The following is a 134,411-nucleotide window of genomic DNA, read 5'->3' as shown; positions in this document are numbered from 1 at the left end:
AGTGATCCTGGTCAGTCACCTGGAAAAACACTCTGCTGGTTACAGGAAGGAGAACTCATTTCAGTTCTGCCAGCCCTGACCGAGTACCTACTACCTGCCAGGCACTGGGTCAGGGCTGCAGACACGAAGATGAATAATCAAACCCTTCTCTTAGGAATTATCCGGCCTGGGGGAGATGCAGACATGAAAACAAACAAGTACTGTACACTGTGATAAGTTTTGTGCCAGCTGCGGTGGGAGCCCTGATGAAGGATGATTAATTCTTTCTGAGGATTCTCTGGGGAGTCAGAGAAGACTTCACCAAACAGATGTCATTTGAGTGGGGTTTTGAAGGATGACTAGGAGCTTCTCAGAAAGATAAGGCAGGGAAAAGAATTTCAGGCTGAAGGAAGCACACATGGAAAGGCAGAGAGGTGAAGAAAGACATGGTGTGTCTCAGAAACAACTGCCAAGGTAGCAGAGGTCCAGAAACGAGACTGAACGAGTAAAGCCACAGGCAGCTTAATCCCGACCATGACCCCTCCGCAGTGCAGGGAGAAGAAAGGCAAAAACAAATTGAAGTTCTAGCCCTATTGCTGCTGAGTAAACATTATTTTTCTAGATGAGGATGATATCCTTAAGTCTTTGTTCCACGAGTGTTCTAGATCTTCTGCAAGATTATAATCTACTAGTGAGAACTATCTTCTCAAGGGATTCGGGCCTTTTACATTTGGAAAGGTCATTGGACAGATAATCTGGAAACTTTTGGGAAGCTGTGTTGATTTGAAATGTCATTATTGCTGACTGGAACTCTGAAGAATCGGCCATTTGACAGAGGACGGAACCAGGGCTCAGAGAGGTAAAGGGGCCACCCGACCTCATCATGGTAATGAGAGGTGACAATTTGCTAGCAGCCCTCACTCTCAGCACCTCCTCGGCCTCGGCGTCCACTCGGGCGGTGCTTGAGGAGCCCTTCAGCCTGCCACGGCACTGTGGGAGCCCTTCTCTGGGCTGGCTGAGGCTGAAGCTGCCTCCCGGTGGGGCAGGGCTCGGAACCTGCAGACGGCCATGTCTGAGCTCCTCCCTCTGCGGTGGGCTCCCGTGCAGTCTGAGCCTCCCTGAGGGGCGCCGCCCCCTGCTCCATGGCGCCCGGTCTTATCGACAGCCCAAGGACTGAGGAGTGCAGGTGCAGCTCGGGACTGGCGGGCAGCTCCGCCTGCGGCCCCCATGCAGTATCCACTGGGTGAAGCTAGCTGGACTCCAGAACCGAATGGGGACTTGGAGAATGTTTATATCTAGCTGGAGGATTGTATGTGCACCAATCAGCACTCTGTGTCTAGCTCCGGGTTTGTAAATACACCAATCAGTACTCTGTGTCTAGCTCAGGGTTTGTGAATACACCAATTGGTACTCTGTATCTAGCTAACCTAGTGACGACTTGGAGGACCAGCGCTCTGTGTGTCTAGCTCAAAGGATTGTAAATGCACCAATCAGCACTCTGTATCTAGCTCAGGGTTTGTAAATACACCAATCAGCACTCTGTGTCCAGCTCAAGGTTTGTAAATATACCAATTGGTTCTCTGTATCTAGCTAACTCTGTATCTAGCTAACCAGCACTCTGTCACTCTGTGTCTAGCTCAAGGATTGTAAACACACCAATCAGCACTCTGTCAAAACGGACCAATCAGCTCTCTGTAAAATAGACGAATCAGCTCTCTCTAAAATGGACCAATCAGCAGGATGTGGGTGGGGCCAGACAAGGGAATAAAAGCAGGCTGTGGGCGCCAGTCGGCGGCAATGGGTCTGATTCCGTGGTGTGGCAGGCTTGGTCTTTAGCTCATTTTGATAACTTTTGGTGCAGCTCTCTCTTTGGGTCCATGTTGCATTTTAGAGCTGTAAAACTCATCATGAGGGTCTGCAGCTTCATTCTTGAAGTCAGTGAAACCAAGAAGCCACCAGTTTCAGACACAGTAGGATAAGCCAGGCCAGCACCCAGCACTCCTTGCCACCCTCACTGAGCTTCCTTTTTTTTTTTTTTTTTTGAGATACAGTCAGCATCTGTCACCCAGGCTGGAGTGCAGTGGCGCCATCTTGGCTCACTACAAACTGTCCCACAGGTTCAAGCGATTCTCCTGCCTCAGCCTCCCGAGTGGCTGGGATTGATTACAGGCATGTGCCACCATGCCCGGCTAATTCTTGCATTTTTGGTAGAGATGAGGTTTCGCTATATTGGCCAGGTTGATCTCAAACTCCTGACCTCAAGTGATCTGCCTCAGCCTTCAAAAGTGCTGGGTTTATAGGTGTGAGCCACCATACCTGGTCTGTCCTTCCTTTTATCTCCTTAAGGAGCCCAGGTTGGTACTCTTTTATTCAGTGGATATGTAATAATTCTGGTTATTTCATCCTCTCCAGAAAAAAAAAAAAAAAAAAAAAAAGTGCGTGGTTTGGTGGACTTTCTGGAAACTTCCAGAACCAATTCTTCCTGAGTAAGGGCATATTAAACACGAGCAGGTCGGGTGCAGTGGCTCACTCCTGTAGTCCCAGCTCTTTGGGAGGCTGAGGCAGGTGGATCACAAGGTCAGGAGTTCGAGACCTGTCTGGCCAACATGGTGAAACCCCGTTTCTACTAAAAATACAAAAATTAGCCAGGCAAGGTGGCAAGTGCCTGTAATCCCAGCTACCCAGGAGGCTGAGGCAGGAGAATCACGTGAACCCAGGAGGCGGAGGCTGCAGTGAGCCGAGATCGCGTCACTGCACTCCAGTCTAGGCAACAGAGCGAGATTCCGTCTCGAAGATAAACAAACATGAGCAAAATGAACTGAAACTTCTCAAGGAACTCTAGGTAAAACTGGTCTAACACATGAGCCTTATAAATTAGTTTTTCCCATCACCTTTTAGTCTACCAAAAATTTTACCAGTCTTAAAATCCTCCCAGTTCTTTTCAGTTTTTTTGTTTTGTTGTTTGTTTTGTCTGTTTATTTTGAGACAGGGTTTAACTTTGTCACTCAGGCTGGAGTGCTGTGGCATGATCTCAGCTCACTGTAGCCTCAACCTCCTGGGCTCAAACGATCCTCCCACCTTAGTCCCCCAAGTAGCTGGGACTACAGGCACGCACCACCATGCCTAGCTAATTTTTTTGTATTTTTAGCAGAGACAGGGTTTTGCCATGTTGCCCAGGCTGGTCTCAAACTCCTGACCTCAAGTGATCCACCCACCTCAGCCTCCCAAAGTTGCTGGGATTACAGGTGTGAGCCACCACACCCGGCCTAAAATGTTCCTAGTCCTTCTCAAAACTCTGCCTCTGATGATGTGAGGTGTAAAGCAGACTAACCTAGGACAGGGACAGATTTTCAATTTTTCATAAAATATCCAGTGTCTTTTTAGACTTCTTTTTTTATCCTTCTGGTGCCAAGCCTAATTTACAAAATTGCTCCCTCATCTCATCTTAATTTGGCTGGCCTCTGTTTGCTAAAGAACTGAATTTGGAATTTACAACATGATAACTACAGAGACCCAGGTAGGTCTGAGGAGACAGCCTGCTTGTCTTCCTGTGAGGCCCGGAGGCGGACACCTGCCCAGGTGCTCAGAGCCTTGCTGCCCTCTAGTGGTTGCATCCTGGGCGTGCAGGAGTACCTCGACTTCGCAAATGAAAAAAATCCTCGTTTTCAGGTTCACCGGCTAAACGAGCTCTGAAAGTATTGTCTTCCCCTCCGAAGACCCATGGAATTCTAGAGCTAAAAGGGAACTTAGTCCATCCCCTACTTTTCTCGTTTTGTTTTGTTTTTGTTTTGTTTTGTTGTGTTTTGAAGAAGCCTGAGGATCAGAGAGATTGGGTCCTTCCCCACACCCTTATTAAAAGACAGGGAAGGGAGAAGAAGTCACCAGTTGAAATTTAGAAAGGCACAAGATGCAAAAGAGTTGTGTACTCTAGTGAGCCAAATGAGCCCAGGGGATCGTGGAGGATCTGGCTAAAGGCGGAGTTCTCCCCATCAACCACTCCCCTCACCCGCGGCCTCCCCAGAAAGCTTCTGCTTCCCCAGGAAGCTACTTTGTAAGTGCATGCAAGCCTCGGATAGGGACCATCTCTCTGCTGTTTTTTCAACTTTCCTTAGGTCAAGGACACTGCACTCCAACGTAGATCTAGATTTTTGTCCAAATTTCAACCTAAAGTAATTTACTCCCCCACCCCCACCATTGGGCCTCGGTTTCCTCATCTGTCAAATGAGGGAATTGGATCAGATGCTTTCTAAGGTTTCTTTTAGCAGTGATAGTTTATGATTGTCTGCCTCTTGGCATACAAGTGTTGATGAAAAGAGTCAAACTATAAAATATTTGAAGAGATTTATTCTGAGTCAAATACGAGGGACCAGTGGCCTGTGACATAGCACCCAGGAGATCCTGAGAACATGTGCCCAAGGTGATTAGGCCACAACTTGGTTTTACACATTTTAGGGAGACATAAGGCATCACTCAGTACATGTAAGGATGTACATTGGTTTAGTATAGAAAGGTGGGACAACTGGAAGGGGGTTGGGGGAGCTTCCAGGGCACAGGTAGATTCGAAGATTTCCTGATTGGCAATTGGTTGAAAGAGTTAAGTTATTGCCTAAAAACTTGGAATCAGCTGGGTGCAGTGGCTCACGCCTGTAATCCCAGCACTTTAGGAAGCCGAGGCGAGTGGATCACCTGAGGTAAGGAGTTCGAAACCATCCTGGCTAACATGGTGAAACCCTGTCTCTACTAAAAATGCAAAAATTAGCCAGGCATGGTGGTGGGCCCCTGTAATCCCACCACTCGGGAGGCTGAGGTGGGAGAATTGTTCGAACCCGGAAGGCAGAGGCTACAAAAAGCTGAGATCGTGCCACTGTACTCCAGCCTGGGTGACAGAGCAAGACCCTGTCTCAAAAAAATAAAATAATAAAAAAGTATTCCTTTCTATTGGAATCAATAGATACTTGTCTATTAGAAGGTTGGAATCAGCACCCAACTGATTCCAAGTCTTGAGAAAATAACTTAACTCTTTCAACCAATTGCCAATCAGAAAATCTTTGAATTTACCTGTGCCCTGGAAGCTCCCCCCAAACCCCTCCCAGTTGTCCCACCTTTCTATACTAAACCAATGTACATCCTTACATGTACTGATTGATGCCTTATGTCTCCCTAAAATGTGTAAAACCAAGTTGTGGCCCAATCACCTTGGGCACATGTTCTCAGGATCTCCTGAGTGCTATGTCAGTAATCAATAAAATTGGAATCAATAGAAAGGAATATCTGAGTCAAGATAAGGGATTGTGGAGACCAACCTTCTATCATACAGATGAAGCCTCCAGGTAGCAGGCTTCAGAGACAATAGATTGTAAATGTTTCTTATGAGACTTAAAGAGTCTGTTCCATCAGTAATTCCAAAAGGGATGAGGGTATGATGAGGTATGTCCAGCTCCTGCTTCTAACCTGAACTAGTTTTTTGGGTTAACTTTGGAATGCCCTTGGCTGAGAAGAGGGGTCCATTCAGATAGTTGCAGGGGGCTTAGAATTTTATTTTTGGTTTACACAAGCGTCTGGTGGCACTACTAGACTGGTGGCAACTTGAGGGCAGAGTCTGTGTATCTTTTCCTCTTCACATCCTCAAAGCCATGCCCTATATCTTCTCTGACATTGAATGCTAAAAAAATTTATTTATTTATTTTTTATTTATTATTTGTTTTTAAGACGGAGTTTCACTCTTGTTGCCCAGGCTGGAGTGCAAAGGCACGATCTCAGCTCACTGCAACCTCTACCTTCCAGGTTCAAGTGATTCTCCTGCCTCAGCCTCCTGGGTAACTGGGATTACAGGCACGTGCCACCACACCCTGCTAATTTTTGCATTTTTAGTAGAGATGGGGTTTCACCATGTTGGCCAGGCTGGTTTTGAACTACTGACCTCAGGTAAAATGCCCGCCTGGGCCTCCCAAAGTGTTGGGATTACAGGTGTGAGCCACTGCACCTGGCCAAAAAATACTTATTAACAATTACTGGCCGGGCGCGGTGGCTCAAGCCTGTAATCCCAGCACTTTGGGAGGCCGAGACGGGCGGATCACGAGGTCAGGAGATCGAGACCATCCTGGCTAACACGGTGAAACCCCCTCTCTACTAAAAAAATACAAAAAACTAGCTGGGCGAGGTGGCGGGCGCCTGTAGTCCCAGCTACTCGGGAGGCTGAGGCAGGAGAATGGCGTGAACCCAGGAGGCGGAGCTTGCAGTGAGCTGAGATCCGGCCACTGCACTCCAGCCTGGGCTACAGAGCGAGACTCCGTCTCAAAAAAAAAAAAAAAAACAAAAACAAAAAAAACAATTACTAACATATTTAGCATGTGCTGTGTGCCAAACGTGCCACATAGGATCCCCTCATATGGCTTTGTGCTGGCCACTGCCACACCCATGAGATTGTCAGGCATAGCACTAAGCACAAGGGCTCTGGAATCAAATCACCTATGACCTAGAACTGGTTTGACACTTTCTACCTGTGCATCCTTGGACAAGTGACTTACTGTGTCTCAATTCCCTCATCTGTAAAATGGGGATTAAATGACAGTGCATATAAGCACTTGGTAAATGTTCTAATTAGACAGGCATTATTATTTTGGTTTTATAGATTAGGAAATTAAGGCTTAGAGAGCTTAAATAACTTTTCCAAACTAGCATGGCCAGTAAGTAACATATCTAAGATTATGAGAAAGATCCAAAGCCCATGCTAACTCCTTAAATTCTATGCTACACTATTGCCCTATTGTTGAATGATTGAATACAAGAACAAGTGAATGAATGGATGAGATTATTTATTGCTGATGGCAACGATAATATAGCTGGCATTTGACTCTTCCATAAGAAGGATATTGGAACCAGAATCTGTCTCTTCCTCATTCCCTAGGACCAACTAAGAAAGAAAATGAAAACAATAATAATTAAAAAAAAAAAAAAAACAGAAGTGCCTCCTTATGACAAAAATATATATATATATACCGGTTTCTTCTAAATCAGGAGTGTTCAATCTTTTGGCTTCCCTGGGCCACACTGGAAGAAGAAGAATTGTCTTAGGCCACACATAAAATACACTAACACTAACAATAGACAATAAGCTTTAAAAAAAAAAAAAAAAAAGCCGGGCGCGGTGGCTCAAGCCTGTAATCCCAGCACTTTGGGAGGCCGAGGCGGGTGGATCACGAGGTCAGGAGATCGAGACTATCCTGGCTAACATGGTGAAACCCCGTCTCTACTAAAAATACAAAAAACTAGCCGGGCATGGTGGCGGGCGCCTGTAGTCTCAGCTACTTGGGAGGCTGAGGCGGGAGAATGGCGTGAACCCGGGAGGCGGAGCTTGCAGTGAGCCGAGATCACGCCACTGCACTCCAGCCTGGGAGACACAGCAAGACTCCGTCTCAAAAAAAAAAAAAAAAAAACTGCAAAAGAATCTTAATGTTTCAAGAAAGTTTACGAATTTGCATTGGGCCACATTCAAAGCCATCCTGATGCAGCCCAGGATGGCTTGATTGAATAAACTTGTTCTAAATCAGTGAGCACTTATTAACTATCTACTTTGTGGCACTATTAGCGCTGGGCACTGTGGAATTAGAGATATCCCTGACCTTTAAAAGCTTGCAGTCTCTCTGGGGAAAGAAACAAATGCAAAGTCTGAATTATAATGCAAGACAGTACATTATGACATCCTACAACAGGGGAATACAGATGATCTGTGTTGAGCAGAAAGGGAACACCGCATAGGCTTGAGAATTCTGGGAGGCCTTCATAAAAGAGAACACAGGCTAAGTCTTAAAGAATGAGTAACTTTCTTTGATGTTATCTTTGATTATTTTCTCTCCTTTGTCTCCTGCATTCAGTTGGTCGGTCACCAAGGCCTATCAGTTCTTTCCCAGTGACTCTCACACCAACGGTCCCTTTCTTTCCAGTCCAGCGGCCATTATCACAGTTCATCCCCTCATTGCTTCATGCCTGGAGGTGCCCTAACATCCATTACTTGTTTCCTTGCTGCCAGCCTTTACCTTTTCAATCATGCTGTCTGCCTCTTTGGGATTAGATTTCTTATTTTATCATGTCACTCTAGTGATTCATTCATTCCAATTTCTCTTCAACTAATATTTATTGTGTATCTACTATGTGCCAGGCACCACTCTTCTAGATACTAGGGATTCAGTGTTGAACAAGATAGGCAAGAAAAATCCCTGCCTTGCCAGAACTTACATACTAGTTTAAACAAAAGCAAACAAAAACCTCTAATGGAGACCTTTCACTTTAAAGATTAGAGTGCAGGCCCAGTGCGGTGGCTCACGCCTGTAATCCCAGCACTTTGGGAGGCCGAGGTAGGCAAATCACTTGAGATCAGGAGTTCAAGACCATCCTGGCTAACACGGAGAAACCCCATCTCTACTAAAAATACAAAAAAAAAAAAAAAATAGCTGGGCATGGTGGCAGGTGCCTGTAGTCCCACCTACTCAGGAGGCTGAGGCAGGAGAATGGCACGAAGCCAGGAGGCAGAGCTTGCAGTGAGCCGAGATCGCGCCACTGTACTCCAGCCTGGGCAACAGAGCAAGACTCCATCTCAAAAAGAAAAAAAAAAAAATTAGCCAGGCATGGTGGTACATGCCAGTAATCCCAGCTACTTGGGAGGCTGAGATAGGAGAATCGTTTGAACCAGGGATGGGGAGGTTGCAGTGAGCTGAGATCACACCACTGCACTCCAGCCTGGGTGACAGAGCAAGACTCCGTCTCAAACATAAACAAAATAAATAAAATAAAATAAAATCCAGACTCTCCCCAGAAGGCCCACTCCATTTGTCTCTCCTTGCCCTCTTGCCACTTTCCTAAAGGTCTCTTCAGCTGGGCTCACCATCCCCCACATATGCCGCATTCATTTCCAACTCAAGCTTTCTTCCTGCCGATCTACCTGCCCAAATCCTTCGGAGCCTAGTTCTAGCTCCACATCCTCCCCACCCTTCTCTCATGTTAGCATTTTACATATTCCATGACTATTCATCTATTTCACATGCTGCTGTTTTTCTCCCATCCATCTGACGAGAGTGCAGACTTCTGGAAGGCTACAACCCTGTTCTATATTTTCCATCCAGACATCCCTATGGTACCTGGCTCAATATCATGCAAATAATAGGTTCTTTCTTTTCCTCCTCCTCCTCTTTTTCCACCTAACAATAACAATTAACATCTGTGAAGCACTTTACAAAAGTGTTTTCAAATACATTATCTTCCATAAGCTATACAATACCCTTGATTCAATCATCAGTAAATATTTAATGGATTAATAGGTCAAAAGAGGAAGGCACTGCTGGTAAAAGAAATCACACCAGTAATTGTACAAAGACAGGAATGATCCCAGTAAGTGCAGAAGGCAGCAAGAACACAGCCTAGCTGGAGAGAGAGTAAACACTCTAGAAAATTTAGATAAAAGAATAAAGGTAACAGAAAACAAAAACAAAGGCAAAACCCACCCCACTAACATATTAGCATTTAGGTGTATTTATTTCTAGCCTTTCCAGAAACATTTTGTTTTGCAAAGCTGTAATAAATGTCCATAAAATTTTGTGTCCTACTTTTTTCACTTAACATTCTAAGCACTGTTCCCTGATGCGACATAGTCTTCATAACAGCCATTTGTAGTGAATGCATAATATCCCAGACTGACTGCATCCTCATTTACTTACCCGTTTCTCTATTGTTGGACACATGTTGTTTCCTATTTTATATGATTATAATAAGCACTGCAACAAACCTCTTCTGCAGAGAGAAGAAATGAAAAGCTGGATCTTTGGTGAGACCTCAAGCTTGTCTATGCAGGCTCACTTGAGTCTAAAATGTCTCTGAACTTTTCTGTCACTTCAGCCAGTAACACTGGTCCTTTGTTGTTTAAACCAATTGCAGTCACATTTTCTCCAACTTGTAGCCCATGTTATCCTACCTAACACAAGATGTTTGAGGGCAAGAGCAAATTTGTATTGTTCACTGCCGTGTCCCTACCTGAATCCTTGGTCAAAGATACAGTGGCCTGCAGAGAGCAGGAACTTAATAAATATGTGCATTGAAAATAATATGAATTTACTTACTTGCTGTTGAGATGGAGTCTTGCTCAGTCGCCCAGGCTGCAGTGCAGTGCCACAATCTCAGCTCGCTGCAACCTCCGCCTCCTGGGTTCAAGTGATCCTCCTGCCTCAGCCTCCTGAGTAGCTGGGGCTACATGCACACACCACCACACCCAGCTAATTTTTGTATTTTTAGTAGAGACTGGGTTTCGCCATGTTGGCCAGGCTGGTCTCGAACTCCTGACCTCAGATGATCCACCCACCTTGGTCTCCCAAAGTGCTGGGATTACAGGTGTGAGCCACTGCGCCCGGCCAGAATATGAATTTTTAATGAACTATCTATTCTTATCCTGACCACTGATCTAGTAGAATCTTAGTATTTGTATCAATTTGTTTGAGCTGATCAATAAAAATGTTGCCTATTCACCACATTTGTCACCAACAAGTCCTCATTCTTTGGGCCTTTAGTTTAATTCAGAAATTTTACATTTTTATGAACTAAAAATGTTTTCCTTCATGACCTTCAATACTAACATTCTAAATGTATCTCCTTTTGGATTTGATATTCAATTGTATTTTCTTCTAGTTTTTCTACAATTTGTAATATTTAATTAATTTATATAGAATTTAGGTATGCCGCTTAGTTTCTTTTTCCCAATTATTATTATTATTATTTTGAGATGGAGTCTCACTCTGTTGCCCAAGCTGGAGTGTGGTGTCGCAAACTTGGCTCATTGCAACCTCTGCCTCCTGGGTTGGAGCAATTATCCTGCCTCAGCCTCCGGAGTAGCTGGGATTACAGGTGTGCGCCACCACGCCCAGCTGATTTTTGTATTTTTAGTAGAGACGGGGTTTCACCTTGTTAGCCAGGTTGGTCTCGATCTCTTGACCTCGTGATCCACCCATCTGGGCCTCCCAAAGTGCTGGGATTACAGGCGTGAGCCACTGCGCCCGGCCTTTTCCCAAATTTTTAACCAACTGTTCAAATGCCTTTCTCCCCGTTAAGTTGCAATGCTTCTTTTATCCTTTTCAAATGCTTATATTGTATAATTGGGTCTATTTCTGCCTAGCTAGTCTCTTAAATTGATGTATAAGCTATATAATGTTTTGCTATTTGCCAAGACTAATAATCCTCCCAAATTAGCTCTGCCTTCAAAATTTTCTTTACCATTTTCCCATGTATTCTTCCAGATGGAATTTTAAAATAATTATATCCAGTTCTAAAAAGACTCTATTGAATTACAATGTAACTCACTGTAATTACACAAAGCCTAAAAATAAAGAATTGACATCTTTACCATTTTAAGTTTCCATCCAGGAAAATTTTTCTTCATTGTTTTCCCATCTTTCTCCAGAAAATCTGGTCATTTTCTTCACATAGGTCATTGACATTTCAAATAAAGGTTATGCCTAGGTATTTTCTATCTGTTGTTATATTTTGCGTTGTTTTCTAATTGAGATACTGCTGGTGTGTATAGGAAAACTTGCTACTTGCCAAGACAGTCCACCCTGCTCTAATTGTCAATGGATTCTTTTGTTTCTTAGCTATCTCCCTGCAACTACCCGGCACCATCCAGATTCTGCCCTCTGGAGCAAAACTGCTGCTGCTCCTCCCAAGGGACCCACCTTCTCTTTGGAAACTGCTATCATCCTTCTTTTGTCCTGGCTAAAGAGCCCTGACTGATAGAAACAACACTGCATTTGGGGAAGATTCCAATGACAGTGGTAGGGAGGGTGGATGTGGGGCAGATAAGAGGCTGGAGGTGGAGATCAGCAAGGACTGGCTTCAGTGGTCATCTAGGCTTCAAGAGATGAGTTGAGACTGTGAACATGGGAAGGCGCACTTCTGAGATACATTCCTTTTTTTTTTTTTTTTTTTTTTTTTTTTTAACAGAGTCTCACTCTGTCTCCCAGGCTAGAATGCAATGGCGTGATCTCGGCTCACTACAGTCTCCACCTTCTGGGTTCAAGCGATTGTTCTACCTCAGCCTCCAGAGTAGCTGGGATTACAGGCGTGCGCAATCACACCCAGTTAATTTTTGTATTTTTAGCAGAGATGAGGTTTCGCTATGTTGGTCAGGCTAGTCTTGAACTCCTGACCTTAGGTGATCTGCCCACCTTGGCCTCCCAAAGTGCTGGGATTACAGGCATGAGCCACCACGCCCAGCCCAAGAGATATTTCAACAGAGGAAACATGAGGACCTGTTGACAAACTGGATTTAAGGGATAAAGGGACAGGGAGCAGTTTGGAAGGAAGTCCATTTTGGACCTCGACCCTGAGATTACAATACAGTCAAGGACAGAGGTCTGTCCTCTAAACCAGTGTTCTTCAGATTTGTTCCCACAGTAAGAAATATATTGTACATAGCAGGCCAGTTCACACACAAGCACATATGGACAAATATAAAACAGACACAGAACCGGGCGTCATGTCTCCCGCCTGTAATCCCAGCACTTTGGGAGGCCGAGGAGGGCAGCTCACCTGAGGCCAGGAGTTCAAGACCAGTCTAGCCAACATGGTGAAACCCTGTTTCTACTAAAAATAGAAAAATTAGCCGGGCATCGTGGCACACGCCTGTAGTCCCGGCTACTTGGAAGGCTGAGGCAGGAGAATTGCTTGAACTCGGGAGGCAGAGGTTGCAGTGAGCCAAGATCATGCCACTGCACTCTAGCCTGGGTGACAGAGCGAGACTCCATCTCAGAAAATAAATAAAATAAAAACAAAACAGACATAGGGTGATAAAACTCCTGCAGACATATACAAGTTTGGGCCTGGAATCCTAGTGAGAGGAAGGGCTGGGTGTATAATCAGCCCTGAATTGATAGATTGAGTCACAAGTACTAATGACTTCCTTTCCCTCGGCTGTCTGAGGTCCTGTGGTCTAAGACTTGGCGACCAACACCTTTTAGGAAATTAATTATCCTGCTACTACTATCCACTCTCAATTCTGTGTCCCAGGGGGCTCCAGGAGAAGAGAAATTCCAGCAGAAAGGCCACACACATTTTGTGTTTAAAGTAGGTCTCACTGCCACAGAGCATGCTGTGCTAGAAATTACCTTTAAGAAACATCTTTATCTTCAGCCTGGGTATGGATTTTCCTTGGAGAAAGAGGGAATAGGGAATATTTAGTCTCCAACTTTGGAGTTTCAAGGCCATCCTGCTTAGAACTTGGACAGGGAAGACAGGAAACAATTTCTCCTTGCAAAGCTAAAGTCTTAAATTGAAGTGTGAAAAAAGAGGCCAAGGGCCCTAGGCTAACACCTGTTGTTGAGTCATAGACTGAAGGAGCTCAGGCCCAAGCTCAGTGATGCTTGGCTCTGAGGAATGAGGAAGCCAGGGGATTATTAGAAGCCCTGCAGAAAACAGCAACACACACTAAAGAGCTGGTTAAAGAGGGAAAGCTGCTTGCTTTTCCAACCCAAAAGTTGTTACCCTTCTCAGTCAAATTAAGTTGCCTTTTTTTTTTTTTTTTTTTTTTTTGTGATGGAGTCTCGCTCTGTCGCCCAGGCGGGAGTACGGCGGTGCAACCTCGGCTCACTGCAAGCTCCGCTCCCGGGTTCACGCCATTCCCCTGCCTCAGTCTCCTGAGTAGATGGGACTAGAGGCACCCGATATCACACCTGGCTAACTTTTGTATTTTTTGGTAGAGACGGGGTTTCACTGTGTTGGTCAGGCTGGTCTCAAACTCCTGGCCTCAAGTGATCCGCCCCCCTCAGCCTCCCAAAGCGCTGGGATTCCAGGCGTGAGCCACTGCGCCCAGCGTAATTAAGTTGCTTTAACTCCTGTCATGTCAGAGCACCTTTCCAAAGTGGAAACACTTCCCAGTGGGACATTTCATAGCAAAAGGTACTTTTAAATAGAGATGAAAATGAGCCAGTCAATTCTTGGCCTTAGAAACTTAGTTTGAAAAAAGTTCCAGTGCACCATTTGCTTGAAATACTGTGTCACTGCCAGGCTTTTTCCTGTGCAGGGGAAGGAACAGACGAAGATGGGGAAGACAGGGGCAGTTGTTCGGCAGGCAGGGTGCTGCTGCTGCTTTTCCCATGCTGGGCTGACGCTCCAGGTTTATAGGACGCTGTTGATGACGGCTGCATGTCTGAGCAGCTCTCAACATCCAGCTCAAAGAAACAGGCCTTCATGGCAGAGGTCCCAGGGAATCAGACTATCCTCCCTCCACAAAATATTAAGGCAGCACAGAGGAGCTGGCTTACAAATGACAAAACATAGGCAATAAACAGGCCACTGAAGCCAGGAGCACCTTACTGGCCACACCCTTTCTTCAGGCCCTGAACACTATCTCATCCTCCTTCAGTCCCCCATTCTCCATCGCTAATTGACAAGATAGCCAAGATACAAACTATATTTCCCAGACTACATTCCCTTTCCAAGCCCCCCCGCCGCCCCCGCTCCCCTGCGGCATGCCTCTATTCTCTTTGGCTGTGGTGTAACTAAACTCTAGGAAATATACACCAGTGGCATGTTTTTGTCCAAGGACTCTCTCAGACCCCTGGTTCGAGTCTCTGGAATGCCTCCAGACCTCTCCATTATCTGCAACACAAATCTCAGTTCCTCCCACTGAGCCCAGGATGCCCGGCGGGAGCCTCCGTTTCGTGTAGGGCAGCACACTCACTCCAGTATTCCTCCAGCTCTGAGTCTTCTTGGCACCTTGGTCAACCCCGCCCTGCTTCCATCCTGTTAATATTCTGAGAGCAAGTACAGTCTAGATCTACCCATGCCAAACAAGACTGCCAGAGAAAGAAGAGAGCCACGGGTGTCAGAAGACAAATCCAGGTTTGGAAAGGAAAGAGGTTTCCAATGCGTTTGAAGCCTGCGGTGTGAATTGGCTGAGAAGCAGGAGAAGGGGGGAGAAGAGAAATCAGAGAAAAATATACACTCTTTCAATTGAAGAAGAGAACTGGGAGCTAGAAAGGAAATAAGCCAGGGATGAGGGGGTGTTGTGTTTCTGGTTTCTTTGGCCCAGAGAAGATTCGCGTAAATTCAGCTATGTCCCCATTTGGCCCTGCAGTCAACTGCCTCCTTGGCAGAAAGAAAAAGAAAAATCATGAGACTAATTGAATGATGCCCAGAGACAGCCAGAAACGAACCCCCTTGAACAGCTGCAGTCAGCATTTCCAGGGTGCTTTTCATTTCTGCAAAGGGCATGCAGTTACTCATCTACCTCCAGTGCTGCTGGGTCTATCTCTATGTAATCACAGGACTCTACCTTTGTCTCTTCCAAATGAGACACAATGCGGCCAAGCTTAGGGATCCTACAAGGCCACTGCTCCAGAGAGGGTCAAAGCTAAAGTTAGGGGCTGCCTCCTATAATCACGACTCAGACCACGGAGCTGAGCTGCTTCTAATACCTCTATAAATGCCACGAAGTCCTCATGTCATGGCATTTGGGATGTTTGGACCACACCTCCCACATGTGGATAACAGGGTGCCCATCTTCCAAGAAGCACAACAATTTTGTTCTTTCATCCCCCCTGAAAAGTGAAAGGAAACCAGACCAGGAGGTCAAAAGAGACACATTAACATAATTTATTAAATTCGCCACACAAAGAATATGCCACAGACAACAATATCAGAATGGGAAGAAACATGGAGATCACCTGCTCTGACCCCCTCATTTTACAAATGAGGGAACTCCCTGAAGTCCCCGGGCATTGTTATGGGCAAAGCCAGAATGTGAGCCCAGTCTTGGGACACAGAAACACACAGACTTAAGGCTTCTGGTTGTGAGCCACATAGAGCCTAAACACTTAATCCACATTTGTTTTGAATTTTTCTGATTCCTATAGTAGCATACTCTGATGCCTATCTACTTCTCAAGGCTGTAGGAAGAGCCCTAAAGAAAAACACCATGGGCCGGGCGCAGTGGCTCAAGCCTGTAATCCCAGCACTTTGGGAGGCCGAGGCGGGTGGATCACCTGAGGTCAGGAGTTCAAGACCAGCCTGGCCAACATGGTGAAACCCCACCTCTACTAAAAATACAAAAATCAGCCAGGCGTGGTGGCATGCCTATAGTCCCAGCTACTCGGGAGGCTGAGGCAGGAGAATCGCTTAAATCCGGGAGGCGGAGGTTGCAGTGAGCTGAGATCGCGCCACTGCACTTCAGCCTGGGTGACAGAGTGAGACCCCGTCTCAAAAAAAAAAAAAAGACAAGAAAAAAAGAAAAACAATAAAAAAAGAAAACCATGATGACCTGCAGGGTCATTCAGAACCAGAATAAAAGACTAATTATGGAGCAAGGAGTTCGGAAGGGCTAGTGAAGAACTCATCTGGGCCCCAGAAGAGTCCTGATTGCCCTTTTTCTCCAAACAACATATACTCTGACCCCAAAGCCTCAGGGAAAGTATACTCACCTTCCTGAGCTGCAGATCAAGTTTGAAAGAGAAAGGGAGAAGAAACAGGCAGAGGAAAGAGAAAGATTTATAATAGTGTCACTCTGACAGCTTTCCCAGTTTCAAGCAAATCCAAACATTGCAAGAGAAGGCTATAGAACTCTGGTATTATATCAATCATGAGATGTAAGCAAAACCACCAATAACTTAGCAAAATAAATACAAAGAGGATTTTGCTGGGACTGGTGGAACCCAGTGGAAACAGTTTTTAGGCTCTGGGTCAAGAAAACTGAGGTGTGCCTGGTGGTGTGCACCTTAGGGAAAATCCCTAAAGAGACTCTGGGAGTTTTCACAGTAGAGAGAAGTCACACATAACTGTCTGTAGCCCTAGAGATTTTTTCTGCAAAAGGCTACTCCCTGAATGTACATGCCCTACTCCCCAGAAAGACACCACCACCCAAAGCTTAGGTTCACTGGCTCTCACCAGGCCTCGCCAGGTAACTCCACTATCTGTCTGCAGGAGGCCAGGTCAGCGTAGGCTGCAGGTGGAGCAAGTAGAAAAACAAACAGTTTGTTGCTAAGAACTGAGCTGTGTTTGTGGAAGGAACTTCATTCCCCCAGGACACTCTCCAATCACTCTGGACATCTGTGTCTCCAGCTTTTAGGGCTGAGGCAAATCTTGTCAACTCTCCCAATCTGATGAAGGCCTGGCTTATGGGGCAGCCAGAGTCCAGTCTACAACAGAAGGGAGGCTCTCTACAGAGAAAAATAGTCGCTGTAGGAATATAGATACTGCCCTGTCCTGCTCGCAGGACAATGTCTTCCAAAGGGCTGCAGTTGCCTTGAATAGGTGCTCATGCTCTGTCTGCCCAGCATAGAGTGGCCAGGAGCTTGGGAATGGTGAGACACAGGAGCCCTAAGTCCTGGGTGCAGCCAGGGGACAGTCAGAAAGTCAAAGTCAGCGCTAACAGCCAACAGGGGCGGTGGGCTTCTCCGAGGCAGAGGCAGCAGCAATGGCAGCATCCATCTCCAGGCAGCTCAGGTTTCCACCACTCGGATGACAGGCATGGGCTTTGGGCTGGGGGGCTTGGATATCCTAATACTGAAAAGAAGGTTGGAAACACTGAGCTGTGCTGGGAACAGCTGTGTTGTGGCCCACCCTTCACAGAGCCTGTGGAATCTTCACATTTGCCTCTGGAATCTTACACTGCAGTGCCGGCTGATCACTTGGGTTCCAAGTGCTTTAAAATGGTAATTATTCAGTGACATCTAAGAGAAGATTTGGGGCATGATACATGTGTCTTGTAGCAAGGGTGAAGAAAAGAGAGGGGCAGTTAAACAACTGAGAAGTGGATATAGCTGTGATTCTCGATTTTGTCAAGATCACGGGTCCTTTTCTGAATCTATTAGAGGCAAAATACCCTCTCCCTAGAAATATGCAAACATTATAAATAAATTTTGTATACCATTTCAGGTGGTTCATACACCTCTAGAAGCCATTCATGGACCTCCTTGGGCTTGTGGTAACAGGTTCTACCCTAATTGGGTTAGAAAATGGTTCTGGCAAACAATGGGTCAGATTAGAGACTGAGGGAGGAAAGTTGGATCTAAAGGGGCCTTGTTCTTGCCCGAGCGCTAAATGTTCCACATAGCTCTGTCCCTCCTTCCCCCTCCTCCCTGGCCCCATTCTATCTACACGTGCTCACTCACCTGCCCGGGTTGTCTGTCTTGGCCCGGGCCTGGGTGCTGAAGTTGCCATGACTGATTTGTTTTTCTATCAGGTGTTCCATCCGGTCGTGCATCTCTAAATTCTGTAACACAATCTTAGGGGTTAGAGTTGGCCTTTTTCTGGTTTCCCAGGTGTCACATTCACCTAGTGCATTCTGGTCTCTCCGCCTGTGTTTGTGCTGCTGTTGCCTCTACCCCCACCATGTGTGCCACCACCTGGATACCGTCTTGCCTCGTCTTTGTGACCATAGATTGCGCTTGTCCTCCAATACCTGCTCCTCTGTAACTCTGTACAACACTGACAGACTGATGGTTTCCTATATATCCTCTACATACAGTTTGTTTTTTTTTTTTTTTTTTTTTTTGAGACGGAGTCTGGCTCTGTTGCCCAGGCTGGAGTGCAGTGGCCGGATCTCAGCTCACTGCAAGCCCCGCCTCCCGGGTTCACGCCATTCTCCTGCCTCAGCCTCCCGAGTAGCTGGGACTACAGGCGCCTGCCACCTCGCCCGGCTAATTTTTTTTTGTATTTTAGTAGAGACGGGGTTTCACCGTGTTAGCCAGGATGGTCTCGATCTCCTGAACTCGTGATTCGCCCGTCTCGGCCTCCCAAAGTGCTGGGATTACAGGCTTGAGCCACCGCGCCCGGCCCAGTTCTTTTTTTTTTTTTAGAGATAGAGTCCCACGCTGTTGCCCAGGCTGGAGTGCAGTGGCGTGATTATAGCTCACTGCAGCCTTGACCTCCTGGGTTCAAGTGATCCTCTCCCTTAAATCTCCCAAGTAACTGGGCTACAGATGCATGCCACCACATCTGGCTAATTTAAAAAAATTTGTTTTTCAGAGACAAAGTCTCACTATGTTGGCCTAGGTCTTGAACTCCTGGCCTCGAGCAATCCTCCCACCTCAACCTCCCTAAGTGCTGGCATTACAGGCATGAGCCACTGCACCTGGCCCCTATATATAATTTTTTGTCCTCAGTTGAGATACTCACTTGCCTTTGTTGATATGCTATTCTATAAAGCATTCTTTGGTCTTTTAAAAAATATATATTTTATCTCTGACTATAGACTGCAAACTCCCTAAAGAGTTTCCAAACTCCCTCTCTCCCATTTATCTCCCTCACTACAAGGGATCTTCACAGAGTGTTTGCAAAGTGATCTTCGGGTAGTCAACAGATAGGGAGGGCCCTGTGGCAAAGTGGAAATTAGACTAGGAAGGCAACTCGTTAGATAATCTAGCCCTGGAAAAGACTCCATCTATATGAATGCCTCCTCCTCCTTCACAGCCCAGCACCACTGCCAGCTCCTTTGCAAAGCCTGGAGGGTCAGAATTAGCCTGCGTGCAGCCATGGCATGTGGCTTGCACCAGGATGACATGTCAATTGAAGGTGGGGTGGAGGGGGTCATCTCATCATTGTTAGCAGCTTCCTGAAGGTTCTCAGAAAATGTTTACTCAACTGAACTGAAAGTCAACCAACCACCCTGGGTATTCACTTCAGAGAGCAGCGAGACATGACAAAGACCCCTCCATAACCTCTGTCTCCCTTGTGACCACCTTCTCTTCAAGAGCCCCGTTCCCCTGCTGGGCTGCCTAGCACACACACCTCTGCCTCCAGATAGGCGATTTTCTCCTTGAGCTCCTGGATGGTGGCGTCCTTTGACTGGATCACAGCTTTTGAATTCTGGAGCTGCAAAGGTGTGGGAGACACTGGAGCTCATTTTGCAATGACTCATTACACACTCACCAGACTTTTCACCCCAGCTGCTGGGGAAGCCAGCAGAGCCCTGCAACTCCATATGACTTCATTAGCTTTTCTACAAAAGCTTCCTTTCAGTCAATATTAAACTCTTGATTATCCCAGGGGCGGGAGTGAGGAGTGTGTGAGGGGAATACCACCCTGAGAATCCAAAATAATGAATGACTCAAAACCCATTCCATTTGGTTTTGGAAAATACAAATTATTTTTTCATTCGAGACATATTTATTGAGTACTTACTACATGACAGACTCTGTTCTAGATAATGGAAAACAGCAGTAAATAAAACAGACACTAATGAGCTGACATGAAGCACATATGACCTCCCAACCTCCCAGTTACGGGGCATTAGGCTCCCAAAACAATTCTGCAAATCGACAAATCCTTAGTATGCTACCCTCAAGCTCAGGTGGGGTAAGGCAGGAAAGCAGCCATGAGGCTCAAAGACTGATAATCTGCACAGATAACAGAGTTTATTATGACTCAACTACTCATTTACCCACACTCTTCACAGAGTATATGAGAAATTAACCTTTTCCTTCCTTTCCTATTGGAAAGCAGAGGCCAAATGGCAAACAAACAAAACAGCAGGGGAAAGATAGGAGAAAAGCAAATCCTAATAACCCGAACTCTGGTAATTGGTAGCTATAAATGTTTGACATGGGAAATGTATGAATATAAGTCAAGCTCCCTAGGAAATAAGAGCATAGACTTGGGGTGACCCCCCGAGGGCAGGTTATAAACCAAGCCAGCTTACCTGCTCTATCATTTGCCGGACTTTCCGCTGCTGGCTCTTGAGCATGTCATCCAAGTGGTGGATCTTCTCCCGCAACCCAGCCACTTCCTTCTCCAGGGCAGCAGCCCTGGGGATAAAGACCAGAAGGCTGAAGCAAGGGAACAAGATGACTTCTTTACCCAGTCACAGGAAGAGCCTTGAGCTTGGGAGCTTCCCATTAATATGATTCCCTTTGCCTGATTCCCCAGGAGGCTGCCCTGAAAAGTAGGTGGTGGGTACCTTAGAACATCACATTGGAAGCACTGAGGTCAGGAGTTCAAGATCAGCCTGGCCAACATGGTGAAACCCCATCTCTACTAAAAATACTAAAAGTAGCCAAGTGTGGTGGCGTGTGCCTGTAATCCCAGCTACTCAGGAGGCTGAGGCACGAGAATTACTTGAACCCAGGAGGCAGAGGTTGCAGTGAGCCAAGATGGTGCCACTGCACTCCAGCCTGGCCACAGAACAAGACTCTGTCCCACAAAAAAAAAGAACATCACATTGGAAGCATCATCAGGGATCACCTACTCCAAGTGAGGAAACTGAGGCTCGGAAAGGTTAGAAGGGATAAGTCATTCTGGAAAACTCTGGAGGGTAAATCTAGAAGCAACAGGTAGATGGTTCCAGGAAGCCATTTTTATATTAACACAGGAAAGACTTTCTCAGTATTAAAGCTGTCAGAAAGTGGGCAGTCTCATGTGTAATAAACTCTTCATTACTGGAAAGATTCAAGTAGAAGCTAGTATCTTCCCCACCCCACCTTTCTTTTTTTTTTTTTTTTTTTTTTTTTTGGAGACAGGGTCTCACTCTGTAGCCCAGGCTGGAGTGCAGTAATGCAAACATGGCTCACTGCCGGGTTGACCTCCTGGGCTCAGGCAATCCTCCTACCTCAGTCTCCCATGTAGCTGGGACTACAGGCACATACCACCACACCTGGCTAATTAAGAAAATTTTTTTTGGTAGCGACAGAGCCTCACTATGTTGGCCAGGCTGATCTCGAACTTTTTTTTTTTCTTTTTTTTGAGACGGAGTCTCGCTGTGTCACCCAGGCTGGAGTGCAGTGGCGTGATCTAGGCTCACTGCAACCTCCACCTACCGGGTTCACGCCATTATCCTGCCTCAGCCTCCTGAGTAGCTGGGACTACAGGCACCAGCCACCACACCTGGCTAATTTTTTTTGTTTTGTTTTTTGGATTTTTAGTAGAGACGGGGTTTCACTATGTTAGCCAGGATGGTCTTGATCTCCTGACCTTGTGATCCACCCACCTCGGCCTCCCAAAGTGCTGTGATTATAGGTGTGAGCCCGGCCTCGAACTCTTAAACTCAAGCAATCCTCCTGTCCCTGCCTCCCAATGTGCTAGGATTACAGGTGTGAGCCACCATGCCCAGTTGGAGCTGGGATTATTATACTCAACACCATCAAGCTGTTGGCAGGGATTTGGAGGAGGGAGACAGGATTGCTCCTTAAAGCCCCTTTACACAATTTTGCTTCTAGGTCTCCTGATTCCCAAACCACTGTTGCTTCCTTTGCATCTTCTAAGCAGACTGAGCCAAGATCCCCCAAAGGGCAGTGTAAAATAATGAGAAATATATAATGGGTCTCCGTCCCGGTTCCTGCCATACAGCTCCTATGTTTTGTTATAATATTTGGTCACACTCCCTGGTTCCTGAGCCTTGGAATCTCCAAGACTGACGAGTGTCTTTCTGTATGCTAATGATGACTGGTGGCTGGGGTCCCTAGACAGCTTCAGGACGGGGCTAGTCAAAAGACCAAGGCATGATTAAAGGGTTGAAACTTTCAGCCCCACAATTCCCGCTAACGTCTGGGAAAGGGACAGGGATAGGAGCTAGAGACTAAACTAATCACCAGTGGCCAATAATTTAATCAATCATGCCTATGTGATGAACCTCCCCGTAAGAACCCAAAACAAAGGGGTTCAGAGCTTCCAGCTTGGTTAATGCATCCACATGCTGACCTTGCCCTATGTACCTCATCTGTCTGTTGATTTGAATCCTTTATCATAACCCGTAATAATAAGTGAAATGTTGGCCAGGTGCAATGGCTCACGAATATAATCCCAGCACTCTGGGAAGGTGAGGTGGGAGGACTGCTTGAGCCCAGGAGTTCGAGACCAGCTTGGGCAACATGGCAAGACCCTGTCTCAATGAAAAAATTTTTAAATTAAAAACTAAGTAGGCCAGGCATGGTGGCTCACGCTTGTAATCCCAGGACTTTGGGAGGCCAAGGCGGGCAGACTGCCTGAGGTCAGGAGTTCAAGACCAGCCTGGCCAACATGGTGAAACTCCATCTCTACTAAAAATACAAAAAATTATCCAGGCGTGGTGGCACATGCCTGTAGTCCTAGCTACTCAGGAGGCTGAGGCTGGAGAATTGCCTGAACCCGGGAGGCGGAGGTTGCAGTGAGCTGAGATTGCACCACTGCACTCCAGCCTGGGCAACAGAGTGAGACTTGGTCTCAAAAAAATAAATAAATAAATAAGGAAAATGTTTCCCTGAGTTCTATGACAGCAAACCCATTACAGCAAGTTATCAAACCTGAAAAGAGGATATGGGAACCCCTAATTTATAGCCAAGTTGGACAGAAGTGTAGGTACCCTAGACCCCACCACTTGTGACTGGCATCTGAAGTAGGGGCAGTCTTGCGGGACTGGCCCTTAACCTGTGGCTGTGCACTAACTCTGGGTTATCTCAGAATTGAATTAAAGTATAGGGTACCCAGCTGGTATCAACTGAGAGTTGGAGAAGTGCTTGGTATGGAAAACCCATATATTTGGTGTAAGAAGCGTTATGAGTAGAGGAACAGTCTTGTTTTAGTCAGGTTACTTGGGAGAGTATCAGGGTTTGGGCCCCTGAAGAATCCATCACTCCCCAGTTCTGCCTGAGGAAGCTGACAAATGCATGTTGCTTGGGGTACCATGCAACCTGAGCTACCCCTTATCCTTCCTAAACTCCAAGCATTCTAAATTTCCACTTTCAGCTCTCCAATGCCCTACTTCTCAGTCTCCTTTTATGTAGAAATCAGCACGTACTTGACACAGCTGTCACTGCCATTCCCAAGCCCTGGCTTCTGATTATCTAGCCCTTTTGTCTCTCTTGCTCTGCCCATGCGCACCTACCCACCGAGGAAGGAGTGCTGATTAATTCTGACATTAATTCTGATACAAAGTCCAGTCAGAAAGGAGGCTACAATATGACGTGTGTATGACATGCCAGGAAGGTCATATCTAGGTTATTCTAAAGGAGAGAAAATGCTTCCAGAAGACTGAGGGGCCCTAAAGGGCAAGAATTGTGTCTGTTCTTCTTAGAATTCCTTAAAAGGCCCTTCAGATAATGTCTTGTTGAACTAAAAAAGGTCCACCTTATACGATGAAGATCAAACCAAATATGCTGATGTTAAATGTGATTTACCATTTGAGGTCTTATTTATTAATTGCCAACAGCATAATTTTCAAATTCCTGAAGATCTAGAAGGCACAATCTTTGCACTGTAGGTTTCATTGGTTGTCCGGGGCCTCTGATTTCCTCTGATCAGAGAGAATTTGCAAAACCCTCTCACCTTGGAAGTAGAAAGGATCTCAGTGATCACCTATGGGACTCTGCTGACAGGTGGTTCTCAGTTTCTATCTGCATTGCTTCAAGTAACAGGAAGTTCAGTATCTCCTCATGAAGCTGCTCATTCCATTTTTCTTTTTCTTTTTTTTTTTTTTTTTTGAGACGGAGTCTCACTCTGTCGCCCAGGCTGGAGTGCAGTGGCCGGATCTCAGCTCACTGCAAGCTCCGCCTCCCGGGTTCACGCCATTCTCCTGCCTCAGCCTCCCGAGTAGCTGGGACTACAGGCACCCGCCACCTCGCCCGGCTAGTTTTTTGTATTTTTTAGTAGAGACGGGGTTTCACCGTGTTTGCCAGGATGGTCTCGATCTCCTGACCTTGTGATCCGCCCGTCTCGGCCTCCCAAAGTGCTGGGATTACAGGCTTAAGCCACCGCGCCCGGCAGCTCATTCCATTTTTCATCAGCATGACTGTTAATCAATTCTACCCTCAAACAGTTTACAGTCAGTTTTTGTTTCAGCGGGGAGGAAACGAAGGCGTAACATATCCACCGCACTAATCTGTGGAATGACACACAGCAACAGCAGATGCTCCACCAGCTCTTGCTTGCCCTTGGCTCTAAAACTGTGAAAGCCTTTTCTTTAGGTTATTACCCCATGGAAAATGAACTCCCTGGAGATGGCGGCCTCCCAAATGGTATCTCTTGGGTGGGGCTCCACCCTGAGCAAGCTCATGGTGAGTCAGAGCTGGAAGATCTGACATCAGCACCAGCTTCCTCCCCAGACCAGGCCACCACAGGAGCGACAGGCTGCATGGCCCGCCCTCCCCTCCCTGCAACCCAACTTCACCGTGCACAAGAGCCAAGCCCTTACTTTTCTCGTTCTGCTTGGCAGTCAGCATTGTTGCTCCGAAGTTCCTCTAGGGCCACCTCCCCTTCCCTGACTTTCGCCAGTAAGGCCTGATGCTCCTGGGTGGGCCACAAAAGAAAATCTAGGATGAGAAGATGGCAACAGTCTCTGTGTTTGGGGTGAGATGGGTGCCAGGCTGGGACTTAGCCCCTGCTGGGCCTGGACAGCTGCCAAAGAGCAGCAAGATGAGCTGGTTTGATGGGGCGCCCTCCCTTGACGAGGAGAACCCTTCCCACTCTCACTCAGCCTCGCCCAGCTGCCCTGAGGCAGAACCCAGCCCTGCATCATGCAGGCCCACTCGCCATCTATGGTTGCCAGTCCCTGAGAAACCAGGACTTCAAAAGGGGCATCTGTACAGGAAACTAATGTGGAAATAGGATCAACGCTAGTTACGGGGAGGTTAATTCCTTGAAGGCCAAAAGATATTTGAAGGGATCTGCCAAAGGAAGCTGTGAAGTGTGCTTTTCTGGAGACGCTTGGAAAAGAAGGGTCTTGGCAACCGTTTCAATCCACCCACAGGCCCCTTCCAGCCCAGGAGTCCAGGCAATGACAACCAAGATCCCCCAATTACCGTCTCCATCCCTAGTAAGCGCCTCTGCAGCTCTCCAACTTCTGCCTCTTTCTGCTCCACTCTGTCCTCCTCTCTCTGAAGGGCCACATTACTCTGTTCTGCTTCTCTCTGGTACCGGCTGAGTGTGACCTAAAACACGGGACAGGAATATGTTAAATGGTGTGGAAAAAAGAACAAACATGGAAAAAAACCTTAGAAAAGAACCCAGGAACCTGGGTGGCTCTGGAGCCATGACAGGAGAGAGCTGGTGACACTGATGGGCACACCACCACCTCCCCTTCGCTGTGCAGGACCACCTCAGCACTCCAGCAGTATAAGTCTATTTCCAGGGTTAACTGGCTCACAGTTGACTGAGGTCCACTTTAAAGTGACACCTGGAACCCACAAGCACCACTTTTCAGATAGGTGACTCCTTCAACATCCCCATGAACCCTTCACCACCACCCAAGCTTAACCCAATGTTGTGGCTTTCCTACAAATTCAAAAGCAAATAATCCCAGGGAGGATACCTCCAGCTCCTTCCTTCTGTCTCCTCAACACCTCCCACCCTCACTTCCAGCAATACAGCCCACACACGACAGCCAAAATGGCACCTGGAAGGGCTACTAAGCATCAGGAAGAATTCGTCTTATTTATTTATTTATTTATTTATTTATTTATTTATTGAGACAGAGTTTCACTCTTGTTGCCCAGGCTGGGGTACAATGGCGCGATCTCGGCTCACTACAACCTCTGCCTCCCGGGTTCAAGTGATTCTCCTGCCTCAGCCTCCCAAGTAGCTGGGATTACAGGCATGCACCACCACGCCCAGCTAATTTTGTATTTTTAGTAGAGACGAGGTTTCTCCATGTTGGTCAGGCTGGTCTCGAATTCCTGACCTCAGGTGATCCGCCCATTTTGGCCTCCCAAAGTGATGGGATTACAGGCGTGAGCGACTGCGACCAGACAAATCTGTCTTTTATCAGAGATGAGAAACCAATTTAGAGAGGACAGAAGCAGAATGTTAGAATGAGAAAGCAAAGAACTTGCCTCCTTTCTTCCACCCTTACGTCTTTCCAACTCCTACTCATCTTCCAGGTCTCACTTAGATGACCCTTCTTCCAGAGAGCCTGAGGGAGGAGCCCCTCCTTCGTGTGCCCAGGGAGAGGACACACAAGGAACACACGGCCTTCCCTCTCATAGCAGTGAACAGATTTTGCCCAGTCACTGTGTGCACCCTGAAGTAGACTGTCAGTGTCCTGATGGCACAGACTGAGCACCATTACACTTCTAGAGCTCCCATAGTACCTCGTATGCAGTAACTACTCAATAAAATCATGAGTGGAACTGATGTTCATCTAATCCAACCCTCTCCTTTAACAAGTAAAGGTCAACTGACCTATTCAAGGTTACCCAGCTAGTGAATGACAGCCAGTGCTAGGACCCAGATACTTCACCATCCATTTCAGTGCTTCCCAGGTACCTCACACTGACTGCTCATCATTTATTAAAAAAGAATCCAGGTAACTTCTGGAAAGCCTAGCTTAGCCAGCCCTGGGAAAACAGAACATCAGCAGCCAGTTTGTCCGGCCCTTCCCAAGGTCAGAACTGGGGAGGAGAAAGTACAGCACACGGTGATGTGTGATGGGATGTGTCTATGCTACACACCAGCCCTGTCCAGAGCAAACTCACTCTCACTGCAAATCCTTCTTGACAGCAAGCAGCCAGTAGAACAGGAAACCCGTGCTTAATGGCAAGTTATTTTCATGGTAATTGATCATCTTGCCCTTCCTACCCCGAGGTTCAGAAAACTAGACCAGGGAGTCCAATTCACTAGGAGAGACTGAGACAAGCCTTCAAATGACCCATATTAACCTGAAACAGGCCATTCCCATAGGCAGGAACTTAAAAGTAAGGCCTTTCATTTCTGTATGTAAATAAACACTGCACCGAGGTTGATGTGAGCTCAAGCACAGTGTTAACAAGGCCATGGTCCGATTCTTGCACCCCACTGTCGGAGCAAAAGGTTAAAAAAAAAATACGGACTCCCCTTCCACATTTGACTCCGTAGCTCCAGCCAACCCTGCCCCCAAGGGAACCTCTTAATTATAAAAAGGTTGCCAACCTAGCCCAACAGTGGGAATGACCCAAGGAGCATCTCCTTTTTCAAAAAAAAATTACTCATGTATTATATTATTTTTTAGACAAGGTCTCAATCTGTTGCCCAGGCGAGAGTGCAGTGGCGTAATCATAGCTCACCACAGCCTCCACCTCCTGGGCTCCAAAGATCCTCCCACCTCAGCCTTCCAAGTAGCTGGAGCCACAGGCTTGCTCCACCACACTGGGCTAATTTTTTTATTTTTGTAGAGATGAGATCTATGTTGGCCAGGCTGGTCTCAAACTCCTGGGCTCAAGGATCCTCCTGCCTTGGCCGGGCGCGGTGGCTCAAGCCTTTAATCCCAGCACTTTGGGAGGCCGAGGCGGGCGGATCACGAGGTCAGGAGATCGAGACCATCCTGGCTAACACGGTGAAACCCCGTCTCTACTAAAAATACAAAAAACTAGCCGGGCGCGGTGGCAGGCGCCTGTAGTCCCAGCTACTCGGGAGGCTGAGGCAGGAGAATGGCGTAAACCCGGGAGGCGGAGCTTGCAGTGAGCTGAGATCCGGCCACTGCACTCCAGCCTGGGTGACAGAGCAAGACTCCGTCTCAAAAAAAAAAAAAAAAAAAAAAAAAAAAAGGATCCTCCTGCCTCAGCCTCCTGAGGGATTACAGGTGTGAGCCACAGCGCCCAGCAAGAAGCATCTCCTACTGCAGGTGGTGCTGCATACTATGGGGTTAAGAAAAATAAACCCTTCTAAATTCTGGACAGTGGGCTACAGCTGTCAGGGTACTTTTGCTCAGGCTCTGAAATCCAGAGCAGCAGACTCCTCCATGTGTGATTAAAACCAGCAAGTATTTCTGTTAATTTCCACAACTTCATAATGCCTCTCAATGCAGATTTTTTTTTTTCCAAAATTCACAACCTGGTCAGTGCTAGAGCCTCAACCTTACTTTCCTCCCGTTTTGTTTGGAAAAGGTAGGAAACAGCTGGTCACCAACTGATATATCACCAACTAAATTATACAAATTGTGGAATCTGAAATAGATGCAACATACCCCTTCACCACACAGCTCCTTTGTTCTGAGATGACAAACTAATTTTAATATTACCCTAAGTCCAAGCTATTTACAATAGGAAAATCTCCTTGTTAAACTGATTGCTAAGAAAAATATAGACAATTTTATATTTCTAAAACCCTTCAGAATAATCAAGTGCCCTCACATATATTACCTCACTCGATCTACACAACAAACTTGTAAGGTGTATTTCATTAACCCTTTTTCCAAAAGTTGAAACAGATGCTCAGAGAGGTTAAACTACTTGTTCTAATAAGACTTCGGCTAACACAGTTTATCATCCTTGGTGCCCTTCCTCCTCACCCCCAAGCCTCCTCTCAAAAATTCTCCTCCTCAGTTCCATGAAAATGAAGAGTTCAGGCTGGCGTTTCTCTTTTTACCAGCTCCCAGCATGCCTACGCAGGATATAACCCTATCATAACATATTTATGACACAAAGAATATGTTACTTGTGGAAGAACAAAAGCAGGTAACAAATGGTTAACTTCACACAGAGCAGTTGGAAAACTGCCCATGGGCCAGGTGTGGTGGCTCATGCCTGTAATCCCCACACTTTGGGAGGCCGAGGCACGCAGACTGCTTGAGCCTAGGAGTTTGAGACCAGCCTGGACAACATGACAAGACCCTGTCTCTACAAAAGGCACAAAAATTAGACAAGCATGGTGGTGTGCACCTGTTGTCCCAACTACTCAGGAGGCTGAGGTGGGAGATGGCTTGAGTCTGGGAGGTGGAGGTTGCATTGAGCCAAGATTGTGCCACTGCACTCAAGCCTGGCAACAGAGTGGGACCCTGTCAAGAAAGGAAAGGAAAGGAAAGGGGAAGGGAGGGGAGGGGAGGGGAGGGGAGGGGGGGAGGGGAGGGAAGGGGAGGGGAGGGGAGGGGAGGGGAGGGGAGAGAAGGTTGCATTGAGCCAAGATTGGGCCACTGCACTCAAGCCTGGCAACAGAGTGGGACCCTGTCAAGAAAGGAAAGGAAAGGAAGGGAGGGGAGGGGAGGGGAGGGGAAGGGAGGGGAGGGGAAGGGAGGGGAGGGGAGGGGAGGGAAGGGGAGGGGAGGGAGGGAAGGGAAGAGAAGGGAGGAAGGGAGGAAGGAAACTGCCCATGTACCTTGTTTTATACTCAAAGAATTTTCTAGAAAACATGGAAGACCTCACATATAGTAGGGGGCTTTACTCTCCATTTATAGACTTCTGTACTATAACAGTAATTAATATACTCATTCCAGGCCGGGCGCGGTGGCTCACACCTGTAATCCCAGCACTTTGGGAGGCTGAGGCAGGTGGATCACAAGGTCAGGAGATCGAGACCAGCCTGGCCAACATGGTGAAACCCCGTCTCTAATAAAAACACAAAAATTAGCTGGGCATGGTGGCACGTGCCTGTAATCCCAGCTACTTGGGAGGCTGAGGCAGGAGAATCGCTTGAACCTGGGAGGCGAAACTTGCAGTGAGCCAAGATTGTGCCACTGCACTCCAGCTTGGTGGCAGAGTGAAAAAAAGATACTCATTCTAGACCACAAAGCTCTGCAAAGCTGAGTCTAGAGCCCAAATCCTCCAACTCGATGGGTGCAGTTCTTTCTACAACAACACAGATTTAGTCACTCATCCAGTCCACGTTTATGAAGCACCTATCTAATACCAGGTATTGCGCCAGACACTAGGGACGCGGGGGTGACATGCCAACAGCAGTCCTTGCCTGCACAGAGTCTCAAGAGCCCAGGGATTCTTACCACGACACAGACAGAAATGACTTCTGAATCACTGGCTGCCCCAGATGGGCACCACCCTCAAATTCATCAGAACAGAGAATCCCAAGCTGACCTTTGAACTATGGGCCGGCCTTGGACAGTAAACAGTATAAACGTCCAGGAGAGGGAGAAGCAGACAAGCGTTCCAGGCTTCACAGTCTTGTTTTCCAGTTTGTGGCACTCAGCCAGAGAGACAGGAAGTCCAAGCTGAGACATCACTGGCACCTGTGTTCAGTAGCCCATCCCTTAGGGTACCTTCTCCCCAAATCCCAAATCTCACCTCAAAAGCCACACGGTCTGACTGGTGTTGCCGCTCGGCCTCCTGAAGCTTGGCCAGTAAGTCCTGCACAGTCTTCCTCAAGCTCTCAACATCCTCATTTATACAGGTGTCCACCTACAGCCAGAGCAAGGAAGGGAAGAGGAAGCCATCAAGTTTCTGACTCAGTAATAAAAGTCCCCTCCCAGGCACACACTGGTTTGGACCATCTCGTCCAGACCACCCTCACAAAAGAACTGTCGTCACAGAAGGGGAGAGTTACCTTAGGCAGCCAGGAATTCTGAGTTATTCAATGAAACATTGTCCTTTCATACCCTAAAGAACCCTGCTAGCCTCAAAACACCCAATTATTTTAGGACATGCTCAGTAGTATTTCACTTATGTATCCACTGATTGATTTCTTGGCGACTATGTGGCTGCTGTCTCTACGTGTGTGTCCTATTTCCCTCTATCCGCCTACAACTCTCTGAGAGCAGAGACCATGTTCCCCTTTGGACTACAGTTCCCACAGGACAGGGACTATGTCGCACCCATCACAAAGGGAGTGGTCCAAAAGCACATCCTTTACCATTCTCAGCTTTTGGCACGGAGAGCAGCATATAAAGGGTTACTGATGGATGGACAGGTTTATGGCAAAAGCATGCAATGAGTCCAGGAATCTGATTAGATGTGGAAAACGGTGTCTCATCGAGGTAACTGCTCAGTCTCTCCCAGACACACCCAACCGTGGGCTGGTGGTTAGGGATGAGCTAACACGTAGGGTCTCGCCCCCGTCTCTGCTGCACAGGCACCAGACACTTCGATTACGAACTCCCTGTGAGTTTGACAGAAAAATCTCTCCCAATCTTGCACAGTGGGAAGCAGCAACGCCTTCAAACCAGAGCTCAGAGCTCTCGGCTGGGAGGAGGGAGACAGGGTCCCAGTCTCTGCATTATCATCCTGTGGGTGACAATGAAGAAATGAAGTCCTGTGGGCCTTCATTTCTTTATCTGTGAGGCAGTAAGTACACTCCCTACCACACCCTGCCTTACAGGCTGCCTCAAAACCAGGTAAGATAACATCCGGTACAGCTTTGAGCTTGTGAGAAGAAAGAGGCCAAACAGATATTACCAGGTGTTATTGTAATTTGTTGCCAACAATGTATTTGCCAAATATGGTGATTCAAAAGAAGGAGAAAGTCCAAGCTTCACATCTAAAGCAAGTGGTTAAGAATCACAGCATTCCAAATCTAGATGTCATAAGTTATCCAGTCAATTTCCCTAAATCCTCACCTGAGCCAATGGGCAGGTGAAAATGTTTTAAAAGGCTCCTGGAACACAACTATTATGCACTTATTTCAAAGAGTGTTCTCATAAGGCTGTTTAATGGCATGGAAAACTTTCATGAAAATATTATTTCATCGTGTGATATAATATGAAGCAAAAAAGTAAGTTATAAAACTACACGTAGAGGCAGAAGCAATGAACTAGATTTTAATACAGCAATTTAGATAGATCCTAAAAAACATGGTACCAGGGAAAATAAGAACAAGCTACTGGGTAGGCTGAGGTGGGAGGACTGCTTGAAGAAGATATAGCACAAGTTCATCACGTATATTGAAACATTTTACAGACATATTTAAAGCCATATATTGAATTCATTAGAGTGAGTGCCTCTTGCAGGAGGTGGAGAGGCAAAAAAACCAAAAAACAAAAACTAAAACCAGTGAGAGGACTTGACAGGACCCACGAGGACGATGTGCCATGAACTAATGGGTGGGTCTGATTCAACCTATACCTGAGGGCCAAAAACACCAAATGCCAAAACATACCCAACTAAAGAAACAAACAAAAAAAAACAATTATAAAGACATGCCACATACTGTACAATGTGAATATTATAAATATATATTTGCATTCAGGGAAAGATGAAATTTCACTGTGGTTTTTCTCTGAGTAGATTACAAGCGACATTTTTTTCTTCTTTCACTTTTCTGTGTTTCTGAATTTTCCAAATTTTCTACAGTATGAATGTTTTGTATTATATAATCACAAAAAAACATAATAACACACTTTTTAAAAATACAGTCATGGTGGCCGGGTGCAGTGGCTCATGCCTGTAATCCTAACACTTTGGGAGGCCGAGGTGGGTGGATCACCTGAGGTCAGGAGTTCGAGACCAGCTTGGCCAACATGGTGAAACCCCATATCTACTAAAAATACAAACATTAGCCAGGCGTGGTGGCTCATGCCTGTAGTCCCAGCTACTCAGGAGGCTGAGGCACGAGAATTGCTTGAACCCAGGAGGCGGAGGTTGCAGTGAGCCAAGATCACACCACTGCACTGCATCCTGGGTGACAGAGTAAGACTCTGTCAGTCAATCAGTCAATTGATCAAGTACAGCCATGGAAGGAAATACTATGTAGTTATTCAAAAGAATGAGGTAGATCTATTATATACTGACATGGAAAGAAGGTTATAATATACTCTTTAGTTAAAAAAAAAGCAAGCAAAGAAAAATGTATTTACCATCCTATAGTTGAGAAAAGCACATATATATTATATACATATATTTATCATGTATATATGGTATGTATATAACATATACATGATATTTAAATATGGTTGTCTATGTATATAAAAATATTCTAGAATACTGGCACTCAACTTTAGCTAAACATTAGTATCACCTGAAGAGCTCTTAAAAGTCCTGATGCCCAGGCCACCTATTGGAACAATGAAATGACAAGCTCTAGGGATGGGACCCAGGCATCATATCGTTTAAAGCTTGCAAGGCCATTCCAATGAGCAGCTGAGGCCGAGAAGCACTGCCCTAGAAAGATCCACCCACTTCAATCTGTTAACAGTGGATACTTGTAAGGAGTGAGATTGGGGAAGGAGAATTTCCACTCTTTATATTTCTCTGTTGTTTGAATTTTTATGTCAACTACTACTCTTGTATTTAATGAGAGAGAGAGAGAGAGAAAGCAATAAACAAAAGGATGGGGAGGAGGCAATCCTGCCCCTGGCTAAGCAGAGCCACCGTTGTGTCCTCTGTTACCCACCTCAGGTGGGCTGCTGTACAGGGCCGTGGGACTCTGACTAAAGCCATTTGGCTTTTCTAGCACCACCTGTTCAAAGAAAAATAAAATTGGGAGTTAAAACAGATGAAAGCAACCAACTTTGAACATTATTCTCCTAACACTCAAATCTTAGAGAAAGACAGGGAGAGAGAGAGGAAGGTGAAAGGGAGGCAGGGAGAGAGAAAAAGACAGGGAGGGAGAAAAAGGAAGGAATTAAGAAAAGAAAAGAGGAAGAGGGAAGGAAGGGAAAGAAAAAAAGATTCCTAGTGTTCCCAGAGAAAACAGAAACAAGAGGGGGTGGAGAAATGTGTGTGGCCTTGAAAGGGAACACCCTAGCCTTATAGGGAGGATGAAAAAAAACCTCAGGCTAAAACCTTTCAGCAGATAGAAAAGTATGTGTAGTCCATTCTTCTTAGCCAGGGAATAAGTGCAGCTGCCTGACACAGACAAAGAGTTTCCCTTGCCCCCAGGGATCCTGGCAAAGTTTGACAAAGCAAAAATTACAAAGGGAAGCCTTTTTAAATTATTTCTGACCCAAAGCCTGATTATTCATCATATGACAGCTGGTTTGTGCAAACAAGGGGGCTGGACTTCGGGCCAGTCTCTGTGCACATTAGGTTCTTCTGCCACCTGACAAAGGAGCTCCCACCAGCCAGATGTGAGCTCAGGCACTGAAAGGCCTGCCTTCAGCCAAAGCAAAAATTAGGAAATGTTCCACCACACAAGTGCATGTCCAAGACAAAGAACTTTCCTTGCACCAGCTGCTGGGCCGCTGTTCCCCTCAAGGGAACGAAGGCAGGGGCTGCTGCTGGAGCAAGACACCCTGCCCGAACAAAAATGCAAATCAAAGATACAACTCAGAATCTAAAGGATGAGGGCGAAGTCACAAAGAGACAGCTCTGTTCTCCCAAGGGCATTTCTATCCTCGAGTTTTGGAAAAACTGAAAAGCAGGATCCCAGGATTATCCATCCCAGGAAAGACTTATCCAATCTGTTCAGTCTAACAAACATTTACTGATGCCTTCTACATCCCAGACCTGGGGAGAGAGGGAGGGTGAGGATACAGACACAGGATGGGGGTGGGGTGAACTCCTAACCTTGAGGAGCTTCCCATCCCAGGTTAGACATAACTATATAGAAGATTAATAACAGGCTAGGGCACGGACTTCAATTCACACTACAGGTGCCACCCAAACTAAGCAAGATCAGCTTATGAGAAGTGTGGATTTACAGGTGATTGTCTGCTTTATAAAACTCCATTATTACAGGAAGCTTGATCACAGAATCCTTATAGATAAGAGGCTTTGCTAACAACTGATGATATTTAATTTGTGTAAGTTCAATTTCTGTACAGTGTTTCAGGAGCAGGTGTACTTATGCTTAAGCTGACATGTGTAAATGTAAGTGCTCATCGGCTGGAGAGTCCTAACCAGATTGTGAGTGCTCCAGAGAAGCCAGCATCACCTCTATTTTCTCCATTCCTGGCAGAGATGCCAGACTGAGCACACACTGGGTAATTGGTAAATGAGACTGCCTGGCACAACCCCACTTCCTCGGTGGGGACCCAACCATGGACCGTTTCCTATTACCTGTATCTCCTGTCGATGGAGAGAATCTCCTAGGTCCCTGTCAAGCTTGCTACTTATATCCTCCCGGAGCTTCTGTAGGCAGTTCCTGGCCTGGGAGGGGAGGGGAAGAAACTTGAGCTTTAGGGTAGAGAAAGAGAGCACGCCAACTCACCCAACTCTGTGCACCATCCCCGGCCTGGACTATGAGTCAGGCACTGTCCTAACTACTGGCCGTAGGATGGAGAGAGGTACCCTGGTCAAGTGGGGCTACAGCTGACATTCTTGTTGGGGAGACACACACAACACAAAAGACAAATAAGTAAAATGTGTAATATGTTATATGGGCATAAGTGCCCATGAGAAACATGAGCCAGGAAGGGAGTGAAGAAATGCTGTGAAAAGTTGGCTGGTAATTTTCGATAGGTGGCTGGGGACAGTGCTAGGCACATAGTACTTAAGTATCCGTGGATTAATGGATCACGTATGAAGGGTCGAAAGTTATATATCTGACACACAGGAGGGGATGGCGGCATTTCAGAGGCATAAAGGAAAAAGAAGCGGAAAAACCAGAATCCACAAAGGAAGACAGCCAAAAAAAATGTGAGATTTAGAGAAATGACCTAGGCACTGCGTGAGAGGGAAGGGGTGCCCACCTCCTGGATGTACTGGACCTCACTCTTCAGCTGGTTAATATTCTTCTCATGAATCATCTTGTCTCCAGACCTCCCCTTCAAGTACACCTGAAATAAGAACACTATTTAGTTAAGAAACCTCAAATTAAATTAACTATACAAAAATAGGCAGCTTCATATAGTGCTGGTGGGAGGATAAATTGTTACCGCCAATTTACTGGGTGGAATGTGGTGATTCGGATCAGAAGACCTAAAAATATATTTACCTTTTGGTCTATCAATTCTACTTCTGGAAATTTACCCTCATGCAGTAAATTTAGCTAAATGCTCCATAGCTATATTGGCATAAACACTCACATATACACAGTCATGCATCACTTAATCATAGCAACACATTCTGAGGGATGCATCATTAGGCGATTTCATCCCTGTACAAACATCACAGAGTGTACACACACAAACCTAGACGGCATGGCCTCCTACACCCCTAGGTTGTACGGTGTACCCGATTGCTCCCAGGCTACAGACAAACCTGCACAGCATGTTAGTGTACTGAATACTGTAGGTGATTATCACACAATGGTAATGTATCAAACCTAGAAAAAATACAGTGAAAATGGAGTATAATAATCTTATGGGACCACTGTTGTCTACGCAGTCCATCACAGACCGAAATGTTGTTATGTAGCACATAACTGTACTGTAACTGAGTCAATCATATGGTATGGGATTTATATCTCGAAAAGCTGTCTTATTAAAAAAAAGAGAGAGAGAAATAACAAAAATCATTTTATTTTTAAAAAAATAAGTTCCAGCTGGGCGCGGTGGCTCAAGCCTGTAATCCTAGCACTTTGGGAGGCCGAGACGGGTGGATCACGAGGTCAGGAGATCGAGACCATCCTGGCTAACCCGGTGAAACCCCGTCTCTACTAAAAATACAAAAAACTAGCCGGGCGAGGTGGCGGGCGTCTGTAGTCCCAGCTACTTGGGAGGCTGAGGCAGGAGAATGGCGTAAACCCAGGAGGCGGAGCTTGCAGTGAGCTGAGATCCGGCCACTGCACTCCAGCCCGGGCAACATAGCAAGACTCCGTCTCAAAAAAAAAAAAAAAAAAAAAAAAAAGTTCCATCAGCCAGGTGGGGTGGTGCACACCTATAATACCAGCATTTTGGGAGGCTGAGGCAGGACGATTGCTTGAGCCCAGGAGTTGGAGACCAGCTCAGGCAACAAGGTGAGATTGTCTCTACAAAACTAAAAACATATAAATAAATAAATAAGTTCCATCAGGATGAACCCATTATAGGAAAATAATAAGTTCCATAAACACACCTCCTACCTGTCTCCACAACCTCCAGCAGCAAAACATGGTCAGTGGATAGGCCCCTAGTAAGGTCATCCAGTACGGCCCCTTGCCTGGGGCCAGGCCGCACCAAAGTTGCTAACAGGCAGACTGTAGTCTCCTGGTATTAATTAAGATGTTTCTAGGAGATTGCCAGGAACTAGCAGCTCAGGTCTGGTTCCTTCCATCAAACCACAAGCTCCCTTTGGCAACAACATCAACTGCTCCCTCTCACATACGTGCAGGGAGGAAGAGGACAGGGAGAAAAGTTGGAGGTGAACTAAGCTTACCTTAATGATCTCCTCATGTCCATCATGGGACTCCACCAGTTCTGAAGCCAGAGAATGACCAGTGGAGTGGCCGGACACCATGGCATAGGTCTTCCTTCCCGCCTGGCCGAAGAGAGACAAGACAGAGAGAGACATGGCTCAGAAATCACATGGCAAGCCCAGAAGTCCTGCCCCTCAACTAATGCAGAAGACCTGTTTCTCAAAAGACTTGAAGGGTTAGTCTGACTTTCCTCTCCAAAAACTCATTTCAGAACCTCTAACACAAGCCACACAGCAGCAAGAACACCGGCCAGGGAAAATTGGCAGAAATAGCAGCTTAGTTTTAATTTTAGTGGGGGACTCCTCCTGCCCCAAAGCAGTGCACAAGGCTGAGGCAGGCTGGATGTTGCTGAAAGGAGGGGCTCCCACGCTCGCGTCACCAGAGTCAGCTCCAGGCAGTACTAGGGTAAGAGGCCAGCAGCAAGGAAGCGCTGGTGTGGGGAGGGGGCCTTGCCCACCAGAATTCCGCAGTACCTTCTGGGCTATGTGTTCAAGTTCATCTCCTGTCAGTTCACCCTGGAGAGTCAGCCTGAGAATGTCCACGCTGCCCTAATAATGACAATGACAGCAACAATAACCCCTCACCTTTACAGTCTACAGGTACAAAGTGCTACCAGTACAGCGTGCTTCTGCCAGCCCTGTGGAGCGGGCCTTGTCATCACCACTTCACAGACTAGGAAAACAAGTCCAGGGAGGCAGCGTTACCTTGCCCAAAATCAGGTGTTTGGGGCGGTGACTCTGGGACCATCTGACAGTCCTTTCTTTCACAACAAGGACTACATGGCACACTGCTCTGTACGGCCCCAGCAGGGCTACCCTGGTTCTTGGACAACAGGGAACACATTGCATGCACTCTTCTTTCTCTGGTTGTGGAGAGGTCATTCCTGGACTGCTCATCCTCAATCCAGAATTTCTGCTCCTGACAACCAGCCAGCAAGTTATTGATGCACTTTATAAGACTAGCATATTCTTCCTGAACTAAACTATAAGAAAATACCTGAATTCAAACTCCCATTTCTATGAGCCACACGGAAATTATCCAAGTGAAAGCAGGCAAGATAACAGGTATTCCTCTAGAGATCAGCCTAATTTCAAAGAATAAAGCAGGTTTTCATTCATAAGTCAAATGTGTGTGTGTGTGTGTGTGTGTGTGTGTGTGTGACTGCAGCCTCGACCTCCCAGGCTTAAGTGATCCACCCTCCCAAGTAGCTGGGACTATAGGTGCACCAATATGCCCATCTAATTTTTGTATTTTTTGTAGAGATGAGGTTTTGCCATGTTGCCCAGGCTTCAAAGAAGGTTTTTTAAAAAAAAGGCTGGGCACGGTGGCTCATGCCTATAATCCCAGCACTTTGGGAGGCCAAGGCAGGTGGATCACGAGGTCAGGAGATCGAGACCATCCTGGCTAACACAGAGAAATCCCGTCTCTTCTAAAAAATACAAAAACAAAATTAGCCGGGCTTGGTGGCAGGCGCCTGTAGTCCCAGCTACTCAGGAGGCTGAGGCAGGAGAGTGCGTGAACCCGGGAGGCAGAGCTTGCAGTGAGCTGAGATGGCACCACTGCACTCCAGCCTGGGCGACACAGTAAGACTCCGTCTCAAAAACAAAACAAAACAAAAACAAACAAACAAACACAACACTTTGTGGGGAAAATTAAAAACCTGAAAGGAAAAAAGGTGGTAGGAGGGAAAACTAGGGGCCTATAGATTGGGAAGATGATAACGTTGAGAGAAAACTAACAAGGCAGAGTAGATCACCTGTACTATGCATGGAGGTGAATGAGGGGCTTAGCCACTATGGATCTCTGGTTCACACTGGAAAAATAAGGAGTTGGACCAAGTATATCTCAGGCTCCTTCTGGATTCCATTCTGTGACAGCATGAGGATGGAGTATATGCCTCTCCCAGACAATGAAGAGAAATAGGTGCTGGGCTACCCAAGAATGAAAGTGATCTTAAGGTCATTTGGTCATCAAAACATCTTACCGGTAACAGACAGGTTTTAAGGAACCCTCTTAACCTTCCAAATGTCTGGAGAAGATAACCTTCCAACTTGGCAGAGAAGAAATCAGTCTTTGGTGAGATACTTAACTCTTGGTGTTTTTATCTGTAAAATGGGTATATTACCATCCAACTGAGGGTTGTTTGTTTGTTTGTTTGTTTGAGATGGAGTCTTGCTCTTGTCTCCCAGGCTGGAGTGCAGTGACACGATCTCAGCTCACTGCAGCCTCCGCCTCCTGGGCTCAAGCAATTCTCCTGCCTCAGCCTCCCAAGTAGCTGGGATTATAGGCACACAATACCACACCTGGCTAATTTTTGTATTTTTAGTAGACACGGGGTTTCACCACGTTGGCCAGGCTGGTCTTGACCTCCTGACTTTGTGATCCTCCTGCCTCGGCCTCCCAAAGTGCTGGGATTACAGGCATGAGCCACTACTGTGCCTGGCCCCCAGCTGAGGGTTTTTTTGTTGAATATTACTTGAAAATGTTGCCAGGTGTGGTAGCTCATGCCTATAATCCCAGCATTTTGGGAGGCTGAGGTGGAAGGATCACCTGAGGTCAGGAGTTCGAGACCAGCCTGGCCAACATGATGAAACCCCATCTCTACTAAAAATACAAAAAAAATTAGCCAGGCATGGTGGTGGGTGCCTGTAATCCCAGCTGCTCAGGAGGCTGAGGCAGGAGAATCGCTTGAACCAGGGAGGGGGAGGCTGCAGTGAACTGATACCGCACTACTGCACTCCAGCCTGGACAACAGAGCGAGATGCCATCTCAAAAAAAAAAATAAAGAAAGAAAGAAAATGAGAAAATGTATGGAGGTTACTCTCTGCCAAACAGGAGGGTAGCACTGAAACATCAGCATCCTCCCACTTCTTGAAGTGAATCCAAAAGTAGGAAAGACAGAAGACACTGTCACAATGGCCCTTAAACCTTCCCAACCCTAACAAAGTAGCTGGTTTTATGAAAACACTTAATTCCTATGAGATAAAAGCCACATCCTTAGAGTGGCATGCAAGGCCCTCCACAGTGTGGGTAAACTCACACCTCTTGCTACCATCTCTCAGTGCCCTATCCAATACATTCGATGGTTTCCAACTTCAGTGTCTTTGCTCCCATCATTTCCTGTGCCTTAAATATCCATTCTTCCCATTTTCACCTAGGGCATCTGCAAGTTCCTCAAGTTCATGTTCAAATGCCTCATCTTCCAAGATGCTACCCTGCATCCTGTGGGAAACACGTCTTCCCCTCCTGGAGCTCCCACAGTGTCACAAGGCCTCCCATGGCATCTGCCTCTCAGTTATTTGTGTTCTGTGAAGAATTACCCCTTCTGTTAACTCCTCCAGAGCTGTTGTATGCCACAGCGCTTCGCAAAGGTATTTTCTGAATGCACAGAGAATGCTCTACGACATCTAGGTCAAGAAAATATTACAAAAGAAAGAAGAGGAAATTATTTCAAAATAGCCAGAATGGCTGACAATTCTTTCTTCCCAGGATACACCCGCACTTTTATTAAAACGCTCTTTCAGCCGGGTGCGATGGTTCACGCCAGTAAACCTAGCACTTTGGGAGGCCAAGGTGGGTGGATCACCTGAGGTCAGGAGTTTGAGACTAGCCTGGCCAACATGGTGAAACCCCATCTCTATTAAAAATATAAAACTCAGCCGGGTGTGGTGGCAGGCACCTGTAATCCCAGCTACTAGGGAGGCTGATGCAGGAGAATCACTTGAACCTTGGAGGTGGAGGTTCCAGGGAGCCAAGATCACACCACTGCACTCCAGCCTGGGCAACAGAGCGAGACTCCATCTCAAAGAGGGGGGAAAAAAAAAAAAAAAAAAAAACACTATCTCCCCATACCTGGAGGCAGGCTGGGAAAAGGCAGGGCATCCTTCAGTCAGAACAAAGGGGTTATTAGCTAACAAAGGCCCAGTCTGGTCTGTTTCGTAAACCCAGGCAATTCCAATTGGAAGAGCATAGACAACTAGGCTGGGTTGGGGCACTGAGAGATGATTCCGTCCAGCCATCAGAATTCCAGGTAGAGAGAAGAAAGAGGGTGAGTTAAAAATGTTCTCAAAGAAATAATGACCAAAACCTTTCAAAATTTGACAAAACACACAAACCTGTAGATTCAAGTAGCCAAGCAAACTTCAAACACAGCAAACATGAAATTCATGCCATGACAGATCATAATTAAATTTCTGATAACTAAAGACAAAGAAAAAATCTTGAAACCAGAGAAAAATAACCTTTGAGGGGAAAACAATGTGAATAATGGCAGATTTCTCATCGGAAATGTCAGAGGGTAGAAGGAAGTGGCATACTATTTTTCAAATGCTAAAAGAAAAGAACTTTCAATTCAGAATCCTATAACAAAGAAAAATATCCTTCAGCAATGAAGGGGAAATCAAGACATTCTCAGATGAAGGAAAACTAGGAGAATTTCCCACCAGCAGACCTACACTAAAAGAATGGCTGAAAAAGTTCTCTAAACAGAAAGAAAATGATTTAAAAAAAAAAAACGGAAACTTGAAATATTGAGAAGAAAGAAACATGAGTAGAAAAAAGATGGGTAAATACAACAAGATTTCCTTCCCCTCTCAGGTTTTCTTTTTCTTTTCTTTTCTTTTTTTTTTAATTTTTTTTGGCTATAAGTTTATTCAATGCAAAATAATCCTCTCCAATTTTACTGAGGTGGCTGACCATGTCCACAACCAAATCCACCTTTAAACTGGAATTCCGTTGCTGACCCAGCCCCAGCCTCAGCCTTCTTGTCGGCACCAGGGGGCACAGCACTCCGCCTGTAGGTATCTCCGTCGGCTTCCCTTCTTGTGAGTTTTGCAGGTCGCTCACCCTCCAGACCTTTAGGCTGAGGACTTCCAGTCTCTGGTGGCTGCAGCGTAGGGTGGCAGGCACAATCTCCAGGGCAGATGAAGGTAATCACAGAGATACTGGACGCCCTCATCGGTAAGGTACCAGTAGAAATGTCTCCAGGTAAACTGTTCCTTCACATAGCCTCGGGACTTGGGAGACTGCATGGCCTTCAGGACATGAAGGTTGGGCACATCCTTGTCTGCCAGCTCCAGGTGCTTAGGCATGTGGACATCCTTCTTGGCCACCATGACTCCCTCCTTAAAAAGGAGTTCATAAATGGGAATCCAATTCTTCTTAGGCATCAACATCTTGGTGGCTGTAGGGGCTGGGGCCGGGGCTGGAAAGCCCCTCTTAGGTTTTCTAAGTTACATTTGATGATTAAAGCAAAAAGTATAACAATGTCTGATGTGGTTCTAAATGTATGCAGAGAAAATATTTAAATATGATAATATTATACTATTAAATATCTAGTATCATAAATGGGAGACGGTAAAGGGATATAAAGGAAGGAAAGGTTTCTCTTCTTCACTCAAACTAGTAAAATGCCAACACCAGTAGACTGTGATAACCTATATACACATAATGTATAATACCTAGAGCAACCACTAAAAAGTCTATACAAACATATAACACTCAAAAACATTACAAATGAATAAAAATGGAATCTTAAAAAGTGCTCAATTAATCCACAGGAAGGCAGGAAAAAGAAAACAGATAAATGAAAAACAGAACCAGGCATCATAGCTCACATCTGTAATCTCAGCATTTTGTTTTGTTTTTGAGACGAATTCTCTTTCTGTCGCCCAGGCTGGAGTGCAGTGACGCAATCTCACTGCAACCTCTGCCTCCCGGGTTCAAGCAATTCTCCTATCTCAGCCTCCCCAGTAACTGGGATTACAAGCTCCCATCACAACACCTGGCTAATTTCCATACGTTAGTATAGAGGGGGTTTCACCATGTTGGTCAGGCTGGTCTCGAACTCCTGACCTCAAGTAATCCACCTTCCTTGGCCTCCCAAAGTGCTGGGATTACAGGCGTGAATCACTGTGCCCAGCCAGTAATCTCAGCATTTTGGGAGGCCAAGGTGGGAGGATTGCTTGAGGCCAGGAGCTTGAGACTAGACTGGGCAAGAAAGTTGCCCCCTCTCTTCAAAAAAGCATGTTTTTTTTCTTATCTAGGCATGGTGTTGTGTGCCTGTTGTCCCAGAAACTCAGGAGGCTGAGGTGGGAGGATTACTTGAGCTGGCAAGGTTGAGGCTGTAGTAAGCTGTGATCATACCACAGCACTCCAGCCTGGGCTACAGAGTAGGACCATGAGGAGAGGAGTCGGGGGGGGGGGGGGGGGGGGAGGAGACGGGGAGGGAGAGGGGAAAGGAAGGGGGAAAGGGAAAGGGAAAGGGAAGGGAAGGGAAGGGGAAAGGGAAAAGGAAAGGGAAAAAGCAGCTTTATTTGTAACAGCCAAAAACTAGAAACGACCCAGATGCCTTCAGTAGAGAAATGGTTAAACAAACTGTGGTACATCCGTTATTGTGGAATAGCACTCAGCAACAAAAGGGATCAAACTACTGATACATGCAACAACACTCTGCAGCGATTTTGTTGAGTGAAAAAAGCCAATCACAAAAGTTTACATGCTGTATAATTTCACTTGTGTAACATTTTTTAAATAACAAAGTTATAGAAATGGGAAAAGATTGGTGGTTACTAGGAGTTAAGAAGAAAGTAGGGGCAGGAGGGAAGTGGGTGTGGCTCTCAAAGCGCAACATGAGGGGTCCTTATGGTGATGGAAATGTTCCATAGCTTGACTGTATCAATGCCAATATCCTGGTTGTGATAGAGTACCATAGTTTTGCAAGATGTTACCACTGGAAAAAATGGAATAAAGGATACACGGGAATTCTATTATTTCTTATAACTGCATGTGAATCTACAATTATCTTTTTTTTTTTTTTTTTTTTTTTGAGACGGAGTCTCACCCTGTCACCCAGACTAGAGTGCAATGGCACCATCTCGGCTCACTGCAACCTCTGCCTCCCGGGTTCAAACGATTCTCCTGCCTCAGCTTCCCGAGTAGCTGGGATTACAGGCACCTGCCACCACACCCGGCTAATTTTTGTATTTTCAGTAGAGACAGGGTTTCACCATGTTGGCCAGGCTGGTCTCAAACTCCCAACCTCATGATCTGCCTGCCTCGGCCTCCCAAAGTGCTGGGATTACAGGTGTGAGCCACCATGCCCGACCTATAATTATATTTTTCTTAAAAAAAAAAAAAAAAGGAATTCATATTCCTTCAAGTACTTTCAGGGACAAAAAGAATATAATGAAGAAAATAAGCATTTATAATCCTGCCACCCAGAAACAGCCACTATTAAAATGTTAGTGTATGCCTTATAATTTTTTTTTCTTTTTTGAGAGGGAGTCTCATTCTGTTACCCAGGCTGGAATGCAATGGCACGATCTTGGCTCACCACACCCTCTGACTCCCCAGTTCAAGTGATCCTCCTACCTCAGCCTCCTGAGTAGCTGGGATTACAGGCATGCACCACCGTATCTGGCTAAGTTTTTGTATTTTTGATAGAGACGAGACACAGTTTCGCCATGTTGGCCAGGCTGGTCTGGAACTCCTGACCTCATGTGATCCACCCGCCTTGGCCTCCCAAAGTGCTGGGATTACAGGTGTGAGCCACCATGCCCGGCCTTAATATTTAGAACTTTTATTCATCAAAATACACTGCTGAGAGGGCTCGTGTGGTGGTTCACACCTGTAATCCCAGCACTTTGGGAGGCCGAGGTGGGTGGATCACCTGAGGTCAGGAGTTTGAGACCAGCCTGGCCAACATGCTGAAATCCCATCTTTACCAAAAATACAAAAATTACCCTGGAGTGGTGGCACACGCCTGTAGTCCCAGCTACTCAGGAGGCTGAGGTAGGAGGATCGCTTGAACTCTGGAGGCAGAGGTTGCAGTGAGCCAAGATCGTGTTACTGCGCTCCAGTCTGGACAACAGAGTGAGACTCTGTCTCAAAAAAAAAAAGTGGGGGAGGCCACGCACAGTGGTTCACAGTCCCAACACTTTGGGAGGCCAAGGTGGGTGGATCACAAGGTCAGGAGTTCGAGACCAGCCTGGCCAACATGGTGAAACCCTGTCTCTACTAAAAATACAAAAATTAGCCGGGCGTGGTGGCACGTGTCTGTAGTCCCAGCTACTCAGGAGGCTGAGACAGGAGAATCGCGTGAACCCGGGAAGTGGAGGTTGCAGTGAGCCAAGACTGTACGACTGCACTTCAACCTGGACAACAGAGCAAGACTCTGTCTCAATAATAATAATAATAATAAAAAGAGTGCATGGCAACCCACAGAGCAGAAGAAATTCACTATATGTATAACTGACAAAAGATGTCCAGAATATATAAAGAATTCTACTAAACAAAATGACTAACATGGGATCCTGGACTGAACCCTGGAACAGAAAAAAGATACTAGTGGGAAAAGTAGTGAAACCCAAATAGTCTACAATTTTGTGAACGGCATTGTACCAACATTAATTTCTTCATATGACAAACGTGCCATGGTGACCGAAGATGTTCACGTTGTGGGAAAACTGGATGAAGGGTATACAAGAGTTCTCTGTACTATCTTTGCAACTTTTCTGTAAATTTAAAAGTATTTCAAAATAAAATGTTTACTTAAAGAAAAAAAGAGAGACAGACAGCCAGACATGCAGACCAATAGAAAAACAGGCACAAGACGCCAACAGATATATCATCATGAGGATACCTAAACAGTCAACAAACATATGACAAGGGGTTCAACTTAATCAGGCATTATCAAAGAACTGGAAACTAAAACCACAAAACAATGCCACAAAATACCTATCAGAATGACTAACACGAGGCCGGGCGCGGTGGCTCAAGCCTGTAATCCCAGCACTTTGGGAGGCCGAGACGGGCAGATCACGAGGTCAGGAGATCGAGACCATCCTGGCTAACACGGTGAAACCCCGTCTCTACTAAAAAATACAGAAAACTAGCCGGGCGCGGTGGCGGGCGCCTGTAGTCCCAACTACTCGGGAGGCTGAGGCAGGAGAGTGGCGTGAACCCGGGAGGCGGAGCTTGCAGTGAGCTGAGATCTGGCCACTGCACTCCAGCCTGGGCGACAGAGCGAGACTCCGTCTCAAAAAAAAAATAAAAAATAAAAAATAAAAAAAAATAAAAAATAAAAAATAAAAAAAAATAAAGAATGACTAACACGAAATGGATAAAAAAAAAAATACCAAGTATTCAGCAGATGTGGAACAACCGACACTGAGACACTGATGCTGGGACTGCACAGTATCACAATCGCTGGAAAATTCAGAAGCATCAACCAAAGATGAACACTAAAGTACTCTAAGGCACAGGAATTCCACCACTAGTTACTCTACCCAACAGAAACACAAATGTAGGATCTCAGAATATGATACCCCAAAATGAAGGCCTTGGAAGAAAAAAGTTTTCTCTCACTTTCTCCTGACCTCTTTTCTGGCCTTTCATTCCTCCCCTCGCCGTCCCAAGGCTAGCCATAGAAACTAGAATCTCTCTTCTCAAGGCGGGTCATAGAAACCAGAACCCCTTTTCCCCAAAGCCAACCATAAAACCTAAAATTATTACTCTGACTTTCCACCTCTCTTTCTGTTAAAAACTAGCTATAAATAAATTATCTGGCTGGGCATGGTGGCTCACGCCTGTAATCCCAGCACTTTGGGAGGCATGGGCGGATCATGAGGTCAGGAGTTCGAGACCAGACTGGCCAACATGGTGAAACCTCGTCTCTACTAAAAATGAAAAAATTAGCCAGGCATGGTAGCAGGTGCCTGTAGTCCCAGCTACTTGGGAGGCTGAGGCAGGAGAATTGCTTGAACCTGGGAGGTGGAGGTTGCAGTGAGCCAAGATCGTGCCATTGCACTCCAGCCTGGGTGACAAAAGTAAGATTTCATCTAAAATTAAAAAAAAACAAAAAAATTCTCTGACCCACCTTGCTTGATTTTAAGTCACAAGACCCCCATTCCAGAGAGGGTCCTGCCTCATACCCAGAAGGAATGCTTAGAGAGGCCAAGAAGAATCTAGACAGACAGGCCTTGCTGGGTTTCCCACTTAGTCTCTTAGCATTAGATCATACCCTTTTTGTCCAATCATATTTCTACACAGCTGTCTATACTTTTTGAAATCTAAGAATGGCCTGCTTCTGATTCAGTAAGGCTAGCTTCTAAAAATAATAAAAATTGAAAATTAAAAAAGAATGGACGGTTTCCTCTGCACATTTGGGTCTTCATTCTGAAGGTTCCCATGTCACCTAAAAATATGATCAAATAAATGTGTATGCCTTTTTTCCTTTTTTTTGAGACAGAGCCTCTCTTGCTCTGTCGGCCAGGCTGGAGTGCAGTGGCACGATTTCGGCTCACTGCAACCTCCACCTCCCAGGCTCAAACAATTCTCCTGCCTCAGCCTCCCAAGCAGCTGGGATTACAGACACCCGCCACCACGCCCAGCTAATTTTTATATTTTTAGTAGAGACGGGGTTTCACCATGTTGGCCGGGCTGCTCTTGAACTCCTGAGCTCAGGTAATCCACCCGCCTCAGCTTCCCAAAGTGCTGGGATTACAGGTGTGAGCCACTGCGCCCAGCCCTTTTTTCCTATTAATCTATCTTTTGTCAGTGATTTTCAGCAAAACTTCCAAGGGTGAAGAGGAGGCTTTCCCTTTGCCCTGGCGCATACATATGTTTCCCATAAAAACATGTATACTAGAAAGTTCACAGTAGCATTTTTCGTAATAGCCTCAAACTAGAAATTACCCACATGTTCACCAAGAGTAGAATAAGTTGCAATATATTCATACAATGGAACTTTGTACAACAATGAAAAAGAATGAAGCACTGTACATGCAACATCAGTAAATCTCACAAAGACGTTAAGCAAAAGAATCCAGATGCAAAAGTACACTATATGATTCCACTTATATAAAAAGCACAAAAATAAGCAAAACTAATGTAATATGCACTTTGGAAGTCAGGACAGTGGTTACCCTTGAGGGTGAAGGTAGGTGGTAATTAGAAGGGGACAGGAGGGGGCTTCTGTAGTGCCTGTAATGATTTGTTTCTTGATCTGGGTGCTGCTTACAGGAATGTGTCTTGTTTGTGAAAATTACTTGACTGTACATTTGTGATGTATGTATGTTTCTGTATATATGTTATTATTAAATGTTTTTAAAAACAAAAAATCAAAAACTCATTATGGTATTAGAGTCCCCTTACGATCAGGACTATCACAGTCTATACCACATAAAATATTTTGACTCCCTCCAGTACCCCAATGTACCCTGCACTCTAACTGTCCCCAACTTTTTCCTGATCCAATCGTAGAAGGCATCCAAATCCAAGTCTGTTTCTGCTAATGGGTCTTCCGGTGCAATATGTGCTCCCACCTCCCCAGAGGTGCACATGTTGCTTTCTCCGACCAGGGTATCCTCTCCTCCCTTGCCTCCTTGGAGAATTCCTGCTCAGCCTTCAAGGCATCTCCTCTTTGAGGGTCCTATCCCAGCACTTCTCTCTCAGTCAGAGCACCTACTGCAACCAACATATCCCGCACTTTAACAAGGAGCCCATTCTTTTGTAACTATTTATTCATCTCCCCTAATAAAATCAAGCTCCTTGAAGACATGGATAGCTTATTTAGCACAACGCCTGGTCTAGAATAGGTTCTCAAAAAAATATGTGTTGCATGAGTTCCAGGTGATATGTTCAGGGATTTTCCCAATTCCCTTTGAGAAACTCCAGCTCTTCAGTTTAGAGAAGCAGTATGGAAAACTGAAAAAAGCAGAAACACAAAAGTAGCAGAGGAAGGTCAAGGAAAAATTGAGCAAAACTAAGAAGGCAACTCTAAAAAAAATACAAGTGGCTAATGGAATGGTAAAGATGCTCAACCTCACCAGTATAAGGAAAATGCAAATTAAAATGCTAATGAGCTATTTTGGGAGGATTTCCTTACATTTATAGAAATATAAAGATAAGACATGTAGAAGTATGTTCACAGCAGCATTGCATGCAATGACAAAATACCAGAAACCACCCAGATGGCCCACGGACAAGAAAACGAATTTTTAAACTATATATCCTCATTATTTTTGAGACAGGGTCTCACTGTGTCACCCAGGCTGGAGTGCAGTGACATGATCATGCCTCACTGTAGCCTTGACCTCCCAGGCTCAATTGATCCTCTCACCTCAGCTTCCTAAGTAGCTGGACTACAGGCGTGCACCACCATGCCTGGCTAATTAGAAAATGAATGAATAAACCCTGACATATTAGTACAATGAACCACTATTCAGCTGTGAAAACAAATGAACTATGCAACATGCATTGACATGAATAAATCTCAAAATAAATGTTAAATAAAAAAGCAAGCTGGGGCCGGGTGCGGTGGCTCACGCCTGTAATCCCAGCACTTTGGAAGGCCAACGCGGGCAGATCACTTGAGGTCTGGAGTTTGAGACCAACCTGGTCAACATGGTGAAAACCTGTCTCCACTGAAAATATAAAAATTAGCTGGGCCTGGTGGTGCATGCTTGTAACCCCAGCTACTCAGGAAGCCGAGGCGGGAGAATCGCTTGAACCCAAGGGGCGGAAGCAGTAAGCAAAGATTACACCATTGCACTCCAGCCTGGGCGACAGAGTGAGACTCCATCTCAAAAAAAAAAAAAAAAAAAAAAAAAAAAAAAAAAAAAAGCTATTTGGGCCAGGCAGTGGCTCACGCCTATAATCCCAGCACTTCGGGAGGCCAAGGCAGGTGGATCACCTGAAGTAAGGAGTTCAAGGCCAGCCTGGCCAACATGGTGAAACCCCGTCTCTACTAAAAATATAAAACACTGGTCAGGTGTGGTGGTGGGAGCCTGTAATCCCAGTTGCCTGGGAGGCTGAGGCCGGAGAATCGCTTGAGCCTGGGAGGCGCAGGCCCCAGGGAGATAAGGAGAGAGGTGCAGTGAGCCCTGTGACACTTATGTAATAAAACATATAAAGAGAAGGAAAGAAAAAGTACTAAACTTGGCTAGGCATGTTGGCTCAAGCCTGTAATCCCAGCAGTTTGGGAGGCCCACGCAGGCAGATCGCCTGAGTCCAGGAGTTTGAGACCAGCCTGGGCAACATAAGGAGACCCTGTCTCTACAAAAAGTACAAAAATTAGCCTGGTGTGGTGGTGCACACCTGTACTCCCAGCTACTAGGGAAGCTGAGGTGAGAGGATCAAGTGAGCCTGTAAGGTCAAGGCAGCAGAGAGCCAAGACCATGCCACTGCACTCCAACCCAGGTGACACAGCGAGACTCTGTCTCAAAACAAAGTACTAAACTTGAAGTCAGAGGCAGGATGATGACCATTAATCCTTGAGCAAATGACTCAATCTCTCTGGGTCTCAGTTTTCTGTCTGTAAAATGAGGGTGATAATACCACCACCGACATTTTAGAAAGGTTAGGTAGATGTGACAGAATGATGTAAAAGTGATTTGCAAACCACAAATCTCTTCACAAGGATGAAGCAGCATTACTTTCCCAAGTAGCTCTGTAAAGTCTGCAAAGGAAGAGCGTGGATGAAGTAAATTGTCTAATGGAGCTGATGAAAAACCCAGTGCTCTCTCTCTCTGGCACCTCATCCTCCACAACCGGAGAATGCATCTTAGTCAACAAGGCCACAGACCTCGGCCTGCACCCCCATCCTAGAGTCAAGGAGCAAATCCTGGGGCTCCTCTCTGCTTGGTGCACTTCGTTGTTTTCTGGAGCAGGCTCACATTTCCTCAGGATTGTGAGCAGGCTCCAGGGAGCTTTAGGAACACCCCAAAAATATCTGGCAGGGGGGTCTCCACTGGGGACTCTGAAAGGCAAGATGAGAAGTGAGGCCTTCTTCTCTAGGGAAAAAGGAGCAGTGCTAATCATAAGGTAAGCAGCCTCTAACCTCATAAACATCTCTGGGAGAAGCCCAGCTACCTTCAAATTATAGGCAGCCTCACCACTCTGTTCAAACAAATCTCCGGCTGTGACTCACCCCTCAAAGCAGGGAGGGGGTAAACACATAGCTGAGGGGTTAGAGATCAAGACGCCATAGCAGAGATAAGGAGATAAACAGGGAGGCCCCAGAGAGATAAGGAGAGAGGCGCAGAGTTCTCACACCACAGGCTCATGTGAATAGGGAAAAGCCTGCATTGCCCCAGCTCTCACTCCCCAGGTTTTACAGGGGTCACTAGGACTGGGTAGGAGTCAAGTGTTCTTTCTAAGAGGAAGCAAAGGAAGTAGAGATTGTCCCCGAGCTGGAAACCAGCAACCTTGATTCATCTTCACCCTGTATCCCATTCTTTCCTCACTTTGTCCCTCAATCCCATCCACTTTCCCACCCCAAGTGTACATGGCCTTTCAAGTTGCTGGAGGAGCAGTCACCTCGGTTTCCCCACGTTGAAAAATGGGAGGCCAGGCGCGGTGGCTCACGCCTGTAATCCCAGCACTTAGGGAGGCAGGCGGATCACGAGGTTAAGAGATTGAGACCATCCTGGCCAACAGGATAAAATCCCGTCTCTACTAAAAATACAAAAATTAGCTGGGCATGGTGGCACATGCCTGTAGCTCCAGCTACTCGGGAGGCTGAGGCAGAAGAATCGCTTGAACCTGGGAGGTGGAAGTTGCAGTGAGCTGAGGTCGGGCCATGCACTCCAGCCTGGTGACAGAGCGAGACTCCGTGTCAAAAAAAAAAAAACTCCAAGAAAAATATGAACAGTTAGCCCCTTGTAACAATGGCACCCAAGTGATCAGGATGAAGAATGCCCCACAAAGTCAAAGAAGAGAGCCGGATGGGATAGGTGGGTGCCTACCCTCTCCTTGAGTGAGGCTCGCACCCGACTCAGCTCATCAGTCTCAGGTACATGGTCCTGCCTTCTGCAGTGCTGCCTAAGCCAGAGATGGCCCTTTGTGGAATAGGACACAAAGATTCACTCCCTTTCTTCCTCCCCATATTAGCCAACAAAACAGGAGTTTGCTTTTTATGTGGCTGCCTACCCAGAGGCATGGGCTGGACAGGCACTATGTAGAGGGCTGACCAGGGTTACTGTGAGGTGAAATGAGAAAAAGGATTTGAGGTGGCACCCTACATGAGGCAGCCCTTCTCATTACTTGGAGCCTTAACAAAGGAAAACAATGGGGCCGAGCAGTGACTGTGTGTCCGTAGAGGGAAGTGAGCTCCTGAACCAGCTCTGAAGGAGACACCCACTTGCTGAGCCAGTCTCTCTCTAGGACACCTACCTAGCGACCAGCAAACCTGGAATGAAAGGGCAAGTTCCTCAGTGCCCCCTCTGCATCAAAGGGAGTGACTCTGCCCTCTCTAGGCTCTGACTACCTGCTTAGTGATTTTTGCTTCTGTGCACCCAGACCCAAGAAAACTATGTCCCTTTTCTTCCTTCCTTCCTCATCCCCTTCCTTCCCTATATTCTCTCCTCTGCTTCCTGCCTCTGCTGGCCAGGCTTAAATCTGGGCCACAAGCCTTCCTGGCACATACCTATTTCCGCAACTGAACCTTTCCAACCCCTGGAAAACAAAGGTATTTCATAAGACTCTGCACCTTGACCCAAAGAGGCATGCGCCATAATTACTAGCAGGCAAGGAAGCTCATCCCACCTCTCTGAGCACACGTGTCTGGAACCGAAACCATCTGGGTGCACACCCCCCTCCACCCTGGAGAACTATGGGCAAATGTTAGCACCAAATGCCTGATGATGAGGTAACTCTCCTCGCTCAGAGGAGATCCTTCCTTCTCTGGCAAAGCCCAGCATTCCCCAAATTCCTGGCAGGCTTGTTGACATCAGCTGCAATGCTCCTGAAAGTAAGAACCTGGCAATAAATGGGAGAGATGGGATGGTGTGAGGAGAAATTTATGGGCTGAGTGTAGGGCAAGTTTCATGAGTAGAAGGAACAGGCAGCCACCAAACTTGAAAGGCTCCTCTGCCCAGCAGTTTCCCCTACACTCAGATGTCACAGAACCAGCACTTCCATGTTTTAGAATACATTCATTCCTCTGGAGTAAGCAGCAATGGCTCCAGATGAATCCTCTTTTAAAATGCAAATATTCTGACCCAGCAATTCCACTCCTAGGTATTCCTCTCCAAGAGAAATGAAAATATATTTCCACACAAAAACTTGTACACCAAAGTTCGTAGCAGCATTATACAGAATAGCCAAAAAGCAGAAAGAACCCAAATGTCCACCAACATTTATCCATGACGAACACTGTTGTAATACATCTAAATAATGGAATATTATTCAGCCATAAAAAGGAATGAAGTACTGATTCACATTACAACATGGATGAACCTTGAAAACATCATTCTAATAAAAGAAGCCGGTCACAAAGGATCATATACCGATGATTACATTCATACGAAATATCCAGAACAGGTAAATCCACAGAGAAAAAAAGTAGACTGGTGGCTGCCTAAGGCTGAGGGAGGTTGGGGGGAAATGGGGAGTGACTGCTAATGGATCAGGATTTCTTTATAAGGTAAGGAAAATGTTCTAAAATTGATTTATTGATGATTGCACAACTCTGTGAATATACTAAAAACCAATGAATTATATACTTTAAATGGGGTACATGAATTATATCTCAATAAAGCTGTTCATAAAAAATTATATGAAGCTCATGGTAAGGCTTCAAAAAATCACAGTTCTAGTTTAAAAAATAAGAGAGTGAGGCTCTGGAAAGACTTGGTATTAAACTACTTGAGCTTCTGAGGTCCTAAAGGAATGTCACCTATTCCGTGATAAAGACAAGTCTTCAGATTGCAGCTGATAAAAAAAATTCTGAGTCCACCCAGGTGTTGAGAGAACCTCTCTGGACAAGATAAATCCAAAAAAAGAAAAAGAAAAAGAGAGAGAGAGGATAAAAAAAATGCAAATATTCTAAGGAAAGATAAAACTTATATATTACTTAAAGAAACCAGAGCAGCAGGGGACACCAGCTGCCTTGGTCATGAGGTCTAAAAAAGAAGAGGAAAGATGCCCAGAGAGAGATGCCAAAATATGAACCCTGACCCACTGCCAGTGTAAGATCAGTACTGGCTGAGTCAGGACTAGCAAAGGTTACTCAGGTTTTCACCCTGGCTCTATCTGTAGGCCCTCCTCTCACCCCTGGGACCCTCCACTGGTTGAGGAACCTGGATCATCAAGAAAACGAGAAAGAAACAGGAAAAAACAAAAGTCAGCATAATGAGGAGGAGCAAACCTTGCCCAAACCAGAGAGTTCCCAGACTCTTCCTCCATCCCTTGGCTGGTTGCTTAAAGGAGGTTAAAATAGTCTAGTCCAAGCCAGTAGAAATAGAAAATAATAGCTAACATCTGAGTACTTACCACATGCCAGGCACTGTGCTTCATATTTTATATGTATTATCCAATTTAATCCTCACAACTACCTTATGAGAAGGGTGCAATTATTATCCCAGTTTTACAAGTGAGAAAACTGAAAACGAAAAAATTAAGTAATTTGCCTAAGTGAGCTTGGGCAAAGCAGACATCAAAGCCTGATAAGAGCCCACCTTAGTCAGATTCCCACAGCCATGCTCTTTTGTGTTTGTTTGTTTGAGTCGGAGTTTCACTCTTACTGCCCAGGCTGCAGTGCAATGGCGTGATCTCGGCTTACGGCAACCTCCACCTCCCGGGTTCAAGCGATTCTCCTGCCTCAGCCTCCCAAGTAGCTGGGATTATAGGCATGCACCACCACACCCCACTAATTTTGTATTTTTAGTAGAGATGGGGTTTTGCCATGTTGGTCAGGCTGGTCTCGAATTCCTGATCTCAGGTGATCCACCTGTCTCAGCCTCCCAAAGTGCTGGGATTACAGATGTGAGCCACCGAGCTCAGCCCAGAGCCATGCTCTTGACCACAATGCTATTAACAGAAACTATAGTTTATTACATTAACAAAAATTGTAATACAATTACACTGGGAGGATGGGAAGAAAGCATGTGAGGGGTGGGATTTTAGATTTTCCTATAATTCCATCAACAGATGTCTAAAACTGATAAATCAAGAAAAATCACAGCAAGCATATTATTGAGAAACATGGAGGTAAACACAAAACAGCTAAGAGTAGAAAGTGGTTACTTCCATGGAGCAGAACTTGGAATAGGGGACTGCTATTTTCTTTTAAAAGCCTTTTGATATTATTAGATCTTTTAAAATCACACATATATATTCCTTCGATAAAAAGTGATTTTAGAGACCGGGCATGGTGACTCATGCCTGCAATCCCAGCACTTTGGAAGGCCAAGGCAGGAAGATCATTTGAGGTCAGGAGTTTGAGACCAGCCTGGCCAACATGATGAAACCCCATCTCTAGCAAAAATACAAAAATTAGCTGGGCATGGTGGCCCATGCCTGTAATCCCAGCTACTCAGGAGGCTGAGGCAGAAGAATTGCTTGAACCCAGGAGATGGAGGGATGCAGTGAGCCAAGACTGTGCCACTGCACCCCAGCCTGAGTGACAGAGGGAGACTCCATCCCCCCACCCCCCGCAAAGAAAAGATGATTTAAGGTCAGGCACAGTGGTGCACACCTGTAATCCCAGCACCTAGGGAGGCCGAGGCAGGAAGATTACTTGAAACCAGGAGTTCAAGACTAGCCTGGGCAACACAGTGAGAACCCATATCACGAAAAATGAAAAATTAGCTAGATATGTTGGGTATGCCTGTGGTCCTAGCTACTTGGGAGGCTGAGGTGGAAGGATCCCTTGAGTCCAGGATTTCAAGGCTGCAGTGAGCAGTGATCACATAATTGCACTCCAGCCTGGGCAACAGAGTAAAACCCTGTCTCAAAAAAAAAAGAAAAAAAGTGACTTAAAGACAGATGGAAAGAAGGAAGGAAAAGAGGGAAGGAGGGAAATGAAATCAGAGATCATCCATGGTAAAGTCTAATGTCACAGACATCCGTTCTTTGGCCACACAGCTTTCATTCCCCTCCACTGATAACATTTGGGTCTTTGGAGAATCTCCTTCCATCACTATAATCTGGGGGGCCTATCAATCAAGGAACCCTGTCCCGCTCTGGACAACTGGGGGCCAAGGGACAATGGCACTTTCTCCCTCGAATCTTGAGCATAATGGCACAAAGACCTAAAACAGCTGGAACCAATTCACCAATAGTAGTAAGCCTCCGTTGTTCCACTTACCCAGGCCCCAGAACATCCTTGGTTAGGGCTTTTTAAGCTTTCCCTTAAATTCTGTGAACTGCTTCATTTCCTTCTAATAATTTCCTCATCTGCTTAGTTTAGCTGGAGTCATTCTCTGTTGTTTATAACCAAAGGAAGTTAATAGAAATACCTAGCAAAAAGGAGTTTGGTGTTTATTTGTTCTTTTATTTGCCAATATAACTTTTTACTACAGTGGCTTGCAAAACTTTTCAATCTCAAAAACATATTTCACATCAAGACCCAGTAAAAAAACATGCTCATATATAATACACACACACACACATACACACACACACATATATACACAACTGAAATAAAAGTTCTACCAAAAATGTCTATCCTCACTAACACTCTAAGAGTGTTAATTCTATTTCTTTTTTAATGCTGGTCTGACCTACTAAGTCGATCTCAGACCCACTAGTGGTTATGGTCTGCAGTTCTGAAAAACACTGGCTCCTTGTACCTGCTGCATCTGCCTCCAACAATAAAAACATCCCAGAGAGTGTACTGGCCGTGTGTCCATGTCCACATGTGATACACTAAGGCACACAGCCTGGCTAGTGGGGAAATACCAACAAAGTCCCAGGGCCCTCACTCACACTAGGATCTCTAATCAGGTCAACTCTCTACACTCTGACTCCGGAAGAAACATCTGTTCATTTATTTATTTACTCACTTTGCACATGCATTGAGCACCCATTCAGTGGTGTGAACATATGACAGATTCCTGGGGGTTGTCCAGAGCCATAAATTCTGTCTGCAAGTTGGCTCAGAGAAGAGGAATGCAGGACAAGGCCTGTGTCCTGACTGTTCACCATCTCCTCCCCTCCCTTAAGGGCCCAGGAATGTCTCCAAGACCAGATCTGGACAATGATTACTTCATTCCCAGCTTTGGAGTAAAATAAGTCTCAAGTTCAGCCCAGAAAAAAGGAATAAAAGGGAATTTCTTTTTCTCCCTTGCTCTAGAGGTCTCTGGTTAGCTTCAAACTAACCCATGACTGGAGACCATCTGAATTCCTTGTCCACTATTTTCTCTTAATAATTTTTTCTGCCCCACCAAATAGCAAAAACATCAAGAAAGAGTGCCAGATGTAGTGGCTCACGCCTGTAATCCCAAGCCTTTGGGAGGCCAAGGTGGGCAGACTGCTTGAGCCCAGGAGTTCAAGACTAGCCTGGGCAACATGGTGAAATTCCATCTCTACCAAAAAAAAAAAATTTAGGTGTGGTGGCACGCGCCTATAGTCTCAGCTACTTAGGGAGGCTGAGGTAGAAGGATCTATTGAACCCAGGAGGTGGAGGTTGCAGTGAGCTGAGATCATGCCATAGCACTCCAGCCTGGGGAACAGAGCAAGGCCCTGTCTCAAAAAAAAAAAAAAAGAGGAAGGAAGGAAGGAAGGAAGGAAGGAAGGAAGGAAGGAAGGAAGGAAGGAAGGAAGAAAGGAAGGAAGGGAGGAAAAGAGGAAAGAAACGAAAGGAAGAAAGAAAAAAAATAGTAGAGATTAATGATTCATTAACGCTGCTAGTGCCAACTTGGTCTTAGACTTCTTTCCGGATCTCTTTTCTATATAGCAAGTAAGCAAAAAGCAGCCCAAACATCCCTCTCCTTTATTTATCTCATGCCCTTTTTCCTCAACTATTCCAAAAGAGAGAGCAAGAGCATGGAAGAGAAGCCACAGGTGGTGTGCACCTGAAGTCCCACCTACTCAGGAGGCTGAGGCAGAAGGATTGCTTGAAGCCAGGAGTTCAAGGCTGTGGTGTGCTATGATTGCACCCGTGAAGAGCCACTGTACTGCAGCTCCTGCAACATAGCAGGACCCTCGTTGCTTAAAAACAAAGAGCATGGAGTAGGACTTGTGGCTGACACATAATGGATGGATTTCTTCCATCTCTTCAGAGTCTCATAGCTGGGGATGTGGCAGACTACAGACGAATGGGGTTTGGGCAACTGGGGTTGGCCAATAGCAACATCTGTATTTTAATGTGGCAAAAACACTCATAGCCTGGACAGAAGTGGAGAGGGGACTGGGAACAAAACTAAATGACCAACTGTATTCTAAACCTGAAATGAGTTTGAAGAAGAGCCATAATCTAGCTGCAGTTGGGTTAGCTCTACCTCAAGAGCAGGATGAGGCAGGCAGAGGGTAACAGAATCAGATGTGGGAGGGGGGAATGATACACAAGTTCCCCATCACCTTAGTTTTCATTTCACTCCCACCCACAATAGCTTGGAAACTGATGAAATAGTACACACCTAATCTGGCTTAAGTTCCCCAACAGAGCCTAGAAACAGCCACAAATTACCCTCCTCAGCCTCTGGAGAGGAAAAACCATATGGTCAGCTAGCGTGGGGAGAACAGTGACTGGGAGCCAGAGAAAGAGGAGGGCGGGGTAGACTAGCCTGCACTGGAGAAAACCCCCTTTCTCCGCAACCCTCTCTCCGTCCAGAAGCCCTCGCTTGGGTCACTTCCCTCCCCTTCCTCCACTATCCCTGGGCCTGGCGGCTGGAGACGGAAGCAAAACTAACACACCATCCCAGGAAGTTATCGGGAGGCAGATAGAGGAAGGAAAACAGGAGAACTACAAGGGGGAAGAAGGAGAAATCCAAGACGAGAGGTGACCCCCGGGCGGAAAGCCCTATCCCTCTTAGCGAAAGGTAGAGTCCCTAGCCAATCTCGGAATAGTTTGAGTCCTACCGTCCCCCACTTGCCCCCCACCCTCCAGTGTAAGCCCTGTAATTTACTCTACCCTTTTTCTTGTTACTGATCATCCAAAGCACCATGATGAAATTCTTTGGAGGGCCTCTGAGGTCACCAGGACCCTCGACCCACGGGAAAGCCTAAGCCTCCTCGGCAGGACACAATGTCCAAAGGCTCTCAGGGACCCAGTCCCTTGAGCTCATTCTCTTATGACCCAATCTGGCTGCCCACAAGACGCCTCAGACCCGCGGCCCAAGCACGGGCTCGCCGGCGCCGAGTCCCAGGCAGGAGCCGCAGGGTCCTAGCAAAGGGCAGGGACGCCCCGAACCCTCCAGCCTCAAACGAGTCTTCACCCCGCGACTCCCACTGCCCGTCGCAGGCAAAAGAATAAAAAGAGAGAAGCGCCGCGCAGGGCTGACCGCGCAAGCCGGGCACCAGGTGATGTCAGCGAACTCGGCGTGGGGCAAGGAAGGGGCGGACTTAGAAACCGGGAATACAAAACGGGGAAGACGGCGAGGGTGCTTTTTCTTACCGCCGCCTGGTCCTCTGGGTGCACGTCCACCAGGGTACACCAGTTCCGCGTCCCGTTCATCTTCCCTCGGGGTCGCAGCACACACGCCACCTCTTCACCCCGCTGTCCCGCTCCAACTGCGCGGGCGCGCGCGGAACCGCCCCCTTGTATAGGCTCATCAGGGGCAGGGCTGAAGATAGGCCACGCCCCCAGTTCACGGTTTCGCCGAGAACGAGCGATAGGCGAGGAGGTGAGGTGGGCGGGGCCAAGGGGTCTGGGATATGCCCCATCCGTGCTCGCCCGGATTTACATAAAGGTGGGGCTTGGGAGAGACATGGGGCTGCTTTAACTGAACAGCTTTATCTAGAGTATGTGGTTGCACTTCAACATTCTTCATTAATCTTGTCGCCTTCCATCTCCAAGATCAGTGTTGATCAGAGGGAATCACCCTGCCTGCTCCTAGAGGATGAGGAGTTGGAACCTGCAAAAGCTTCCTTCCATACATGCTCCTCTCCCTATACGTAAACCAGCTTGTAGGCTTTGTAGAGCTGAGTAAACCTTTCCTCCACCGCAGAAAGGCAGGCACCAAGGGCCAGCTCACTCAGACTGGCCTAAGCCAGTCTGGCAGGTGCACTACCTTGGCAAGAGGCCCAGGAGGCCCAGTCAGCTAGGCTCTGGGTGGGGCTTGTTTGCTTGTTTTGCAGAAGCTCTTTTACTGATGCTGCCCTTATATGGTTGGGAGAGGCGGGACACATTGCCTTAAAAGGAATTTGTGTTCGTGAGAAAGGATGAGCCTTGACTTCTCCAGTTGCATTTTCTCCCCAAGCCTAGGCTGGGATCTTGAGGGCCTAGAAGAGAGGGTTGGCCAAGCAGGACCCTGGAGCATCCTCCCCGCCCAGCTGCTCTTGGCAGATGGCTGCTTCACTTGGCTATGGTCCACACAGACAGCAGACAGAATACTTCAGGAGGAGGTCTGACCCACTCCTGAGTGGATAATACCCCTATACCTGGCAATAGGCTCTAGAGAAGGGCCAGCTCCCTCTTCAAGGCAACACTAGGGCAGGAACAGCAGAAATGTCCCTACCTCCCAGTTAGGGACTGGGTTCTATGCCAGTTAGGAATGAATGGGGATTTTTCTACCTGGGAAGTGAATGCTGGGGTTATCACTATGACCCAAGGGAATAAAACCCGGTTCTGGTCTGTCCTATTCTAACCCTCAAAAAGGCATTTACTGCTGGCCGGGCACAGTGGCTTATGCCTGTAATCCCAGCACTTTGGGAGGCCGAGGTGGGCAGATCACAAGGTCAGGAGTTTGAGACCAGCCTTACCAACACGGAAAAACTCCATCTCTACTAAAAATACAAAAATTAGCTGGGTGTGGAGGCATGTGCCTGTAATCCCAGCTACTCAGGAGGCCGAGGCAGGAGAATTGCTTGAACCCGGGAGACAGCGGTTGCAGTGAGCCAAGATCGTGCCATTACACTCCAGCCTGGGCGACAGAGTGAGACTCAGTCTCAAAAAAAAAAAAAAAAAAAAAAGGCATTTACTGTCCTTGCTCTTCCCAGAATGTTGTTCAGGAGAGAATGGGGCTGCCATAAACATCTCCAGGTTTCCTAGGTCCCACCTGCTCTGTTATAAAGGGCCTCTGAAAAGCAAGGTGAAGAAAACTCTAGCTTTGGCCCCTAAATTGTACAGTTAATATGACTTCAAAAAACCTGGACCTCCAAATAAGCCAAGAAAAAGAATGAGAAGACAAATCAAGGATTTCAATATAAATGTATAATTTTAATATTTAAGATAAAACCAAGGCTGGACTGGATTGGAAAAGAATGTCCAATTTGCAGAAGAATATAGGATTTTTTTTTAATCACGACATTACAAGTCATTCGTGAAAACAGCCTTCCTCCTCCCACCGGCTCCCTATACAACCTGCTTAGGGAATATGAGACGTGAATCATCCCCTTACCTATTCCCTACCAGGACTTGGTTCTCCCCAAAATCCAAAGGAGAAATAAATGTCTTCCGTTGTCTCTTCCCATTTTTACAGTCAGCTTCTAACCCCTGAATCAGGGCCAAGCACCTCAGAAAATGAGGGTCCCTTGGTTCTTTTATCGAAGTTGGGTACATCTGGTCAGAGAAGCCCTAAGGAAGGCAACAGGGACTGACACCTTTACTTTTGGAACTTCTGCAGACAGTTGTCAGGGCTCCCAGGTGCAACCACCTTATAACCATATCCACAGTCACAGAGGAGGGAGAAGAGGATGGATGGAAACCCTGAGCAGGACCAGACCCCCGCCACTTTATCATGACCCTACCAAAGTCCCTCTCCCAGCGGCTCATTGGCAGAGAAACCCCCAATAGCTCTCTCAATCAATCACTGGGGCAGCAGGGAAGGCTGAGGGCCCTGGCTAGGGAAAAGCTGGTCTTTGGAGAGGTATGAATGTGCAGATATAAAAGGCAAGAAGAGCATCCTTATCTCCTTAACCTGGCTAAGGCACTGAGAGGAAAAATGCAAGGTAGGAATGGCGAAGAGGGGAAAGGAAGAAGACAAAAATATAGGAACTGGCGCCTGTAGTCCCAGCTACTCGGGAGGCTGAGGCAGGAGAATGGCGTAAACCCGGGAGGCGGAGCTTGCAGTGAGCTGAGATCGCACCACTGCACTCCAGCCTGGGTGACAGAGCCAGACTCCGTCTCAAAAAAAAAAAAAAAAAAAAAAATATATAGGAACTGGAAAGATATGGGGACTACCACATGGGCCCCATACTTGTGCAAAAAAATGGGTAGAGCCATGCCTGCATGTCCGTTACCCATAACATTCCCCTCACTCTGCTCTAGAGTGGAAGGAAAATGAGTTGCAGGAATCCAGGGAGCACATTAACATAGGGTATTTCCCTGAGCCTTAGGGTTAAGGGCTAAAAAATAAAGCTTTGTACACATGGCAATTTCTATCCCTTCCTATCCTGCTCAGTCCCCATCAGCCTAATGCTGACCATCCTTCCACTATGAGAGAGATGAGGGAGGTGTCGGCACTTGAAGGGCTCAGTTGGCTTGAAATATCCACTTCTACAGTGGAAAGTCCATCTATCAGCTTATTGCTGATGTGTTTTTTTTAATCACCATCATTCAGACCCCTCCCTTTCTTAGGTCTGAATAATTGGGTCACCCATAGGAATGTGGAATCCAGGGTGGGCAGAGCAGAGCAGCACTTGCTGGGATAGGCCTTGAGCCTGGTTGCTGGGCCCTTGAGGACCACGAGCTAACAGGAGCTGGTCTGTAGGTTGCTCTCCGTAAGCAGTGATGCAATGGATGAGGGATCGTAGACACTGTCGAATTCCTCATCTGAGCTCAGCCCTTCATGTTTGAGAGCTGACTCAGCAGCTGAGCGGGAAGCTTTGCGCCTGACTCAGAGAGAAGAATAATGGTTAGGGAGGGGAAAAAAGAAATATTGAGACAGCCACCCTTTTTGTGCAAAAGAAATCCCAATTCTTCTAAGGCCTAAAGTTTACTCACAAAATCCCCAACTAATCAGATTTGGGGAGATAAGATACAGAATAGTCGCTGAGATACTAAGAAATAAATATACTAGCTTCCGACCAGAAACAAGTGACTACACAGTCCCATCTTAGAGATTCTCCTCCTTATCCAGCACAGGAGAGACCATTCCCTCCCTGCTCTAGTGTCCCTATGGAGCAAGGGCAAAAGGGCAGCCCATACCAGGAGTCCTTCTCCAGAGACTTGATCCGGGCCTGGAGCTGTTCATTGACCTCATGCTGCTCCTCCAGCTCGCGCTGGGCCTTCTTCCTCAGGCCATCCAGTCGCTCAATTTCCTCTTCTGCTTCATCCACCTGACGCTTCAAAGCCTTCACCCTCAGGCTTAGCTGGGCAGGATACCAAGTCCACACATTGGAATAGCATCTACTACCATGGCCTGAGACCCTCCCCCTTAACAATCTTGACAAGGGATAATTGCCGCTGGAAAAATGTGGCCTTGGGCAAGTTCCTTAACCTCACAGGGTTGTCTTAGGGATTAAGTGTATTAACACATGTGTAATACTTACAGAACCTAGCACATCATAAGGACTCAATATATATGCTTACTACGACTTCTCTAGTCTAGTCCTTTCAATCTAATCTCTGTCCTTATACAAGGAAAGTCTATGTTTGGAAGACCTATGGGGGATAAGGGCCTCCCTTGGCTTTCAGGAAAACATATAATATATGCTTGCCCCGGGTTGCTTGGCCCCAGGGTGCCATGTCCTCACCTGGTCTTTCTGGTCATTGACATGCTGCCGCTCGTCTTCAATCTGGATGGATAGCTCTTTAACTTTCCGCTCCAGTTTTCGATTGGTAGACTGCAGAACTGTCTTCTCCCTAAGGTGAAATAGAAGAATGTCTATGAGTGACCCCATTTCTAAGGGAATCCTAACTTGGCCCCCTACTGTCCCCAAGGACTTCTCTCAGTCATGAGCCCCACCGTTAGACTGGGCAGGATCCAGGGCAGATTCAAAGAACAAGGGAGAATGCGGTCATTCACATTTCAGAATTTCTGCAACTCTCTTTGCTCTCTACCAGGAGAAAACATTCCCTAAAGATCAGGCCAGGTTGGCCACATCTGAGGTGGAAGATGGAGGGAGCCATAAAAGAGAAAAGCCAAGAAGGAGGGAGGAAGAAAAGGAGGGAGGGAGGGAGGGAGGAAGGATAGGCTTATGGCACCTCTCTTCAGCCTGTAGCCGCTCCTGCAACAACTGATTCTGGGACTCAAGCTGAGAGAGGCTGGCACTGGGCTTCTGGAAGCCTTCTGAGCTGGCCAACCGGGTCTTCAGGTCTTTGTTCTGAGAGAGATAGGAAGCCTCCACAGTTAGCACTCCACTGGCCACTTTACCCACCTCCTGGGGTCCATCCCTAAGAACCCTCCCCTCCCCACTCACCTGTCTCTCCAAGGAGATTTTGTCACACTCCAGGTCCTGCCGAGCAGACCTCTCCTGCAGGAGCTCTGTCCTCAGCTGATCTACCTAGTGGGGATGGGTGAGAGGACGAGACTTGGGGAGGGCTAAGGATGAACCAGCAAGCTGAACCAAGTGAGGCTGAGTCATGGGAGGATGGTCTCTGAACCCTGAATCCAAAAATTCCCAGGCAACTAAAAAAATCACAGCATATTCAAATGGGAGGAGCCAGAGAATGTAAACAGGGCCTCCTTCGTCCCACCAGGAACTAGTATCCCTTGTAAACTAAAGAAGCCCCAATTCAGGTCAGAGAGTAGCCCAGGCCACCAGGATCCCTTCCTCCACACAAATTATTGGCTTCTTTCCACCCAGGGAAACTGGTCAACCTTTCCCAAAGCAGACGAGACCCTGAAACAGACCCAGCCATGCACAGATTCGGCAGCCAGATGATGAAAGATGGGAGGGCAGAGTTGTTTTTGAGAGAACCAAGAGGTGATGTAGTCAGGGGTAAACAGAGATGAGGGATAAGGAGGGGGTTACCTGGTCCCGGCCACGATTCACCCGGTCTGTTAGCAGCTCCACAGTGTTCTTCTCCTCATCTAACTCTGCTTCCAGCCGTGAGACTTTTTCCTATGACGGAAGAACAAGTTAATTCTGTCCCAAATGCTGGACACCAGAATGCCAAACTCAGACCAGGAGCCTCTCAAACTCCAGCATTAACAGACTTTTCTCTCTTGCACATCCCCGTAACCTTTTGGTACTTGCCGGGGCCCAGAGCCACCATGGAGCCAGCGCCCTCTGCTGACCAGATGTGGCATCACGGGCAGGTCGGGGCCATGCTCTGGTCACTTTGACAGACAGGCAAATCTACTCTTCATTGGAAAACCCTATTTCTCTAATGGGAAAACAGAGAGAAACCCAAGTACCTGGGCCAAGGCTGAGATGAAGAGACTCAGAAACTGAGGCACTGGAGGCAGTACCATGTAGAGGCTAAGAGTATATACATGGGACCAGACTGTCCAGTCTGAAAATCAGATTTACTGCTTCCTAGACCATGGACAAGTTCATCGCTCTGTGCCTCAGTTTCCCTCATCTGTAAAATGGAGAAAACAAGACTACCTACCCCACAGAGTTATTCTGAGGATTAAGTCTTAACTGCCTATCACACAGCACAATATGTTTGCTGCTGCTGTTATTATTATCAAATATAGCAAACTGAAGAATACTGTTCACTCTAAAGGGGAAACCCACTGCTCAGCTCCAGCCAACTGTTGCCATGCAGACTCAGGACAAGACACTAAGTATTACCATATCTGCCAAATACAAAAGAAACTAGAAATCCAAATTTTTAGGTGACATCTATAAATTTCTAAACATTGGCAATTGATTCAAAGTTGTTTAAAATACTGCAGCCGAACAAAACTCATCAACTGTGGGCTGTCGGTTTTGACCGCTAGTACAGAAAGAGGCTTGGAAGTCCCACCCCTTTTCCACAGGTCACACCCCAGTGCCCTCACCTCGAGGCCCTTCAGCTGCCGGGCCCTGTCGTCCTGGGAGCGCTTCTTGTTCTCTGCCTCTTGCTCCAGCCCCTGCAATCGCTGGGCCAGTAGCTCTTTGTCCAGCCGGGCTGTGTCCCGCTCAGCCTGGGATGCCTGCAGGGCCTGCCGCAGCCTCTGGATCTAAGCAAGGGTAAAAATGCCACAGCTCAGTGTAGTAAAAAGGTGAAGGTTGAAGGGCAGGAGCAGTCCAGCCCAGTGGGCAGAAACATTTCATCACTGTCACTCTTTAGAATTACCAGTGGCATGGTGACAATAAAAAGCAGACTGACTTTTCATCCATTTTCTTTTCTTTTTCATTTTTTAGATGGAGTCTCATTCTGTCACCCAGGCTGGAGTACAGTGGCGCGATCTCGGCTTACTGCAATCTCCACCTCCCAGGTTCAAGTGATTATCCTGCCTCAGCCTCCCGAGTAGCTGGTACTACAGGCATGCGCCACCACGCTTGGCTAATGTTTTGTATTTTTAGTAGAGACAGGGTTTTACCGTGTTAGCCAAGAAGGTCTTGATCTCCTGACCTTGTGATCCGCCTGCCTCAGCCTCCCAAAGTGCTGGGATTACAGGCGTGAGCCACTGCACCTGCCCTCATTCATTTTCTTTATTGTTTCTGTTTTTGTTTTTTTTTGAGACATGAAATCTCACTCTGTCGCCCAGGCTGGAGTGCAATGGCACGATCTCGGCTCACTGCAACCTCCACCTCCCAGGTTCAAGCAATTCTCCTGCCTCAGCCTCCTGAGTCGCTGGGATTACAGGCGCCCACTACGCTCGGCTAATTTTTGTATTTTTAGTAGAGATGGAGTTTCACCATGTTGGCCAGGCTGGTCTCGAACACCTGATCTCATGATCTGCCCACCTCAGCCTCCCAAAGTGCTGGGATTACAGGCGTGAGCCACCATCCCCAGCTTCTTTATTGTTTTTAAAGTCTCTACACAACTTGGAATCACCTGAGGAGTTTTTAAAAATACTGATCCTGGATCCCATCCCCAGAGATGATGACTGAAGTGGTATGGAATACAGCTTGGGTGTGGAGATTTTTAAAAATCTCCCCAGGTGGCTCTAAGCCACAGAATTTGAAAATCACTGCTCTACAGACAATATATTCCTCCATGCTGCAAGTCATTAGACCTAAACCTGGGCCCCAGGGACCCTTGGTCACAGGTTCAGTTAAGAGGCAAGGATGGGGCCGGGCACAGTGGCTCACGCCTGTAATCCCAGCCCTGTGGGAGGCCAAGGCAGGCAGATCACGAGGTCAGGAGATCGAAACCATCCTGGCTAACACAGTGAAACCCTGTCTCTACTAAAAATACAAAAAAGTAGCCAGGTGTGGTGGCGGGTGCCTGTAGTCCCAGCTACTCAGGAGGCTGAGGCAGGAGAATGGCGTGAACCCAGGAGTCGGAGCTTGCAGTGAGCTGAGATTGCGCCACTGCACTCCAGCCTGGGCGACAGAACGAGACTCCGTCTCAAAAAAAAAAAAAAAAAAAGAAGCAAGGACCTTCAAACCCAAGGATATTAGGCTTCTACCTCATCCTGAAGCCGGCTCAGTCCCCCAGAGGTCTTCTCAGCCTCACTCGCCCAATCCTTGGCCTGGCGCTGGGCATCTGCCACCTCCCGCCGGGCCTTTTCCTTATAATCCTCCAGCTGGGCCTGGAGCTGCTGCAGGGCTTGCTTAGAGTCCTCCCCGATCTTCTCCAACTGAAACACAGAGAAAAGGGTCTTCAGCACTGTATATAAATGTCCCTCTCCAGGCCCAGACTCCCAAGACTCTCCCCCAAGGGTCTCCTTCCTGACAAGGTAGCCTTCTCTTGTTCTTTCCTGGACCTAGGTTCCTAGTATAGCTAATAGTTATATACAGATGTCTGGGTTCAAATCCTGGCTCTACCACTTACTAGTGACCATATGTAAGTTACTTATCTCTCTGGGTTTCCGTTCCCCAACTGTAAAATGGGATAAGAATAGTAGCTATATCACAAGGTGTTGTGAGAATTACGTTAGTTAATTATGTGAAGTTCTGTACTTACAACAGTGCCTGATACAAAGTAAGCCTTAAATGACCATTTCAGCAAACCCAAGGTGCCAATGATTATAAGACGTACAACTAAGAAAAATCTGCCAATTGAACTATAACATACCATAAGTTATAAGACACAACTCTATTTCAGAAATGATAAAATGTGCATTTTTTATTGACAAATGATAAAATGCGCACTTTAGAATTGATGTAATATATTACTTGTTTGTTCTTGTTTTACAAAAAGATTGGGAGGAGAACCTTAGCAGCAAAAGCAATTTATTCCTTTTCTTTTTTCTTTCTTTTCTTCTTCCCCTCACCAAAATTTAAAATTCTACCAATGAAGATTTTTTTTGTTTGACAGGCTCTTGCTATATTGCAGTGGGGCAGTTATAGCCTGCTATATTGCAGGCTACAGCTCACTGCAGCCTCAACCTCCTGAGCTGAAGCAATCCTTCTACCTCAGCCTCCCGAGTAGCTGGGAATACAGATGTCTGGGTTCAAATCCTGGCTCTACCACTAATTAGCAACCATAGGCAAGTTACTTATCTTCTCTGGGTCTCAGTTCCTCACCTATAGAGAAACTGAGGCACAAGCCACCACACCTGGCTAATTTTTTTTTTTTTTTTTTTAAGTAGAGACAGAGTCTTACTATATTGCCCAAGCTGGCCAATGACAATTCTTGTATATAGGTTTTGTAGACTCCTAAGGGAGAATCCCAGGAGATGCTCTCCAAGAATGAAGACCATAAAGGAATGGGATGTGAGGGAAAGAGCAAAAACATGGAGGGGAGGTAGGAAGGATGCCCCTTCCAGAAGATTTGGTCTTGGTCTTCCTAACAATGTACTTGAGGAAAGCAAACATCACACATTCTTTTTTGTTGTTCTTAAGACAGAGTGTTGCTCTGTCACCCAGGCTGGAGTGCAGTGGCATGATCTTAGCTCACTGCAACCTCCGCCTTCCAGGCTGAAGTGATTCTCCTGCATCAGCCTCCTGAGTAGCTGGGACTACAGGCACGAGCCACCACGCCTGGCTAATTTTTTATATTTTTATTAGAGACAGAGTTTTGCTGTGTTGGCCAGGCTGGTCTCAAACTCCTGACCTCAGGTATCTGCCTACCTCAGCCTCTCAAAGAGCTGGAATTACAGGCGTGAGTCACCGCACCTGGCCATAAACATCACACATTCTGACTAACCCCTCTCCCCTAACCCCCTGTCCCCTCAGGCCAGCTTCTGGATGAGCTAGGCCTCTTCCTAAAGGCCCAGAATACCCCATGCCCCACCTCCTTGTTCAGTCGGTCCACAGTCCTATCCAGCAAACGCTTCTGCTCCTCCAGCTCAGCCTTGCCTCGCCGGAGCACCTCCCGCTGCTTCCCTTCCTCCTCCAGGGCCCGGTTCAGTGTCTGCTGCTCTTGCCCCAGGCGGGCCAGCCCCCGCTGAGCCTCCTCGAGGCGTGCCTCCAGTGCCCGCTTGGCTGCTGCCAGACTCCCTTCCTCTTCCTGGGACGCATTCAGGGCCTCCTCCAGTTGCTGTTTCTCTGCCTGGGAGGTAGGGAAGCAGGGTTGGACTGAAAAAAGGCAAAACTGGGGTTCAAGTTATTTGGAGGTGGGTAGCTGGACGGGAGAAAGGAGGTATTTATGCAAATGGTGCGCAATGAAAACAGGCTCCTAGCAAAGAAATCAGGATGCATAGAGCAAGCAAAGGGTGAGAGATAAGAGACAAAAATACCAGTGCAAAGACTGGAACACTGGCGCCAAAGTATACTCCAGGAAATAGACCCAAGGTTAACAGAGGGTTTGGGGAGGTGAAACAGATGCACACTAAGAACAAAGTGAAACTGATGGCTGTTTAGCATAGGAGTATTTCACCAGGGCTGAGCAGAGAGGGCTGGGAGGGCAGAAGCACTGACCTCCAGCCGCTGCAGCTTGTCCCGTAGTCGTGCCTCCACCGCTTCCCCACCATCCACCAGACCTCGAGTCTCCTTCAGCTGCTGCTCCAAACCCAGGATGCGCCGGCGGAATTCGTCATTTTCCTCCTGGGTCTCCCGAAGCGTTGTCTCCACCGCGGCCCGCCGCTGCCCCAGCACTGCTGCCTCTGCCTCGGCCACCATCTTAGCCTAAGGACGGTTTAGGGGGTGGCAGCTCAGACCCCAGTGCTTGGGGCCATTGACCAAACCCAGGAAAGCCGTCCCAAAGACCGCCCATAAGAATGAGGCTTAAAGAAAGGAGCTGCCACCAGCCAGACGCTTCCCTGAAAATCCCACCCCTATAGAGATACAGGTGTCCTCCCCCTGCCAAATCCTGGCTTCTTTGAACCACACACCTAGGACCCAGGAACTGGTCAGTACATACCCATGACAGGTAACTTTCCACACCCTCTGGCTCCTCAGCCCTCCAGACACCCTCAGCCTCCACCTCCTAAGCCCTGTGCCCACTCCCCTTGCCTTGGAAGCCTCTTCACAGTCCTGTCGCAGTTGCTGGAGGGTCTTTTGTAGCTGGAGGTTCTGTTCTTCCAGCTCCCGACCTCGATCAGCCTCAACCCTCAGGACTGCCAGCTGCTTCTCCAACTCCCGGTCCCGGTGTCGCCCAGCCACCTCCTGGCTCTGCCGTTCTGCCTGCAGTTCCTTAAGCTCCTCCTGTGTCTGGAGCAGCTCCTGGAAGGAAAGGGGAGGTGATGGGGCACCTAGAGCCAGACTAAGATACCTGAATGTGGAGAAGCTGAAACTCTCACACACTGCCAGGGGGAATGAAAAATGATGTGGCCACTTCAGAAAGTAGTTCGGCAGTTTCTCAAAAAGTTAAACACAGATTTACCACTTATATCACCAGCAATTCCACTCTTAGGTAACCCAAGAAAACTGAAAATGTGTGTTCACACAAAAACTTATACATACGTGAATGTTCATAGTAGCATTATTCATTATAGCCCAAATGTATAAACAACCCAGATGTCCATGAATTGATGACTGGACTAAACATGGTACACCCACAGAGTGGAATATTATTCAGCCATAAAAAAGGAATAAAGTACTTGGCCAGGCGTGGTGGCTCACGCCTGTAATCCCAACACTTTGGAAGGCCGAGGCGGGTGGATCACGAGGTCATGATTGAGACCATCCTGGCGAACATGGTGAAACCCCGTCTCTACTGAAAATACAAAAAAATTAGCCAGGCATGGTGGCGGGCGCCTGTAGTCCCAGCTTCTAGGGAGGCTAAGGCAGGAGAATGGTGTGAACCTGGGAGGCAGCAGAGCTTGCAGTGAGCGGAGATCGCACCACTGCACTCCAGCCTGGGCAACAGAGTGAGACTCCATCTCAAAAAAAAAAAAAAAAAAAAAAAGGAATGAAGTACTCATACTTGCTACCACATGGACAAACCTCGAAAACACTATGCTAGGTGAAAGAAGCCAGACACTTAAGTCCATATATTATAGGATTCAATTATATGAAATATCCAGAATAGGTAAATCCAGAGTCAAAAAGTAGATTAGTGGTTGCCATTGGGTGGGGGGATGATGGTTGTACAACTTTGTTAATATAAGAAAAACCACTGGGTGCCAGGCACCAGTGGCTCATGCCTGTAATCCCAGCAGTTTGGGAGGCCGAGGCAGGTGGATCACCTGAGGTCAGGAGTTCATAACCAGCCTGGCCAACATGGCAAAACCCTGTCTCTACTAAAAATACAAAAATTAGCCAGGCGTGGTGGTGTGTGCCTGTAATCCCAGCTGCTTGGGAAGCTGAGGCAGGAGAATGGCTTGAACCCAGAAGGCGGAGGTTGCAGTAAGCTGAGACTGTACCACTGTACTCCAGCCTGGGTGGCACAGTGAGACTCCGTCTCAAAAAAAAAAAAAAAAAAAAAAAGAATTGGATTGTACAAAGATGACTTTTACAGCATGTAAAATATAACTCCATTTAAAAAAAACAAAAGTGAAGGGAGAGTACATGAAGGTATGACTAGTGCAACTGGTTGTTTAAAAAAATACAGTATGAGGCCGGGGGCAGTGGCTCACGCCTGTAATCCCAGCACTTTGGGAGGCTGAGGTGGGCGTATCACGAGGTCAGGAGATCGAGACCAACCTGGCTAACACAGTGAAACCCCGTCTTTACCAAAAATACAAAACAAAATTAGCCAGGCGTGGTGGTGGGCGCCTGTAGTCCCAGCTACTCGGGAGGCTGAGGCAAGAGAATGGCGTGAGCCCGGGAGGCGGAGCTTGCAGTGAGCTGAGATCGCACCACTGCACTCCAGCCTGGGTGACACAGTGAGACTCAATCTCAAAAAAAAAAAAAAAAATATATATATATATATATATATATATATAATGTGGCCACGGGATCTCCAACTGCATGCAAGAGCAACCTGGAGAGACTTTGACAGAACAGGTCAGCCTAATACCTGCAGCTGCCACTCGTCTTTCCTATTTTGTGTGTGTGTGTGTAAAACCAAAATATGTGACACAATAAATACTGGCACAGCTCTGATTTCTTTTAAAAAGAAAATTAAAATATGAGTTCTGGTTCTAATTATTTGCTATTAGCTACTCCTGAAATTCAGAAAGTACCGTAATTAGGCTAAAGGGTTATATAATATGTAGTGAATCTTCAATACAAGACCATATACTCTGCTATTTTTCTTTTACTAATTAGTTTTGTTACATTAGTAACCAGGCCGTGCCAACACAAGCATTCCAGTCAATGTGATGATATTTCTCAATGTAAATTAATAAACTGAAATTCTAATGGTAAACATTTTTTCATAAATGTACTTAGAGACCCCTCCGAAAGACAAAGCAGCTTTTGCCATGCTGACCAAATTAGATTTCTGAGCCTGCAAAAGTCAGCCTGGAGTTTCACAAATCCACCTAAATGCTGCTACCCATGACGTCTCTTGGGAGGCAGCCAACAGCTTCTGGCTATGCCCCAACCTGGGTTCTGAGAGCACTTTCCATTAGAAACCTCTATGCTCAATGAGGAGACTGGTGCTGCTGTGTTGGAAAGAGCTCAAGCTGAGCAGGCAGGATGAGGCCTGGAAACCAAGCACACAGGAGACAGCCCCACTAGCGTGGAGGCCCTCATGGAGAGGTAAGGCAGGTGTTCATCACCCCCACCTGCCATTCTGCCCCCCAATTCCCAAATACCTTCTTGAGCACCTCAACCTGGCGAGTATCTCCAGCACTAGCTCGGGCCTGTTCTAATTCCCTCTGCAAGACCTCTATCTTCTCTCCAAGCTCCTCTTCCATCTCCTCCTTCTCCATTCGCAGCTGCAGGAGTCTGAGCCGGACAAGGTGAAATAAAGGGGAAAGGGAACAGAGTAAGGCCACATGCCTGGGGGAGGTTAGCATGACAATAAAAGCCACCTCTCTGGAGGCCAACACACTGGGCACCCACTCTCAAGAGGAAGGAAGGTGAACATGGAAAGGAGCAGTTTGAGAAATGGGAGAGTAAGAACATACCATGAATAGAAAGGAAGTGGGCCAGGCATCGTGGCTCATGCCTGTAATCCCAGCACTTTGGAAAGCCAAGGCAGATGGATCACTTGAGCCCAGGAGTTCAAGACCAGCCTAGGCAACATAATGAAACCCTGTCTCTACAAAAAATACAAAAATTAGCTGGGTGTGGTGGTGCATGCCTATAGTCCCACCTATTCAGGAGGCTGAGGTGGGAGGATGGCTTGAGCCCGGGAGGTGGAGGTCGCAGTGAGCCCAGACTGTGCCACTGCACTCCAGCCTGGGCAACAGAGCAAGACCCTATCTCAAAAAAAAGAAGAAAGAGACTGGGTGCAGTGGCTCACACCTGTAATCCCAGAGTTTAGGGAGGCTGAGGTAGGCGGATCACGAAGTCAGGAGTTCAAGACCAGCCTGGCCAACATGGTGAAACCTCGTCTCTACTAAAAATACAAAAACTTCAGGCCTAGTGGCAGGCGCCTATAATCCCAGCAACTCGGGAGGCTGAGGCAGGAGAATCGCTTGAACCCAGGAGGCAGAGGTTGCAGTGAGCCGAGACCGCACCACTGCACTCCAGTCTGGGCAACAGAGTGTGACTCCATCTCAAAAAAGAAAAAAAAAAAGGCAAAAGGGGGCCAGGCGCAGTGGCTCACACCTGTAATTCCAGCACTTTGGGAGGCCAAGGTGGACAGATCCCCTGAGGTCAGGAGTTCAAGACTGCCCTGGCCATGGTGAAACCCCATCTCTACTAAAAATACAAAAATTAGCCGGGCGTAGTGGCATGAGCCTGTAATCCCACCTATTTGGGAGGCTGAGGCAGGAGAATCACTTGAACCCAGGAGGCAGAGGTTGCAGTGAGCCAAGATCGTGCCATTGCACTCCAGCCTGAGCAACAAGAGCAAAACTCTGTCCCAAAAAAATAAATTAATTAAAATTAAAATTAAAAATTAAAAAAGAGAAAGGAAGTGGCATATGAATCATGGGTATTTCTGAGAGGGCCAATGTCCTTACTCCTGCTTGGTGGCTCTAAGATCCTCCTTATTCTTCTGGAACATACTCTGCCAATGCCCTGTCTCCTCTGAAGTCTCCTCCAGCTCCCTCTGCAGCCCTCGCACAAGGGCTGACATCTTCTGCCTCTCGGCCTCCAGCACTGCATGGTCCTAGAGAAGGGGAGAGTTGGACACCAGAAGGCTCAGAGGGAAGAGGTCACTTCAAATCAAAGTGTGAGTGTGTACAAGGAAAGGCTTAGACCCAGAGGGCACCATGCCAGCTGCACCCCCTGACACTCTTGTGGTACCTGGTACAATGCTAGCAGAAGTTCTCTCCTCAAGTCACAGTCCACCCCTCTATCTTCTACAGGAAACCTCCCCAGTTATTTCCCCTTGGGATTTTTTATTTTTAGGGGGACAGAGTCTCGCTCTGTCGCCCAGGCTGAAGTGCAATGGCATGATCTCGGCTCACTGCAACCTCCGCCTCCTGGGTTCAAGCGATTCTCCTGCCTTAGCCTCCCAAGTAGCTAGGACTACAAGTACGCATCACTACACCCAGCTAAGTTTTTGTATTTTTGGTAGAGATGGGCTTTCTCCATGTTGCCCAGGCTGGTCTCTAGCTTCCTGAGCTCAAGCAATCCACCCGCCTCGGCCTCCCAAAGCGCTGGGATTACAGGCGTGAGCTACTGCGCCCAGTCCCCCTTGGGACTTTTGTCACACAACCTCATGGTACTTCTGGCCTATACTCCCTCCCTCTGCCCTTATAGTTTTCCTGGCCAAGGTTTTCAGCAGATCTCACATGTGTCCTTTAGAGGGAGAGGGGGAGTTCCCAGTTGGAACCATGAAAAGTCCAAAAGTCCAAGATCCCAAGGCAGCCTTGTCCCCCAGCAGTGCCTTCCTCTCTCAGACCCTGCTCTTGTCACATGCCTGGGTTGCATCTTGCATGCTCCTGCGGAGCTGCTCTGTGTCTCGCTGGTACTGCTGCCGGACATGCTCCACCTCCTGGTCACGGGAGGCTACCTCCTCTTTCAGGGCCCCCTTCAGGGCTGTCAATTCCCGCTCCCGCAGCCTCAGCTGCTCCTCTACCCGCTGTTTCCCCTCCAAGACCTCTTCCAGAAGTTCCCGGGTCTCTAACAGGTCCTGGAGAAAGTAAAGGAAGAAGTACAGGTGTGACCACATTATAATCCATCTACTTATCAATTCACTGAGTCAAAAAATATTTATTGTGTTAGGCACAGTACCAGGTGCTCTAGTACCGGTACTAGAGCCCAGAATGATAGGTTTCCTTTATCCTAACTCTAGTCCCAACCCACCACTGAATCTGCCTGAAAGCACACTGAGTACCTGTAATCAGCCAACCACTCCTCATACTTTGGGGAAACCATGGATGAGCAGACTTGAGGATGCTCCAGCTGAGAAAAAGCAGATGCTGGGGCATATGACCCCAGACCCTACCTTCAGTAACACCTCCTTAGCAGGCTCAGGACCCTGGACCTGTTTCAGCTTGTTCTGCAGCTCCATCACCTGGGCCTCCAGCCCATGTCGTAAACCTTCACCCTGGTCCAAGAGGCGCTTCATGTTCTGGAGCCTAATAATAGATAACATTATTGCACACTATGTGTCAGGCAGTTTTCTAAACACATCATATATTTTAATTCATATTTATTAATGCATTTAAACTTCCTGCCTTCAAATCTCGATGAGGCCTCCCCTGATTTTTGCAACCTGCCCCCCTACAACCTGACCCTCCTGACCTGCCTTACCCTGTTGTATCTACTGCCTTCTCATGTGTTACAAATTTACTTGCATAATATGTTTGTTTACTGTCTGTTCCCTCTCAGTAGAAACTAAGCTTCTGGAGAGCGAGCCCTTCATCTGTAGGGTTCACTGATGTGCCTTGGGAACCTAGATTAATGCCTGTCACAGCATTCTTGATGAAACATCTGCTGAATGGATGACTGAATCCTTACAGTGATCCTGTGAGGTAGGTACTATTATTAACTCTATTTTATAGTTTAATAATCTGAGACAGAGGCAAACCCAGGTAGCTTAACTCAAAATCATGCACTACTACCATTATTGATAAAGAAGGTAGAGAGAAAGGCCCTATCCTGTCCTTAAACCAACACTGCTCCTTTCAGCTTCCGGAGATTTCCTTCTGTCTCCTTCAACCCTAGGGGCAAAGAGGGAGTGGCCTCTAAACCTGGCCTACGACCCCAAGCAGCCCCCCAGCAGCCCAAAGTGCGCCATTAGCTGCACTCACTCCTTGTTGCTCTGCTGGGCCTCCCCCTTCCTTCTTTCCAGCAGCTCCTGCAGTCGGCTGCACTCTTCTGTTTTCTCCTCCAGCTGCCGCTCCAGCCCAACTCGTGATGGCTCTAGCTTCTGCCGCCTCTGAAAAAGGGAATGAGAGTACAGCAGATGGAGGGTAGGGAAAGCCTCTCAGACTCAGAATAATGGGAATGTATGTCTAACACTCATTAGACACTTGCTGTACAATAGACACTGTACTTAGGACCTTATGTGTATTATCCACATTTAATCCTCATAACTAGCCTTGGTACTTATGATGATGTAAAATATGTCCACAAATTATCTGACATTTCTTTCAAAAGATACAGCCAGCTGGGTGCGGTGGCTCACGACTATAATCCCAACACTTTGGGAGGCCTAGGCTGGTCAATCACCTGAGGTTGGGAGTTTGAGATCAGCCTGACCAACATGGAGAAACCCCGTGTCTACTAAAAATACAAAATTAGCCGGGCGAGGTGGCACATGCCTGTAATCCCAGCTACTCCGGAGGCTGAGGCAGGAGAATTGCTTGAACCTAGAAGGTCAAAGTTGCAGTGAGCCGAGATCACACCATTGCACTCCAGCCTGGGCAACAAGAGCAAAACTCCATCTCAAAAAAAACAAAACAAACAAAACAAAACAAAAAAAGATAAAGCCTAATTCTGTTTGCCTCAAGCACGGGCTTGACTTAGGGGCTTCCTTCTAACAAACGGTAAAAGGAGGACGTGATGAGTAAATTCTGAGGTTAGGTCATAAAAAGGCATTGCAGCTTTTCTCTTGGATCCCTCACTCTGGGAAAAAGTAGCTGTTATATTATGAGGATACTCAAAAGCAGCTCTAGGAGGAAGGCCAAACAGCCAGGAACTGAGGTCAACAACCAACAGCCATTTGATTAAGCCAGGTTTTTCTGTTTTGTTTTGTTTTGTTTGTTTTTGGTGTTCTGTTTTGTTTTGTTTTTGGTGTTCTGTTTTGTTTTGTTTTGAGACGGAGTTTCGCTCTTGTTGCCCAGACTGGAGTGCAATGGCGAGATCTTGGCTCACCGCAACCTCCACCTCCTGGGTTCAAGTGATTCTCGCGCCTCAGCCCCCTAAGTAGCTGGGATTACAGACATGCGCCACCTTACCTGGCTAATTTTTGTATTATTAGAGTAGAGACAGGATTTCTCCATGTTGGTCAGGCTGGTCTCAAACTCCTGACCTCAGGTAACCCATCCACCTCGGCCTCCCAAAGTGCTGGCATTACAAGCATGAGTCACAGCGCCCAGCCTGTTTTTTTGTTTGTTTGTTTGTTTTTGAGATGGAGTCTCACTCCATTGCCCAAACTGGAGCGCAGCGGCACAATCTCAGCTCACTGCAACCTCTGCCTCCCAGGTTCAAACAATTCTCCCTGCCTCAGGCTCCCAAGTAGCAGAGATTATAGACGCCTGCCACCACGCCTGACTAATTTTTGTATTTTCAGTAGAGACAGGGCTTCACCATGTTGGCCAGGTTGGTCTTGAACTCCTGACCTCAGGTGATCCACCCACCTCGGCCTCCCGAAGGGTTGGGATTACGGGCGTGAGCCACTGCACCCAGCCAATTAAGCTGGTTTTGTTTGTTTCATTCATTTATATTTTTTTGAGACAGGGTCTTGCTCTGGCACCCAGGCTGGAGTGCAGCAGTGCAATCCTAGCTTAGTGCAGTGTTAACCTCCTGGGCTCGAGCAATCCTCCCACTTCAGCCTCCCAAGTAGCTGGAACTACAGGTGCATGCCATCACATTTGGTTAATTTTTTTTATTTTTTGTAGAGGCAGGGTCTCACTATGTTGCCCAGGCTTGTCTCAAACTCCTGGGCTCAAGTGGTCCTCCCAACTTGCCCCTCCAAAGTGCTGGGATTATTGGCGTAAGCCAACATGCCTGGACCTGAGTAAGCCGTTTTAGAAGCAGATCCTCCAATTTACTTCTTTTGGCCACAGCCAGAAGCTGGACTGGAACCTTATAACAGACTCAGAGCCACAATTACTCTGTTAAGCTGATCCCAGGTTCTTGGTCCTCAGACACTGGGAAATGCTTTTTTTTTTTTTTTTTGAGACGGAGTTTCGCTCTTGTTGCTCAGGCTGGAGTGCAATGGCGCCATCTCGACTCACCACAACCTCTGCCTTCCGGGTTTAAGCAATTCTCCTGCCTCAGCCTCCCAAGTAGCTGGGATTACAGGCATGTGCCACCACGCTGGGCTAATTTTGTATTTTTAGTAGAGACAGGGTTTCTCCATGCTGGTCAGGCTGGTCTCAAATTCCCAATCTCAGTTGAACTGCCTGCCTCGGCCTCCCAGAGGATTACATGTGTAAGCCACCGCGCCCAGCCAGAAAATGTTTGTTTTAAGCTGCTGAGTTTTGGGTAATTTGTTACACAGCAATAGTTAATTAATACAGTACTATCATAATCCCCACTTTACAATTTAGGAAACAGAGGCTTAGAACATTTAAAGAACTTGCCCAAGGTTAGTTACACAACCAAAAAGTAACAGAACCAGGATATGAACCCAGTTAGTTTGGCTCCACAGCTAACCACTTAATCATTACACCACAGGGCTTTCCAAGAGACAAGGGAAGTTACAATCCAGCATTTATTGAGCACCAACTACACACAAACCAGTATTTTGAAAGGCAGAAGACATGTTTTTAAAAAGGGTACACTGGCTTTAGAATAAGACTGACCTGGATTTTTTCATTCCCCTCTGCAACTTACTACCATAGGCAACTTACTTAGCCTCTCTGATCTTCAGTTTTCTCATCAGAAAAGGGTCCAGAATAGGTATTCATAGGGTAACTATAATGATTACAGTACCCAGGACAGTACATACTACCAAAATTATACTCAATAAATGATAGCTACTACCACTGCCATTATGATGATGAAAAAAAAAATTGAGGCACAGAGAATGTAAGTAATTTTCTTAAGTTTTATACAGCTAGTAAGGGGCAGAGCCAGGATGGGAACTACCAAAGGGAGTGGAATGGAAGGTAGGAAGATTCCTGATGTGCTCTGCCTCCCTAACCCCCAGAGAACCCAGAAGTCCTTGCTGGAATTAGTACACACTCTTGTGTCTTGTCTCCTAGGGCACAAACATGCTTGTTCCATTGCTTGGAAGAGTCAGCTCAGCCCATCTCCAGGCCAAGGCTTTTTCCCTGTTTTCCTTCATGTCTCCAGCACCTCTAACCTTTCCTCACCTTCACCTCTTCATCCAGCTTTCGTTGTAGCTCCTCCACTTTTCGGGTAAGCTCGCCCTGCCCTGCCACAGCCTTAGTAGAACCAGAAGAAATCATCTGCCAGAGATATGGAGGGTTGGGGGGAAAGGGAGTGAGTCCAAGTCTGGATCCCCTGAGGCCCTCAAAGCCCTAACCTTGACCCTTGGTCCCATCCAGAGAAGGCCACTCACCACTAGAGGCTGCATCTTCTCCAGCACCAAACTAACCTTCCTCCTCACAGAGGTTTCACTTTCTGAGCTTCTAGAGTATAAAAGGATAGAAGCAAGGGTTAGGGGAGGAAAGAGGTAGCAGAGATCAGGAAAGGGTAAAATCAGGGAAGATGGGGAACAAAGCTAGAAGAAAAAGAAGGAGGGGTATGCCTCTGTTGCTGGGGGGGCCCCCACTCACCCCTCCCTCAGGATGCCATAGATGGTGGCCTTCATATGCTCCACACTGCCTGGTGGGGCCGCCTCCTGCTGATCTCGAAGGAGGTCTGGAGTTGACTTGAACTGTTAAAAAAAAAAGAAAGAAAGAAAGAAATAGGAAGATTAGGCCAGAAGCACACGTGGGGTTCAGATGGAGGAGAAGTAGCAGTCTCAGGTCAAGCCCCTTCAAGCGTGATGAACAACCCTGAAGTGTGGCAAGGAAGACACGGTGCGGAGGCCTAAGCAACAGGCCAGGGAGTGGCCAACACAGGATGCACCTCTGCACTACTGCTGTAAACCAGATTTTCCTCAACAAACATCTCAACCAGCTGCGAACTGTGCCACAAGGGATTTGTCACTAATGGTAGTTAACACGCTAGAGTTTATAAATAATTTACTCTTAAAATGGACTTAAGTTTCTCTCAAAGTAAAGTCGCTCCCTCACTTACTTACATTCCTGAGTAGGAGAGAAACTTGTGGAATTTTGGCAAGAGCACCAAGGAAACTGCTCTTATCCTCCAAGTCTGCCTTACATATTCTGCAGATCTAGCAAATGCTGGTGACTGAGGCATAGTTAATGGTTGTGGCAATGACAACTAGGTACAAACTTGTGAATAGTGATTTTATAGCTTGCTCCATTTTCTTTAGAATTTTACCCATGGAAATATCCTGTGCATGCGAATATCACCTATTTTGTGGACAGATACGGTGGAGAACAAAAGGTAGAGAGTTTCTGCCTAGGCTATTTGAACTAGCAAGGAGGCTCACGGCTGGTGGGTAAAAGCTGATGAGAAGGGACAAGGGGCTGACATTTGGAAGCCAGGGAGGGACTGGGTCTGACCTGCAGCATGGTGGGGTCCTGTGCTCTCCCCCGTGGCTCCTCAAAACTCTGAAGGACCCAGTCCTGAGTCTGACGGGAACGGCTAAAGCCACTGGGAGGACTCGGGCTCTGGCTCTGGGATGGCTGCTTCGAACTGCCCACATGGTTGTCATATTTTGTGCTAGGGGTCCAGTGGTTGGTGGACTGGCGCTCCCGTTCCTCAAGGGTGTCCCGTGGGAGGCGGCTGTCCAGGCTCTTGCTCCGTTTGCGCTGTTCAGGGGGTAGCATTCGTGTTCGGCGGCCGGTCCGGCCCCGGGACTGGCCTCCAAGTTGACTGTCAAACTTGTTGATGAGTGAGTCCACTGAAGACAGGGGAGCAGTGTCAATGGTGCTACCCGGGGAAGCCACTTTCGGGGCTAGCTCCAACATGCTGGTGCTTCTGTTACTAGGATCCATTGGGCCAGGGCCTGCCAGCGAGGCCTGGGACTGGGAACGGAGTAGCTTTCCATTCCAGTAGGCCCCAGGCTCCTCATCAGATGTGCTGCTCTGAGAGGGGGCAGGAAATCCCTTGACTTGAGAGTAGGGGTTCTCAGGGAGTTCAAAATCTGAGCCCAGAGCTCCTGAGGCCTCTTGGTCATTGGCCCCCTTGATTTGGACCCCAAAGGAGTCACCACCTTTCTCCCCACTGTTGAGCACCACAAAGGGCTGCCCAGCGATGCCCTGCACACGCACAGCAACCCCATAGGTACTGGCTCTTGCATCCTTAGCTGGGCGTCGTCCACCGCGACGTAGAGTGCCCATCTCTGCACCACTCACTGGCTCTGTGATGAAGCGAATCTGGACTCCATGGTCTACAGGGCCGCGGGGCTCAGCCATGTTGGGTGCCTGCTCCATAAATAGGAGGAGTCCTAGGTGAAGAAATGAGTTTAGGCTGACAGACTTAACTAGAAACTATGAAACTTCTACCTGGGGGCTGACTTCCCTGTCAGTTCCTATAGATAAACCACTGATTCTCAGACTAACAGAAGGCCCCTGGAGAGCCTTTTAACCTACAGGTTGCTAGACCTAACCTCCAGAGCTGCTAATTCAGTAGGTCTGGGTGAGGCCTTGAGAATTTGCATTTCTAACCAAGTTCCCCAGGTGACACTGATGCTACTGGTCCAGATACCACACTTTGAGACTCACTAACCTAAAATAATCCATTTCCTCTGATACAGCCCTGAGGAGCCAGGCTTTGTTAAAAGTTTAAAGATTTTGCTTGATGGCCAGGAGCAGTGGCTCATGCCTGTAATCCCGCCACTTTGGAAGGCCAAGGCTGGTGGACTGCTTGAGCTCAGGAGTTTAAGATCAGTCCGGGCAACATGGTGAAACCCCGTCTCTACAAAAAATACAAAAATAAGCTGAGCCTGGTGGCGTACACCTATAATCCCAGCTTCTTGGGAGGCTGAGGTGGGAGGATCACTTGAGCTTGGGAGAGGCTGCAGTGAGCAGTGATTATGCCACTGTTCTCCAGCCTGGACAGAGTGAGACCCTGTCTCAAAAAAAAAAAAAAAAAAAGATTGCTTATCTTCATACATACACATAATACCACCATGTGGCCGGGAGCAGTGGCTCACGCCTGTAATCCCAGCACTTTAGGAGGCTGAGGCAGGTGGATCATCTGAGGTCAGGAGTTCAAGACCACCCTGACCAACATGGTGAAACCCTGTCTCTACTAATAATACAAAAACTTAGCCAGGTGTAGTGGCGCATGCCTGTAATCCCAGCTACTCGGGAGGCTGAAGCAGAAGAATCTCTTGGGCCGGGCGCAGTGGCTCAAGCCTGTAATCCCAGCACTTTGGGAGGCCGAGACGGGCGGATCACGAGGTCAGGAGATCGAGACCATCCTGGCTAACACAGTGAAACCCCGTCTCTACTAAAAAATACAAAAAAACTAGCCAGGCGAGGTGGCGGGTGCCTGTAGTCCCAGCTACTTGGGAGGCTGAGGCAGGAGAATGGCCTAAACCCGGGAGGCGGAGCTTGCAGTGAGCTGAGATCCAGCCACTGCACTCCAGCCTGGGCGACAGAGCCAGACTCCATCTCAAAACAAAACAAACAAACAAAAAGAATCGCTTGAACCCAGGAGGTGGAGGTTGCAGTGAGCCAAGACTGTGCCACTGCACTCCAGTTTGGGTGACAAAAGCAAAACTCTATCTCCAAAATAAAAAAAAAAACCCACCGTGTGCCTTCCTCCCTGCCTCCCTCTGAGGGAAGGCAGAACCCACACCCTGCTCAACAGATACTGCCATCTCACTGGAGAAAAAGGGACCTTCTGTCCCAGAGCTCATTTAAAATATAGAAGACCTCAAAGTATATCATCCCACTTCCAGAAAGAAACTTAGAAACACTGATAGCAGTGGCCGGGCGCGGTGGCTCAAGCCTGTAATCCCAGCACTTTGGGAGGCCGAGACGGGCGGATCATGAGGTCAGGAGATCGAGACCATCCTGGCTAACCCGGTGAAACTCCGTCTCTACTAAAAAATACAAAAAACTAGCCGGGCGAGGTGGCGGGCGCCTGTAGTCCCAGCTACTCGGAAGGCTGAGGCAGGAGAATGGCGTGAACCCGGGAGGCGGAGCTTGCAGTGAGCTGAGATCCGGCCACTGCACTCCAGCCTGGGCGACAGAGCGAGACTCCGTCTCAAAAAAAAAAAAAAAAAAAAAAAAGAAACACTGATAGCAGTGATGCCTTTGAGGTAGAGGAACTGAGGACTAGGAACAGGGATGGGACAGTTTCTATTCTCGGGAAGAGCAGAAAGGAGTAGACATTCTACTGTATATCTCTTTATCCCTTTTGAATTTGGAACCATGTAGATGTATTATCTATTCAAGAAAAAGCTGTGGTTTTTTTGAGACGGAGTTTTGCTCTTGTTGCCCAGGCTGAAGTGTAATGGCATGATCTTGGCTCACCGCAACCTCTGCCTCCCGGGTTCAAGCGATTCTCCTGCCTCAGTCTCCCAAGTAGCTGGGATTACAGGCACCCACCATCATGCCTGGCTAATTTTTGTATTTTTAGTACAGATGGGGTTTCACCATGTTGGCCAAGCTGGTCTCAAACTCCTGACCTCAGGTGATCCGCCCACCTCAGCCTCCCAAAGTGCTGGGATTATAGGCATGAGCCACTGTACCCAGCCAAAAAGATTTAAATGTGGTTTAAAAACTGTACCACTCGGCCAGGCATGGTGGCTCATGCCTGTAATCCCAGCACTTTTGGAGCCCAAGGTGGGTGGATCACCTGAGGTCAGGAGTTTGAGACCAGCCTGACCAACATGGTGAAATCCTGTCTCTACTAAAAATACAAAATCAGCCAGGCGTGGTGGCGGGTGCCTATAATCCCAGCTGCTCGGGAGGCCGAGGCAGGAGAATCACTTGAACCCGGGAGACGGAGTTTACAGTGACCCAAGATCACACCATTGCACTCCAGTCTGGGTGACAAAAGTGAAACTCTCTCTCAAAAAGAAAAGTGCCATTTCAAGGGGCCCCAAGTCAGGTAAACTTGTCTCAGCTGAGAGCCAGAGCCAACACCATCCATAGGCCAGCTTCCCAGGCCCACATCGCTAAAGCTCAGAGTCAGCAAATGGAATGTATTCCAGGTATGCTCTGGCTCCAGGAACTTGGGGGAGAGATTGTCTTCCAAGCAAATAAAAAAATTCAGCTTCCCCACCCCTTCTGCTAGTCTCCACCAGAGCCTAGCACCAAACTGGAGGAGGAGCCTCTAACGTGCCAGACAGAAACACAAACATACCCAACTCAACCTCCCCGTGGAGTTCTCGGCCAAGGAAACTTGGCAAGGCCCCTTTCAGGGACTGTAAAGTGCTAGCAAGCCAGGAAACGAGGGTGAGATGAGAAGGGAGGGGAAGGGATGGGAGAGGCAGAGCTACAGGTGACAAAGGGCTTGGTAGGGAAGGTCTCCTATCTGAAGAAGGGCATTCTTAGAATTCCCAGCAATTTTTAAGAGAAAGGAACAGGGAGGGAAGAGCCCTTTATTAGGAATGATTCTTCATCTTTTTGGCCCTGGGACTCCATGAGAAAATGATGAAAACAAGGCACCCTCCCCGAGGAGACAGCACACACAAACTTTCATCACCCCATCTTAAAAGGCTTGTGAAGGCAGACAAGTAAAGTAGTTCTCCAAACCACTCATCCAGTAGAAAATGCACCGGACTAGAGTCAGGATCTGGTTTGGAATCCTGTCTCTGCTCTTTACCTGGTGTATGCAACCTCAGGCAAATCACAAGTTTTCTGGTATGGTGGTTCACACCTGTAATCCCAGCATTTTGGGAGGCCAAGGTGGGTGGATCACTTGAACTCGGGAGTTTGAGACCAGCCTGAGCAACATGGCAAAACCCCATCTCTACAAAAAATACAAAAAAAACTAACTGAGTATGGTGGTACACACCTGTAGTCCCAGCTACTTGGGAGGCTGAGGCAGGTGGGTCACCTGAGGCCAGGAGTTTGAAGCTGCAGTGAGCTGTAATCGCACCACTGCACTCCAGCTTGGGTGATAGAGTGACACTCTGTCTCAAAAACAACATCGACAACAAAAAACCCACAACTTTTCTGTGCCTCAGTTTCCTCATCTGTAAAATGGGTATAATGATAATGCCCCACAAGGTTATTATCTGTAAGAATGATATTTATGCAGCCATATGCATAAATAAATAATTATATGGGCATATACAACAATAAAAAATTACCAAGTTACACACTTAAGATCTTTGTGCTTTATTTAGGCCAGGCGCAGTGGCTCACATCTGTAATCCCAACACTTTGGGAGGCCAAGGCAGGCAGATCACCTGAGGTCAGGAGTTCAACAACAGCCTGGCCAACAAGGTGAAACCCCATGTCTACTAAAAATACAAAAACTAGCCTGGCATGGTGGCGCACACCTGGAATCCGAGCTACTGGGAAGGCCAAGGCAGGAGAATTGCTTAAACCTGAGAGGCAGAGGCTGCAGTGAGCCAAGATCCGCCAGCCTGGGTGACACAGCAAGACTCCATCTCAAACAAAAAAAAAAAGATTTTTGTACTTTATTGAACTTGGGTTCTAATTTAATAAAAAGGAGAGAAAAGACAAGATATTAAACATGAAAACATTTAGCATTGTGACTATCACAAAGCTGACAACAAATATCATCCTTCACACATGCTACTTCGTCCAACAGGCACTTCTGGCTTCACCTGGTTCATAGAAAGATGTCACTTCTTCAGAGAAGCCTTCCCTGACCACCACTCCCACAAACAAGGTCAGTTCTCACAAATCAGCCTCCCACAAACCAGGTCAGATCCACGTTATATGCTCTATAGTTGTCCTTCAGCAGGTTTATTCCAGTTTATATTTATACATTTATTGGAGTAATTATTTCTTGTCTGTCTCCTCCCCTACTAGATAATAAGCTCCTGGAGGGCAAAGACCATGGCTATCAGCTAACCACTGTGTCCCCAGGTGTTTGGGCATGTGCTAGATGTCAACAAATATTTGTTAAAGGCTGTATCCTGAACTAAAGCCCACTTGCACAGCAGTGGGGAGATTTGCCCAAGACAAATCTACTTGCCTCAGTAACAGGACCTCTTAGCAACAGGACCTCCTCCTGGTCCAGCCTTGCTGCCCTATGTAGTCATGATCTTAGAACCAGATGTGCCTAGATTGCCGGCTGTCAGGAAGCCACATGATTTATTCATGATGCTGTCTACCCTGTCAGTACAGCTACTGATCTTCCAGATCCAGGTCAAGGAGTTCCCAGCCTAGGCCCAGCGGAGGGCACAGCCCCTTGGGCAACAGCACTAAATTGTTCAGAGGCAGTGCTGAGCACTCCCCCAGGTCCCAGGTTAGGTTAACTCCCTAACCTCAGTCACCTTCAGTCCAAGGACATGTGGATCAGGGGCCAGGAGGGTTGAAGGGATCTTTGGGGTGGGTCAGAAAGCAGGGCTCTAAATGATTCAACATGGAAAATGCGAAACCTACCCGCCTTCTGTTACAGAGGACAGTGGGGCGGGACCAAGGCAGCAGGGCAGCTCTGAGGCCTTGCGTAAGCCCCAGAGGTAGGCAGGTAAACAGTGATCGAGGGCCAGGCAACATGGAGTCCAGGGCCTGCGTCCTCACCAATGCCTGACCCTGCTTTTCTCTCCCTTGTCACATGCCCAGGGCTCTCCTCACTAACTGTACTCTAGGAAGAGACCAGACCACAAGTTAATTCAGCTGCATCTGTCTGCCTCTGCCTTTCCTGCCTGCAAGCAGTGGGAGAACACTCTACACCTGTACCAGACAGCCACTTCTCCCTGAGTTACTCATTAGCCTGCCCTGCCCCAATTCCATCACCTCTGGCCCAGGCATATGCATCTGGTTTCCAACTAGGAGTGACAGGGTCTCTGGACTTCTGGCAGGAAGTGGGGGTGGGGTGGTTTCGGGTGTGCGGAGGAAGGGCTGATTCACACAGGGCCAGGCAATAGGTTAGATGCTAAATAATCGGCAGATTTAGAAAATGGGAGAACTTGAGGTATAGAGATTAGAACCCCCTCAGAGGTAACAAGGAAAGCAAATGGTCGAAATAGAAAAGGACAGCTCAGTGACCTTGATGATTCGGCACCCTTTTTCTCATAGTTAAGAGATAAGAAGGTTCCCCGTGGATCCAAAAAGAATCCCCCAAGTGGACTCCTGCCTAGGTCCACTAAAAAAGCAGAAACCTGAGAGCCAGGCTAGAGCTGCTTGGCCAGTAGGGAAAAAAACACAATGAGGAACTGGGCCCCTGCAAACTGGCTGGACTGGTTTGAGAGGCAAGGGGAAGTGGGGGGGGCCAGGGAGAATACACTGGCAGCTTATAAAGCAGACCAGAGAAATTCCACACCACGGAGGAGGAAGAGGGGCAAGACCACAGGCAGGGGCTCTCTGGCCTTCATGGCAAAGCCAAAGCTCTAAAGGAGAGGACAGAGGGCAGGGAAGGAACAGGCAGAAGGAGCAGATGAACAAGAACCTGGTGACAGGCCAGGATGTGACAGGGAGACTTTGTCTCCCTCCACCCCTCCCTTTCAGGTTCCCAAAGTTGCATTCCTGATCCCACACTTGCCTTGGCCACCTCCCTGGCCCTCAGTTCACCCCTCCCTGGCACAGAGAGAAAAGCCCTACACCCTCCTCACCTCCCACAAGGGGAATGGCATGCAGGCCAGCCTGGGAAACACAGGAAGGGTTCTAGGAAGCCAGAATCCTCTTAGAGTCCGGCAAATCTCTGGATTAGCAGTCCCCCAGAGCCAGCCCCCAGACTCCCAAACATCCAGGATGAAAGAAGAGACGCATAGGCATGTGTAGGCAGCCCATCTACAAACATAGCGGTTGCTAATTATTTCCCAATTACAACAACCTTCCTCAGGCAGGGCTTCAAAGGGGCCAAGCTAAGGTTGACTCTAGTTCCCTTACCTGCCTAAGGCAAAGAAATTTGCCTTCAGTCTTGTCTGGGCCCCAAGGTGCACCTTTCATCTGTCCTGGGGATTTGGAGTTGTAATTTCCCTAGTCTCGTGGTCTCCTGGTGAGTCCTGCCTATTTCCTGCACCAATGTGCCTGCTGCCATTCTGACAGCCACCAAGGTTCAGGAGTCAGGGATGCCTGGAGGGCGTTCAGGGAGTAATGGGGATTCCTCCAGCCATCAAGGAAATTGGTTGGGCTCCCAAACCTCATCCAATGGTCCCCATCTAGAACCACAGAAAAAATACATGTGTACTTGGAGAAAGGATTTGACATCCGCCCCCAGAAAGGGGCCTCCTGAGAAATAAGTATTAATATTTATCAATATTTTGCAGGCCCAGGCAGGGCTCTATGCTTCCTCATATCCCTCTCTTCGGGAGTACTCTCTCTCTCTCTCTCATGAGGAAGAAGGAACGATTCTCCCTGGCACGAAAGCAAAGGACAGAAAGTGAAAGCCTAATGGTTGTACACCTGGCTAAGAGACGAGGGTGCCCTCTCATCTGCCCCTCAGTGTCTCCGATTCGCAACTGCCTTCGGCCGGAGGTGAAGGGCTGGGGAAAAGATCCCACACCTCAGAGTCATCTCAAAGCCATCAGGGAGGTGACAGCGGCCAGCTGAGACCGGAGGACGCGGGAAAGAACCTCAGGCAAGCAGCACCTGCAGATGCCCTCCCCTGGCGAGTCTGCACCTCAGGCAGCAGCAGTTCCCGACTCAGCTGGGACTAACTCCTTCCCCCCGCCACCGCCGTCTCCAAGAGAAATTCTGCCCCTAGGGCTGGCGTCTGACCTCCAGAGAGATCTGGCGCTGAAACGCTTTCATGCCCTGGGAACAGCATTCGCCCCAGGTGCCCGTCGCCTGGCACCTTCCCAGTCACCTGCATCTGGCACCTCAAGGTAGGGGTCGGCTCTTAATCAGTACCCCACCCCGCCCCAACCTCCCCTCCTCCCGTCTCCCACTCGGCACCTGTGCCCTAGAGAGGGGCATCTCACTCCGCCTCGATGCCCGCCCCTCAAAGGTACCCCTGAGGGCTCGCTTTCCTCTCGGGTGCCCTGGCCCCCACTCCGGGTCCACTTACCCTGACCGGGCTCGGCGCTCCCAGACGTGCGTGCGTTCGGGCTCGGGCTCGGGCTCGGGCTCGGGCTGGGGCTCGGGCTCCGGCTCGGTCAGAGCAGCACGCGCAGCTCCGGCCCTCCCCCTCGTCTTCGGCGCTCCCTCCTTTTTCCCCCTCCCACCAACCTGTTACTCCGCTGCGGAGCTCCACCCCCGCGGGCCGTCAGTGCCCGCCCCGCCTTTCCCCGCTCCGGTTGGTCCGCTTCCCGTAGGGGGCGGGGCCTCCGCCGCGGGGACCGGGACCCGGGGTCTCCAGCCGCGAGGGGCGGGCCGGGTCACGTGGACCGGCGGGCTGCGGAGCGCCGGGGCGGGGCGGCGAGGGGCGCGGAGGCCATTTTGGGGGCGTCGCGGATGGCTGTGAGTGACCGCCGGCCAAGACCCCGGGAGCCGTCTGCCAGAGCATCTTCTGGGCTCTGCTAGAAAACAGCCTCCTGCCTCCGGTTTACTCCAAGGGAATCGCCGGCCAGGGCCCTTTCTGTCCTTCACCTACCGCTGCAGGAACCAGAGTGCTCTTTCGTCGCTTTCTGCAGAAGATATCTCCATTGTCCCCCGACTTCAGAGCCTCCTGCACCTCAGTTCGTCTCCCTTTTCCCTGACCCGAACCAGAACCCTGATCTTGGATTCTCTTATCTGGTGGCCTCCGCAATCATTTTCCAGCCTGACATCTTTTTCTATGTAATATTTATCACCTTCTAGTTAATAACATAATTTTCAAAATCATTTTCATCATTTTGCCTCCAGTCCTACGATAAGCCTCACCAGAGCAAGGATCTCTTATTCTGTGCCCTGCTGCACCCCAAACGCCTACAACAGGGACTGGTACATACTACATGCTTAATAAATATTTGTTGACTGAATGAATGGAAACCGGGGACGCAAATTTACCAGAATAGGAATGACCTTCGTTCTAAACTGAAAGGGACTCAACCCCAAATTGTAAATCCGCCTTAGAGTTAGCCTCTCAAGAATTAGGGATGCTGATCCCAGTTCCCAGAAAAGAGTAAAGACTAGGGGCTCTGCAAACTGCAGGAACCCCGCTCATACCAGCTGCAGTTAAAACATTAAAGCTGGCACCTAGCTGTTAACCACTGAGATATTTAAAAAAGAGATTGACTTAGTTTACGTTGCTGGGCTCAGAATTTTGTTCTCATTTAGTTACAACAAATAGTTACCCTGTACCTATTTGGAGTAGAAGAGGAATCTTCGATGCAGCCCAGATTCCTGTGTGTTCTCGGGAGCTCATTTCCGCCCCTCCCCCAGCCTTCAAAAGCTAGGTGTGGGTCCTATAGGGTTAAAGTCCACTTACCAGCTCCTCAACTGGGATGCAAAGTCTCTGCATTCCAGAGGAAGCTGTATATAAGGATTAGGGCCATCAAACCGGCCCGTTCCCTGGGGAGGAACAGCAAAAAAGATGTAGTGGGGGTGGGGACAGAAGAGGGAATGTCCTTCCAGGAGCGCACCTCCTGAACACTGGGTGGCTTTTAAAAGACTTTAAAAAAATTTTTTTTTTCTTATTTTTCTTTTATTGGGCAGCCCCCTGAACCAGAATAGGTGCAGAGACACTCCCATGGGATAGTTTTTGGTTTGGGTTTAAAAAAAAAAAAAGACGGAGTCTTGCTCTGTCGCCCAGGCTAAAGTCCAGTGGCGCGATCTCGGCTCACTGCAACCTCCGCCTCGCAGATTCAATTGATTTCCGGCTCATTTTTTGTATTTTTTAATAGAGACAGTTTCACCAGGCTGGTCTTGAACTCCTGTCCTTAAGTGATCTGCCCGCCTTGGCATGCCAAAGCGCTGGGATTACAGGCGTGAGCCACCACACCCGGCCTGTTTTGAGATTTTTTGTTTTTGTTTTTGCTTTAGTTTTGTTTTTTTCATTGAGACGGAGTCTCTGTTACCCAGGCTGGAGTGTAGTGGTGCAATCTCGGCTCACTGCAGCCACAGTCTCCCAAGCTCAAGCGATTCTCCCACCTCAGCCTCCTGAGTGGCTGGAAATTCAGGCCCACACCACCACACCGGGCTAATTTTGGCATTTTTAGTAGAGACGGAGTTTCCATGTTGTCCAGGTTGGTCTTAAACTCCTGAACTCAAGCGATCCGCCTGCCTCCACCTCTCAAAGTACTGGGACTACAGACTTGAGCCACCGCGCCTGCCCGAGTTTTTGTAAGGAGAATTTTTTTTTTTTTTTTTTTAATGTGGGATATTGACCCAGATATTGGAAAGGCGGAAGCGCCTAAACTTTCCTAGATAACAGCTTAGCAATTAGGATACTTAGTATATTTGTAGTAAATACCAACTTGGGTGGTTACCCAGCACCATGAACACAGATTACAAGGTTAAGTGGGAGCCTCTGAGTCACCGCCTTCGTCATCCGTTCTTCAAGGAAGCACTCAGTCTGAGAGGGACATCCAGGCGCAAGTGACAAAGGCAACACCCTGGTCTTTTTCCAGAGTTCAGAAGAGAGGTGATCCCTCTCCTTAAGAAATGCTGCAGAGGCCGGGCACGGTGGCTCAAGCCTGTAATCCCAGCACTTTGGGAGGCCGAGACGGGCGGATCACGAGGTCAGGAGATCGAGACCAGCCTGGCTAACACGGTGAAACCCCGTCTCTACTAAAAATACAAAAAAACTAGCCGGGCGAGGTGGCGGGCGCCTGTAGTCCCAGCTACTCGGGAGGCTGAGGCAGGAGAATGGCCTAAACCTGGGAGGCAGAGCTTGTAGTGAGCTGAGATCCGGCCACTGCACTCCAGCCTGGGTGACAGAGCGAGACTCTGCCTCAAAAAAAAAAAAAAAAAAAAAAAAAAGAAATGCTGCAGAGCCAGGCTTGATGACTCATGCCTCTAATCCCAGCACTTTGGGAGGCCTAAACAGGAGGATAGCTTGAGCCCTGGAGTTGGATCGCTTGAACCCATGAATTCAAGACCCACCTGGGCAATGGGTCTTGAGACAGTGAGACCCCATCTGTATAAAAAAAAGAAGAAGAAAAATTTTTCAAAAAAGAAATGACAAAATTGGCCAGTTTATAAATACAGCAAAAGCAGAATATTACAGCAAATATAATATCCAGAAAGAAGAAATAAATAACACTGATAGATGTTCAAGAGAGTAGTTTTATTTTGTAAAATGGGATAATAGAGAAAATTTTAGGTAAATCGGAGGTTCCATCAAAGAAGGGGATTTGGAATCAAATTCCTCTCCTGCAATTCTTTCCTGAGTTCTCCAAGATTCACTGATACCACTAGCAACTCTACTGAATTATTCTCTCAAAGATCACCTGTTAAGGCCGGACACAGTGGCTCGCGCCTGTAATCCCAGCATTTTGGGAGGCCAAGACAGGTAGATCACATGAGGTCGGGAGTTTGAGATCAGCCTGGCCAACATGGTGAAACCCTGTCTCTACTAAAAATACAAAAATTAGCCGGTGTAGTGGTACATGCTTGTAATCCCAGCTACTCGGGAGGCTGAGGCAGGAGAATCGCTTGAACCCAGGAGGTAGAGGTTGCAATGAGCTGAGATTGTGCCATTTGCACTCCAGCCTGGGCAACAATAGTGAAACTCTGCTTCAAAATAATAATAATAATAATAATGGAAATGAGGTGATGCCACTAGCTGTAATGGAAAGGACAAGAGACAGGAAGGTTTTGGGAGGACCTAGAAGAAGAAGAATATGGTAAATTAACTCTGGCACTTGCTGTCTTAAAGAAGCATGTGGTGCATCCACACACACATACACACAAATGTCTAGCAAACAACTGGAAATGAAGCCTAGATAAGAAGTCAGGGCTGGCCGGGAGATCGAGACCATCCTGGCTAACCCGGTGAAACCCCGTCTCTATCAAAAAATACAAAAAAACTAGCCGGGCGTGGTGGCGGGCGCCTGTAGTCCCAGCTGCTGGGGAGGCTGAGGCAGGAGAATGGCGTGAACCCGGGAGGCGGAGCTTGCAGTGAGCGGAGATCCGGCCACTGCACTCCAGCCTGGGCGACAGAGCGAGACTCCGTCTCAAAAAAAAAAAAAAAAAAAAGAAGTCAGGGCTAGAGACAGAGCTAAGAATCATCCTCATAGATGAAAGTTTGCTAAGAGGACTGGAGAACAAACTGTGAGAAATAAAGGACAGATGAGGAGTAAAAACGGGATCAGTGTTGGGGTGGGTATTCAGAAAGGTAAGTAAAGAGGTCCATGGAGGTCGGGCGCGGTGGCTCAAGCCTGTAATCCCAGCACTTTGGGAGGCCGAGACGGGCGGATCACAAGGTCAGGAGATCGAGGCCATCCTGGCTAACACGCTGAAACCTCGTCTCTACTAAAAATACAAAAAACTAGCCGGGCGAGGTGACGGGCGCCTGTAGTCCCAGCTACTCAGGAGGCTGAGGCAGGAGAATGGCCTAAACCCGGGAGGCGGAGCTTGCAGTGAGCTGAGATCCAGCCACTGCACTCCAGCCTGGGCGACAGAGCGAGACTCCGTCTCAAAAAAAAAAAGAAAAAAAGAAAAAGAAGTCCATGGAAGAGGGGTGTTCAAGTAGACGAAGAGACTGGAATCTGGCATTTTGAAGTTATGGTTGATCTTCCAGACGTCAGTTTCAGCGGCGTGGTAGGCTCTCAACTCAGAATGCAATATAAGAAGTGTGTCAATAACAAGGAAGGAGAGAGGGTACCTTGACTTAAAGGAAAACGGTAAAAAATGGGCAACTTCTGTGTTTGGTTTTGGGGTTTTGTGGGGGGACTGGTGGGGAGGTGTTTGTTTTATTGAAACAGGGTCTCACTGTCACCCAGGCTGGATAACAATCACAGCTCACTGCAGCCTCAACCCCTTGGGCTCAAGTGATCCTCCCACCTCAGCCTCCTGAGTAGTTGGGACTACAGGTGCACATCACCACACCCAACTAATTTTTTCTATTTTTTGTAGAGACACGGTTTTGCCATGTTGTCCAGGCTGGTCTCGAACTCCTGAGCTCAAGTGATCCACCTACCTCGGCCTCCAAAGTGTTGGGATTACAGGCGTATGCCACTGTGCCCAGCTGGTTTTGTTTTTAAGAAGGAGAAACTGGCCGGGCGTGGTGGCTGATGCCTGTAATCCCAGCATTTTGGAAGGCCAAGACGGGCAGACCACATGAGGTCAAGAGTTCAAGACCGGTCTGGCCAACATGGTAAAACCCCGCCTCTACTAAAAAATTAGCTGTGTGTGGTGGAACATACCTGTAATCCCAGCTACTTGGGAGGCTGAAGTAGGAGAATTGCTTGAATCCGGGAGGTGGAGGTTTCAGTGAACCGAGATTGTGCCATTGCACTCCAGCCTGGGAAACAAGAGTGAAACTCCATCTCAAAAAACAAAAACAAAAAAAAAGAAGAACGAGAGACTTGGTTATGTTTTAATGAGAAGCTAGAAAAGGAGACAAGATTCAAGAACTGAGATGATACGGGAGAAAGAGGAAAAGAGAAAAAGAGAACAGCCAAATAGTCAAACCCTGGAACTTAGAGGAGAAAGTGAAGTCTCTGTTCTGGAACTTAAATTGTACGAACAGATGTGAAAGAGTGAGGAGTTGAGAAAGTTGAAGCAGGTAACTAGTTCACCAGATTACTGGACCTGCCAAAGAGAAGTGATTCTCAGGGCTGGAGAATTTGTTAAAAGGTTTTGGAACTGTTGGTATTATCTACAAGCCTAAGGAAGAATATGATAAATGCCAAATCAGTGGCACAAATGAAGTGTTACCGGAAAGCTTATCTTTCAACTAGAATAGAGTGATTTATAATCTGGGCCTTGAAAAAACAGGCAGGGGAAAGGGAGGAGAAAAGAGAACAAGAAAATGTGCAAGGGCCCTAGGGGCAGAAAAGCATCATGTCAGTTTAGTGAACTGGAAGGTTAGCCTGTAGAGCAAAGGGACAAAGAGAATAGTGGTAAATTAGATGACAGGTAAATTCTGGGGTAGATTTTATAAGGCCTTGAATATCAGAATAAGAAATGTGGGATTTCAGCCGGGCTTGGTGGCTCACACCTGTAATTCCAGCACTTTGGGAGGCCGAGGCGGGTAGATCACCTGAAGTCAGGAGTTCAAGACCAGTCTGGCCAACATAGTGAAACTCTCTGTCTACGAAAATACAAAAAAATTAGCCAAGCATTATGGCGGGTGCCTGTAATCTCAGCTACTCAGGAGACTGAAGCAGGAGAATTGCTTCAACCCGAGAGGCAGAGGTTGCAGTGGGCAGAGGTTGCAGTGAGCCAACATTGCTCCATTGCACCATTGCACTCCAGCCTGGGTGACAAAGAGAAACTCCGTCAAAAAAGAAAGAAAGAAAAAGAGAAAGAGAGAGAGAGAGAAACAGAAGGAAGGAAGGAAGGAAGGAAGGAGAAAGGAAGGGAGAAAGAAAGAAAGAGAAATGTGGGCTTTCACAGTATTCTAGCCTGAGCAACAAGAGCTACACCATGTTTCTTTAAAAAAAAAAGAAGTAAAAAGAAATGTGGGCTTTATCAGTAGGTAATGGAGAGCTATTAAAGGTTCTTAAGCAGGAAAGAGGCAGTACTTCAGAAGGTCTCTATGATAAATGCAATGGTAAAGCTTGATTGAAGTAAACCCTAAAAACCACAGTGGTGGCTGGGTGCAGTGGCTCACATTGGTAACCCCAGCCCTTTGGGAGGCTGAGGCAGGCAGATCACCTGAGGTCAGGAGTTCCACAACAGCCTGGCCAACATGGTGAAACCCCGTCTCTACTAAAAATACAAAAAAATAGCTGGGCATGGTGGTGAGCACCTGTAATCCCAGCTACTTGGGAGGCTGAGGCAGGAGAATCGTTTGAATCCAGGAGGCGGAGGTTGCAGTGAGCCAAGATCTCGTCATTGTACTCCAGCCTGGACAACAGGGCAAGACTCCATCTCAAAAAAAAAAAAAAAAAAAAAAAAAAGAACAAAAAACAAAACAAAACAAAAAAACAAAAAACACAGTGGTGGCAAAAGGAGGGAAAAGCAAGGACCACTCACCCTGATGCTCTTTTAGCGTATTACTCATCATTTCTCTCTTGAGCTTTGTTTACAAACACTTCGCTCTTCAAGAGCAATAATAGTATGTAATTATACTAACACTTGGGGCTTTTCCTGGCTGAATACAATTTCTATTCTGGTTATGGTCAGGGAAGATAATAAGAAATGGTCACTGTATATACTCACTTTATATACATGTACAATCTTTGAGTACAGGACTTCCAAGAGTCCCCAAAAGATATTTCATTCTTTGTGACCCATGTCGTCCAGTCTTTTCTCAGTTTGACTAGGGAGGCAGAGCTGCAGAGATTTCATGAACGGACATCACTGAGGCAGCATACCAAGTCAGGAGTCAAGAGATCTGTATTCTAATTTTACTTCTGGGAAAGCTGTACTCCTAGCCAAGTCTTCTAAAATATTTGGGACTCTGTTTTCTCTGAGAATTATGAAGATGATCCTAGATTTCATAATTGTATTGTTTCCTTTGGGTTTCTTGAAGATGGGTTCTGCCTCCCATCTCTTCCTTTTATTATCAGCTAGGAACGTAAGTGTAACCAAATCTAGTACATAAAGGATAATTGTTTGGGACAAAGCGTTCCAAGCAACTTTTTTCAGTTTAATCAGAGTCACTCGCAGACAAGGGAAAGACTCATTTCCAAGTTCCTTAGATCTCCTCACACCCCGGACAATAGACCCTATTGTCCTAGTTGCCCACCTCTAACGCTCTGAGCAGCTAAATTCCAGTAAGTTCAAAGTCTCCGGTATATATTCATTTTTTTGGTTTGTTTCTTAAACAGTAGAAATGGGGTTTCCCTATGTTGGCCAGGCTGCTCCTGAACTCCTGGGATCAAGCAATCCACCCACCTCGGCCTCCCAAAATGCTGGAATTACAGGTGTGAGCCGTAGCACCTGGCCTTCACTATACATTCAAAATAAGAATATCATTTAAAAGGGAAAAAAAAAAGAGCAAGACAGACCACATATTTCCGATTCCCATGCTGGGCGTGGTGGCTCACGCCTGTAATCCCAGCATTTTGGGAGGCCGAGGCAGGTGGATCACCTGAAGTCAGGAGTTCAAGACCAGCCTGGCCAGCATGGTAAAACCTCATCTCTACTAAAAACACAGAAAAAAATTAGCTGGACGTGGTGGCATGTGCCTGTGATCCCAGCTACTCGGGAGGCTGAGGCAGGAGAATCACTTGAACCTGGGAGGGGGAGGTTGCTGTGAGCCGAGATCGCACCACTGCACTCCAGCCTGGGCGACAGAGCAAGACGCCGTCTGAAAAAAAAACAAACAAAAAAGAAATTAAAAAGAACAGATTCCTTCTGCATAATTCTTCTTCTGGGTTGTTAAAACGCCATTCTGAGGAGAGAGCCAGTTTTCCTCCACACACCCAAACAACAGCTGATTCCACCTCCCATCTCACTTTCCTCCTCTCATCAATGAAGGGGACAGAAGCTTGGCAGCTCAAACCTATACACACATCCCGCAAGCCCTGAGACTCCTCCAGTTCTCTCACAGTCCACTGTGGCAAAGAGTTTTAGCAGAATCCCATTAATTGCCTGATTTGCTCAGGTTTTTTATCTGAATCTTTCTCAAAGTATAAGTCTCATAATACAGAGGCAAAATGGCATATGGAAATAGCACTGAACTCCAAGACAAAATACCTGACGTGGCAGCCATGACATCCCTTAGAAAGAATCTGCCATTCAACTGCCAGAAAGCAATTTGCTGTCAGCCCACAGCTGCATCACCTTGGGGATCCATTACCGTGTCAGAACTAAGGCCACACTCTTCCTGAACAGCCCCAAGCCAATTGACTGACAGTGTGGTTACTGGGACCTGGCGGTTTCCGCCCACTGTTAATTTATCTATGTAATAACCTTTACCTGGTGCTTTCCACTGGGTAGACTGCAACTTGGAAGAATCTGCACCATGGCTTGAGGTTTTCCTTGCCCGATTTTGCTTCTGCCTTCGTTTACTTTATCAGGATAGGGAAGCCTATCCAAAGGCTTTCTCTGCCCATTCCTGCTTCCTTCTTTATCTTTCACAGGTGTTACCAGCCGGTAAGCCTCTTGCACTCCTAACTTTGTCTCAGCATCTGCTCCCCAGACCACCTGAACTGACTCAGGTGACCACTCCAGAAGTGGTCTGAAAAAGCGAGCAGTAAGATAGGTTTAGGGAACTGCAGTACTACTGCCTGGCTGGCAACAAGAACCCCTCCTGGATGTTGTAGGGTACAGGTAGTCTCTGGAACAAGATGGTATCCAAGTTGCTAAAATTTTCACTGATATGAAATGGGAGAATGTTCCTGTGGTGGAACAGTTCAGGCATATGGGGTAGGCGGAGGGACAGCAGTGAGTACAGGGACAGTGGAATTCACTGGCTGTTATTAAGTTGCATTGGGCCCTGCCAAGAGATAATGAAAAGCTGAGAGTAGTTAACAAACATTGAAAATTAACTGTGAAGGTCAGAGGGCCTTTTTGATGGCTTACAAAGAGGCCCTTATCTATAGCAGTGAGAGAGCAAAAAAATCTGAAGACCAAACTCGAGGACTTCAATAGAGCTCCCAGAGGCAGATCTGCAATCAAGGTCAGGACTCTGCTTGGGAAAACCTGGGATCCTAATACATGGAATGGAAATATCTGGGGGGGTCCCCCCAAAGATTCTGACTTTCTGCACTCCTCTGAACCCTCAGAGCCTTAAGAGGGAGCCCACCACTCCCTATTAAGAACTGGAACCCCCTCTGTGTGAGAAGACACTGCAGAGGCCTCTCCCCTCCCAGAATCTCCTGACTGTGAAGATCTTAATCTTAAACTCTCATGGGTTAAGCCAAGAACATACTAGGCCTGATAAGGAAAGAAAGGGACTACAACCCAAAGTATCCTGCAAGAACTGGCCAACATCTAGTGGTAAGAGTAGGGAAGTACCCATGGGACTGGATTTTGATAGTGCTTAATCAAAGGGATGAAATATAAAAGTGGGTTAAGGGCTAGTTTTTTTACTTGGGGACCACTTTCTTGGGATAGAATATAACTTGCTGGCTGGGCACCGTGGCTCACACCTGTAATCCTAGCACTTTGGGAGGCCAAGGTAGGCGGACCACCTGAAGTCGGGAGTTCGAGACCAGCCTGACTAACATGGAGAAACCCCGTCTCTACTAAAAATACAAAATTAGCCGGGTGTGGTGGTGCACGCCTGTAATCCCAGCTACTCAGGAGGCTGAGGCAGGAAAATTGCTTGAACCCACGAAGTGGAGGTTGCAGTAAGCCAAGATCGTGCCATTGCTGTCCAACCTGAGCAACAAGAGCGAAACTCCATCTCAAGAAATAAAAAAAAAAAGAATTTAACTTCCTGGTAAGGACCTGCCCCTAGAGGCTCCTAGGAGCATGGAGGAAATGATAATACTTGCTGAGTGAAGGTCAAATGTCTGTATTGCCATAGCAACTGGGGGAAGAAAAGATTAAATGGCTCAGCAAAGTGGGCATGATAGAGTGAATTCTAAGGATGCTCCATAGAAGGCCCGGAGGAATCCGCTTTTTTTTTTTTTTTGAGATGGAGTCTCGCTCTGTCACCCAGGTTGGAGTGCAGTGGTGCAATCTCAGCTCACTGCAACCTCCACCTCCTGGTTCAAGCGATTCTCCTGCTTCACCCTCCCCAGTAGCTGGGATTACATATGCCACCACGCCCGCCTAATTTTTGTATTATTATTATTATTATTATTATTATTATTGAGACAGAGTCTCGCTCTGTCACCCAGGCTGTAGTGCAGTGGCGCTATCTTGGCTCACTGCAACCTCCGCCTCCCAGGTTCAAGCCATTCTCCTGTCTCAGCCTCCCGAGTAGCTGGGACTACAGGAGGGTGCCACCATGCCTGGCTAATTTTTTTTTTATTTTTAATTTTTTTTTATTTTTAGTAGAGACGGGGTTTCTGTGTTAGCCACTGTGTTAGCCAGGATGGTCTCGACCTCCTAACCTCATGATTCACCCGCCTCGGCCTCCCAAAGTGCTGGGATTACAGGAGTGAGCCACCACGCCCAGCCTAATTTTGTATTTTTAGTAGAGACAGGGTTTCACCATGTTGGCCAGGCTGGACTCAAACTCCTGACCTCAGGTGATCTGCTTTCCTTGGCCTTCAAAGTGCTGGGATTACAGGCATGAGCCACCGCACCAGCAAAGAATCCATTTACCAAGGCCATCAAAAATGTGCTGGTGGAAAGTGCCAGCATCACACAGAACCTGAGTGCTGGCTTTCTTCTACAAGCCAGTGCTCCAGCGCTAACAGGAGGAGACACTGTCACAAGCTTGGCTCTTTTATAGTAACAAGGATGATGGGGGTACTGAAGTAGTAGAGGCTGGTGGCAGCACTTAATTGCCAGAAGCCGTGGGATGGGGATTACAAGTATCAGAGAGACTGGCAAGGGGCTGGACGTGAAGAGTTGTATCGATGGTTAATAGAACATGGTATCCTTAGGGGGTAAAATGGATGTGCAGTCAAAACAAGGATATTGCTGAAGATGTGTAATCAACAGAGAGCAAGAATGGATGAGCAGGAACCTGAGGATGGAGCTCTCAATTAAAAAGCATGCTCCTTTGTCTGGTTCCAGAACCTAAGTCGGTTTTCAGACCCAAAACTCATTGACTATAGAGGTACACAGGTCCCCAAAGACTGGCAACACCATGGTAATTATATACTATAATGATTCCCCAGTCCTTCCAAAAGGGGACTTGTAAGTATTTATTCATGTGACTGTGCACAGAGGACTGTTGGGCACAGGATCTGAACTGACATTGAAACATAGTCCCAAAGTGTCATCTTCACTCCCCTATTGGAGTGGGAGCTTATAAGGGCTGGATAAAAGAGTACTAGCCAAAGTCCAGCTTACAGTGGATCCACCCCATCTAGTCAGAAGCAATCTAGACTGTTCAGACATCCTGCAGAATATCACTTTGATCCATTACATCAATGACATCATGCCTATCAGTCAGGATGAGCAAGAGTAGCTAGCATACTAGAGGCCTTGGTAAGACACATGTCCTCCAGATCATGGAAGATAGCCCTAAGATTCAGAGGACTACCACCTCAGTCAATGTTTTAGGAGTCTGGTATTTAAGGGACATGCCAGGACATCCTTTCTAAAGTAAAAGACAAATTGCTACATATTGCATCTCCTACCACAAAGACGGAATTGAAGTACCTGGCAGGTCTCTTCAGGTTCTGAAGGCAACACTTTCCACACTACAAACACTGCTCAGACTCATATACTAGGTGGCACAAAAGACTGCCTGCTCTGAATGACATCTGGAGCAGAAAAAGTGTAGCCCCACTTATCATCGCTCTCAGTGACCCACTGAGGGTCTTTATGATTCCTATTCCTGCAGTTCTGGGCTCTGCATGGTGACACATTCTGATTCCCAAAGGGCCATACTCTTCCAGCAGGCGTCACATTAAGTTACTTGATATGGCTACCACTTGGGCACATTGAACTCTTTGTATTCAGGAATCACCAAGTAAGAAGAGAAATTATCATTATCATATTGCCAGTGTAATTGACCCTGATCAAGGAAGAGGTGGGGCTGCTGTTTTACAATTGGGGCAGGGAAGAATATGTGTGGTGACTCACTTGGGCATTTCTTTCTTCTTCTTCTTTTTTTTTTTTTAAGATGGAGTTTCGCTTTTGTTGCCCAAGCTGGAATGCAATGGTGCCATCTTGGCTCACTGCAACCTCCGCCTCCCAGATTCAAATGATTCTCCTGCCTCAGCCTCCCAAGTAGCTGGGATTACAGGCATGCACCACTACACCCGGCTAATTTTTTGCATTTATTAGAGATGGAGTTTCACCATGTTGGTCAGGCTGGTCTCGAACTCCTGACCTCAGGTCATCTGTCCGCCTCAGCCTCCCAAAGGGCTGAGATTACAGGCATGCACCACTGCGCCTTGGGCATTTCTTGGTATTCCTTTGCTTAGTTGTGATTGTGAATGAATAATTGCAACAACCCTGGCCTGAGAAGGGGGCCTCAGACCCCTGAGGATTAGGGTTTGGGCCACAGCATCAGTAAGCCACTGAAACTAGTAGAAGTGATAGCAAGAGGGATTTAGAGTAGAGGAAGGAAACAATGAGTACTTGTTGCACCTCCAAGAACAACTGCGGCATTGGGGGCTGTATATTATTCCACTGATCACGCTCGTCTAAGTTTTTCACAGGAAGAGAAGCCCTTCCCAATTATGTTTGGAGAAGTAAATCCACATGATACAAAGGGTGGACTGGAGCAACCATGGATGTAGCCCATTTGGATTCCTTTCATGAAAGAACTTTCTGTTTAGCTGTAGGAGTGCATTTATCTCACGGCTTCCAGCTACAGCAACTTCAGGATTCATGATCATGTTCATGTTAAGACCACACTCTTCCCAGGCAGCCTACAGGCAATGACTGAGCGTGGTGTGCATACTAAAGCCTGGCCATTTTGGCCCAGCTTTGCCCCTAGTCTCCCGCAGAGTTGACTGAGACCTTGTCAGATCCGCATCATGACTTGAGGCTCTCCCTACCTATCCTGCTTCCTCTCCCTATATCTTTCACAGGCATTACCCCCAATAAACCTCTTCTGCTCCTAACTTTGAGCATCTCCTTTCCAGAGAATCCAAACCAATGCATTCATAAAATAATATTGAACAGAGAAAATGAAAACTGTATATATATGCACATATAAAGTTTATGTAATTTATATATAGTTATATATATGCATATATTTACACACACACAATACAGTTATAAATTTTTTTTTTTTTTTTGAGACAGTCTCACCCTGTCATCCAGGCTAGAGTGCAATGGCACTATCTCAGCTCACTGCAACCTCTGCCTCCCAGGTTCAAGCGATTCTCCCGCCTTAGCCGCCCGAGTAGCTGGGACTACAGATGCGTGCCACCACACCCGGCTAATTTTTTTACTTTTAGTAGAGTCGGGGTTTCACTATGTTGGCCAGGCTGGTCTCGAACTCCTGACCTTATGATCCGCCCACATTGGCCTCCCAAAGTGCTGGGATTACAGGCATGAGCCACCGCACCTGGCCATAAATTTTTTTTTTTGAGACGGCGTCTTGCTCTGTCACCCAGGCTGGAGTGCAGTGGCACAATCTCAGCTCACTGCAACCTCCACCTCCCGGGTTCAAGCGATTCTCCTGCCTCAGCCTCCCGAGTAGCTGGGACTACAGGCACCTCACCACGACGCTTGGCTAATTTTTGTGTTTTTAGTAGAGACGGGGTTTCACCATGTACTTGAACTCCTGACCTCAGGTAATCCACCCTTCTTGGCCTCCCAATGTGCTGGGATTACGGGCATGAGTCACTATGCCAGGGATAAATTATTTTGAGACAGAGTCTCGCTCTGTCACCCAGGCTGGAGTGCAATGGCACCATCTTGGCTCACTGCAACCTGTGCCTCCTGGATTCAAGTGATTCTCCTGCCTCAGCCTCCTGAGTAGCTGGGACTATAGGCACCCACCACCACACTCAGCTAATTTTTGTATTTTTAGTAGAGACGGGGTTTCACCGTGTGGCCAGGCTGGTCTTGAACTCCTGACCTCAGGTGATCCGCCCGCCTCGCCTCCCAAAGTGCTGGGATTAGAGGCATGAGCCACTGTACCTGGCATAAATATTTTTAATGTGTGTTTGTATAGATGAGACCTCAAAGACATGGAAAAATAAAACTGGTTGATCTATTAAATAGAGTAAAGGATTGTGAATGATTTTTTTTTTTACATGTCATTTATTGTTGACACAATGTCATTAAAAGAGAAAACAAGGATATAGATTCTAAATCTACTTTTTGCTTCTTAAAATATGTGGGATTTGAGCCTGGAGTAGCGGCTCACGCCTGTAATCCCAGCACTTTGGGAGGCCAAGGCAGGTGGATCACCTGAGGTCAGAAGTTCAGGGTCAGCCTGGCCAACATGGCGAAACCCCATCCCTACTGAAAATAACAAAAATTAGCCGGGCATGGTGGCTGGCACCTGTAATCCCAGCTACTTGGGAGGCTGAGGCAGAAGAATCACTTGAACCCAAGAGGCAGAGGTTGCAGTGAGCCAAGATCGCGCCACTGTACTCCAGCCTGGGTGACAAAGCGAGACTCTGTCCACTCCCCCGCCAAAAAAATATATATTTATATATGCATTATATAAATATATGGGACTGTAAGCAATTGATTTTCCATTTTCTTATCCATAAAGTAAGGGTAATAAGTGTGACAACAAAATGAGATTAAGAATGTGAACACATTTTACTATTGTGAAGTTTTTTTTTATTATTTGAGACAGAGTCTCACTCTATCACCCAGGCTGAAGTGCAGCGGCATGATCTCGGCTCACTGCAACCTCCTCCTCCTGGGTTCAAGCAATTCTTCTGCCTCAGCCTCCCTAGTAGCTGGGACTACAGGTGCCCGCCACCATGCCCAGCTAATTTTTTGTAATTATAGTAGATACGGGGTTTCGCCATGTTAGCCAGTATGGTCTCCATCTCCTGACCTCATGATCCGCCCGCCTTGGCCTCCCAAAGTGCTGGGATTACAGGCACGAACCACTGTGCCCGGAGTGAAGTATTATTTTTATTATTGGTTGAAGTACCAGATATAAGTTGGTCAAGTAACAAATGCTTATTGATTATCTACTGTATATCAGGTATCCTTTGTATTAGTTTCTATGGCTGCTATAACAAAGTACCACAAATTTAGTGGCTTAAAAAACACAAATTTATGCCTGAGTGCAGTGGCTCATGCCTGTAATCCCAGCACTTTGGGAGATCAAGGTGCAGGGATTGCTTGAGGTCAGGAGTTTAAGACCAGCCTGGGCAACGTCGTGAGACCTCACCTCTACAAAAAGTACAAAAAGTAGCCAGGCATGGTGGTGTGTGCCTGTATCCTTTTAGAATAAGGGGGTTGAGAGACTTGATAGACTTGTGTCTCTCAAGTTTTGTAGCACATCAGGGGGACTAAGAAATAGAACCCTGGAGCCAGCAGGGTGGAAGAACAACTGGCTTCCCTAGGAGAAAGTTGTCTTTCTCTCTACAGGAGTGGGAGGATTTCCTGTAGATTGAAGGGGACAGGGAAAGGCTGGTCTTAAGGAGAAAGTCAACCAGATAAACAAAGAATTACAAAAAGCTTACAAAAGAATGCAACATTCTCACTCCAACTAAGCGAAGACTTTTTCCTCATTTCTCCCCTCAGGAGTAGGAGAGGCTAGTTTATCCTGGTGTGTGGCTAGAAATTCTACAATGACACTCTTTGTATCTAGTCTCCCTGGCCTGTCCTTTGCTTTCCCCAAAATGATTATTCCGTTTTTTTTTTTTTTTCTAGAAATGACTTTCTCTTTGACTGCAAAGATGAATTAGATAAATTTATGTATGCAAGTTAATAAATTAAATATCCAAACTGTGATGATAAAAAGTTTACATTTAAGATTCTTCCTTTTCATAAACAGCCCTACTGAGGTGTAATTAACAAACAGTGAACTGCACAAATGTAAAGTGTGCAATTTGATAGTTTTGACATATGTATACATCCATGAAATTTTTTACCACAATCAAGATAATGAGCATATCCATCCACCAGAAACTGGGTGTTGGGGAGTGGGGGTGGATATGTTCTCCCTAGGTTTTGACCTCTTATTACCAGCTCACAAATTTGTACTGAGTAATGAGACAAGATGAGTCATTCATAAAAAATTTTTTCTACAAAAGTGGGCAGAAAAAAAAAAACCTCCTACCCACTTGGCAGGTGATGAGTAGCTCATTAACCTAAATCATGTCACCACACTGTCACTCTTTCTTCATTGTATACAGGCTGGAATGCAAAGGGCTGGGAAAAGCGCCCAGCTGGTGTCCCAGGCCAGCTCTTAGCTGCCTATATGGAAGCAGGAGGGGATTTCTGTCCTCAGTCCCCTAACAGGCCTGCCCTCCAACAGTCTGTCCTCACTGGGTACCATAGCATTCAGCCTAGGGCTAGCAGGCCTGAGTCTCTTCCTTATCTCTAGCTCATAAATCTTCCCTATGGTCTAAGAGAAGAGATACTTATCCCTAATTCTATTTTTTAAAAATGTATTTGCCAGGTGTGGTGGCTCATGCCTGTAATCCCAGCACTTTGGGAGGCTGAGGGAGGTGGATCACTTGAGGTCAGGAGTTCGAGACCAGTCTGGCCAAGATGGCAAAACCCTGTCTACTAAAAATACAAAAATTAGCTGGACATGGTGGTGCACACCTGTAATCCCAGCTACTTAGGAGGCTGAGGTGGGAGAATCACTTGAACCTGGAGGCAGAGGTTGCAGTGAGCCAAGATCATGCCACTGCACTCCAGCCTGGGCAACAGAGTGAGACTCTATTTAAAAAAAAATTATATAGATAAAAAATGTTTTTAGTTTTTGTTTGTTTGTTTGTACAGATGGGGGCTCCTTATGTTGCCCAGGCTGATCCTGAACTCCTGGCCTCAAGTGATCTTCCCACCTCAGCCTCCCAAAGTGCTAGGATTACAGGTGTGAGCCACCACACCCAGTGTATCCTTCATTCTACAGCCAGCCTCTCTTCCTAGTGTCTAGACTTAATTCCTGAGCTCTATTATTCAGCAATATTTATCGAACACCTACCAGGTACCAGGCACTGTTCTAGGCTCTTGGAATATAGCAGAAGTCAACAATAGGCAGCAATCCCTGCCTTCATGAGCTTACTTCCTAGTGAGTAAGGAAACCAAAGGCCAACATCTTAATTCCACCGTCTGAGAGTAATATCTGAGTTACCTTCTGCCTTCAAAAAGGTGTATAGAAGAACCTTATCCTTATCCTAATCCTTTTGCAACTTGTAACTTGTAGCTGCTCTGCCTTTTTTTTTTTGAGACAGAGTCTTGCTCTGTTGCCCAGGCTGGAGTGCAATGGTGCAATCTTGGCCCACCTCCCGGGTTCAAGAGATTCTCCTACCTCAGCCTCCCAAGTAGCTACAGGTGTGCGCCACCACACCCAGCTAACTTTTGTATTTTTAATAGAGTTGATGTTTCACCATGTTGGCCAGGCTGGTCTTGAACTCCTGACCTCAGGAGATCGGCCCGCCTCAGCCTCCCAAAGTGCCGGAATTACAGGCGTGAGCCACCGCACCCGGCCATATTTCTTTCCTTTCTATTCACCATCTCCAAGCAGTTTTTTTTTTTTTTTGAGACGGAGTCTTGCTCTTTCATCCAGCCTGGAGTGCAGTGGCACTATCTCGGCTCACTGCAAGCTCCGCCTACCGGGTTCACGCCATTCTCCTGCCTCAGCCTCCCGAGTAGCTGGGACTACAGGCACCAGCCACAATGCCCGGCTAATTTCTTGTATTTTTAGTAGAGACGAGGTTTCACCATGTTAGCCAGGATGGTCTCCATCTCCTGACCTCGTGATCCACCCACCTCGGCCTCCCAAAGTGCTGTCATTACAGGCGTGAGCCACCGTGCCCGGCCTAACCATCTCCAAGCAGTTTATATGCAGTAATTCCAAGTTCCCTTGTCCCTCACCTGCAGTTGAGCTTGGAAACTGAAGGCTTTTTCTGAGTCTTCCTTCTACTGGATGTCTCTTGTGCTTCTGCTTCCTACTTTTTCCACACTCTTTTCTCCTTGGATTTCTACACCACTGCTCTATTATTTTCTATAGCTCTAGCCCTCCCCTGTCCCTGTGGGTACTTTTTCCCTCTCTCAGCTATTCCCCATAGCTGTGAAAAAGCTCTTTCCTTTCCTCTGCCCTCTACTCTTCCCCCTCAGTGGCTCATTCACTCTCATGCTTTCTCCTGCCACCTCCAAAAGCAGACAACTTTCAAATCTCCACTTTATACACTGACCTCTCATCCATGTACCGAATCAGTATTTAACTTTCTCCAGAACTTCTGCACTTGTGCATCTCATCTTTAGTTAGGACACAGACAGACCAAGCAAATTAACTTCCCCGGTATACCAGTACTCCTTCTCAACTTCCCTGTCTTTACTTTTTGCAGCCCCCAATATTAGAAGGAGCAACTTCTTGCTTAGAGTTGTACTGGAAACCCGGTACTAATAATACCTGCCAGCTACCCTAAATAGGAAAGACATTTAAATAAATTAATAAATACAAAGCAAGTTTATGGCCATAGGTGGGGGTAATCGCAACCTTTGGCAAGGAAGGCTAGAAAGTAGCATCAGACTTCAAAGAAGACTTACCATTGTTAGATTCAGGTCAGAGGGCAAAGAAGGAAAGTGCAGGACACTGGAGGGGATATGGGAGGGGGGAGGGTGTCTGAGAACCTCAGAGAAGGAAGACTGAAGCAGGAGGGAGAATGGAGATAGGGATCTTGTGTGTGGGAAAACACACAAACTCAGAGTGTTTGTTCCTGTTATCTCACTCAACAGTAACAATCAACGCAGGCAGAAGACTCCTGTGACCAAATATGGAGGATTTCTCCCTACCAGCAAACAAGCAATCAGTTCTGCAGCAGACAGCAGCTGGGTGTCCTCTAATTCGATTCTGACACCATCTACCCAGAGGCCACAGGTTGAGGGCTCAAGCCCCAAAACTGCCCCTGCCCGCCCCATTCAGACACCAGTCAAAACCCAAGACTCCAGAATTTCTGACCCAGCAGCTTCAAGTTGGGGCTCCTACAGCCCCCTCTTTGGATTCGATTCATTTGCTAGAGCAGCTCACAGAACTCAGGGAGACACTTCGTTTACCAGTTTATTAGAAAGAATATGACAAAGGATATGAATGGAGAGATGCATACGGCAAGGCATGGGGGGAGGGGTGCAGAGCTTCCATGTCCTCTCAGGGCAAGCCACCCGCCAGAAGCCTCCACACATTCAGCTATCTGGAAGCTCCCCAACCCTGTCTTCTTGGGCCTTTTATGAAGACTTCATTGCAAAGACGTGATTGAAGCATGGACAACCATGTCATATCATGATTGAACAAAATATATATATATATATATATATATATATATATATATATATATATAAAAATACTAACAGACTGATTGGTGAACTACAGCAAGGTGTGTCTGTTTAGATTTTTCTTGGTCTCTCTATGCAGGCTTCCTTCCTCCAGGCTGTGGGGTAGGACCCTCTCTGGAATCAGGGTCTTATGACTCACAATCAGATTAGAGTCCTGCATCTGGCAGGTGCAATGAGAACAGGAAGGCCAGGTGTGGTGGCTCATGCCTATAATTCCCACATTTTGGAAGGCTGAAGCAGGTGGATTGCTTGAGCTCATGAGTTTAAGACCAGCCTGGGAAACGTAGGGAGACTGTCTCTACAAAAAATAAAACATTAGCCGGACATGGTGGTGCACACCTGTAGTCCCAGCTACTCAGGAGCCTGAGGCGGGAGGATTGATTGAGTACAGGAGATCAAGGCTGCAGTGAGCCGTGTTACACCACTGCACTTCAACCTGGGCAACAGAGTATGACCTTGTCTGAAAACATAAATAAATAAGAGCAGGAGAAAGTCAGATAGGGAGAAAATCTGTTTCCTGAGGCCTGCCTCTGAATCCTAAAGTGCCCTAACATTATAACAAAAGACTGTAGGCCGGGCACGGTGGCTCACGCCTGTAATCCCAGCACTTTGGGAGGCCGAGGCAGGCGGATCACCTGAGGTCAGGAGTTCAAGACCAGCCTGACCAACATGGAGAAACCCTGTCTCTACTAAAAATACAAAATTAGCCTGGCATGGTGATGCATGTCTGTAGTCCCAGCTACTTGGGAGGCTCAGGCAGGAGAATCAGTTGAACCCAGGAGGCAGAGGTTGCAGTGAGCCAAGATGGCGCCATTGCACTCCAGCCTGGGCAACAAGAGCAAAACTCCATCTCAAAAAAAAAAAAAAAAAGAAAAAGAAAAAAAGACTGTAACGGGGCACTGAGAGATATAAGCCAGGAGCTGTGGCCACATAGACTTCACATATCTACACTTAACTATTAATATTTGCTGATTCTGTATCCTGTGCATGGTTAGCTCAGATAGAGTTTTGCTCCCATTAGTCAGTGAATTGACGTGGGATGACAATGATAAAAAGCAGAAACAACTGTTACAGCCAAGAAGAGCCTAAGAAGACACTATGAATAAATATAATGTAGTGTATCCTGGATGGGATCCTGGAATAGAAAAAGGATGTGAAATTTAAAACTAAGGAAATCTGATAAAGTATGGTCTTCAGTTAATAATAATGTGTCATTATTGGTTCATTAACTGTGACAAATGTACCACACTAATGTAAGATGTTAATAATAGGAGAAACTGGTCGGGCACAGTGGCTTACACCTGTAATCCCAGCACTTTGGGAGGCTGAGGCGGGTGGATCACCTGAGGTCAGGAGTTCAAGACCAGCCTGCTCAACATGGTGAAACCCCATCTCTACTAAAAATACAAAAATTATCCTGGCATGGTGGTGGGTGCCTATAATCCCAGCTACTTGGGAAGCTGAGGCAGGAGAATTGCTTGAACCTGGGAGGCGGAGGTTGCATTTAGCCAAGATCGTACCATTGCACTCCAGCCTGGGAAACAAGAGCAAAACCCCGTCTCAAAACAAAAACAAAGTAATAGGAGAAACTGGGTGCTGGGTATATGAGAACCCTCTGGACTATCTGTGCAACTTTTCTGTAAATCTGAAACTATTCTTTTTTTTTTTTTTTTTTTTTTTTTTAAAGACAGAGTCTCTGTCGCCCAGGCTGGAGTTCAGTGGCATGATCTTGGCTCACTGCAACCTCCGCCTCCCGGGTTCAAGCAATTCTCCTGCCTCAGCCTCCCGAGTAGCTGGATTTACAGACCTGCGACACCACACCTGGCTAATTTTTGCATTTTTAGTAGAGACGGGGTTTCACCATGTTGACCAGGCTGGTCTCAGACTCCTGACCTCAGGTGATCCACCTGCCTCGGCCTCCCAAAATGCTGGGATTACAGGCATGAGCCACCTAAAACTAGGTGGCTAAACTATTTTTTTTTTTTTTTTTGAGACGGAGTTTCGCTCTCGTTGCCCAGGCTGGAGTGCAATGGCGCGATCTCGGCTCACTGCAACCTCTGCCTCCTGGGTTCAAGCGATTCTCCTGCCTCAGCCTCCTGAGTAGCTGGGATTCCAGGTGTGCACCACCACGGCCGGCTAATTTTTTGTATTTTTATTAGAGGCGGGGTTTCACCATGGCCACGCTGGTCTTGAACTCCTGACCTCAGGTGATCCTCCCGCCTTGGCCTCCCAGAGTGCTGGGATTACAGGCGTGAGCCACCGCGCCTGGCCCTGAAACTATTCCTAAAGTGTTCATTAAAGCCTACAGGCACGATGGGGCACTCCTGTAGTCCTAGCTACTCAGGAAGCTGAGGCAGGGCCATCCCTCGAACACCAGTGTTCCAGGCTGTAGTGAGCTATTAGCATGACTGTGAATAGCCACTGCACTCCACTCTGGGCAACATAGTGAGACCCTGTCTCTAAAAATAAATAAATAAATAAATAAGCAGTAAACACTAATGAATTATTGATTCTGAAACTTTGGCTCCCTAAACTCACCAGAAAGGACCTATCACTGGGAGGATCCCTGCTAGAGAAGCCTGGTAAGGACACTACTATTATTCCCTAGAAACCTTGGGGTTCCTTTTGATGACTTCCTCTCCCAGGTCCTCTATATCTAAGCTGTCATTAAGGGCTGTTGATTGAAATTTAAAATATCCTTCATCTAGAGGTTTCAGTTTATAAAACTAAAAGCTTTCTTTCATTCTTTTTTTTTTTTTTTTTTTTTTTTTTTGAGACGGAGTCTTGCTTTGTCACCCAGGTTGGAGTGCGGTGGCACGATCTCGGCTCACTGTAACGTCTGCCTCCCAGGTTCAAGTGATTATCCTGCCTCAGCCTCCTGAGTAGCTGAGATTACAGGCGCATGCCACCATGCCCAGCTGATTTTTGGTATTTTTAGTAGAGATGGGGTTTTTCCATGTTGGCAAGGCTGGTCTTGAACTCCTGACCTCAAGTGATCTGCCGGCCTCAGTCTCCCAAAGTGCTGGGATTATAGGCATGAGCCACCACACCTGGCCTAAAAGCTTTATTTCTGTATAGGGAAAAATGCTGCAAATAAAATCAAAAGATTCATAAGTCAGGGATATTCTTTATAATTCATAAGCCCTATAAGCATAGGGCTAATTTCATTAATTTATATAAAGAAATATTAGGGCCAGGCATAGTGGCTCACACCTATAATCCCTATGCTCCAGGAGGTCAAGGAGCTCAACACCAGCCTGGGCAACATAGTGAGACCCCATCTCTACAAAAAATGTTTTTTAATAAGTTAGCATGGTAGTGACCACCTATAGTTCTAGCTACTTGGAAGACTGAACTGGGAGGATCACTTGAACCCAGAACTTGAGGTTACAGTGAGCTATGATTACATCATTATACTCCAGCCTGAGCAACAGAGCAAGACCCTGTCTCCAAAAACAAAAATGAAAAAAGAAATACTAAAGACAACCTAATAAGGAAATGAACAAAGGATAGAAAGAGGTAGTTCACAAAAAGAGAACAAGAAAATGACCAAATATAAAGGGAAAATGTTCACACATACTAAATAGATGCAAATTAAATAGATGTAAATTATAGGCCGGGGGCAGTGGCTCACGCCTGTAACCCCAGCACTTTGGGAGGCTGAGGCAGGAGGATCACTTGAGCCCAGGAGTTTAAGACCAGACTGGGCAACATAGCAAGACTCTACAAAAAAATTTTAAAATTAGCCGAGTATGGTGGTGTAGCTGTAGTCCCAGCTACTTGGGAGGCTGAGGTGGGAGGCTCACCTGAGCCTGGGAGATCGAGGCTGCAGTGAAACATGATTGTGCCACTGCACACCAGCCTGAGAGACAAACAAAGACCCTATCTCAAAACTGAAAACAAAAAATTAAAACGACAAGATATCATTTTTGCCTATCAGATTGGCAAATTTTTTAAGGTTTGGAAATTCCTGGAGTTGACAACCTATGAGAAAATAGGCATTCTCAAATATTCTTTATAGGGGCAAAAATCAGTACAAACTTTTTGGAGAGCAACTATGCAGTAACTATTATTTGAAATACAAATATCAGCCGGGCGTGGTGGCTCACGCCTGTAATCCCAGCACTTTGGGATGCTGAAGTGGGCAGATCACGAGGTCAAGAGATCGAGACCATCGTAGCCAACTTGATGAAACCCCGTCTCTACTAAAAATACAAAAATTAGTTGGGTGTGGTGGCGGGCACCTATAATCCCAGCTACTCAGGAGTCTGAGGCAAGAGAATCACTTGAACCTGGGAGGTGGAGGTTGCAGTGAGCTGAGATCATGCCACTGCACTCCAGCCTGGACAACAGAGTGAGACTCCGTCTCAAAAACAAACATACAAAACAAAACAAGAAAACAGATATCCTGGTCAGGCTCAGTGGCTCACGCCTGTAATCCTAGGACTTTGGGAGGCCAAAGCAGGTGGATTGCTTGAGCTCAGGAGTTCGAGACCAGCCTGGGCAAAAACGCTGCCTCTACAAAAAAAAATAAAAGTTAGCCAAGTGTGGTGGCATGCACTTGTAGTCCCGACTACTCAGGAGGCTGATGTAGGAGGATCACTTGAGCCTGGAAGGCTGAGGCTGCAGTGAGCAAAGATCATGCCACTATACTCCATCTTGGGTGACAAAGCGAGACCCTGCCAAAAAAAAAAAAGAAAGAAAGAAGGAAGGAAGGGAGGGAGGGAGGAAGGGAGGGAAGGAGGGAAAGAGAGAGAGAGGAAAGAAGGAAGGAAGGAAGGAAGGAAGGAAGGAAGGAAGGAAGGAAGGAAGGAAGGAAGGAAGGAAGGAAGGAAGGAAGGAAGGAAGGAAGGAAGGAAGGAAGGAAAAAAAAATAAAAGAATATTCAATGTGCCTTCATGGTCATCCACCAACATGCACAGAGCAGCAAAATAAATTTTGCTGGGACTACAGGCACGTGCCACAACACCTGGCTAATTTTTGTATTTTTTGTAGGGATGGGATTTTGCCATGCATGTAGCCCAGGCTGGTCTTGAACTCCTGGACTCAAGCAATCCATTTGCTTCGGCCTTACCAAAGTACTGGGATTACAAGCGTGAGCCACTGTGACCAGCCAAAACTTCCCTTTCATCATGTCATTTCCCTCTGAAAAATCTCAACAATTCTCCCTTGCCTGTTACAGCAAATCTAGCTTTCAAAGTCTTAGATAATCAGGTCTCCACCTATGTTTCCCTACTCTCCAATTCCAGTCCTGCTGTCCAGCATTCCTTTTCACTCTCCACCTTATCTGTCCCCAGCCATGCCAGTTGCTGCCTCCATACTTTTGCCTGTTGATCCCCAGATCTGGGTCACACCTCTGTGGCTACTCAAATCCTACCAATTTTTCAGTTTCACTACTTCAGTGAAACCCTTCTTGATTTCTTTTTTTCTATAAGTTTTTCCAATTATAAATTCTATGGTGCTAAACCCCACGATGAGTGTTTCACTTATACGTTATTTATAAATTATAACTGTAAATTTATAATTGTTTTGCATATATTTATTTATTTAAAAGCACTTAAGCACTTACTATTTTAATTACTTTACAAATATTAACTCATTTGATTTTCATAATGACCTTATGAAGTATTATCATTTCCATTTTAAGTGAGGAAATCAAAGTGCAGAGACGTTAAGTAACTTGCCCAAGGTCATACCGTAAGTAGCAGGATTCACACCCTGACAGTCTGACTCTGCAATCATGCTCATAATCATGCATGTAATAAGAATATACAATTCTGCCTTTTGATTGCTCAAATGGATTAATTATATGATGAGGTCCTTGGCAGGGGACTCCCATTTCTTCTCTTGAGAGCTTCATATCATGTATTTAAAAGTCTTATCAACTGCCTGGAGTTTTCTAGGTTTCATTTTCACGGGAGGCTGATACTTCTAGCTCTGGGAATGGACTTGCGGTTAGGATGCTGGACATTAAATCAAGCATGGTTCCCTTGAACTTGCTAGCTGTCTCCTTTCTGTTTGAATCTCCCATCTTTCTTCCATAGATGGGCCACACCAATCCCTTTGCTGACTTTAGTCCTCCCCTCTGGCTTCCCTCACTGATTTTCAGGAGCTCACAGTGAGTCCTATGGCCACGAGAGGGCGAGATGGACCTCAGCGCCTCCATTGGGAAGATTCGCCGAGTTACACAAGAGCAAAAGGCAGTATTTCATTTACCCATCCCAGCTCTAGTCCCTCCACCCTGCATTTGATCCACATTGAGTCCTTCCCAGGAACAATGGGGAAATGCACAGTTTTAAAAGTCAGATGGCTCTGGGTTCGAACCTTGACACTACCACTTACTATGTCACCACTTAAACAAATTACTAAAGCTTTCTGAGCTCATGGCTAACACTGAACACTTACTATATGGCAAACACAATTCTAAATACTTTACCTACACGAACTTGTCCAATCTTCACAGCTGTAGAGGAGATGCTATATTGTCTTCATTTTACAGATGGGGAAATTGAGGCACAGAAAGGTGAAATAACTTACCTAATGACACATAGCTAGCAAGGTGTAATCCAGCCAACTTTTGTAGCACTGTCATGAAGATAAAAAGAAGTAATATGTATAAAACACCTAACATATGGAGGTACTCTGTTAATATTCCCCTTGTATTAATTAGGATTCAGTTTGGCTTCATAAAACAGAAAATTTGGCCAGGCATGGGGGCTCATGCTTGTAATCCCAGCACTTTGGGAGGCCAAGGCAGGTGAATCACTTGAGGTCAGGAGTTCAAGACCAGCCTGACCAACATAGTGAAACCCCATCTCTACCAAAAAAAAAAAAAAAAAATAGCTGGGCATGGTGGTGGACATCTGTTGTCCCAGCCACAGGGGAGGCCAAAGCAGAAGGATCCCTTGAGCCAGGAGGTCGAAGCTGTTTGCACCATTCTATTCCAGCTTATATTTCTCGCTGTTAGACTATGAGTAAATGAGGCCTGAGAACACTTTCTTTCTTTCTTTTTTTTTCGAGACAGAGTCTCACCCTGCTGCCCAGGCTGGAGTGCAAGGGTGTGATCTCAGCTCACTGCAATCTCCACCTTCTGGGTTCAAGCAGTTCTCATGCCTCAGCCTCCCAAATAGCTGGGATTACAGGTGCACACCACCATGCTCAGCTAATTAGTAGAGAAGGAATTTTGCCATGTTGCCCAGGCTGGCCTTGAACTCCTGAGCTCAGACAATCTGCCTGCCTTGGCCTCCCAAAGTGCTAGGATTACAGGCGTGAGCCACTGTGCCCAACCTGAGGACATGTTTTTTTATTGGTGTGTTTCAAGTGTGTTATGTGGTTTCTGGCCAATAATTGATACTCGGTGAATAGTTGTCAGGTAATAACTGAATTGTTTTCAACTTTTGGACTATCAGGAGAGTAGAGACTCTTTCTTGTCTATCCCCTGTCTAACAATAAAAGGTTTGAGAAAGACCGGACGCGGTGGCTCACGCCTGTAATCTCAGCACTTTGGGAGGCTGAGACGGGCCCAGACTCCTGGGCTCAAGTGATCCTCCCGCTTCAGTCTCCCAAAGTGTTGGGATTACAGGCATGAGCCACTGTGTCCAGACTAGAAATAGCTATTCTTTTTTTTTTTTTTTTTTTTTTTTTTTTTGAGACGGAGTCTCGCTCTGCCGCCCAGGCTGGAGTGCAGTGGCCGGATCTCAGCTCACTGCAAGCTCCGCCTCCCGGGTTCACGCCATTCTCCTGCCTCAGCCTCCCCAGTAGCTGGGACTACAGGCGCCCGCCACCTCGCCCGGCTAGTTTTTTGTATTTTTTAGTAGAGACGGGGTTTCACCGTGTCAGCCAGGATGGTCTCGATCTCCTGACCTCGTGATCCGCCCGCCTCGGCCTCCCAAAGTGCTGGGATTACAGGCTTGAGCCACCGCGCCCGGCCGAAATAGCTATTCTTTACCCAACAATTATGATGCTCATGGAAGAAGGGGTGCTTCACCAAACAAAGGGAAATCAAGAAAGCTTTCACAAATGAAGAAACATTAAATGGAGAGCAAAAAGACTAGTGGGAATAAGCCCAGTGAGGACTCACAAGTCCAAGGCAAGGAAGCATGGCAGTGCATGGAGTGCTAAGGGGGTGGTGAGGAGGTCTGCAAGACTGGGGCACAGGATGCCCATGGCACAGTGGGGAGGCGAGGCCTAGGAGATGGGAAGGGACTAGATCGTGAATGGTCTTACAGGCTTTCTATGACAACAGTTTAAACTCAATCCTGTAAGTGATAAGGAACTATTGAAGAGTAACATGGTGAGAGTCACAGGCTAGATGGAGGTGGAGGATGTGAGGTTAGCAGTAGGGACCCCTGTTATGAGGCTACTTTGATGCTTAAGTAGGAAATGGTAAACTAAGGCATGGTGGGGAGGATACAAAGAAAAGCCAGAATCTGAGAGAAATGAGCACAGTAAATACAGGCAACATTTGTTCTTCTGGCTTTTGCAGCCAAAGCCTTTTGGACTGTAACTAACGCCAGCAGCTGGCAATCTTCTCCAGACTTGATGAAAGTAGCATGGATATACGTTCTGCAGCTCAACCTCCCCTTGGGCACTTAGTCCGCTCTTCCATTTCACACATTATCCTGTGCTTGTGAGTGTGCAAGCTAAGCATGCCAGAGACTTCTAGTGTTCACCAACGTCTGTGTTCTCCTCTTTTCCCATTTCATATAGCTAGATCACATTTCCAGTTTCTGCTATAGTTAGATGTGACCATGAGATTGAGTTCTAGTGGAACGAATGTGAAGGAATGTAACATATACTAGTGCTTCTCAAACTGTATGTGGTGAAGAACAAGATTTTTTCCTTGTAATGCATTATGGGCCAAAATTTTTGTAAAATACGCTAAAAATGAGCTAATGGAACTACAAAATAAAACAAAATCAAATAAAGACATTAGAAAATAAAGCCCAAATTGCTTTTTCAATTTTTTTGTTTGTTTGTTTCAGACAGGGTCTCGCTTTGTCACCCAGGCTGGAGTGCAGTGGCATGATCTCAACCTACTGCAACCTCTGCCTCCCAGGCTCAAGCCTCCAGAGTAGCTGGGACTGTAGGCATGTGCCACCATGCCTGGCTCATTTTTTTTTTTTAGACTGTCTCGCTCTGTCACTCAGGTTGGATTGCAATGGTGTGATCTCAGCTCATTGTAACCTCTGCCTCCCAGGTTCAAGCCATTCTCCTGCCTCACCCTCCCAAGTAGCTGAGATTACAGGTGCTTGCCACCATGCCTGGCTAATTTTTGTATTTTTAGTAGACTGGGTTTCACCATGTTGGTCAGGCTGGTCTCTAACTTCCTGAACTCAAGCAATCCACCTGCCTCAGCCTCCCAAAGTGCTGGAATTACAGGCATGAGCCACTGCACCTGGTCAGAGCCACCACACCTGGCCAAAATGTTTATATTTTTTGTAGAGATGGGGTTTTGCCATGTTGTCCAGGCTGGTCTTGAACTCCTGAGCTCAGGTGATCTGTCCTCCTTGGTCTCCCAACATGCTAGGATTACAAGCGTGAGCCACTGCACCCAGCCAATAATTTTTAGTGAAGAATTTCTGAAGGTGAGATTTTGGTAGAAGATAAATCAAGGTAGCAGGGCCCTGTCCCATGGCCAGATGGCTTTGGTGACCAAGAAGACCTAAACTCCTGATAGTTGTCTCCTATCCAGTAGTAACAGGATACTTAGCAGGGTTGGGGTTAAACCTTCTTTGCCTTCAAATTTATTCTCTCCAATATTAGCAGGCCCAACTTAGTCTTCAGTGATTTGAAATAGCATCTCTGACATCCTTTTTCAGAAACAGTAATGGGGGAAATATTTTGGACCAAGCTGAGGTACTGTCCATAGGAAAGTAAGAAATTTTTTCAGCCTAAGGCAGGCCTGAATCAACTGCTTTTTTGTGTGTGTGTGTGCCCCGTCCCCCCACCCGCCTTTTTTTTTTTAAGTCAGGGTCTCACCATGTTTCTCAGGCTGGCCTTGAATTCCTGTGCTCAAGCAATCCTCTTGCCTCTTGCCTCAGCCTCCCAAAGTGTTGAGATTACAGGTGTGAGCCACCATGCCCATCCAATCAAACTACTTTTAAATAAAATTGTAAAATGATGTTGAATTAGATAGAAACAATGTTGCAAATCCTATAATTTAGAACAGTAAAAAGTGTCTTTTTATTATTTAACTTTATTTTTTTTTTTGGAGAAAGAGTCTCGTTCTGTTGCCCAGCCTGGAGTGCAGTGGTGTGATCTTGGCTCACTGCACCCTCTGCCTCCTGGATTCAAAAGATTCTCCTGCTTTAGTCTCCCGAGTAGCTGGGATTACAGGTGCCTGCCACCATGCCCAGCTAATTTTTGCATTTTTAATAGAGACGGGGTTTTCACCATGTTGGCCAGGTTGATCTCAAACTCCTGACCTTAGGTGATCTGCCCGCCTCAGCCTCCCAAAGTGCTGGGATTACAAGCGTCAGCCACCACACCTGGCCAAGATTACCTGACTTTTTAAGCTGAATGATGAAGAATCATAAACAGAGAAAAAGAAAGGAAATTTAATTGACTTTTTACATTACCATAGAAAAAAATTACCCTATGTTTACAGATTTGGTCCTGTGGACAGATCATATTTAAGGGAAGAGTTATTTATTTATTTGTTTGTTTATTTGAGTCAGAGTCTTGCTCTGTCACCCAGGCTGGAGCACAATGATGCAATCTCAGCTCACTGTAACCTCCGCCTCCCAGGTTCAAGCAATTCTCCTGCCTCAGCCTCCTGAGTAGCTGAGATTACAGGCACCCACCACCATACCCGGCTAATTTTTGTATTTTTAGTAGAGATGGGGTTTCACCATATTGGCCAGGCTGGTCTCTTGGTCAGGCTGGTCTCAAACTCCTGACCTCGTGATCTGCCCACTTTAGCTTCCCAAAGTGCTGGGATTACAGGCATGAGCCACCATGCCCAGCGGGAAGAGTTATTTAATATAATGTTCTCTTAGTCCCTGTTTTTCAAGTTGTACTTAATTTCCAGGCCGCTTCCAAGAAAAAGGTGATGAATTTTGGGTAGGGTGGTTTCCCTCATGTCTTAAAATTGGCAATGCTGTTCTCTATGCTGCTCCTGTCTTTTCCTCTGATTGCACTATTTGTTAACACAGGTTGAAACATTTCATCTATCATCTTTGCCTCACTTCTGGGGGTTCTGAATCAGAGTTTTTTAGTGATGGTTCCTGAGAACTAAAGGTCTTTTAAATTCTTGTTGTCTCTTTAATATTAGAGCATCTATTTCTTTGTCATAGAAACTTTATGACCCTTTACCAATGGTGAGTTCAATTTTTTTCTTATATTCCTACAGTCTGAAGGCAGTGAGTTCAGTTTTTTTAATACTTTTTAAAAATACAAAATGTTAATTGTGAAAAAAAAAAGTTAAGCCTTTTAAAAATATATATATGGAATCTCACTCTGTCACCCAGGCTGGAGTACAGTGGCGTGATCTCAGCTCACTGCAACCTCCACCTCCCGGGTTCACTGTCTCAGCCTCCTGAGTATCTGGGATTACAGGTGGCTGCCACCATGCCCAGCTAATTTTTGTAATTTTAGTAGAGATGAGGTTTCACCATGTTGGCCAACCTGGTCTCGAACTCTTGGCCTCAAGTGATCTGCCTGCCTCGGCTTCCTAAAGTGCTGGGATTACAGGCATGAGCCACCGCACCCAGCTCCAATTTTTAAATTTTAGATTCAACAATTACTCCATCAAAATTGCTATAAAACTTTTTTTTGAGACGAAGTTTCGATCTTGTTGCCCAGGCTGGAGCGCAGTGGTGTGATCTTGGCTCACTGCAATCTGCGTCTCCTGGGTTCAAAGCGATTCTCCTGCCTCAGCCTCCTGAGTACCTGGTACTACAGGCGTACACCACCACATCCAGCTAATTTTTGTATTTTTGGTAGAGATGGGGTTTCATCATGTTGGCCAGGCTGGTCTTTAACTCCTGACCTCCAGTGATCCTCCACCCACCTCAGCTTTCTCTTTCCATTTCTATTCTTAAAGTACCAGTGCTGGGATTACAGGCGTGAGCCACTGTGCCTGGCCCCAGATTGCTATAAAGCTTTCTAAAGGTTTACTTTCCATTTCTATTCTTACATTGTCAAGTACCAGTAACAAACTATTTGCAAACCAACACCAATCTGTGGAGCCCACTTCGAGGGATGTACCCTACTTCTAGGCCCATAAAAATTTCCCACATATGTTCTGCCATGCCTTTTGCATGACAGGCCTTCATATCCTGAATTCCTGAAATAGCTGCATGGAGGAGAAGTGCCCTGCCACCCAAAGGGCAAGAAATAAATGTCTATTATATCTGAGTCATTATTCTTTTTTCTTTTTTCTCTTTTTTCTGTTTTTTTGAAACAGAGTCTCGCTCTGTCACCTAGACTGGAATGTAGTGGCACGATCTCAGTTCACTGTAACCTCAACCTCCTGGGTTCAAGTGATTCTCCTGCCTCAGCCTCCTGAGTAGCTGGGATTACAGATGCCGGCCACCACACCCAGCTAATTTTTTTGGATTTTTAGTACAGACAGGGGTTTCGCCATGCTGGCCAGGCGGGTCTCAAACTCCTGACCTCAAGTGATCCTCCCACCTTGGCTTCCCAAAGTGCTGGGATTACAGGTGTGAGCCACCACACCCGGGCAAGCCATTATTCTTATTTGAGTCTATTTGTTATGGCAATTAGTCTATCCTAACTAACATGCTGCTACTGTTTCTTTCACAAGAGTAATTCTATTCAGAAAGAGCTCAGTAAATCTCTGAAGTGAGAGATTAAGAACAAGTTGTTGGAATGGAATGTGGTAAACAGGCTCTGGATATTCACAGAGCAATGGTCAAAGCTAGGAAAAATGTTTCAGCGTGGGTGATACCTTAATACTAAAGTGTTTCCGTAGTTGGTTTTGAAAGGACACAAAGATAGATGTGTACCCGCCCCCCACCCGCTACACCCTTGTTCTGCTCTCTAATCTTTGCACGTACCAGAGGTTTCGTAAGTTCTGTAAGTACATGTTTCTCTTTCTGAGGCCAGGTCACAAGGAATGTTTAAGTAAGATAGCCAGGTCACAAGGTGTATTTAAGCAAGATAGCCATAAACTGGTCGTGCAACCTGATGCAATATAATTAACTGCCTTTCTGTAAAACTGCTCTTCCGCCTCAAGGGTTGTACTGAAATATCAGAAATGGCGGGAACCAATCATAGTTTGCCAAATCGCTTTGTTCAAACTCCAGCCAATCATACCTCTAATATGTATAATGATTCTATGCCTACTTTCCTTAGACTATATAACATTGTTCGGAGCTCAGTAGGGGAGCTCTCCTGCCCGTCTCGTTTCACGAGCAAGTGAGAGCTCCAGGTTCGAACCTGTAATAAAGATCCTTGCTGCTTAGCTTTGACTCTGGACTCTGGTGGTCTTCTTCGGGGAATAAACAGTCTGGGCATAACAAATGGGGGCTCGTCCGGGATTTCCCCCAAGCCCACCAGACCCCCAAGTCAACGGATCTTAATCTGTAGGTAAGCCGGCTTTGTCACTGTCTCTGTCTTTGTCTCTGTCTGTCTCCCTGAAATTTCGCGAAATCCGTAATCTGTAATCTGTATTGGTCTGTTCTGTAAGTGGCACGGTCTTGGCGGACGCGCTAGAAGACAGCCACTCGGGACTGGTGGGAGACGTTCCCCAGTGCCCATCTGGGGGCCTCCATCCTTGGTTGCCCCGTCTGACTCAGGTCGGAAGTCCGACACGCGCTCGCGAATGCTCATCGTTATTACTGTCTGTCCGTTATTGTTAAGTGTTAAGTGTAAGCCCAAAACGAAACATAAAACCTTTTCTTCCCCCTCCAGGACCGGACCTGTCGGATACTCCCCTCTGCTTCACACTCATTTTCGTCCCCCCTTCTCTTTGTAGGAGCAGTCCAAAGATGGGCAACAACCAGAGCACGCCGCTCTCACTCCTTGTTACCAATTTTAAGGATGTGAAGGCTCGGGGGCGTAACTTAAGCGTAGAACTAAAGAAGGGAAAGCTAGTTACTTTCTGCCGTTCGGAGTGGCCCTCTTTCGGCGTAGGGTGGCCCTCTGAAGGAACTTTCTGTCTCTCTATTATTACTAAGGTAAAAACTAAGATTTTCCTGCCAGGGCAGTCAGGACATCCTGATCAAATTCCTTATATTCTAGTGTGGCAGGATCTTGTGGAAAACCCACCACCCTGGATAACTCCATTCATCCTTGAGCCCTGCAAAGTCCTAGTAACGCGACCTACAAGACAAAAGACTCCCTCTGCTCCCTCGGCCCCTGTGCTGCCGGACAGCCAGGACCCCCTAACGTTAGAACCCACATTTCCCCCACCATATCAGCACCTTATCCCGCAGGACCCAGTCCCCCAGGGTGGTGCTTCCGTAGAGGGAAACCGAGAAGCGGAAGCAGCCGAGAGTGAAAGTAACCTGGGGGGGCCGGCCGGCCGAACACGAGGCCGGCCGCGTACAGCGGGACCAAGCTTCCCGACTCCCTGACTCCACTGTAGCCCTGCCTCTCAGAGAAATAGGATCGCTCGATGATACCGGGCTCCCCGTCTCATGTATTGGCCTTTTTCCACCAGTGATTTATACAATTGGAAGTCCCAAAATGCTCGGTTCTCAGATAATCCCAAAGATCTAACCTCGTTGTTAGACAGTGTCATGTTTACTCACCAGCCGACCTGGGATGACTGTCAACAGCTCCTCCGAATCCTGTTCACAACGGAGGAGCGGGAAAGAATCCAAGTTGAGGCCAGAAAACTGGTTCCAGGAGATGACGGCCAGCCAACTGCAAATCCTGACCTCATTAATGCGGCTTTCCCTTTGACCCGGCCCAGATGGGACTACAACACGGCAGAAGGTAGGGGACGACTACTCATTTATCGCCAGACTCTAATGGCGGGTCTCCGGGCTGCAGCTCGCAAGCCCACCAATTTGGCTAAAGTATATTCTGTGTTACAAGGTAAGACAGAAAGCCCCGCTGTGTATTTAGAGAGATTAATGGAAGCCTTCAGACAGTTTACCCCTATGGACCCAGAAGCACCGGAAAATCAGGCAGCGGTAGTAATGTCCTTTGTAAACCAGGCAACACCAGATATTAAAAGAAAACTCCAGAAATTAGAAGGTTTAGAGGGAAAGCAGATTCAGGACCTCCTTCAGATGGCCCAGCGAGTTTATAATAATAGGGATACTCCAGAAGAAAAACAGTTCAAGGCAACCAAAGAAATGACCAAAGTCTTAGTAGCAGCTTTCCCCCAGGCAGGAAATGGCCAAAACAGAAAGCAGAAAAAGCAAGGCCCTAGGCAAGGATTAGAAAAAGATCAGTGTGCTTATTGCAAGGAACGTGGCCACTGGATTAAAGACTGCCCAAAGAAACGGAGACCAGCTAACCCTAACTCCGTACTCGTTACCCAGGACTCTGACTAGGGAGGACGGGGTTCGGACCCCCTCCCCGAACCCAGGGTAACTTTGCAAGTGGAGGGGTCCCCAGTTCGCTTCTTGGTCGATACTGGGGCGGAACGCTCAGTCCTAACCAAACCAATTGGAAAAATGTCTAAGAAAACATCCTGGGTGCACGGGGCCACAGGCATCAAAAAATACCCCTGGACAACCCAGAGGACTGTAGACTTAGGAACGGGAAAAGTCTCCCATTCCTTCCTAGTCATCCCAGAGAGCCCCTGCCCTCTACTAGGGAGGGACTTGCTGACAAAGATGGGGGCCCAAATCCACTTTGAGCCAGAAGGGCCCAAGATAACTGATTCCCAAAACAGGCCAATATCTATCCTGACTGTCACCTTAGAAGATGAGTACCGACTCCATCAAGAGCAAAAGCCCCCCGATCAGGGAATTGACTCTTGGCTCCAGCGTTTCCCTGAAGCGTGGGCAGAAACTGGGGGCTTAGGGCTAGCTAAACATCGACCTGCCATATTTGTGGAAGTTAAGCCAGGGACGGACCCCGTTCGGGTTCGGCAATATCCTATGCCCCTGGAGGCAAGAGAAGGAATTACGCCCCATATCCGCCGACTCCTAGACCAGGGAGTCCTACGGGCTTGCCACTCATCCTGGTATACTCCACTGTTACCTGTTCGTAAACCCAACAGTACGGACTACAGGCCAGTACAGGATTTAAGAGAAGTTAATAAAAGGGTCATGGACATACATCCCACTGTGCCCAATCCATACACCCTTCTGAGTGCCTTACATCCCAAAAAACAGTGGTATACCGTTCTTGATCTAAAAGACGCTTTCTTCAGCCTTCCTCTGGCTCCCAAAAGTCAAGAACTCTTTGCATTTCAATGGACGGATCCTGAGAGGGGCATCAACAGTCAGCTAACATGGACCAGACTGCCACAAGGGTTCAAGAACTCGCCAACCCTGTTCGATGAAGCCCTTCATGAAGATCTGGGTGAGTACCGGCGGCAACACCCTGAAATAACTCTTTTGCAATATGTTGATGATCTCTTAATAGCGGCCAGGTCCCCGGAAACTTGTGTTCGAGGGACTGAGGACCTCCTGAAGACTCTGGGGGAGCTAGGCTACCGAGCCTCAGCAACAAAGGCTCAGATCTGCAAGTCGGAGGTAATTTATCTGGGGTACCTATTAAAAGGGGGGCAACGCTGGCTAACCAAAGCCCGAAAGGAAACAGTCCTACGCATCCCTAGACCCCAGTCAACACGGCAAGTGAGAGAATTCCTGGGGTCGGCAGGGTTCTGTAGGTTATGGATACCCGGATTTGCTGAGTTAGCCAAGCCCCTATACCAGGCAACAAAGGAACGGCAGCCCTTCAATTGGACGGAAGAGGCTGAGCTGGCCTTTCAGCAAATCAAAACTGCCTTGTTATCAGCCCCCGCGCTGGGGCTCCCTGATGTCTCCAAGCCCTTCCACTTATACGTGGATGAAAGTAAGGGTGTTGCAAAAGCCGTGTTAACACAGTACCTAGGCCCCTGGCAGAGGCCAGTTGCCTATTTGTCAAAAAAATTAGATTCAGTGGCTGCTGGCTGGCCACCCTGCCTCCGGATAATCGCGGCGACCGCCCTAATGGTCTGAGACGCTGATAAACTTATCATGGGGCAAGAGTTGCGCGTTATAACCCCGCATGCCATTGAAGGCGTCCTCCGGCAGCCGCCGGACCGATGGATGAGTAACGCCCGGCTCACCCACTATCAAGGACTGCTGTTAAACCCCCTCAGAATAACTTTTCTGCCCCCAACCTCTTTAAACCCTGCTTCACTGCTGCCAAATCCAGACTTGGACGCCCCGTCCCATGAGTGCACTGAGATACTGGCTCAGGTGCATGGGGTGCGGGAGGACCTGCAAGATCGTCCGCTCCCCGACACAGAACTCACCTGGTTCACTGATGGCAGCAGCTATGTCCACCAAGGCCAGCGGTATGCAGGAGTGGCTGTAACGTCAGAGACTGAGGTAATCTGGGCGGAACCCTTGCCTCCAGGGACATCGGCCCAAAGAGCCGAACTGATAGCCCTTACACAGGCCCTCACCCTAGGGGCAGAGAAAAAACTAACAGTATACACGGATAGCCGCTATGCTTTCGCTACTGCGCACATACATGGGGCCATCTACAGAGAAAGGGGACTATTAACAGCCGAAGGCAAAGAAATAAAAAACAAGCAAGAGATCCTAGCTCTATTAACTGCCTTTGTGTAAAACTGCTCTTCCGCCTCAAGGGTTGTACTGAAATATCAGAAATGGCGGGAACCAATCATAGTTTGCCAAATCGCTTTGTTCAAACTCCAGCCAATCATACCTCTAATATGTATAATGATTCTATGCCTACTTTCCTTAGACTATATAACATTGTTCGGAGCTCAGTAGGGGAGCTCTCCTGCCCGTCTCGTTTCACGAGCAAGTGAGAGCTCCAGGTTCGAACCTGTAATAAAGATCCTTGCTGCTTAGCTTTGACTCTGGACTCTGGTGGTCTTCTTCGGGGAATAAACAGTCTGGGCATAACAGTTTAAGTCTGCAGAGTCTCATTTCAAGATAAGATTCCATTTGGGAAAACGTCGGAAGGCTTCTCTTAGATTAAAATAGTATAGAAGAAGATGTATATGGAGCTGTCTTGTATGCAGTATCTGCTCAACAAATGTTGTTGATTCTGAATCTGAATGCCCAAGCCTTACCGGAGGGAGGCCCTCCCTTGGACCAGACCTGGGATGGGGGGTCTTTTCTCCACAGAGACATGTTTTCTAGGCTAAAACCCTCCCTCATTTGTTTTGTATTGGTGTCTACCATGCCTTGGCAGCAAGAAGTCCTTCTTGAATTATAACTTCCTTTCTTCCTTCTGTAATTTCAGGATGTCTCCTTGCTTTCAGCGGAGGTAGAAGGAGTGCTGGCACCTGGCAGAGTTGTCTATGTCAGAGACAGAAACAGAAAAATGAGTACACAGGGGGTCATAAATCCACCTTCTCAGAACTAAAAGAAAACAGCCCATATGGCTAGATTGGCTGTTCTTTCAAGGAAGAGAACTGGTCCTCCAAAGGAACTGTGTTAAGTTAAGGAAACTGCCTGCTTTCAGCACTCCAAAAGTTTATTTAATTAGGTATTTCATTTATTTATTGACCTCCACAGACACTGAATAATTAACTTGCCTCACGGCTCTACTGACAGCAGGCAGAAATTTGCCTAAGAGAGGAAGGGCTGTGGTGAGAACCTGGGTTCTTTTGACTTGTTTCAAATCACCACATGACCCTTTCTAAGTGACTACACTGTTTTCTCCCTATAAAATGTGAAGGGGATTGTTTTCCTCCTTCTAGGACACTATATGCATTTTTCTAAAGAAGCTCTGCAACCTACAAAAAAAGTTAACTGAAGACCATGCTGAAGTAAAAAGCATCTTAATTTAATCCTGATAAAAGGTCAAGCTTTTTTTTTTTTTTTGAGACAGAGTCTCACTCTGTCACTCAGGCTGCAGTGCGGGCTGGAGTCTCACTCTGTCATTCAGGCTGGCATGATCTTGGCTCACTGCAACCTCCACCTCCCAGGTTCAAGCAATTCTCCTGCCTCAGCCTCCTCAGTAGCTGGGACTACAGGCGTGCACCACCACACCTGGCTAATTTTTGTATTTTTAGTGGAGATGGGTTTTCACCATGTTGGCCAGTCTGGTCTTGAACTCCTGACCTCAAGTGATCCACCCACCTTGGCCTCGCAAAGTGCTGGAATTATAAGTGTGAGCCACCACGCCTGGCCAAGTTCTTTTTATTATTTTTATTTTTATTTATGTATTTATTTATTTTGAGACAGAGTCTCGCTCTTGTCCCCCAGGCTGGAGTGCAATGGCGTGATCTCGGCTTACTGCAACTGCTGCCTCCTGGGTTCAAGCGATTCTCCTGCCTCAGCCTACTGAGTAGCTGGGACTACAGGTGCCTGCCACCACGCCCAGCTAATTTTTGTATTTTAAGTAGAGATGGGTTTTCACCATGTTGGCCAGGCTGGTCTCGAACTCCTGACCTCAGGTGATCTGCCTGCCTCAGCCTCCCAAAATGCTGGCATTACAGGCGTGAGCCACCGTGACCGGTGCTCTTTTGATTTTTAAATGAAGAATTTGGAACTCAGAAGTAAATAAAGAATGAATTTCTAAATCTATTTAAATTCTATATTAAAATAAACTAAAGCAGGGAGAAGAGAAAGTAAAGATGGAAGAAAAGAAAATGGAAAGCAAGTACAAGGGAAGAAAGAAAAAAGAAATTCAGATGATAAGAGACTGATAGGTGATAAGAGGAAGGAGCTGGGGAGGAAAGTAAGAGGCAGAAAAAAGAGAGTGAAAGGGAGAAGCGAGAAGAACTAAACTCAGTGAGCAGAACCTTTGGGCTGGGTGCTTTATGTACATCATCTCACACTTGTCCAATGTGTTCATCACATATTTAAGGTTTTAAACAGAGGGATGACATGATCTGAAGGGGGTTTTTAAAAGCTCACTTTATCTGCAAATAGGGGCAGGGATAGATGCAGGCAGACAATTTCGGAAGCTGTTGTGCAAGTCTAGGAGACAGATAATCTGGATTAGATTAGAGTCATGGCAGGTAGGATGCAGAGAAGCAGAGAGAATTGTGAGATTTTAGGAGGAAAAACTGGAGGAACTAAGCCCCTTTTATATGCTCTCATTGTGGGATGAGTGTACTTTTCTCATCATAGCCTTTATTACATTTAATTAAAATTATCTAGTCTGGGCCACATGGTGAAAACCCATCTCTATAAGAATTAGTTGGACATGGTGGTGCCCGCCTGTAGTCCCAGCTACTGGGGTGGGGCGTTGGGGAGGTTAGGTGGGAGGATTGCTTGAGCCCAGGAGGTGGAGGCTGCACTGAGCCTGCACTCCAGCCTGGGAGAGTGAGAACTTGTCTTAAAAAAAAAAAAAAAAAAAAAAAAGAAAAGAAATTATCTGTTTACCTGTTTACAAATTACACATCTGTATTTCTCTCTAGACATGGACTGCCCAGTATGGTAACCGTTCATCACATGTAGCTTTTGAGTACCTGAAATGTGGCTAGTGCAATGTGAGATTTGCTGTAAGTAAATTCGAGAAACTTAATTCAAAACAAAGAATGTAAAATAATTTGTTAATAATTTCTAGTGGCTCACGCCTGTAATCCCTATGCTTCAGGAGGCCAAGGCAGGTGGATCGCGTGAGCCCAGGAGTTGGAGACCAGTCTGGGCAACATGGGAAATCCTGTCTCTACAAAAAAAATACAAAAAATTAGCTGGTAGCACATGCCTGTGGTCTCAGTTACTCAGGAGGCTGAGGTGGGAGGAGGAGCTGAGCCCAGAAGGTTGAGGCTGCAGTGAACCATGATTGTGTCGCTGCACTCCAGCCTGGGTGACAGAGTGAAACTCTGTATCAAAAAAAAACAAAAACAAAAACAAAAAACAACAATAAAACTATATTGATTATGTATTAGGATAATATTTTAGATATATTTGGTGAAATAAAATATATTAATAACATTAATTTTATCAGTTTTTAAATTTCTTAATGTGGCTACTAGAAAATTTTAAATTATATGTGTGGCTCTCATTACATTCCTACGGAATGGCACTGTTACAGATTATAAGAACTGAGGAATCTCTAAGGCCTTGTACTCAATAAATATGCATTAAGTGAATAAATAAATTGTAATCAGCCAGGGCACATTCAATTTCTGACTACAGATATACATTAATGATATCTTTTCACGTCAATGTTGCTATTTTCATAAAACAGAATGTACTTTCTGTACCAACTAGACTCAAACATTCGCCAAAATCTGGCCAAAAATTTTAGAATACTTCCACAATTTATCTACAAATGTCTCTACAGGGATATTTGTCTTCTTATAGATGTGGTTCACTTTAGGCTAAGTTACTTGCTCTAGGAATGAAATGGCATAGATATAGCATGATAACTGAGAACCATTTTTTTTTTTTTTTTTTTTTTGAGACGGAGTCTCGCTCTGTCGCCCAGGCTGGAGTGCAGTGGCGCGATCTCGGCTCACTGCAAGCTCCACCTCCCGGGTTCACGCCATTCTCCCGCCTCAGCCTCCGAGTAGCTGGGACTACAGGCGCCCGCCACCACGCCCGGCTAGTTTTTTGTATTTTTAGTAGGGACGGGGTTTCACCATGTTAGCCAGGATGGTCTCCATCTCCTGACCTCGTGATCCACCCGCCTCGGCCTCCCAAAGTGCTGGCATTACAGGCTTGAGCCACCGCGCCCGGCCTTTTTTTTTTGCCCCCAGGCTGGAGTGCAGTGGCGCCATCTCGGCTCACTGCAAGCTCCGCCTCCCGGGTTCACGCCATTCTCCTGTCTCAGCCTCCCAAGTAGCTGGGACTACAGGCGCCCGCCGCCACGCCCGGCTAATTTTTTGCATTTTTAGTAGAGAAGGAGTTTCACCGTGTTAGCCAGGATGGTCTTGATCTCCTGACCTCGTGATCCGCCCACCTCCGCCTCCCAAAGTGCTGGGATTACAGGCGTGAGCCACTGCGCCCGGCAAGAACCATCTTAAGGTGTGCATTTTAAAAGCAACAGCTAAAGCGTGAAACAATACCTACACATCAAAATCAGTGGAGCTCTTCCAAAATTGTGACTTCATTTTCACCAAATAGTTCAGCACCTTGTCAACGTCTGTGCTTCTATTGAGCTCAGGGTGGGTAAGCAAAAGGAAATGAGTCCAGTGCCTGGCTGACTCAGTTGTCACGGCCAGTTCTCATCTCAAGACCTGCATGTCTTAGAATGCATCAGCACTGCTCTTGTATTACTCCCCTGCAGCTTTACATATACTGTGCTCAGCTATCACATCATATCAGTAAGCAAGTACACTCTTATGAGTCAGTAGGGGTCTGGCATGTTGTATCTCTCAGAACCCTGTTAATTAATTCTCTGAAGTCTTCAGTCTAAGGAAACAGCTCAGTAAATCTCTTCAACAAGTTTCCACCATTTAGCCGTCTGACGGCATTAAAATAAACTAGATCTCCATGTTCTGCTTCAGCCTTTTCCAAGCATACTAAAAACTGAATATGGCCCAGGGCAGACACACAAGAAACCCAGTCTCAATGCCTCCATCAAATCATGTGATTTGCAGAGCTTCCAGCACACATTTTCCTAATGAATGATGTAATGGAAGCTGGGGCCCCCTAATCGCTTTTGACGTGAATAACTTGAATAACATGTAGAAATCTTTCTTCCCGTGATCTGTGTCAAATGAGCTTAGCTTTTCCATACTTAGACAAACTTTTCAAGTTCCATCTTGACAAGAGGTTAGGTCCTACTAGCTAATTAGGCACACTTTTTCCCCTGAAAATTTTAAGTGATCCACAATCCAAGGTCAAGGGAGCCTGCATCTGGTAAAAGGGCTGCAGGAGGGACACTTCCACACAAAGCTTCACTGATGAAATGAAATCACTGCGCTGGAGTCCCCATCCTGGTCTTTTCTCTGTGTATACTACAGTATGGGACGTGGCACCTTCATTCATTCAACTAATATTTCTTAGTGTTCACCATGTGCAAAGCCCTTTGGAAGATATCAAGATAAATAATACTAACAGCTATCATTTAATGAGCCTCTTACATCCTAAATCCTTTTAAATGCACAACACCAAAAGGAGATTAACTCCCTTTCACTGAAGAATAAAACTGGGTCCCTATATTTAAGGAGTTTATATTTACAAAGATTTCTGGTATATAGCACGGTACAGACTATATGTATATGAAATCCTAACTGCCGTTTGTAATGAAATTAACAAGTACATCAGATTGTTTAATTTGTTGTACTCAACAGCATTCTGAGCTAAGCACTTCCCAAATGTTTGTTGACAGGACCAACTAGGAGACAGCGAGAGGTTGTTTTCTATCTACGCTAAGAACACAGCAAAAAAATACTTAAAATGCAAGTTCAATAAAGCAAAATTTCCAAAATCTTAATAAAGAGAAGCTCGTAAATTACTTTCCACTGACATTTTTAAATAATATGAATTAAACCTGGGCTGAGCTAAGTATAATTTTACCCACTTGAAGCAGGGACATGTATTAGAATGAAATAAAACGACTCCAAGTCATCACCTACAGAAATGTTCATCACTCATCAGGGTGATGTCTTGGGGAGTAGGCCTCCATTTGGCAAAATTACCAGCACACCAAAATCTTATTCTGGAGTCAAGTGAGACCGGAAGCCAGAGCCTGGGAGCCTGATCTTGGGCCCTGTTAAAATGTTATTTACATCTAAACTGATTTGAGAGAGAAAAAGGAAGAAGGAAAAACTATATTTTAAACATCACTAAATATTTTTATTATCATTAAATATTATTAAATATATATAAAATAATATCATTAAATATTATCATTAAATATTAACATCATTAAATATTTTTCCCTCCAGGTCACTTCATTTTCTGCACTCCTACTATGGCTCCCTTAACTCCGTCTGAGGCCAAGAGATCATGATGACAAAGAGAAATGGTCAATAAGAAAAGGCGGCTCCTGAAAACCCAAGCCCACTCG

The 134,411-nt window shown here is 46.8% G+C and overlaps 2 protein-coding genes, 1 non-coding gene and 1 pseudogene across 7 annotated transcripts; 1 reads left to right on the top strand and 3 right to left on the bottom strand.

Moving 5' to 3' along the window:
• Positions 1–15,588: 15,588 nt before the first annotated feature.
• Positions 15,589–60,310, bottom strand: TUFT1 (tuftelin 1). 4 transcript variants are annotated; one of them, XM_050750924.1, is made up of 13 exons: positions 60,167–60,310; positions 38,301–38,375; positions 37,788–37,889; positions 36,182–36,268; positions 35,550–35,639; positions 33,943–34,008; positions 30,903–31,016; positions 25,719–25,847; positions 25,112–25,206; positions 20,651–20,756; positions 19,741–19,824; positions 18,123–18,223; positions 15,589–17,514 (listed from the first exon to the last, which is right to left on the bottom strand). In XM_050750924.1, exons 1-13 carry the CDS (start codon positions 60,224–60,226, stop codon positions 17,451–17,453), a joined length of 1,173 nt encoding a protein of 390 aa, XP_050606881.1. In that variant the 5' UTR covers positions 60,227–60,310; the 3' UTR covers positions 15,589–17,450. The 4 variants fall into 4 exon arrangements, with proteins under 4 accessions (XP_050606881.1, XP_050606859.1, XP_050606869.1 ...); XM_050750902.1 differs by lacking the exon at positions 38,301–38,375; XM_050750912.1 differs by lacking the exon at positions 60,167–60,310 and having other exon boundaries at positions 38,301–39,241.
• On the bottom strand, positions 39,388–44,022 carry LOC126932564 (40S ribosomal protein S10-like; annotated as a pseudogene).
• Positions 60,311–61,909: 1,599 nt separating the features above from the next.
• On the bottom strand, positions 61,910–90,529 carry CGN (cingulin). 2 transcript variants are annotated; one of them, XM_050749583.1, is made up of 22 exons: positions 90,406–90,529; positions 86,083–86,229; positions 81,861–82,747; positions 81,003–81,103; positions 80,786–80,855; positions 80,577–80,672; positions 77,343–77,470; positions 76,535–76,667; positions 76,007–76,219; positions 75,102–75,250; positions 73,785–73,917; positions 71,095–71,304; positions 70,561–70,767; positions 69,935–70,192; positions 68,166–68,336; positions 66,606–66,767; positions 65,629–65,718; positions 65,074–65,157; positions 64,859–64,977; positions 64,408–64,516; positions 63,860–64,023; positions 61,910–63,543 (listed from the first exon to the last, which is right to left on the bottom strand). In XM_050749583.1, exons 2-22 carry the CDS (start codon positions 86,225–86,227, stop codon positions 63,402–63,404), a joined length of 3,771 nt encoding a protein of 1,256 aa, XP_050605540.1. In that variant the 5' UTR covers positions 86,228–86,229; positions 90,406–90,529; the 3' UTR covers positions 61,910–63,401. The 2 variants fall into 2 exon arrangements, with proteins under 2 accessions (XP_050605540.1, XP_050605543.1); XM_050749586.1 differs by lacking the exon at positions 86,083–86,229 and having other exon boundaries at positions 90,406–90,474.
• LOC126945335 (small nucleolar RNA SNORA44) lies at positions 72,965–73,072 on the top strand. The gene has a single exon (XR_007722404.1). It is a non-coding gene; the product is annotated as a small nucleolar RNA SNORA44 (small nucleolar RNA).
• Positions 90,530–134,411: the final 43,882 nt, after the last annotated feature.

This window comes from Macaca thibetana, chromosome 1 (genome assembly GCF_024542745.1).
Source record: "Macaca thibetana thibetana isolate TM-01 chromosome 1, ASM2454274v1, whole genome shotgun sequence".
NCBI classification, from domain to species: domain Eukaryota; kingdom Metazoa; phylum Chordata; class Mammalia; order Primates; family Cercopithecidae; genus Macaca; species Macaca thibetana.
This window is presented reverse-complemented; position numbering and strand designations above follow the sequence as displayed.

Coding starts and splice junctions, on each gene's coding strand:
- TUFT1 (XM_050750924.1), bottom strand. CDS start 60,226: ATGAACGGGACGCGGAACTGGTGTACCCTGGTGGACGTGCACCCAGAG. Junction 38,376..60,166: donor ACCCAGAGGACCAGGCGGCG/GTAAGAAAAAGC, acceptor TGTCATTATTAG/GGCAGCGTGGACATTCTCAG. Junction 20,757..25,111: donor TGCCAAGCAGAACGAGAAAA/GTAAGGGCTTGG, acceptor CTTTATCCCCAG/GGCTGCTGCCCTGGAGAAGG.
- CGN (XM_050749583.1), bottom strand. CDS start 86,227: ATGGGGTTTTGCCATGTTGCTCAGGCTGGTCTCAAACTCCCGAGTTCA. Junction 70,768..71,094: donor ACTGTGAAGAGGCTTCCAAG/GCAAGGGGAGTG, acceptor AACCGTCCTTAG/GCTAAGATGGTGGCCGAGGC. Junction 63,544..63,859: donor TCTCTGGAGAAGGACTCCTG/GTATGGGCTGCC, acceptor TCTCTGAGTCAG/GCGCAAAGCTTCCCGCTCAG.